The sequence below is a fragment of the Symsagittifera roscoffensis genome, chromosome 8, assembly GCF_963678635.1.
Source record: "Symsagittifera roscoffensis chromosome 8, txSymRosc1.1, whole genome shotgun sequence".
NCBI lineage: Eukaryota > Metazoa > Xenacoelomorpha > Acoela > Convolutidae > Symsagittifera > Symsagittifera roscoffensis.
This window is the reverse complement of record NC_087069.1, coordinates 3,230,655-3,374,833: the sequence shown is the minus strand read 5'-3', so window position 1 is coordinate 3,374,833 and position 144,179 is coordinate 3,230,655. Positions and strand designations below refer to the sequence as shown.

Genomic DNA, 144,179 nt, shown 5'->3' with positions numbered 1-144,179 from the left:
ACACGGATTACAAAACACTAAAGCATACAAATCATACATCAGAAAAATTGATCACTTCCAAATAACCCTTTATTTCCTTATTACCAAAGATTGTGATGTCAACTGCTCGCATGTTTTAATGGTAAAAAGAAAACCTACTCACATTTACACATATTACCGCTTCATTCAAGGCCATTTTTTATATAGCTCCCATTGCAAAATCTCTATCATCGCTACATTTTATGGAATTAGCAGTATTCTAAAAAAACTTATGCGGGATACCTTTTATCAGAAACAAAAGAAAATTTCTTTTGTTACTATACATCATTTAAAAAAATCTCACCACTATAAGTATTTGAATATAAAAGATGTTGTCTAAAAATACCTATATTCTACGAAAATATAGTTCATTGTGTCTATACATCATCACGACGTTTATGTTTTTGAGAGACCGCTGTCTCAAGGGGGTCAGAAAAAAGCCATAACTTAGTAAAACTTAACCCGAGCAAACGAATTAAATGGATTACATCACGGATTACGAAACACTGAAGCATACAAATCAAACTTCAAAAAAATTTGGGAACTTCCTTATTCCCAAGGGTTATGATGTCAACTGCTCGCATGAATTAATGCTAAAACCAAAACTTACTCACATTCACACATATTACCGCTTCATTCATTGCCATTTTTTACATAGCTCCCATTGCAAAAGCTCTATCATTGCTACATTTTTAATAAGTCCAAATATACCTTTTTTCTTAACTTCACTTATTGTATTAAACAAAAATTCGACCGAGATTTTGACACCGTCCGCCAAATGTATATATTTTGTCCCCTCACAAACAACTTCACTCTAAAAGATTGCCGCCCATGATCATTCCGCATGAGTGTACCAACCTATTGAATAAACCTCTTAAGAGAACATTCATAGCACTAAACTCAATCACAAGCTGTATGACCTAATAAAGAATACTAACCTTGAAATTTCGGCAACTCCTGAAGATGTCGACGCACTAGATCACCTTTGGCTTTTTTACGTACTAGAAATCTCTTTCAAATACTTGCATTACCTTCAATTCACTCAACCAAAAATAAAACAAACTTTCTCTCTGGAGTTTTTTTCGAAAATCGATCCACAGTAATATGAGCTTATAATTCTCACTCATGAACTTATTTTTCACTCACCGTTTTTACTCGTGTGTGTCACGGTTTTCTTTAAGATTTCGCCAGTAGTTTCTCCGAAAACACAGAAAAAGAATCGAACCGTTTTTAAGAAATCGTGAAACTTTTGATTAAAAAAGCTAACAGTTTGATGTAAACTCACTAAAGGCAGTAAAATTCAAACGCAGCAAAAAAATAGAACATTTTTGCCGTAAGTTTCCTATACAAAGTAGCGGTTTTTTATTGGACAAAAATTTAAATTGAGACCTAACCTTTATTTATGAGTGATTTATTTTGTAGTTTTCATAAATAGTTTTTTGACTCGTCTACTCCTTCCAGCCAATTCAGAGTTACGCGCCTTTACATTATTTGAGAATAAATCACTTCCTAGTTTGTCAAACTAACTACTAACATCTTTAACTCGCTTTCACACGTTTCAAAACTTCCCTTAACCCGGTTGGAAGAAGCAATTAAAGCTAAGCTTAAACAACCAACGCAGCTTTGTAACACCACCGTACTAACCACAAATACCCTTTCCAGACTACATGCAGATTAAACTGGATGAAATAAAATTTTCAACTCCAATTCAAAACTAAACTGAGACCATATGGAACGCTAATAAATACAAAAAAGAACACAAATCATAAACGATTCCTTTTTGAGAAAAGGATGCACTCAGAAAAACAAAAGAAAGAAACCTGACAGAGAGAAATGAAAACCATCTACACTTGTCCCAAGATTCTTATGACAACATTCATTAGCCCTTCAAATGTATCACTAAAAAGAAACACTGGTGACGACAAACTTTGTTACAGCATCATCTACCAACTCAATAATGCTCTACACCTCAACAGTTTCACCAATAATGGACTCTCACAATTTTTTAACCGCTTAATTGCATGCAAATCTAAACCGTCTCCCATCACGCACTAGGACCACACAGGCATCCGCTACATGGAAGACTATAGTAAGACTATATGAAACGCTAAAAAACACAAAGTTAACACAAATCGAAAACAATCTCTTTTTGAGATAAAAATACACCCAAGAAAACAAAAGAACGAAAACCTGATAAAAAGAAAAGAAAAGTTATACGTAATTAGAGATTGCTCTCAAAAAGACACCCAAAATTACCTCTCATTAGGCATATACCATCTACTCGTTGGGATCCCGATACCCTTACATTTTTTACCAAGAGTAGCTTTAGTGTGAGGAGCTTTTTAAAAACAACCGAAATAACTAGAATGATTTTGCAAAAAAAAATACAACTAAAAAAATTTCATCTCTAAAGCTCAAAATAGTAAAAAAAAAAGAAGATATCCATAATCTAAAAACTTTCTCAAAGAAACTAGCAGCAAAAAATGATGAACCTCTGGAATGGCAAATGTATGGGTTTTTTTTGCCGCAGTCACAGCCCTCGCAGGATTTAAAATTTGAAGCCAACATCGCAGCAAAAAAATCCATTGAACAAGAACAACGGCCAAATCGATTTTGAACTCAAAAGGAATCCTAGTTACTTGGCGCTTCACTCAGAGACGTCATACCCTATCTCTCTATTTGTTATATGGTTGAGAAGGTACGTAGTCTCGCTCTACTTAACCAAGTTGACACATAACTATATCAATCTGAAACCTCGATACGATCCTTCAACTCTCCACAGTCCTCGTCAATCTCAAGACAATTATTTCACAAAACCGAGCAACCGCCTCTCTTCTCTTTTCTTTCTTCTCTCTTCTCAAAGAGAATACTCAGAAAGAAACTAGAATTCACTCCATCCCCCCCTTCACTTGAGAAATTTGAAACTTAAAAACTTCCTAAACGCCTGATTGGTGGAACCAGCTCAAGAAAATTAGTTAATATTTACAATTATACTTTTGATAACATCACTGTAAGATACTTAGAGCTTACAAATCATGATTCATGACTATGACTTATAAAAAATTGTATGACTGAAACCATTAATAGTTTCAGCCAGAGAAGAAAAAATTTAACCTAGAAAGCAGTTGCTTTTCCTCTTTACTAACCTCGCAAGAAAACCAGTACTTACTAACCTCGCAAGAACACCAGTATGAACTAGATTTATTGAGATTCTAAAATATAGGAAACAAATTAGGATTGGTTTTGGAGTAACAAGTTGAACGAATCCATCCGGCCAAAATTAAAATAGCGTGACGAACAGACGATGTACCTTATCCGAAGTTACTCTACCAGAGAACCATCCCCAATTTACTCTATGAGAAAGACCTTAGCTCAACTCGTTCACAAAAGTCTGTTTTTCCTAGCCAAAAATTTGAAAGTTTAGTATGTATTTTAACAGAAAAAACCAGTGCGCAGAAAATTGAAAATTTTTAAATCAAACTCTTAAATTGAAGAATCCGTTTGAAAGATAAAAACTTAAAAATGCCTAAAAAGTTATCAAACACTAAAAAAAGTTGTTCATTTTATTTCATAGCAGAAAACAACTTTATATAAGTTAGATGAAAAAAAAATCAAAAAAGTAATGAAAAAAAAAGTTTTTCAATTTATTTCATAGCAGAAAAAAAACATGAAAAAATTCAGATAAAAAAATCAAAACAAGGAAAAGTCAGCTCTTCCTCCACTCTTATTTACTTCAGTATTTGACAGCACCAATCAGTTTAAAAACGTCTATGAGTTTTTTTTGTCATTTTGAAATTATGATAGTTATTTCATCTTTTTAAGAAAAGAGTTAAGCGGCGCGACTTAAGAAAAGACAGACGACGCGACCTAATAAAAGACTGACGTCGCGATTTAAGCCCTCGGCGCGACTGCGAAATCCAGTCTGAAAACGGTATGCGGCGCGACTTACAAAGTCTTTCCCGATTTCGCAGACCTCGACCCGGGTTGCAAGTTAGTTTGAAGCGCAGAGCGCAAAAAAACTCCCGAGCAGTGAAATTTTGTCTAATTTAAAACTAAACGAAACAAAAACGAAACAATTTGTAAAAAAAACCGTAACTTTTACAAATAATCCCATCGTTGCGCATTCGTTATTTTAGAGCCTGCATCAACGAAAAAAAAACTTTTTTTCAATGATTTATTAACTTTTGTTAGAACTTGAGTCAAATTCAGTTCCATTTCGAGATGATTGTCCTGAAGTTTAAGTTTAATATCTCTCTAAAATCAAATAGCAATATTGAAAATTAGTTTTCAAGGTAGAATCGACTATTTTGTACAGAAGAGAGTTTAGTTAAATGTAGTTATCTCATCTAAGCAACGAAAAAAAAATTTACAAGAAAATGCTCAAACAAAAAAAAACTGGCAGCTAATGTTTTGCCTGAAGTTCAATCAAGTTGCTTTTGTCTGAAACTTCTTTTGAAAAACTGTTTTCTAGAGCATTTCAGCTTCAAATGTTCAGAACTCCGGTATTTTCTCGCCCAATTTGGCTGATACAAACTTCTCAAACGTTTCAATCGATAGCCTAATCCTTTTTTTGCGCCTTATGATTACAAAAAACATGTCAGCCGCTTAGGTGCTATGAAATCAAGGGTGTAACTTTTGTATGGATATAAATATACGTATTTTTTTGCTGTCAATCATACCAGGAAAAGAAAGCAAACGGCTCATATGTAAAAGGTTTTATAAAAGGGCAAATCTGTCGTTTTAGTCCTACGAACTATTTTTGTTTCCACATCTGAAAAATTAACTCTGATTTTGAATACTCTACGAAGATAACTTCATATATTTTTCATGGCTTGAATTAAAATTGCACAATCAGCACAGCGACCATCATCTTCGTTTATTCATTTTAATTTGATTTTTGAAGATTTCAAATTAGACCTAAAGTTGAGGAGCTGAAAAGTACCACTGGCTGAAACCAGGTTTTAGTCAAAATTTAGTTGAGTCGAGTCGCCATTATCAGTATTTTCTTGTCTCGCGAAGTATTCCTATTTTGACCAAAGTTATATCAATTGGGTTGAAAAAACCAGTGCGCAGAAAATTGAAAATTTTTAAATCAAACTCTTAAATTGAAGAATCCGTTTGAAAGATAAAAACTTAAAAATGCCTAAAAAGTTATCAAACACTAAAAAAAGTTGTTCATTTTATTTCATAGCAGAAAACAACTTAATATAAGTTAGATGAAAAAAAATCAAAAAAGTAATGAAAAAAAAAGTTTTTCAATTTATTTCATAGCAGAAAAAAAACATGAAAAAATTCAGATAAAAAAATCAAAACAAGGAAAAGTCAGCTCTTCCTCCACTCTTATTTACTTCAGTATTTGACAGCACCAATCAGTTTAAAAACGTCTATGAGTTTTTTTTGTCATTTTGAAATTATGATAGTTATTTCATCTTTTTAAGAAAAGAGTTAAGCGGCGCGACTTAAGAAAAGACAGACGACGCGACCTAATAAAAGACTGACGTCGCGATTTAAGCCCTCGGCGCGACTGCGAAATCCAGTCTGAAAACGGTATGCGGCGCGACTTACAAAGTCTTTCCCGATTTCGCAGACCTCGACCCGGGTTGCAAGTTAGTTTGAAGCGCAGAGCGCAAAAAAACTCCCGAGCAGTGAAATTTTGTCTAATTTAAAACTAAACGAAACAAAAACGAAACAATTTGTAAAAAAAAAACCGTAACTTTTACAAATAATCCCATCGTTGCGCATTCGTTATTTTAGAGCCTGCATCAACGAAAAAAAAATTTTTTTTCAATGATTTATTAACTTTTGTTAGAACTTGAGTCAAATTCAGTTCCATTTCGAGATGATTGTCCTGAAGTTTAAGTTTAATATCTCTCTAAAATCAAATAGCAATATTGAAAATTAGTTTTCAAGGTAGAATCGACTATTTTGTACAGAAGAGAGTTTAGTTAAATGTAGTTATCTCATCTAAGCAACGAAAAAAAAATTTACAAGAAAATGCTCAAACAAAAAAAAACTGGCAGCTAATGTTTTGCCTGAAGTTCAATCAAGTTGCTTTTGTCTGAAACTTCTTTTGAAAAACTGTTTTCTAGAGCATTTCAGCTTCAAATGTTCAGAACTCCGGTATTTTCTCGCCCAATTTGGCTGATACAAACTTCTCAAACGTTTCAATCGATAGCCTAATCCTTTTTTTGCGCCTTATGATTACAAAAAACATGTCAGCCGCTTAGGTGCTATGAAATCAAGGGTGTAACTTTTGTATGGATATAAATATACGTATTTTTTTGCTGTCAATCATACCAGGAAAAGAAAGCAAACGGCTCATATGTAAAAGGTTTTATAAAAGGGCAAATCTGTCGTTTTAGTCCTACGAACTATTTTTGTTTCCACATCTGAAAAATTAACTCTGATTTTGAATACTCTACGAAGATAACTTCATATATTTTTCATGGCTTGAATTAAAATTGCACAATCAGCACAGCGACCATCATCTTCGTTTATTCATTTTAATTTGATTTTTGAAGATTTCAAATTAGACATAAAGTTGAGGAGCTGAAAAGTACCACTGGCTGAAACCAGGTTTTAGTCAAAATTTAGTTGAGTCGAGCCGCCATTATCAGTATTTTCTTGTCTCGCGAAGTATTCCTATTTTGACCAAAGTTATATCAATTGGTTTGAAAAATTTGGTCCATGGCTTTCTTTTTTCTTTTTCCATGGCTTTCATGTTTTTACTTGTTCTGATAATTCAGTACAGATTTCAAAAAGCGCACTAAAACTCAAAAAGCACTCATTATAGCTCATTTTATTTGGTTTAATTGTTCTTTGTTCAATTCAGTTGCTAAGTTAAAATAAACCAGAAATGTTGAAATTTTGAAACTGTAAAACTTTGATATCTTTTTGAAGTCAGATTTTGAAGCAAGAATTGTAAATTTATGAAATTTATGTTTTGATTTTCAGTGGGAAAACAATTAGTTGCCTCACCCAGTTTATTCAAACTTTGTTAGTTTAAAATAAAGAAAATACTCAATGGATCACTTAATGATTCACAAAAGGTTCACTTGCTTATTCGTTATCAGCAGATTTGCTTCTTTAATATTCTTACTTTTTTTCAGGTCTTATTATAGCCCGAAAAATGACAACAAATTATTTTTGATTCAGTTGCTCAGTTTATGCTAAAGATAGAAAAACTTATTTTAAGGAACTCTTTTGTCAGAATAAAATGTATTCCTTGTTTAGATTGATATACCAGAGTACAAGAGCACGGAGAACACGAAAAAGTTTTTGGAGTAATCATCAAATACTATTGGTCACCAACATATACAGAGAGCCCAAACGGATCTGCTGAATCGCATCTTCCCGATCTCATTTTACAAAAAAAAACAGAGAAAAGAAAACATTTCTAATACAAAAGTTTTTCCAATAAGACTGTAGGTTTTTGAATCAACTCATTGAAAAACAGAAATCTGATCATCATAGGATGATTTTGTGTAAATATTTGAGAGTAAATATGATTAGGGTAAATTAGTGATTCTTTTTTTTATTTAAATTTCAATGAACGAAGAAAACAGTCATACTCGAATCATTTTGCAATTGATTTTTTTTAAAGACAATTGAGTTTTCATGAGTATAAAATTGGCTCAGACATGGCGATCTAATTGAACTTATGCTTAATTAGATGAACTTGTCAGATAAGTTCTTCAAGTGCAGAATCATATAAAACAAATCATGTGGTATCAAAGCAACTGATTTCTATGGCCTTGTATAATTTGTATGGTTCGATCTAAAAACGCACTATCAGCAATCAGCATCTTCGGTTAATTATTTCTCCATTCAAACAAAACAAAAAATATGAAAAAAAAATCAAGAACAAAAGTTAACTAAAAAGTCCTCGCTCCGCGAAGCCAAAATTTCCAAAAAATATCAAAGCTTGAAAACGGAAGACTCCTCAGTTTTTCTGAAAATAAAAACAAGCTTAGAAGTGTTATCACCCGTTTTCTGATAGAGACTTCAATTGCTCGTTCCTTACTCACATATTTTACATACACATATTTTGTATGGTTTGATCTAAAAACGCACTATCAGCAATCAGCATCCTCGTTTAATTATTTATCCATTCAACCAAAACAAAAAGTTTTGAAAAAAAAAATCAGGAACAAAAATTAACTGAAAAATCCTCGCTCCGTGAAGCCAAAATTTCCTAAAAAACATCAAAACTTGAAAACGGAAGACTCCTCAGTTATTCTGAAAAATAAACAAGCTTAGAAATGTCATCACCCGTTTTCTGATAGAGACTTCAATTGCTCGTTCCTTAATCATACCAGGAGCACGAACTTGTCTTTTACAAGCTCTCTGTTGATTGTTTCAAAAAGTTTACAATTCAAAATGAGGTTTCCCTGAGTTTCCATCAATAGCAAGCGTCACAAAGCGTCTGGGCTCTTCAGAGTCTATGAAGTAATAGGAATTGTTGTACCAGGTGATTTTGAGAAGCTCGTATTCATGAGAAGGGTAGCTGGTGAAACTGACTCTCATGGTGAAACTGTCTCTCAAATATGGCCATTCACTAGTTATGAGTACACTGGGCTGTGATCTTTCAGTGAGACATCTCCCAAAAAGATGGAGTTCTTTGCGGCAGGGTCAGAATGAATTAAATCTAACCCGATGAACCCTGGGGATAGGGTCTTAGCTTTTGAGCCGTCGAGCTGGTTTTTTACTTATTTACTGACAGCCAATTGCCTGCAGATGTTCTGGAGTAGTTCTAATACTGTCTCCGATTTCTCAACCGCAGATCATCAATCGAGACAGTAATAGATTTTCAGGTTGAAAACACGTTTATCAAAATATTATAACTATCAAAAACAATGCCTTTGTTAGAAACTACGAAACCAACCTTTTTTGTGAGAAACTTTGGCAAATTTTTCATTTTAGACTCAGTGTCCGTTCAGAAGTTTTCCATTTTACAATTTTCATAAGCTTGTTAGATCTTTTTGACAAACGAAAGAAAAATTAGATAATAACACCAAATCAAATGATAAAGTATTGCTAAATTCATAGCAATTTTGTAGACAAAATTCATGAATCGATTACATGATAGATTTTTGTACCAACAAAACCCAAATTTAAATGAAACAATAAAAATTATTTCATGTATCCAATCGTACCTTAAAGAAAACAGTTTTTGATTGGATATTGCTACTTTTTCATAAACTCACAATTGATACAAATTTCCTTTAATAATTTTCAACCTAAATTTTTAAAACTATCAACAATGAGGGAAGTTCAAAGACAAATCGAAATCAAAATCTCGTTTTTCACGAATACAAACCAAACATATTTTCTTAAGTTTTTGTTTGGTTCATAAACTGGTATCGAACGCTTCTTGCTAGTACAAAAGCTAGTTTTCCGGACGACTTAAATTTTAATAGCAAGTTTGAGACCTTATAAGCATGTTAGAAGGTGGGTAAATTCAATCATAACTTCTGTTTTGTTTCTAAAATGTGATTTAATAAAAACTTTTTTTTAAAAATCAGGTTTTAAAATCAGTCATGCTTTCTGTTTAGTTAAGCATCTCGCCATTGAACTCATCTTGTAAAAAAACTTTAGTCAAAACCAAAAAATTTAGGAAAATTAAAAAAATAATAGGCGAAGATAAATTTAGTTCTGGAATTTGAAGATTTTGTGGAAATATTTGAGGATAAATATGACTAAGGTGAATTTGTGATTTTTTTTTTCAAATTTAAACAACGAACGAAGAAAACAGTCATACTCGAATCATTTTGCAATTGATTTTTAAAAAAAAAACAATTGAGTTTACATGAGTACAAAATTGGCTCAGACATAGCGATCTAATTAAATTTATGCGCAATTAGATGAACTTGTCAGATAAGTTCTTCAAGTGCAGAATCATATAAAACAAATCATGCGGTATCAGAGCAACTGATTTCTATGGCCTTGTATAATTTGTATGGTTCGATCTAAAAACGCACTATCAGCAATCAGCATCTTCGGTTAATTATTTCTCCATTCAAACAAAACAAAAAATATGAAAAAAAAATCAAGAACAAAAGTTAACTAAAAAGTCCTCGCTCCGCGAAGCCAAAATTTCCAAAAAATATCAAAGCTTGAAAACGGAAGACTCCTCAGTTTTTCTGAAAATAAAAACAAGCTTAGAAGTGTTATCACCCGTTTTCTGATAGAGACTTCAATTGCTCGTTCCTTACTCACACCAGGATCACGAACTTGTGTTTTACAAGCTCTCTGTTGATTGTTTCAAAAGTTAATATTTCAAAATGAGGTTTCCCTAAGTTGCCTTCAATAGCAAACGTCACAAAGCTTCTGGGCACTTCAGAGTCTATGAAGTAATAGGAATTGTTGCACCAGGTGATTTTGAGAAGCTCGTATTCATGAGAAGGGTAGCTGGTGAAACTGACTCTCATGGTACAACTGTCTCTCAAATATGGCCATTCACTAGTTATCAGTACACTGGGCTTTGATCTTTCAGTGAGACATCTCCCAAAGAATTGGACTTCCTTGCGGTAGGGTTAGAAGTAATTAAATCTAACCCGGTGAATCCTGGGGATAGGGTCTTAGCTTTTGAGCCGTCGAGCTGGTTTTTTACTTATTTACTGACAGCCAATAGCCTGCATATGTTCTGGAGTAGTTCTAATACTGTTTCCGATTTCTCGACTGCACAGCATCAATCGAGACAGTAGTATATTTTCAGGTGGAACACACATTTATCAAAATATTGTAACTATCAAAAACAATGCCTTTTTGGAAACTACGAAACCAAACATATTGCGTGAGGAATTTAGGCAAATTTTTCATTTTAGACTCAGTGTCCGTTCAAAAGTTTTCCTTTTTACAATTTTATAAGCTTGTTAGATCTTTTTGACAAATGAAAGAAAAAGTTAGATAATAACATCAAATCAAATGATAAAGTATAGCTAAACTCATAGCAATTTTGTAGACAAAGGTCATGAATCGATTATGAACCAAACATATTTTTTTAAATTTCTGTTTGATTCATAAACTGGTACCGAACGCATTATGCTAGTACAAAAGCTAGTTTTCCGGAAGACTTACTTTTTAATAGCAATTTTGAGACCTTATAAGCATGTTAGAAGGTGGGTAAATTTAATCATAACTTCTGTTTTGTTTCTAAAACGTTATTTATCATAAGTTTTTTTAAAAATCAGGTTTCAAAATCAATCATGTTTTCTGTTTATTTAAATATCTCGCACTTGAACTCATCTTGTGTAACAATTTTAGTCGAAACCAAACAATTTACAAAAAAAATTTAGGAAACTGAAAAAAAAAGCAGGCGAAGATAAAATTAGTTCTGGAATTATGTGCTTATAAACTCTATTTGAACAACTGTCCAAACTTTTCAAAAAATCATGAAAATTACGTGAATAAGTTTAGCGAAACTTTGTGCTTAATTGACTTTTATCTTGATTTTTGGTAAAAACTTTCAAATAGTGAAGAAGTTTGGAGGTGTTCTGGTTGGTTAAAGCATTCGAAACTGAAGATTTTTAGCTTGGATTGAAATTGAAAATGGAGAATCCATAAGACTGATTAAAACCAAAACACAAATTGGCTTAGCAAAATATGAGCATGTCTATGTCTCTTCCTAGCTATCTGAACACTGTCGGAATATTTTTTGTGGTTTTTTAAAGTTACATCCAAAAAAAATGTAGCTGGTTCTTTTTGTGGGTTTCTGCATTTGAATACGAGTCGAGTTAAGCGTTGCCTTAAGAAATAAACTTAACCTGGAAATCTTTACCATTTGAACCATTGACCACTAAATCAACGCAAAGTTACTTCTAAATTGGTTTCCGTTTTAGCTAAGCTTACAATTTCAGAAAAAAAAAGATCACATTTCTGTTCATCATTTTTTTTAATTGGAATACTTAGTAACTTTTTATGAAATGATAATTCGGACAAAATCTTGTATAACTAAACATTAAAAAATTGAAAGTCATGTAAACCATCAGAACTTTCATGTTTTTATTCTGTCAGTTTTTCAGAACTTTCTCAAAAAGTTCATAAACAAAACGTGAATCTCTAGATTATTGAACTCATGTATCTGCTTGGAACTTAGACTACTCCATGATTCTTTTCCTAAATTCCAGAAAAAAAAACATTAATTTGAAAAGATGTGATTATAATTTGGTAAAATGTTTCAATGGTCGTTGTTTATAAGCCAAACGTTCTATTTTAACAAGTTTAATACATTATAGTATGCTTTATAGGGAAAAAATTATTACAAACGGTTTCTCAAAAAGTAACTCTTTTCGCAATTTCCACTGTAAATTGAACCTTTTTGGTTCAGTTTCAAAAAAAAGCTTTCTTGCATTTTCAACACGACTATTGCCTGCGTTGAATTTTTCTATCAATTATATCCTTTGAGAAAAAGCTAAGTGGAAAATCAATTTATCAAAACACAAAAGATAAAGGTTTATGTATACTGCTGCTTGAAATTTAAGAGTTTAGACAAGCTAGATATATTTTTTGGTTTTTTGTTGTTCTATATGCCACAAAAACCGAAAAACCGATTGCACATTTCGAATTTCCTCATTGATTTTATGAAGATCTTCAGAACACTTGGCTTATCGTCAATCATCTTAGAAGCTGCTTAGCAAAAAAATGACTACTTTTCATATTGCTAAGATCTTTTCGACTAGAAGATTAGGTTGCTTTTTTTAAAAAAAATTTACACAGCGGACATTTTGAAACTCTATTGGTTTTTTAAAGTTGTGATGCTCGATGAAGTTTGTTATTTTTTCCAAGCTCAAACAGAAGTAGATATTTACAGATTTCGAAAGATTGTTTCAAATGTAACGGAAACCAGAAAGAGGATAGAAATTTTTGGAGTAGCTGAAAAAATTCAGCTAATGAGATTCAAGTTTTACTTATATCTTCAATTTTGATTTCAATCAATCAGGTCCGATATTTGCTTGCCTGGAAATGTTCGTTATCTTTTTTAATAGCCAATCAAAATGAAGTAATCACAAAAATTAATTTTGATTATTTTTCAGTTTAGAAGAGAGAATTTGTGTGTATGCAGTTTTTTAATCAACGAATTTCTGCGAACTTTTCATGAATATACATAAAAAAACTTATTCAATTGACACCGATGAGATGGACCTAGAAAACAGAGATTTTGAACACAAACATTTGTGCAACACCTCCGATTTTCACTGCATACTTTCAAATAATTTTTCCGATTTGTTCGATGTGAACAGGTGAAACAAAAAATTGCCAACATAAACAATTTCATCATTTTTTGTTATATTGTAGCATTTTTAACAAGAATTCTTTCATGTTTGGCTTGTCAATCAAAAATTTTCTAAAAATGGAAAATATTCAATTGAGGCCGAGGAGATGGATCTATAAAATAGTGATTTTGAAGACAAAATAATTATGTTATACTTCCGATACTCACTACAAACTTTCAGCTAATTTTTTCCGATTTCTTTGATTCGAACCAGTGAAACAAAAAATTGCCATCATAAACAATTTCATCGTTTTTTTTTTCGTTTTATTTTAGCTCTTTCAACAGTAATTATTCCATGTTTGTCTGGTCGATTGAAAAGTTTTCAGAATTTGAAGAGATTTATCAGAATTAAACTCCAAACGTTTGCATTTTGCGTTTTGGTAATCAAATTGATGATCCTTGTCTCTGATTTTTGTTTCATAAGATTGTCTTTTGGTTTGATCTGTAATGATTGCCCATTTAATCTGTTTCATCTCTTGTAAAAAAAAGATTGTTTATAATTCTGACATAACACTTCTTTTTTGAAATTTCCTCTCCATCTTTTCAACACGAGATTGTTTTTGCATCGGTTTATAAAATTAAAATTACTTAGGAGATACTTCACAAAAAAGCAAAATGACTGAGTTCAATGAAATTTTGCAGTGCACAACAAAGATGCTGTTCTTACCCTCGAAGTATTGCAAAAAACAATCAGTTTTATCAGAACAGAGTAATCTGTATGTTGAAATTTGGATGCACTCTTCGACCCGGGCCAATCTCTGTTAGCACAAATCTACAAATCAAAAATTCTAAAAGTTTTGGGATAATTGCAAAAATTTGTGGAAAAAAACGGAAACTATGACTGAAAGGACATTTTGTTGTATTCATTGGAAAAGCTTTCATTAGAACTCTCCAAAAGTCTGAAAATCAATCGTTTGAACAGATGCACGTCAACATAACTGTTTACCCTACAATTGAAGTGTTAAAATGCAAAAAAGATTGTACACGATATTGGAGTTTGATACCAATATGCGGAAGTTTAAAGAAAGAAGTTTGCATCTCGCAAAATTTCAGAAAATAGTCGTGTATTTTCACCGAGTGAGAACATCAAAAGCAGAATTAAGAGTTTTTCCTAATCGAGAAAACAAAAAACAAATACTGCTTCAGTGTGCATTTTTATTGCGCTCACTTCAAAACTGCATTGACGTACGAAACTATCGTTTTATCCCTGCCAAAAAAACTTGAGCCTCATTTTTTGACGGATCAATATAATGAACACGGTAACAAGTGGAGAGATATGGAAGAGTAGACGTGGAAATGCGAGTGCTGGGAAAACTTCCAAAAAAATTCGAAAAAATTAATTTGAAACCTATTTTCGATACTAAAGACCACTCCCTACAGATACCATTTTGCGAAAAACAAGTCAATCTGTTCCTGATTTCGTTTATCCTAATTTAGTTGTTCCAGCTGAAATCACACATAAATTTGTCAAATTCACTCCGAATAAATAAAAAAATAGAAAATGGAAGAAATGATTTAGTAGACTACATAAAAACTTATGCAATTGAGCACAAAATGTCAGAGAATGCTTATTTCCAGCTTTAATCTACAAATAGAGCAATTATTTCCAATTATTTCGAGTATCATTCAGTACAGTGTAAAAAAGTTAACAGTTTTGTAAATGATTTGACAATTACGACAAGCAGTCGCTATGCTAGATAAGAAAAAACTGAAAATCTAAACAGAGTTTCTTCTATACTACCATCGACACGGGATGTCCGGAAACATTTCTTATTTTACGAACAGCAAACCTATTGCTCCAGAAAAACCCAAAAATGTTGTTTTCAAAGATGCAACGAGACACCGTGTGGGAACGACGTATAGGGATTACCAAAAAGATGCCCCTTAAACTTTATGATACAAGTGTCATTCCTATCTTATTCAAGGGATGGAAAATCAGTGCCGCTTCAATTTTGGTCTCATTCATCACGGGGCGTTGGTAAATTGACAACTTAGAAAAAACCAGTGATCGTCAATTCAGTGACCGAGGTCGTTGTGATAGATCCAATCTCAGAATTCTGGATATCCCATTACAGAAAAAGATATGCCCAACAAACTTTAAGAAGGGTATTTTCTCCAAAAAAATTGCAAATTGTTTAAAAATTGTTTTTAAATAAAAAGTTGGTATTTTATATAGTAAAAATTACCTTTTTTGCCTATCAAACAAAAATAAATTAACTTATACAATATTGTGGAGAAAATACCCTTCTTAAAGTTTGTTGGGCTACGTAAGGGGCTCACTTTGGTATAATTATGTCTGTGATCGAATGGGAGTTTTCGGCGTAATTTTTGATTAAATAAGAAAAGCCAAAATGACCCATTTTGGGGTAAAATTTTGGACGCGAATTTCGCAAAACAAATTACACCATATTAATTTTGCTAAAATTTTAAGCAAGTTTTGTCTTCATAAGTTTTCACCTAAACTCAACCCAATTTGAGAAAAACGCATTTTAAATTTCAAGCTTAACGCGTTTTGTCCGGTTAATTTAAATCAGCACTGTAGTACTATCCTCAATAACGATAGCTAAGAAAACTAGCAATAACTGCCAAACCCATCAAAACTCAAATCTGAAAAAAACATCAGATGCCAAATATGCATGAACTGATTGGTTCTGCTGCTCCAATTATCAATAGGTATGTTCCTGATGAGTTGTGGTTCACATCGTTGGACCCCAAGTACGCTTTCAATCAACTCCCTTTTTCTGATCTAATCAGCAGTCAATGTAAGTTCAGCATCTTATGCGAGGAGAACGCTGGAAATTTTAGGTTCAAGGCATGGTTTTACACACTCACGGATATGCCCACCAAGTTCCAGAAACTGACAAACTGCACCCTCCAGGGCTTAGAAGGAGTGACTTGCTATTAGGATGACATTCTGGTGGTGATGAAAGGAAGATTTTTCGGATCTCAATTTTTTAAGTGTAAAGATGCCGAGGCTACATACTGAAGGCTGGGCACTCAAACTTATACATTTCGAACTTTCAGTGAACCATCTTTTTTGACCGGGATATGAGATCGACGAAAATGAAACTTCGCAAAACTTCTCAAAGATCGAAACAATCAGGTCGCTATAACCTACTTGTACCTCAAAACAGTTATGGTTCTTATGGGAATCCTAAACTTCTTCCATAAGTTTACAGTTCATTTTAGTCCATCCTGAAGGTCTTTACTAAATGTTCTTTTCCGTGGGGAGGAGCAAAATGCAATTTTTTCAAAATGCAAAGTTTCTACAGCCAATAGCAGAAATACCTTGCTTATTGCATTATGATTCCTCCAAGAAATCTAGGGTTAAATGTGACTCGAATCACAGCGGGTTAGGGAAATGCCTTGGACCAGATTTCGAGTTTAACGTAAGAACCCGATCGCGTTTACATCCAGATTCTTGAAAGACGCGGCATCCAGGTTCATAAGAAAATAACAGCATGAACAAGCTCGAACTATTGGCAATTGTGTGAACAATTTAGAATGTATTTACTGGGCAAAAGAGTCGATGTTTCGAAGGATCACAAAGCCATTATCTCCGCGATTAATAAAAATTACGGCAATGAATCTTATCAGTCCGGATCAACCCGCTGGACTGATCGTCGCTTGCCATTTGACTTCTAAGTCAAATACGAACCGGAGCTAATATTGGGCACTCTAGGCTATATGTTCAGAAACCCTACTTTTGCAACTCTCGAACACTCAAACTATGACAAGATTGTTTTAGTTTTATCAATCCAAGTCTTTCACAAAGCTGTTAATGAAAATCACTGAAAAGCCACACAGAGTACTAGGACAAGAGTAAATACCATGTCCAGTCGTTATCAGTTTGAACCAATCAGATTCAATCATTTCGTTTTAGGCGAGCACTTTTTCCTCTTTGCAAAAAAAGCCAATCACGAAGCACATCTTGCAGTCAACAAGATACCTACAAAACGAATCGACCAAGCGGAGGAGAGCTTTCAACTATGTACTAACCATGCTTCCACGCTAGCGGGAGACGACAAACTCACTTTAACTCTCTAATAATCAGATTGTGATAAGCAAGTTTTTTGTTAAATTCCTCGAGGACTAGAACTTATGCTCGGGACGTTTCAGCTAATCACATGCTAGTAAATGAATCGCGAGTCTTAATTACCCAAAAATTAATCAAAATTTTTGTTTCCAGCCCCATTGAACTCAAACGCTCTCCATCCTGTTTTATCAAGAACTTTAGCATCAGCAACACTGCTATTCTCGATACTAAAATCGAGCTATAAAACTTAGAAAACTTTGCCGAAAGTCACTCATCAAACTCGCTTTTGTTCCCCAGACCTAGCCCGATGAGATCAGCTACGGGGCCCAGCTCTCTGCACTCGGGGCAAATTAGTCATTGCAATCGGCAAAGCTTGATCCAAAACCAGGAAATGCTGATCAAGCTCAAACGGCGTCATCTGAAACAAAAAAGAGGGATTCAAGGGAGCGCAAAAAATTGGAACCTACGAACCAACAATCGGAAAATGTTGCTCAATCGATCCAAGCAGTCAGTTTTGGGGCTATGGGGCTCATTACTTGCCGCTGAGCTATTACCGGAACTTACTGCAGAATATCGCTTCTGCGGCCGATAGAAAAGGCAATCGCTAAGAAAGACGTGAACTCAATTAACAGGATGAGCTCCTATATGACAATTCTGGCCGAAAGCGAATGCGGTCATTGAGTGCGTCATTGTCAATAACAAGATGTACGCTTTCAATCAACTTCCTCTTTCTGATCTAATCAGCAGTCAATGTAAGTTCAGCATCTTATGCGAGGAGAACGCTGGAAATTTTAGGTTCAAGGCATGGTTTTACACACTCACGGATATGCCCACCAAGTTCCAGAAACTGACAAACTGCACCCTCCAGGGCTTAGAAGGAGTGACTTGCTATTAGGATGACATTCTGGTGGTGATGAAAGGAAGATTTTTCGGATCTCTATTTTTTAAGTGTAAAGATGCCGAGGCTACATACTGAAGGCTGGGCACTCAAACTTATACATTTCGAACTTTCAGTGAACCATCTTTTTTGACCGGGATATGAGATCGACGAAAATGAAACTTCGCAAAACTTCTCAAAGATCGAAACAATCAGGTCGCTATAACCTACTTGTACCTCAAAACAGTTATGGTTCTTATGGGAACCATAAACTACTTCCATAAGTTTACAGTTCATTTTCGTCCATCCTGAAGGTCTTTACTAAATGTTCTTTTCCGTGGGGAGGAGCAAAATGCAATTTTTCTCAAGTTTCTACAGCCAATAGCAGAAATATCTTGTTTATTGCATTATGATTCCTCCAAGAAATCTAGGGTTAAATGTGACTCGAGTCACAGCGGGTTAGGGAAATGCCTTGGACCAGATTTCGAGTTTAACGTAAGAACCCGATCGCGTTTACATCCAGATTCTTGAAAGAGGCGGCATCCAGGTTCATAAGAAAGTAACAGCATGAACAAGCTCGAATTATTGGTAATTGTGTGAACAATTTAGAATGTATTTACTGGGCAAAAGAGTCGATGTTTCGAAGGATCACAAAGCCATTATCTCCGCGGTTAATGAAAATTACGGCAATGAATCTCATCAGTCCGGATCAACCTGCTGGACTGATCGTCGCTTGCCATTTGACTTCTAAGCCAAATACGAACCGGAGCTAATATTGGGCACTCTAGGCTATATGTCCAGAAACCCTAATTTTGCAGCTCTCGAACACTCAAAGTATGACAAGATTGTTTTGGTATTATCAATCCAAGTCTTTCACAAAGCTGTCAATGAAAATCACTGAAAAGCCACACAGAGTACTAGGACAAGAGTAAAGACCATGTCCAGTCGTTATCAGTTTGAACCAATCAGATTCAATATTTTCGTTTTAGGCGAGCACTTTTTCCTCCTTACAAAAAAAGCCAATCACGAAGCACATCTTGCAGTCAACAAGATACCTACAAAACGAATCGACCAAGCGGAGGAGAGCTTTCAACCATGTACTAACCATGCTTCCACGCTAGCGGGAGACAACAAAAACTCACTTTAACTCTCTAATAATCAGATTGTGATAAGCAAGTTTTTTGTTAAATTCCTCGAGGACTAGAACTTTTGCTCGGGATGTTTCAGCTAATCACAGGCTAGTAAATGAATCGCGAGTCTTAATTACCGAAAAATTAATCAAAATTTTTGATTCCAGCCCCATTGAACTCAAACGCTCTCCATCCTGTTATATCAAGAACTTTAGCATCAGCAACACTGCTATTCTCGATACTAAAATCGAGCTATAAAACTTAGAAAACTTTGCCGAAAGGCACTCATCAAACTCGCTTCTGTTCCCCAGACCTAGCACGATGAGATCAGCTATGGGACCCAGCTCTCTGCACTCGGGGCAAATTAACCATTGCAACCGGCAAAGCTTAATCCAAAACCAGGAATTGCTGACCAAGCTCAAACGGCGTCATCTGAACAAAAAAGCTGGGATTCAAGGGAGCGCAAAAAATTGGAACCTACGAACCAACAATCGAAAAATATTGCTCAATCGGTCCAATCAGTCAGTTGTGGATAGGGCCCGGTGGTTAACCGAACCAAAACGAAAACCGAACCGACTCTTGTAAAACCGAAACCGAACCGACTGAAAATAAAAACCGAACCGGTTTCGGTTTATTTACATAGCTAATTGAGCTGCTCCATTCACTGTTATTCTTTCTTATTTGAATCAATTGCATTATTTGCATTTCTCAGAAAAGCATTATATAGTGTAAATGAGCGCTGAATAAACCGTTTCAGACTAACTGTTTTCTTTAGAAAAAAAACCGAAACCGAACCGAAATATTAGTGAAAAAACCGAACCGAAACCGACCGACGGAGAAATTTGGCAAACCACCGGGTCCTAGTTGTGGGGCTCTGAGGCTCATTACTTGACGCTGGGCTATTGGCGGAACTTAGTGCAGAATATCGCTTCTGCGGCCGATGGAAAAGGCAATCGCTAAGAACGACGTCAGCTCAATTAACAGGATGAGCTCCTATATGACAATTCTGGCCAAAAGCTACTGCGCAAAAGAAACTTCGCAAAACTTCTCAAAGATCGAAACAATCAGGTCGCTATAACCTACTTGTACCTCAAAACAGTTATGGTTCTTATGGGAACCATAAACTACTTCCATAAGTTTACAGTTCATTTTCGTCCATCCTGAAGGTCTTTACTAAATGTTCTTTTCCGTGGGGAGGAGCAAAATGCAATTTTTCTCAAGTTTCTACAGCCAATAGCAGAAATATCTTGTTTATTGCATTATGATTCCTCCAAGAAATCTAGGGTTAAATGTGACTCGAGTCACAGCGGGTTAGGGAAATGCCTTGGACCAGATTTCGAGTTTAACGTAAGAACCCGATCGCGTTTACATCCAGATTCTTGAAAGAGGCGGCATCCAGGTTCATAAGAAAGTAACAGCATGAACAAGCTCGAATTATTGGTAATTGTGTGAACAATTTAGAATGTATTTACTGGGCAAAAGAGTCGATGTTTCGAAGGATCACAAAGCCATTATCTCCGCGGTTAATGAAAATTACGGCAATGAATCTCATCAGTCCGGATCAACCTGCTGGACTGATCGTCGCTTGCCATTTGACTTCTAAGCCAAATACGAACCGGAGCTAATATTGGGCACTCTAGGCTATATGTCCAGAAACCCTAATTTTGCAGCTCTCGAACACTCAAAGTATGACAAGATTGTTTTGGTATTATCAATCCAAGTCTTTCACAAAGCTGTCAATGAAAATCACTGAAAAGCCACACAGAGTACTAGGACAAGAGTAAAGACCATGTCCAGTCGTTATCAGTTTGAACCAATCAGATTCAATATTTTCGTTTTAGGCGAGCACTTTTTCCTCCTTACAAAAAAAGCCAATCACGAAGCACATCTTGCAGTCAACAAGATACCTACAAAACGAATCGACCAAGCGGAGGAGAGCTTTCAACCATGTACTAACCATGCTTCCACGCTAGCGGGAGACAACAAAAACTCACTTTAACTCTCTAATAATCAGATTGTGATAAGCAAGTTTTTTGTTAAATTCCTCGAGGACTAGAACTTTTGCTCGGGATGTTTCAGCTAATCACAGGCTAGTAAATGAATCGCGAGTCTTAATTACCGAAAAATTAATCAAAATTTTTGATTCCAGCCCCATTGAACTCAAACGCTCTCCATCCTGTTATATCAAGAACTTTAGCATCAGCAACACTGCTATTCTCGATACTAAAATCGAGCTATAAAACTTAGAAAACTTTGCCGAAAGGCACTCATCAAACTCGCTTCTGTTCCCCAGACCTAGCACGATGAGATCAGCTATGGGACCCAGCTCTCTGCACTCGGGGCAAATTAACCATTGCAACCGGCAAAGCTTAATCCAAAACCAGGAATTGCTGACCAAGCTCAAACGGCGTCATCTGAACAAAAAAGCTGGGATTCAAGGGAGCGCAAAAAATTGGAACCTACGAACCAACAATCGAAAAATATTGCTCAATCGGTCCAATCAGTCAGTTGTGGATAGGGCCCGGTGGTTAACCGAACCAAAACGAAAACCGAACCGACTCTTGTAAAACCGAAACCGAACCGACTGAAAATAAAAACCGAACCGGTTTCGGTTTATTTACATAGCTAATTGAGCTGCTCCATTCACTGTTATTCTTTCTTATTTGAATCAATTGCATTATTTGCATTTCTCAGAAAAGCATTATATAGTGTAAATGAGCGCTGAATAAACCGTTTCAGACTAACTGTTTTCTTTAGAAAAAAAACCGAAACCGAACCGAAATATTAGTGAAAAAACCGAACCGAAACCGACCGACGGAGAAATTTGGCAAACCACCGGGTCCTAGTTGTGGGGCTCTGAGGCTCATTACTTGACGCTGGGCTATTGGCGGAACTTAGTGCAGAATATCGCTTCTGCGGCCGATGGAAAAGGCAATCGCTAAGAACGACGTCAGCTCAATTAACAGGATGAGCTCCTATATGACAATTCTGGCCAAAAGCTACTGCGCAAAAGAAACTTCGCAAAACTTCTCAAAGATCGAAACAATCAGGTCGCTATAACCTACTTGTACCTCAAAACAGTTATGGTTCTTATGGGAACCATAAACTACTTCCATAAGTTTACAGTTCATTTTCGTCCATCCTGAAGGTCTTTACTAAATGTTCTTTTCCGTGGGGAGGAGCAAAATGCAATTTTTCTCAAGTTTCTACAGCCAATAGCAGAAATATCTTGTTTATTGCATTATGATTCCTCCAAGAAATCTAGGGTTAAATGTGACTCGAGTCACAGCGGGTTAGGGAAATGCCTTGGACCAGATTTCGAGTTTAACGTAAGAACCCGATCGCGTTTACATCCAGATTCTTGAAAGAGGCGGCATCCAGGTTCATAAGAAAGTAACAGCATGAACAAGCTCGAATTATTGGTAATTGTGTGAACAATTTAGAATGTATTTACTGGGCAAAAGAGTCGATGTTTCGAAGGATCACAAAGCCATTATCTCCGCGGTTAATGAAAATTACGGCAATGAATCTCATCAGTCCGGATCAACCTGCTGGACTGATCGTCGCTTGCCATTTGACTTCTAAGCCAAATACGAACCGGAGCTAATATTGGGCACTCTAGGCTATATGTCCAGAAACCCTAATTTTGCAGCTCTCGAACACTCAAAGTATGACAAGATTGTTTTGGTATTATCAAGGACTAAAAATAGACATGCTTGACCCCGCCGAGATCGCCAGCCAAGTTTACAGCAGAGAAGGGTGAAGGTCGTTCCTAGAAGTAATATGAGTAATCACATTTCGCCCTACATTCAAACCGGTATTCTGTTGCACCAAAAACACAGAGCGAACCCTGCCGAGCGTTCGAAGATCTTGCTAATGGGGCCAATATGTGCGTCCAGCATACAAAGAATCTCACATTACACAAGGAGCGATTGGTTCTCAAGGAGCTCGCTAACGGACACTCAGACTTTTTTCTAATAACATGTTCTAAAACACTTAATAAAATTTTTTAATTTTTTCTAAAATGTTTATTTTTCACTACACTAGTTTAACGACAGTTCAAAATGTCAGTTTTTAAACTAGTTAAAGAGCAGTATCTAAGGAGAAAAACAGAGAGTTTTGAATAATTTGAGATTAAAACTAATCTATTTACAATCAAAACTGAAAATTTTGCTAAAATTGATTACATTGAAATTATAATTGATAAAAAAAACTGTAAATAAAACCCAGAAAACAAAAGGCTTAATTAAGCTTAGAAAGGGTATTGAGTGTCTAGTCAGCGATTTGATTTTTTGAAAACACGCCAAATATACAAATGATTTCAACTTTTAACGCTATTGCTGATATCATGACAACAAATGTAGCCAACATCACCACCATTCTGTGAGTAGTTTTTCAAATGAGTTTTCTGTAGGAGCTGCACTCGTGATCTAACGAATGCCCTTCATTTATACAGTTTTAAATGATTGTTTTTAAAATTCAATGTTTGCATCGCTTTGTTTTCCACAAAGAAAACAGTGCAAATGCTGTGACTTTATGCAAAGACGCGCATTCATAGTACCACAGCCTTCATGAACGTTTAGAGCACCTTTTCTGTCATCGAGTTATATTATAAGGTAGCCTTCATCTCAAGAGTAATCTGCTTTCATCGCAAACAGACTTTTCGTTGAAATTACGCTGCTTGCATTTGAAGAAGTTACTAAGCTATTTTGCAACAAGTGAGAACTTTACTTTTGTAACTTACTAATGGTCCTTGTTCAAAGTTTCTTTTGAGACTCAAGTTTATTTTCGAAAGATCTGTAAAAATATAAATTGTTAATGCATTGCAGTACTTCTATTTTGCGCAACAAATAAGAAAGAATCATTGGAATTCGAACAATGAAACGCTTTAACAATCAGAAAAATATGACAAAGATACTGCGAAATACTTTGAATTGGCCCTGGGCAAAAGCCAAAGCTCTTTCTAATATAGACTAACTGGGACAATCCGTTGCTGAAATACTCTTTGGAAGACAAAACTTAATCATAACTGATACGGTGATAATTTGTAACACATACAGCTCATTAAAAATATTTATGCATGTTGTAAATGCAATAAGTAAAGCTACAGTCTAGTCATGTTTGATCAATTGCCATTTATCAAAAAATTATAATTTTCCTGCAGTTATATCTGGCTGACAGTTTCAGTGTAAACTACTTCTAATAGATTTTTAAATACAACCATTGTTCATATATAGCGAAGCGCACGCAAGCTGAGCCAAAAACATCTAATATTTTAAACATAGCCAAGAGATATTCGGAGTCAATGAACTCAGGGAGAAAACAATGAACTTAATGAGAACTTAGAGAAAAAATATTCAAAAAATCAAGCTCTTTCAATTTTTGAGACTGACGATTGATCTTCCATTCAGTGGCGTTCGCAGAATATTTTCCAGGGGTGGTGTTTTCTAGAAAAATCTAGTTTTGAAAAAAAAACAAGAAAAAACAGTAGAATGAGAATCAAGCATCGGAAGAAAGTTCACCAGTTGGTAACAAAAAAACTAACCAGAATCATTTTCAGAAGTCGAAAAAATTCAAAACGACTTACAAATTAAAGGCCTCTAACCCTCAAAAAAGCACACAAGAAATTGTTTCGCTCATAAAACGACGCAATAGGAGGCCACAAAGCCGATATAATCTAAGGCGAAATCTTTTACGTTGAAAAAGAGAAAAATAACTTAAGTATTAACAAACCGAGTTGGTTTTACTGCCACAGATCCAAATTTCCTACTTTTAAAAAAATGGAAATGGATTTATAATCAATGCTGCGCTCCGCTCGTATAAACAAAGAACTTTCGTGACAGGGCATACTAGTAACGCTATGGTTCGTACTTTGATGCAGAGTTTTTTATTGAACATAAAATCAATTGACTGAGTTTACGCAAACAAAAGAAGGATGCGTTAGACTCGCAATTATTGTTAGTTTCTGAATCTGCTGCCAGTTCCAACTGATCTGCTCAACTTGACCCTGCTGATGTTTTGTTTTTTCTTCAGTAACTGTCAACCATGTTCTGGTGGTAGATTTCTCTTGTGTCGGGTTGTCGTCAACTTGCTATCATAATTGATGATCCTTCGAAGAAAGATGGATAAAACATGAAGTGAGGAGTCTGCTTTTGGTAATGAAAACAGAAGCAAGAAGTCTGTAGAAACGGATTTCAAATTAGTAGGCGAATGATAGAAATAATTGATAGATACGGGATGTGTGTGTGTGTGTGTGTGTGTTTGTGTGTGCTGCTGTGCATCTGTGGAAGAAGGGGGATGTGTGGGTGATCTACTGTTTCTCAATTTTGCCGATGACCTTCCCGTCGAACAGTGGCAACACGTCTTCGTCCTCCGTGATTTCCTGCTGCACAACTCCCCCCAACTCAATCTCATTGCTGCGCATCTTGAAGAAATACCTACACACCACAGCGAAACACAAGAGAACATCAACGATATTGTATTTTTTTCGCACACATGGTAAGAACAGCTGTTTGAAATTCAAGAATATTTTATGATTCGCGCTGCTTTTTTTCTCAAAATGAACACACATGGAGAAAAACAAATCAATATGTAATTGTTTAATTCGCTGTTGAATCTAAAATTGACATACACTTACGACGATAAAAGTCGTTCAGTTTTTACACAGAATTTGAAATTTTGCTATTCTGCTGCCTTCCGTTCAGCAAAAAACTTCAATTGAACTTCAAAGGAAACCAACCGCCAGACCGCGTCAAATCAAAAATCAAAAGTATGACCAATTTTTAATACTTTTGAACAAAACATATCCAACAGACAATTGAAAAAATCGTGAATACAAAAAAAAACAGAAAAAAAATACGACTTGAATTTTGAAAAAAAACTTCAATTTCATATTTCCAAGGAAAACATTGGCAACACACAGTTAGAAAAGACTCATGAACACAAGGAAATAAAAAAACTGACTGTTTTTTAAAAGAAAACATTAACTTTCGAATTAAAGAAAATGAATGACACTAAGGCTCTTACAATTTCAAGAACAAAACCCGATTGAAACTTTCGTTGATGAAATTAACCCAATTTTAAAAAGATAGAAGATAAAGCACATTGAACGCAATTTGAACTTTTGCCAGTATATTGCCTTCCGTTCAGCAAAATACTTCAACTGAACTTGAAAAGAAACCAACAGCCAGGCCGCGTCAAATAAAAAAAAGCAAGTTTGAAAGCAAGACAAAAATGACAATCAGACAAATATTTGATTTCCAAGATAAACCTAAAGCATTGCCAATCGAAGATTATAAGAGTAATGCACACAAGTAAACATAAAAAACACTGACTTTGTTGAAAAAAATCTCAACTTTCGAATTTCAGAGAAAAAAAAGATGCACTTTAAGCTCTTTGAATTTTTAGAACAATTTATGACCAGCGCTTTTTTGATAATATTAACCCAAATTGAGAAAACTGGATGAACAGGTATAGTTTTTATTCGGTTGATCTAAAAATTAAATTCCACTTTCGAAACTAGAAATCGTTCACAAATTTTCGCGCCATTTTCAAAATCGTATTTGGAGAGTCCTATTCACGTCACTTTCAGCAGGTGAATTTCAATTGAACTCAAAAAGTGCATATATACCTAAGTGCATCAATGTTTTAAGACTTTTTCCTGAAAAAAAAAATCAGCAAGCCCTATATAAGAGCCTTCAATACGTTCATTACTCTTAAAAAAATCCAATTTCGTACCTTAAAAATTTTCATGTTTTTTTCTCAGACAATTTCCGTTTTTGCAATGGGGGAGAGCTTAATTTTCCTTCCTTTTAACAAACGAAAAAGAATTGAACATGAAAAAAAAATTAAAAATAAACAAGGAGAATGAGCAAAAAACAACAACAGTTGTTCAAAAAATGACAATGCTAGGCAGCAAAAGTGCCACTAAATAGAAAAAAAGCTATTAAGGCCGACCATATATTAGCAGACAAACGATAGACTGACAAAACAAGATAGACAACTGTACGACAATACTAAATTTGTCAGAGAAGTTGTTTAGTAGAAATGATATAATTCCTGATTACAAGTCAATTGCTCTCGCAAGTGAAAATAAGCGTGAGCAACATTTCAAACGTTTAATGAAGTTAATCATTAATGCAGTAAAAACGTGTAAAGAAAGCGGTAATATTTCATCACCTGAACCTCCCTCTCCTAGTCAAGAGAGCTTTGAACTGTGCAAGTGTCACATTCTTGAATGGCACCACTGTCCTGTATGGAATTGTCTCATTGCAGAAGTAGTACGCCACCACTGTCTGATGGCCACTAGAAGACGCACCAGACGGGGCTACAGTCAAGCTGGGATTCGAACTACTACCCCCTGCCACCTGGGAAGTGTTCAGTGATCCCTGAGTGTTGTTCAATTGGGTGTTTTGCGCAGTAAGCTGATTGTTTGAATTAGAGACTGGCGAACGCCGTGTCGAGGAAAGTCCCCCCTGATTCGATGTTGAAGTTGCATTCGGTGGAAGCGTGTTGCAGTTATTAGCGTGTGTGTAGTGTTGCGATAGTTGGTGTGCGTTACCCGGCAGCGTACCACTTGCTGGATTGCTAAACATCAGTTTTGGTAAATTTCTATTTTATGAAAAACAATGATTTGAACAAACGCGATCCGAAAGAGCTAATGAACAGAAAAAATGCTGAGAATGTTATTTTTTCTAGAAAAAAAATGTGAAGATTCGCGGATAAAAGGTTGCAATTTCATGCAAAAATCAACTGATTAGTATGGTCAGTGCTCCCAATTACACGTAAACACAAGTCAAGTCAACTAAACTGCAATCATTATCTCTTTTCTAAACAACAAACTGCGTGAGATATGTAAGAGTTATTGAACTGATGCTTGGTTAGACAACTAACAACAGGGACAACTGGTGAGGTTGTTGCTGATTGCATGCTAGTGTGTTACTCGTGCTCAGGGTGTGATGCAATGGCTGCTGCTGCTGCAGCTGGGTTGCCCCCGCCATCGACACAAAAGACAGTCGGGTGGTGGCGGCGGCGTTCAGGGGACCGGGAGAGACTGATGCCCACCTGTGGCGGTTCTGGGATGTTGCTGCCGAGGATCTGGATCCTGGTGGACGTCGTGAGGAGGAACTGGCAGGGAGTGGTTGGCTGGAGGCTGAGGTGGGGTCCTGAGGAGTGGTGGAAGTAGTGGCAGCCAAGTTCATCTCTGGCTTGGTCAACTGGTGGCTGCGACTCTGTCTGTGTGTCTCTACCCAGTGAGTCACCATCGCATGTCTGCAAACAACCAAACTAGCAGTCATCTAGCGAAGCACAAAACATGAAAAACAAAGAAGCGATCTTTTTTTCTAAGTTTCCATTTTTTTTTTAATTTCGGCACCAGCCACTGATGCCACGACATCCATGTATGCTTCTTGTGCTGGAAACTGTGGTCGATGCTCGATCGGATCACCCAATTCTTGAAAAACAGGAAAAGAACCTTTGATTTAAAGGCAAAAAATCACCTGCCTTAAACAATGAACCACTTATTTCACACATGATTTCAATTAATGCTCTTTTGTGAAGAGGATTTCTGCTTATACATTTAAAGTAAACATCCTTAACACATACAGCCTTGCAATTTAGGTTGAAATAAAAACACTCCTCCTATGATACAAACCTTGCTTGCGTAATATTAATCAATTATTTGATAACACCATTTTTTGTAATTTAAAATAAAAATAAGTGTGTCCCGAAATCCTTAAAATTAACAAGTCCGCGAACGAAAAAGTAATTTTGAGCCCGAATAAAATTAAATTCTTTTCCGAAAAAAAACAAAACCAACAAACAGGCTTGTTTTTTTTCTCAAAAGCTTCGACATTCGAATTTCAAAGACAAAAAAATGGACTTAAAGCTCTTTGAATCTTTGAATTTCAAGAACAATTTATGATTGACACTTTTTGGATAAAACTTAGAACATTAGAACTTGGGAAACAATTTTAGAACATAAAGAGAAAAATAATTTTTTAAAATTCCGCTGTTAAATCTCTAAATCAAATTCCACTTTCGAAACTAGAAGTCAATCACATTTTTCGTGACCTTTACACTTTTGCTAATACATAGTTGAGTTTCACATCTTTTTATCAGCAGAAATGAACTAAAATTAAAAAAGAAAACAAAATAAGACGGAATTTAGAAGTTAACTTTTTCAGGAAAACTATCATTTCGTACGAAAAACAAAAGACTAACATAATAAAATTACTGCTTCGAAAATTTTTTCTGAGAAACAAAACATTACATAATTCCGTAACAAAAAAAGTCATTATAAAAAAATTTGAAATGCATAAATTATTCAATTGTGACACGTGAAAGTGCGATTTACGGTCAAGAAATCTCAAAAGAAAGTTAAGTGTTGTCTAAACACGAGACAAGCTCAATTACATCCAAATTACCATAATTGCAGCTCTGCGTCAACGGCTTAAATTCGTTTTTTGTCTACTCTCAATCTGCTCGTCATCGATTTGCTTATACAAGTACTTAAACTTGTATTATCAACATTGAGTTCGCTTGTATTTTATATACATATCTTACTACTTTTCTTCTAATAACCATGGGCAGCACCTTTCACACAGAGGCGAAGCTGCGCTTGCAAACGCATGCGAGGAAGATGCAAAAAAAAGCTCAAACTGGCAAACAAAGTGGAATAAGGAAAAAATTTAAAAAACACCTTGAAAACTTTAATATTGAGATCAAGAGTAACACATTCTCGCATCTGCTCTACGCCCGCTTTTAATTTAACTAACACTAGCAACCAATAAAGCAGCTACAGTTTCTGTCAAATTGCCAATGCTATGCAGCAAAAACTCGACCAAAAAAATACAATTATGTAAATGTTCCGGATTTCAACAACAGACCAGTTGATTAGGAAATTCAAATCCTCGCATCTGCGCCACGCTTGCTTGGAAGTTAACTAGAGTCCCAGCTAATGCTGGATTAACCTGTTCCAATAATTTTAATCATATATTGTACTGATAAGGAAATGGATAATTTTAGAAAATTTCAAAAAAATGGATTTAGGAGCAACCCTAGTTATTCTCTGCTTAATTAGGGGATTAACCTCTTATTTTACTACTCGACTTTTCAATTTAAGTCTTCATCTCAGATTTGGCAGCGTAATTATTGAAAAAAAAAATCCTAAAAACGACCAAAAAATCAAAAATTGGACTTTTCCTGAATCCATATACTTTTCTCAACTAAATCATGGGAATAGCCTCTGCTTTCCACACCCTGATTTTTAAATTGACAATTTCCGCACCTTAATTTTTTAGATTGAACCCTTAAAATCAGATTTAGCTAAAAGTTATCGAGAATAGTGACAAAACTTAACGGTAAAAACGTAAGAACGAATTTTTCCGAAGTCCATATCAGCTTTTCTACAAAACACAGGGTAAAACAGATTACAGGGAAAATCTAAGCACCCTGTTAGTTTTAATAAAGTCAGAACCAGTAGGTTTTAACAACCTCAGAGTCAGTAGGTTAGTTTTTGAAGAAAAAATAACTTTCCAAAAAACGGAAAAAATGGACATTTTTAAGGCCATTTATTTAAAAACCCAGTGCATAGCCACTTTCACAGGTTTGATTCGGATAGCGGATTTTTTTCTTTTGATTAAACGTTGATTTCCAATTTAGCAGGGTAGTTTACGAGAAAAGTCAAGAAGTTTTAAAAATTAACCAAAATGTCAAAAAATGGACTTTTTTGAGGCAATAACTTTTTTCTACCAAATTTAGGGAATAGCCACTTGAGAAAGAGAAATCCTTATAAATTTTCATTTTGATTGGAGCCTTCATCTCAGATTTGCGCAATTAATATTTGAGAAAATGAAAACAAATGAAAACAAATCAAAACAAATAGGTCAAAAAAACTTTCGAAGGCCGTAGAAGGTGAGGTAAAATAAAAAGAGACTAGCGAAATATGCATGCACATAGAACAGCAGCCGGTTTTTCAATTGGTACCATTTTTTTAGACTCAGAATGGTAGTTTTTTTAAAAATTGAAATTTCGGCCAAAATGTTCGAAAGCGTCGCAAAAAAACTAAAAACAACAAATCCCATACATTTTCATAATACATGTTTTTTTCACACAGGACCTAACACTAGCCAAAAATAAAGCAGCAACATATTCCATTAAATTGTTTAAGCTTAAAACAGCTTAAATATGATTAAATTAACATTTAGCAAAAGTGACACCAAATGAGCACTTTTAATTGAGACTTAGGTTAGAAAAAAATTCTTCGTAATAATATACTACGCTTCGCTTTTGTAAAATACATTTGAAACATTTTTTGTATTATCAGTTTACGCAACTTCGTGCACTCTGAAATATCAAATTTAATGTCTATTCATTAGTCCTGCTTGTGAAGAAAAGAAATGAGCCCTTCAATCTATCCAATAAACGAGTAATAAAAAAGTCAGGTCTCAAAGACTTACTTTCCACCGTAGCTGTCGGACGAGCCCAGACTTTGAGCATCATACACTCCAGAGTCCACGCCCGAACTGGTCGACTTGCTACTCGAACTCTCCGCCAGGATCTTCCTGTGAACACCTCCTCCTCCTCCTCCCCCTGTGGCACCCAGAGATCCTCTGGACTTCTGGCTGTAGTAGCCAACTGTGCCAGACCCGGATGCAGACTGTCCACTGACGACTCCCATATCATGGCCACAGAGCAATTGCTTGTTGTATCTAACAAATTACAGCTTATTGTTCTAAAGAGTCTACAATGTCCCTTCTAAATGCGATGCTGGAATCAATGATTAAATTTAAACTACAAATACGCCCACATATGAAGTGAAATTTCCAATCATTTGTCATTGCCTGCTTCTTCTTAACCTTTTCTGTTATTTTCTTTGATGAATGTTTTTAAATCTTGTTAAATCCATAGATCAGATGAGGTGGGGGCATGGGAAAGGGATTAAAAGGCATGCAGCTTCAACATGTCACTTGCCTCGTAGATGATGATGGCGGCGGCATAATGTATCCCGGCACCATGGACCCATTGCCCGATCCTGTTTGCTGTTGCATGTTTCTATAGCCCATTCCAGTTCCATTTGCACCAGAACTGGCACTACTGTTGGCTGAAACAGTAGCTCCGACGGACGTGTTCTGGCCACAACTGGAACATTTGTGCTGCTGCTGCAGATGTGTTGTCGCCTGGCTGTTCAGAGGGGTCGCGTGATGTATCTGGCGTTGGAGTGCGTGGGTGGAGTATCGGTCAGGGGTCTTCGATCGGGCATTCGCCGGGCTCTGGTTGGAGTCGCAAAACACCCTGCAAACAACAAATAATTGAGTTTCTCTCTTATGGGATAATTCATATCAGCATTATCTTCCTACGAAGCTGAACCACAACCTAGCTAAACCTTAATTTTTAACTTACACCAGATGTTGGTATGCATAAAAGTACTTGTTACTGTATTTCTTCGAAAAATAGAAAAATCAATGAGTATTTTGATGTATTCAGGCAGGATATCGATCGTGATGCAGCAGAATGAATTGTAAACATAGCTAACAGATAAATGAAAAAGCAAGTCAACAGAAAAAAAATAATGATTTTTTTTATATCTCTTTCGAAATTTGATAGAAAAAGATTGCCTTGAAAGCTCTTTCAAATTGTTTTTTTTCGCTGGGAAATCTGATATTAAATACCATTTTCGAAATTAAAAATCGATCACGTTTTTCGTGACCTTTAATATTTTGCTGTTTGATAGTAGCGTTGGCCTTCCTTTTAGCAAACAAATCAACTGACTAAAATACAAAACAAAAGTCAAATCACGAATAAGTAAATTCCTGGAAAACAAAACAAAAAAATCATCACGACCTAAAAAAAAAGAGCCTGGACCTACGATCACCGACTCTTAAAAAATTAACACTACACGACGATAAGCCGACTTTAATCATTTCTAATTCAAAAGAAGGATATCCGGTTACTGTGCGCAGAATGTTTCGACCATAGTTGTAAAAAACAACAAATTGTCGTTTTTTCTGCGCGGTGCGATTAAAGGATCTGAACAAAAAAAAATACAACTACGGCATATTCGACAGTCATAGTAAAGTAGTCAAACTGGAAAAATATTTTTGAAAAAAAAAATGACTGGAACAACGAAAAAATGATAAAATCTTAAATAAATTTGCAAAAATGTTTTGAATTTTAGAAGTTTTTGATTCCGAATTTGATAGACCCATTCAAATTTTTGACCGCTTTGAAATTCGATTTTTCGAACAAAAAATATAGCAAATTGAAGCTCTAGATTACATAATTATGAACAACTTATAGTAATAGCCCAAGTATTTGTAACACACAGAAAGATAACTACAGTCAAAATTGAACGATTCAGAGGCAACATTATCGTGAAATATTAAAGCTTCAACTATCAAAGAAAAAAATACATCATCCGAAAGAGTTCTTTGATTAGTATTTTCCAGTGTAGCATTTTCCAGTCCGTAATGCTACACTTCCTGTTGCACTAAATTAAGACAACGCGAAATTAGAAGATAAAAATTATTGGTGATTTTTCCTAACTGAACTGGAATTGATCTTTCTTATTCAGTTCAAACTGAAAGATCACTTCCCGATTTTTGTTAAAATTAGCTGGTGAAACATGACCTTTAGTCATTGGTTCGAGCAACTTTGTGCGGGTGATTTACCATATATATTTGATCTGATTTGCAACTGGAATTATCACTCAAATCTCATTAATTCACTCCTTAGTAATCAACAGTTTGTCGCTGCAATAACCTTGAAAGGTTATGGGCCCAGATGCCCAATCACGAGTGAGAAGTCAGGAGTCAAGATTGACTGTTTGTTCAAACGAATAAGGAAAAAAGAGACTTGCAGTGGAGTTGTGACAGTGAAAATCACAACTTGAAATATACAACTGATCAGTTAGACAACAGCGAGAGAAGCAGGCCAAAACTACTTGACTACTTGGAGATAGACGATTGATCAGACAGAGAAGTGCAAAGATAGAAGAAGGGCAACACAACTTCTAGAGATAGACAACTCTGACGATAGAAGCAGGGAAACACAACAGAGAAGAAGAGAAGACGGTCAAAAGCTGCACGAAGGGGCACTGAGTGAGCACAGCAGTGGAAGAAGCACTACACTATTGATAGTGAAATAAAACTGAAACAAACTGATAAATTACATGTTTTATTTGTAGAAGTTGCTGATTTATACTCAATTTTTGCGGAAGGATAAATTCGTTCGTACGCGGTTGCTCGAATCCGACACAAAAGCAATCCAAAGAATACATTGCAATTAAAAGAAAAAGAAACTGATACCCCAGAATAAAAAAGACGAATTTCTATTTTGCTAATATATATATTACCTAGTATGAAATCTGAGGAGGGACCTTAGCTTTGCTAAGGTCGCTGATGTGTTATTCAGTACGCACTCCGTTAGGTTCCAAATCAGATTTAGGTAATCAAATATACTTGCATAATTATATAAGCGTGCGATATCGTTGTTTGTAGAATATGATTTTGATGTAAGAGAAAACGGGCTCATTGAACTTTTACCTAGGGCAATACTTAATTTTTTGAGTTTTGGATTGGAGCTTTTTTTGTGTGTGAGAATTAAGTCGAAAATTGGATTAGGAAAGCAATGTCGAAAACTAATAGGATAGTTTTTTCGGGAAAAGAAGAAGATTTTTCCTACTTTGAAGAGCAATTTGAGGCACGAATTTTTCACTTGAAGTTAAACAAGATTTTAGATGAGACAGTTGATTATAGAAATTTTATGCCAAGTTTAAGACCGAATGCGAGCAGTGATCAAAAACAAGCTGCAATAGTAAAGGCAAAGAGATTTTTGAAGAAAAACAGTTGCATATCTGGTGCGAACTTGTGCAGTCTCTAGATAAAAAATCAGTTTTGTTTTTAAGACCTTATAAAGGCAATGGTAGCAAAGCTTGGGATGTTTTACGGAAAAGGTTTAAGAGCTTTGAAAGACCCAGGCTAATCTCCGAACTTACAACTTTGAAAAAGAATAGCAATGAAACAGTGATAGATTATATGACTAGAGCAGAGGAGATTCAGTATAACTTAGAACAAGTGAACGAAGGAGTGAGTGAAAAAATGTTAATTTCAATTATTTTAAAAGGACTTCCAAAACAATTTGAAACTTTTTCTACTATAGCTAAGTTTAGTAGAGATGAGAAAAGTTTAGATGAGTTGAAAAGAGATTTAGTGAATTTTGATAGCGAGAGACAAGTAATCGAAAAAGAGCATGCTTTTAATAGCGAGAACAGAGTTTGTTTCAAGTGTCATAAAAGAGGACATGTGTCGAAACAGTGCAGAGAAAACTTAAGTAGCAGACGAGATAGTGAAGATAGAGCTCGAAAAATACAGTGCTATGAGTGCAAGGAGTTTGGACATATTGCAAAATATTGCCAAGCAAAGAAAAAGTTCATTAGTAAGACTAAACGAGAACAGCAGAACCTAGTAGCTGAAACAGAGGCTCATTTTAGTTTTCTGAGTGGAGTGTCTCCGGGCGAGGACTTAGTTGTAGACTCTGGAGCTACCAGTAATATGATTAAGGATCGAGACATGTTTGTTAGTTTAGATGAGAACTTCAAAGGATCGGTTAGCAATGCAAATTTCTCTGAATCAAAAATTTTAGGGAAAGGTGAAGTTAGATTCAGAGTGAAAGATGAGAAAGGCGAGTTTAAGATGATTGAGCTGAAGGATACTTTGTACGTTCCTGAAAACTCAAGAAATTTGCTGAGTGTATCAAAAATGAAGAAAGCGGGAGCAGAAGTTGTTTTTGGTGCGAGCTCGTTTGTTCGCCAGGGAAATGGATCAGTTTACCCATTAAGAGAGGAAAGTGGTCTCTTTTTATGGGACACTTTTGTAGGAAAAGACGAGTGTTATGTAGTAAGCACATTGAAACAGTGGCATTGCAGGATGGGTCATAATAACTACAAAGATTTATTATGTGAAACTTGTGAGTTGAATAAAGCAAAAAAGAAGCCAGTCCCGAAAGATTCTTATACCAGGGCAACCAGGACACTAGATTTTGTTCACACAGATATTTTAGGTCCTATCGATCCGCTAGCTGAGGATGGACATAGATATGCTATAAGTTTTGTGGACAGTTTTTCTAGATATTTGAAAATTTATTTCATGAAGACGAGAGATGAGGCAACAGAAAAGTTGGAAAGCTTCATTGCAGACATAGGAGTCCCTCAGACTTTAGTTTCAGACGGCGCAGGAGAGTACATTGGTCAAGATTTTAGGCGAGTTTGTAGGAAACAAAAAATAAGACTAGAAACATCGGCTCCTTATACCCCTCAAGAGAACAGAAAGATAGAAAGGTTGTGGGGAACAATTACACCAATGGCTCGCTGCATTATTTTTGATGCGAATTGGTCGAAAACTTATTGGCCTTATGCTCTTAATATGGCTGCTAATCTCAAAAATATGTGCTTTCATTCTGCTATAGGCAAAACACCCTACGAGTCAATGTATGGAGAAAAACCCAACCTTAATTTTGTGAAAACTTTTGGGTGTGTAGCGTATAGTTTTGTGGAAAAACAGTTTCGGAAAAAACTAGACAAAAACTCTAGAAGGGGAATTTTCTTAGGGACATCGGAAAATAGTAAAGCTTATCTGATAGGAATTGAGAGTGAAGGAAAACTCAAAGTGCAAAAAACTAGGAACGTTAGTTTTGACGAATCTAAGTTCTACTTTGAGAAAAAGATAGAAATTGACGAAGGAGAAAGAGTAGGTGATGTAGTATTTTTTGGAGAAGTTCTCGAAAATATACCGAAAAGTGCTAAGGAAGCTTTAGCAGACCCTGACTGGCAAGAAGCAATGAAAAAAGAGTTTGATTCATTAGAGAAAAACAAAGTTTGGGAACTAGTTAGAAATAGAGGAAAGAAGCCTATAGGCAGCAGATGGCATTTTGCTTTGAAGTACGGACCTAATGGTGAAATTTCCAGGTTTAAGGCTAGGTTTGTTGCTAAAGGTTTTAGCCAAGTTGAGGGAAGGGATTTTCACGAAACGTATTCGCCTACAGCCAAGATGTCGACCATAAGAATAGTCCTGAGCTTAGCAGTTCAAAATAGGTATCAGTTGAGACAGTTAGACATTAAAACTGCATACTTGAATGCCAAACTAGATGAAGAAATTCTTATGAAGCAACCTGAAGGGTTCGAGAAGTTTGATGAAGAAGGAAAACCTTTAGTTTGTCTTCTGAAGAAAAGTCTTTATGGACTGAAGCAGTCCGGTAGAAACTGGCATAGGACTCTAAAAAGCTATCTTGAGGAATTAGGTTTTGAAAATTCAGTTTTTGATGAGTGCTTGTTTGTTAGGAGGATTGAGGGAGAGATAGAAGGTTTAATTTGCTTGTGGGTCGATGATATAGTGGTTTGTGGAGCAGACAAAAATTTCTGTAGCTGGTTTGAAAGAAATATCTCTGAAAAAATTGAGATAAGCGATACAAGTGATCTTAAATGGTTCTTAGGAATGAAAATTGATTACTCAGGAAACGAAATTAGAATAAGCCAGGAGAAATATGTTGAAAAATTGATATCAAGATTTAGGATGACCGAAGCAAAGCCGATAACTACCCCTCTTGGTGAAAACGAAAAATTGACAAAAGAAGATTGTCCTTTAGAAGGTAGCATAGAACAAGAAAATATGAAAAAATGTGACTATCGAGGACTTGTTGGTTGTCTAAATTACCTAGCTTTATCAAGTAGACCCGACATTTGCTTTGCAGCAAATCTTTTAAGTTCTTTTGTGGAAAACCCAGGTGAAAAGCATTGGAAAGCCGGAAAAAAGTGTCTTAGATATCTGCTAGGAACGAAAAGTTTACCTTTAGTATACAGGAGGGATAAGGCCTTGAATCTTGTTAGCTATTCGGATGCGGACTGGGCTGGAAATATAGACAATAGGAGAAGTACCTCGGGATATTGTTTTAAACTCAGTGACAACTCAGGTGTAATCAGTTGGTCTAGCAGACTTCAGCGTTGTGTATCAACTTCAACAGCCGAAGCAGAACACAATGCTGTGGTCGAAACAGTAAAGAAAGGAATTCATTTACAGGGCATACTTAGCGACTTAGGCATACTTGGTAATAGGCTTTTAGAAGTTTTCGTTGATAACCAAGCTTGTATTGCCCTTAGTAAACACTCAATGAACCACGGCAAGACGAAACATTTTGCCATAAAACTACACTTCCTTCGAGAGTTAGTTGAACAGAAGAAGGTGACATTAACCTTTTTACCAACAGCAAACATGCCTGCAGACGCATTGACGAAAAACTTGGGAAAGTGCAAAACTGCATTTTTCCGAGACATTCTACTAGGAACCACCTAATTTGAAAGGCGGGGTATTGGTGATTTTTCCTAACTGAACTGGAATTGATCTTTCTTAGTCAGTTCAAACTGAAAGATCACTTCCCGATTTTTGTTAAAATTAGCTGGTGAAACATGACCTTTAGTCATTGGTTCGAGCAACTTTGTGCGGGTGATTTACCATATATATTTGATCTGATTTGCTACTGGAATTATCACTCAAATCTCATTAATTCACTCCTTAGTAATCAACAGTTTGTCGCTGCAATAACCTTGAAAAAAATTACCCAATCAGATAAATATTTATTTCCCAGATAAATCTAAAACATTGCCAATCGAAGATTGGAAAAGAGTAATGAACGCAAGTAAACAAAAACACTGACTTTGTTGAAAAAATCTCAACTTTAGAGTTTCAGAGAAAAAATGATGCCCTTTAAGCTCTTTGAATTTCTAGGACGATTTATGACCGGCACTTTTTTGATAACAAAACCCAACTTGAGAAAACTGGATCGATCAACAGGTAAATTTTTATTCGGCTGGAAATCTAAAAATTAAATTCCACTTTCGAAACTAGAAATCGCTCACAAATTTTTGCGCCATTTGCACAATCGTATTTGGAGAGTCCTATTTACGTCACTTTCAGCAGATGAGTTTCAACTGAAATCAAAAAATGCAAATGTACCTAAGTGCATCAAAAATTTTAAGACTGTCCAGAAAAAAAAAGCAAGACTTATGATAGAGTCTTCACTAAGTTCATTACTCTTAAAAATTCGGCTAAGTTTCGGGTTCGATCCGCGACCTAGTGACTATCAGTCTCATGCACTAACCCCTTAGCCACGGACGCTGAAAAAATCACAAACACTAGTCACAAATAAAGCAGAGAACAGATGTTATGAAATTTCCAATTATACAGATCGTGATTATTGCAAAATGTCGCCAAATCAGTGAACACTTATTTGCTAGATCGGTTAAAAAAGAAAGTTCGTACTAATACACAACAAACGCTAGCAAGCTTGCCAGAAAAAATGACTAATCGAATCTCAAAGCACATGCAATCAAAAAGCCGTAAAGGTGCCCCATAAGTGGCACCAACCTTTGCCCCTTAGCTTGAAAAAATAATCGTACTACTACTACACTACGCTCGCTAAACCTATTTGTGTACATAATCAATTAAAATGGTTTAAGAAACTCTAGCCAACCGGGAACATCTGGACAAGTAAAAAACAGTTAACAACCAAAGGGAGTTCGGTCCATTTTGTGCCACAAAACGGAAATAATGAAGACATTAATTGAAATTTGGGACATATGGGATGATATAAATTTGGGCGCAACTTCAGTATCTCGAGAAAAAAAACGTGTCTTCGAAGCTGTTTTAAAGCAACCGAAAGAAACCACCCGCGCTTGGCGAAACTTTTTGAAAAAAAAAACAGGCAAGATAGACGTTTTTAGGCACTTTTAAGGTTTTGCCGAAAATCACGTATTTTCGTCGCTCGCTCCCATTCAAAATAAGTACATATTGGCGCCTAAGGCGACTTTAGAGCAAGTTTTGGAGTCGGTCAGCAAAAAAAAAGAATGTCTAAAAATTAGCAAACTGCTTTCGGGACAAGATACTACCGGTTTAGATCGCGTGAAGATTCAAAAGTATCATGAGGTATCGAAAACCTAAAAAAACTTAATCCTGATTACAATATGCCAAAAATTGAGCTTTAAAGAGTCTTGAACAGAAAAAAGCTCATATACATTTTTCCATATACCCAGCTTATCTGCTGTTTATGTACAATACATGCGTGAAGAACATTGGAAAATATTACAACCTTATACAATTCGTGAGTTTCCCAAATGGTTGTATGCGGCGATACATACATTGAGGAGGATGTGTAGTGGCGGACAGATTAGAAACGCAACATTATCAGTTTCTTTTCCGTTTTAGTTCAGCTTTTCTCACCTAGAAACATGATTGTCGATGATTGACTCAGGATCCTCCCTGACTTGATCTTCTTCAACTCCGGGACAAGAGACAGAGGCGAGATTATGGTGACTCATCTTCTGCTGCTGACTACTCGTGTGCCACATACATCGACTGCTCATCGGGTTGTTAGTTTGGTGATGTTTGGACTTGGGCATGGCTACTTGCAGATGACCGCCATCTGAGCTGGAGGCACTGTTGGCCGAGTTCACATCCATACAGTCCTAAACACACTAGTCATATTCGACACTTACCCTTGTAATGCGTGACAAGGAAAAGTGAATGTTAGAATCCATAGTTGATTTTGCTACAAATAACTGAACTTAAAAAATCAGAAGTCAAACCGCGAAATAACAAATTTGAGACAAAACAAAGACTTCCTCAAAAAATGAATCATCACCTATATAAGAGTCTGAACTAAGTTCATCGACTCTTATTAGCAAATTAATACAAACTCAAAAAAATCTTAAGACTCATATTGAGAAAGCAAGCGCAAAATAAAGCTTCAGTAACTTGTTTTAGTAATTCGCGCTGATATAACCAATTTTTTAGCTAACAAAATTTTATTCGCAAGCGTTACTCGCCGGTTCTTCTCAATTTGATTGAATATTTTGAATAGTTTTATTTCTGTCCCTTCTTGAAGGGCATCAATATGTTATATCAATCGACACATTCTGATGCAATTTTCTGATACCTAGATTTGCTCAGAAAAAAAATGGAAAGTTTAACAGAAGTTCCTGCCCACTTGGCAGCTCTTTAAACTTTTTTCCACGCTAAATTAGGTAACACAAATTACCATCAGAATGGGTGCAAAGGTCAAGCGCTATCAGTCGTAATTCGAACAACATTAAGAAATTTCACGCAGGCGAAGTTTCGCTTCGCAAACACTAGTTAGAACAGAACATGACAAAAAGCAGCTGTAAAGTGCAATAACAAAATTGAAAATAAGCCCCGAATTAGTAAAAACTGATCGTTAGTGTAAAAAAAACATGTTGAGAAAACACGTCTGGAAATTTTTAAAGTCTAATATTCCGCTAGTAAAGCCAGCAAGTGTGTTATAATAGAAAAAAATTCCGGCCTTGTCATAGGAAAACACATTTTCTAGGCTTCTCGGTAGAAAACACTTAAACCAACATTCTACAAAAACGAATCAGTCTTTCCGTTCATCTCAAAGCGCCCAAAAACGGCACAAATTTGAAAAAAGAAAACGTTTTTTTTAAAAGAAAAAACGTTTTGTTTTTAATGAACGGGGTCGGAATTTTCTCTGCTACTTCGCACAGCAACCGGATACTCTTTTTTAAAATATTAATTTACCAATATTCTTAAGTGATGATTGTAACAATGGCGACACACGGCAAAACTCGTCCTGATTGACAAACCAAAAAAGTCCGCTGAGAATATCTTCTTGAGAAATATAAAATTACAAGTCTATCAGCCTAAACTTCAAAGAAAATCAAACGAAAAAAAAATCAAAAAATCGTTTTTGTCAATAAAAATTGCCTCAAAGGCCCAAAATATCCCAAACAAAATCACCTGCAACATTAGAAAATCTACAATGAGTTTTTAAAATGCTATAAAAATCCAAGTTTTTTTTTAAAAAAATCCTTTCTGCGGAACTAAGCAGACCAAGCAGATCTAAATTAGCCAAAACTTTCTATTGGCGAGAAAACAGGTCTCAACTAGAATCGAACAACGGGGCTGTGTTGTCTACAGCATTGTGGTTACAGCTACTTGGAATAAAGCTAAACCATTGAGCTAGAGGAACTAAGCCGACAAAAAAACAGACGGACGATATATCGAATAAGCACAAAAACTTTAGTTTGCAAAAAAGGGCCCAGTCGGATTCGACCGCAATTTTTACCTTTACGCCAGATGTTTGATTGAATTTGAGTTTGTAATTACCAAGCGGTAACAGAGCTGAAAGAACCTGAGCAGAAACCCTGCATGCCGAAAAGAAATTCAAAAAAATCTGAACCTAGAAAAAATCTTTCCACTGAGAGCACACACATGCGCACAAAAAAAACTTCGCACGTTAAGACGCAATAAGAGGCCACTAGGTCGAATTAATTTGGCCGAAATTTAAGAAGCCGATAAAAAGTCGAAAAACAGAAGAAAGTGAAATTTTGACAATTACAGCTGGTAAAATTACAACCAATGTGAAAAACAAGTTTCGATTCGACAGCATTTTTAAATGCTAAAAACAACTGCAGTGAGAACTGTTTACAGCTAAAATAAATGATTGCTAGATAAGGTAACTCAGCCGACAAAACATAAGCAGACAAATAATAGGCCGAATTTTTTTCATTCGGAAATTAAACCGTTTGAAAAAAACTTCTCCTGGTCGGATTCGAATCAAGGACCTTTGCCGTGCTAGGCGTATTCTTTGCCACCTAGGCTCTGTGTGCAATAGACACTTCAAAAACTGAATTCAATATGAACCAAGGTAACACCAGGAGTCCAGAGGACAAAGTTGTTTACGGGAAAAAAGTCTACTACCTGTGATTGTAATACCCTTGCTATCGCAAGGGTGAAAACTCAGTTGGTGTCCAAAAAAAAAACAAAGATAAAAAAATCGAACTAAAAATGAAGCAATATGTAGTAGAGCTCCCCGCGCTAGTAGGAGGATGTTCAATACTGTAGCCAAAAAAGTGTACATGAAGTCAACCTACTTCTCTCCGATGGCTAAAAGAAAAATTGCGATTCCTGAAATCGCAGATGAGCAATAAAAAGTACTCAAAAGGCCTGCCTTGGGACAGTCCATTGATATAACTTCACTGCCGAAAGTATTGTTTCGCTACCATTACTGTAGCCGAAGAGAGTCAGGCTGTGATAGACTTAAAGTTAGAGCTCAAGTGAGAGCTCGTCCTCATAGAAAAACAATGACATGTTACTAAAAATGCCTTGAACCAACGTGATGCCCAATCACGTTACTCATTTTCGTCATCAAGAAAGTCAAAATCAATCACCCCATTAGAGAACTCTTCCTAAAATACTGCTAACCAAACAGTTAAAAATCTTCAATATCTAGACGATCAAGGAGACGCTTTCAACGCTCTAAAATTTTCCAGTTCAAGTAAACCCGGAACTATCGAGCACCAGCTACCATTCTTGAATTATTAGGAAGCGAACAAAACAATAAAACAAAGGAAAACATACTCTATGAACTCTACGTAATCAACGAAAAACAGTTCCACTCGCTGTTTTGAATTCGTTCACTTCTTTCAACAACCTAGCCAGATTTTCCTACAGCTTCAGATGTTAGGAGCTCCTACGCTGCGGCCACTTCCCCTCCTTCTTATATATATGACCGAAATGACTAAAATTTATGCGCTGCTCCTCGACGAGGCAACTACAACAACATAGCTGCAGACAACTACTGCAAATCAGCAGACGCTAGGACGCATTGTCCACAAACTCATTGAATAACACAGATCGGGCTCTCAGTTGCCTCCGTATTGCCGACAGCACAATATCTCGCCAGAATTCCTTTGTTGTAGGGTAGCAACATAGCACTAGGTAAAGTACTCGAAAACTTGTCGTGTCGTTCGCAGCCAATGACTGGATTCTAACAAACAAGAATTCGACAAAAAAAAATCCCAGAAAACACATACAGGTCATGATGAGATACTTCAACCAGGAACACAGGGATGATAAACACTGTTAACTACAAGGAGCTCGAAATAATCATCAAACCCACCAACAAACACCGGAAATTTGCTTTTTAAGACAGGAGAGAATTTCTGAGCATTAATATAGAAAAAAAATACAAGTTACTTGGCATCTTTAACCCAACATATCTGCTAATGAAATCACAATCTGGCCGGAAAATTCTTCCACATCTTCAATCGGGATTAAAACTCACTCAAATACCGAATTATGTATTCGACGCTTACTAAGTTGTTTATAATACTACCACACACCTTTGAAGATCTCTACTTGTCGAGTACACCCAATCTTCCCATTTAAACAGCTGGAGGAACGAGATTTTTCAGATCTATCCGCTAACTAAAACAGTCTGCGTGCTGTGTAAACCTGTTCAACGCACGCTGCTCCTGTAGATAGGTTTTAGTTACCACAATCTACAGCGAGGCGAATCTGTACTTTGCGAAAACAAGCAAAAAAAGACAAAAACAACTATGGCAAAAAAGAGAAAAAAGCTTTCTATCAGCCAATAACATGCTATTCAACACATCCTATACAGCAACAGGTTAAAGGAATAATTTGAATTACAAGTTTTATTTGCTACACAGAGGCGTCAATGATGTTCAAGAGGGATACCGTTACCATCATCCGAATAATTTTCAGCATACACACATACCAGTCCAGCTTAAAACATGTCGATCAATTTTAATCTGTAAAGAAGACACAAACGCACTTCTATCCAATTGTTCCATTAAAAAACATGTTTAATAGAACAAGAGTTAAAAAGCTAAGTTCATTTTTCTTTTAAATTTGCAAACTTTTTTCAAAAAATTTAAGTTTCTCATTGAAACGCCACCATTAACAAAAATGCACCCAAAATAAATTTGACTCCTCAAATACTAGACATTATATTGCAGATACAAAGTATGCCATGCAAAAAAAGCAAACGCAAAAAAAATAAAACTTTCTTATGCACCAGAGTCGATATCTACTTCTTAATGGTATGACAGCAAAAGTTCCATCAGTTAAGCACTTATATTTGCTACTTAGCTTGAAAAAATGTGTACACTTCGTAATATGACAGTACGGTCGCTTGCTCGATTGCGTAAACATACAGAGCAATCAGCACTTAACGAAACGCACCCTGAATCATAACATGCAAAAGCACTAAGAAACAAAAAATCAAAATTGATTCTATTGAACCGTAAATATCTTCAAAATTTCGTTTACTTTTAAAGAAAAGATCAGATTGCATCAGCCAGTCCAAAAATAATAATTAAAAATTGAACTGAGAAAAAATAATGTGAAAATTGTGAGCCACATTTCCACAAATACTTCGACCGGGTTGATACATTATGTCTTGAACAAAATATATTTATGGTTTAATTTACATTTTTGTTTCATTGAGAAGAAAGTTCATAAAATACTTTGACCGAAAGTGGGCCTCTGGGTACATAAACGTCATTACAAGGAATTTCAGCTAAAACTAAAAAAAAGGATACATGCAAAATACTCACTAAGCAATAGCCCCTATTCGAAACGTTGAACAGCTGCTCATAACTATATGCCTTATGGAGTCGCGGTTTTCGCGAAACTAAATAAATACTTTCAACTTTCACGCTTCAACTCATTCAAGTGAATTCAATTACAAAAATAGCAACCTTGGAATAAAAATGATTAACAAATTACAAAAATGTAGACCCGAGCTACAACCAAACTCTTTCCTATGCGTATGTGATCTTACCAGATGGTGATGATAATGATGTTGAGCCTCTCTCTCCTTCTCCGCCTTGGCCACCTCTAGTTTCTGGATGAGCAGGGCTGCGAACTCACTCACACTCAGACTCTGCTCACTCAAACTCACAGACTGCTGCTGTTGTTGATTCTGTTGTTGTTGGAGAGCAGCACTTCTGCTGTGGCTGCCTCTCTGCAACAAACAACAAACTGATATAACCCAATCATGAAATCAAGAGGAATCGAGAAAATTGAGAAAATAGACAAAGTATTTGGGGAAAACCGATGAGATTTAGAAACAAAATTCATAGTCGGTCGATTTTCCTTTTTGGGTACTAGTTTAAAAAATTGGCCCGTTACAAACCTCGTTTAGAAATATGATCCCAAATAATTGTCAATGGGTTGATATTTTTTGATGAAATCTGTTAATCAATATTGTTGATGATATTAAACTATTATGGAAGTTTTCTTTTTGTTTTCATCCACTTGAGAGATCACATTTTGTTTTCATCCACTTGGAGTAAATTTCAATCGGTCTGGCGGTAATTCTAAACGAGCTTTTTGATAGAGACTCCGAAAATAGCGGCGAGAACATACTTATAAGCGAGCAACCATTTGTTCTGTTAAAACATGCAACTTAAGAAACTGGTAAGATGGGTAAACAACTAGACCTATTTTTAATCATATGAGGAATGGATTTCTCAATCATATTTTAGGCAACACATATGATTTTGACGTTTAGACCGAATTTGACGTTTCGGCTCAATTACCTGCCGTCCCAATTGCCTGCAGTCCCCATCCATAATGTAACTCAAAATTAGTCCTGAATAATAGTTCTAACTGACTCCGCCACCCGATGAAGCTGTTTATTTGCTCAGGCAAGTCGTCCAAAATTGAATTGAGTAAAAATCAAGAAAACTACACGACGCGGCATTATCAAATTACATTTTAATTTTCTTTCCTCCCACTCAGAAAATGCCAAGCCAAACTTGGTTGAAAAAACTTGGGCAGATATTAAGTGGTTCATTAAGTTTTTACGTCTAACTTACGACAAAATGACCTTAATATGATTAGCATACGATTTATTTTTAAAGCAAAAAAGCACATCAAATAAATTTCAAAACGAGAAGAAAAAATTTAGAATTATAACTCTTCTAGCAATAAAAAACGATGCCGAAAACGACATTTCGCAAATTTAGTACTGCAGTGTACAATATAAATGAGCACCCAACAATTAAATCCTATATCGAAACTACAGTAACCTGTAGAATGAAACTAGTTAATCTAATTTACTACATGCAGAAAGGGCATGGCGGGTGACAGAGCCGATATGAAATGTTTCAGGAAACAATGATTATTTATCCGACTAATAAATAGAACAGACAGAATATTATTTCTCCTACATTAATTCGGGAAACTTAGGCTAGTATGAGGTCGATTGCGAAACAAAGACGTTATTTTTGATGAATTTGTTTTCATTTGCTCTTATAAGTGAACCAACAACATGGGGTTGTGTTCCTTTGAAGGCCTTTTTTCCGTCTGTTCAGCCTAATGAATAAAAATCTTTTAACTTCCTTGATCGCATGATGTGTACCTAATTACATTCAGCGAGGCTCTATTCTGCGTTTTGATAAGGTACACACATACTTACAGATGAAAGCATAGACTAGGTTCACATAGGGGGGGGGGGGGGTTGGACTATCTTGCTTTTCTCAAGACAAATGAGATAATTTTGATGTGTTTTAACGCTTCCACAGTATTCCGCAGTACTTTAATTACAGACCCCAGCAGATTTAGAGGGATTCGACCCCCTACCGAGCCAAAAATTCCCCCTTTGTACTATTTTGAGAATTCCATTTTTGGCTGACTGACCTTAAAATTTTTCTACAGGCGCCTTGGGCGCCAAAATACTAATTTTGAGGGGGAGCACGCGCCGAAAAAACGCGAATTTTTGGTCAAAAATTTCAAAAAAGTGCCTAAAAACGCCTTTTTTGGCTTGTTTCAAAATTCTACCTGCGGCGCACATCATTTGGTCAAAATGGGGTCTTTTTAGTGACTTGAGCGAGCTCAGAAAATCATTTTGGTCGATCTAAAAAAAACGTCGACAAAATTTTCGAAACTTTTTTGAAAATCAGCTCTCCTCGAGAAAATTTACAGCGGATCAAAAATTACCGGGGTGCTGGACGCTTTTGGACAAAAAAGTGTTTTCATAGTGGGAGAAAGGGTTCAAATTTATCCCGCAACCTCGGATTACTGTCAGGCCAAAACCGAGCCGAAATCTGTCTTGAACATTAAAAATCTCTTTAATTTGTAGCATACTTTTCCTAAAGTTCTGCTTTAAGTTTAAAGACATAAAAAATAAGGGTTGATTTAGAAACCTCGAATCACGAAAGGATCGGCATTCTAGACGGTAGGGTCTAAGAAAAAAAAAGGTTTTTCGTTAACGGGCCTCCGACAAGTAAGAAGTGGTCAGGAGTAGACCGAAAGAATTGAGGCTGAAATTAGTAACTAGACATGTTGTAAACATTAAACATTCAGCTTGTACTCACAACAGCTGATACTGTCATGTGTGGCTGTACAGGATTTGCCATGGGGGGAAACATGCGACTGTGGGAGCCATTGTATTGAGCCATTGAGTGGGCAGTCATGTTACGTCTGCTGCTGCTGCTGCTTCCACTCACGTGCTGATCCCCTCCTCCTCCTCGCCTGTTGTGTTTCTGCAGTCTCCTCCCCAAAGAAGAAGCAGATGAGAGCCCGATGCCACCACTACCTGCACAGCAGGCTGCCACTGGACCACCAGCGAACAGTAACGATGTTTCACCCCTGGAAATAAACCACAATTGTAAAACAGAGGCCAAGCGGTGCTTCGCATTACTTCCGATACAATAAAAGCGTAGCATTTCAACCTACCAAATAGAAGTGAGAAGGAAATGACTGCATCAAAAAAAACTTGAAAATAATCAAGAAAACTTTTGGAAATCCGAAAAAAATAACTCTCACAAAAACAAACGAAAAATACAACCACAAGCATTAAATAAGCTTTTAGTATTTTCCGAGCATTCACTAAGCCAATAACACGTGATTAGATATCAATTGATCCGAAAACAAATCATGCCACAAGAAATTGTTGTCATAAAAAATCATCAAATTTTTTGGAAATAAGAAAAATTCAATCTCAGAAGAACTGACGACAAAAACAACCACCTGCTTCAAACCAATTTTTAGTATTTTCGGAGTCGTCACTAAGCCAACAACACGTGGTTAGACACCAATTGATCCAAAAACGAAAAAGGACAAAGCAAACTGTTGTCATAAAAAATCAGCAATTTGTTTTCGTAAATATGAAAAATTCAATTTCGAGAAACACAAGCTGCATTAAACAAGCTTTGGATATTTTCGGAGCGTAACCAAGCCCACATCACGTAGTTAAACGCCAACTCATCCGAAAGCAAAAATGCCCAAGGAATTTCTTGTCATAGAAAAATTTTGAGCGATTAAAAAGTTTGATCTTTTAACTTTTTTACTACCGATCGAACTGATTTACTCAAAACAAAAAAAAATCATTTTTTGTCCTTAAACCGATGCCAAAAAAATTCACTAAACCCACAGAACAATAGCCGAAAATATTTAAGACTTAGTTTAGTTTCTCGAATAAAGCTTATAAGCTTAACTAAAAAGAGAAAACAAAACAAAAAGGGAAAAAATACCGGTCAAAGTTAATCAATTTAACACAGGCGAAGTTGCACTTCGCATAAACATGCACAAAAATGACCGATAAAGCTACTGGGAAAAACTGAAAGGTATAACTTTGAGTCTATAAATTTCTTCAGTGACGCACACCAATTATGAGTCAAGCCAATTATGACGCATTAGCAGTGCCAGTCAATTCGAAAAAACAACGAAACTTACGAAGTAACTTGCCTCAATTTATAGAGCGGACGAATTTTAACTAGTATACAAAAAAGTTCATTAAAAACATCTGACCCTGCCCAGGTTCGAACCCTCCTATTTTGTTGCTGCTCTCCTTCATTACCTCTACGCTACAGATCCATGATGCCATAGAGCTAATGTGCTATTTTTAATGTAATAGTATGTAATAATATCCTAAGCAGTAGCTGTACTTAATAGCTGGTTATTGATCAAAATCAACTAATATTTGCACCTTAGGTTGGACAAAAAAAGAAGAGGGTTCATACTATCACACAAGCTTTGTTGTATAAAAACTACAGTAGTTATTTAAAGACACATGAGATTACCATGAAAACTGCTTATAGCGAAAAAACTGTGGTGTGGCAACTAAACCTTTAAAATATAAGCCGACAAACTGTAGTCCAGTTTATAAATAAAATTTTTGTCATATAATTTATCCCATGATTTATAAAACCAATCCGAATTTGAGAAAACTGAATCAGTAGCAATTTTTTTTTTCAACAGGGAAATCTGAAAACTAAAATCCACTTTCAAAATTAGAAGTCAGTCACATTTTTTGTGACCTTTACTTTTTTGATGTTGAATAATGGAGTTTGCATTTCTTTAACAAAATGAAAAAATATATACTGAAGAAAAAATACTGAATTGTTTTACAAAAGAGTTCCAATTTTCAAACTTGAACGACAAAATGGCCTTAAAAACCTCTGAAACTGAACAAAAATTTATGATCGCCACTTTTTTGACAAAACTAACTTTTTTCTGGTAATTTCATTCTTCCGCAGGAAGTTCAGAAACTCCATTTTCGAAACAGGGAATCGATCACGTTTTTCGTGACCTTTACACTTCACTTTTCCATAGTGGACTTTGCCTTTCTTTTCACAAAGGAAATGCACTAAACTTTAAAAAAGTTCAAACCTTGAAAAAGTAAATTTGAGCCTGAACAAACTTCCAGACTTCCTAGAAAAAAAAATAAAAAAAAACATCACGACCTATATAAGTCAGAATCAAGTTCATCGACTCCTAATTCATTATGAACTCAAACTAAATTATCGCTTCTAATTTCAACCATTCCGTGAAAAAAAAATATTTGCGTAAAAATTTCTAGTACCCGATTGCAATACCCGTGCTGATTGTAATGAATTAAACTTCATAATGATTTCTGAGTCGATGAACGTAGTTCAGACTTTTATAAAGGTCGTGATGGTTTTCTTCAATTTTTTCATAATAAAATGTGTAATGCGATTTTAGTGTACTGACATGGAGTGTGTGGTTGAGTAGTCTGCGAGGGAGGCTGAGTCGTCAGTGTGTGTGTCCGAGGACAGGGACTGGATCTCCGAGTCAAAGTTAATCAATTTAACACAGGCGAAGTTGCACTTCGCATAAACATGCACAAAAATGACCGATAAAGCTACTGGGAAAAACTGAAAGGTATAACTTTGAGTCTATAAATTTCTTCAGTGACGCACACCAATTATGAGTCAAGCCAATTATGACGCATTAGCAGTGCCAGTCAATTCGAAAAAACAACGAAACTTACGAAGTAACTTGCCTCAATTTATAGAGCGGACGAATTTTAACTAGTATACAAAAAAGTTCATTAAAAACATCTGACCCTGCCCAGGTTCGAACCCTCCTATTTTGTTGCTGCTCTCCTTCATTACCTCTACGCTACAGATCCATGATGCCATAGAGCTAATGTGCTATTTTTAATGTAATAGTATGTAATAATATCCTAAGCAGTAGCTGTACTTAATAGCTGGTTATTGATCAAAATCAACTAATATTTGCACCTTAGGTTGGACAAAAAAAGAAGAGGGTTCATACTATCACACAAGCTTTGTTGTATAAAAACTACAGTAGTTATTTAAAGACACATGAGATTACCATGAAAACTGCTTATAGCGAAAAAACTGTGGTGTGGCAACTAAACCTTTAAAATATAAGCCGACAAACTGTAGTCCAGTTTATAAATAAAATTTTTGTCATATAATTTATCCCATGATTTATAAAACCAATCCGAATTTGAGAAAACTGAATCAGTAGCAATTTTTTTTTCAACAGGGAAATCTGAAAACTAAAATCCACTTTCAAAATTAGAAGTCAGTCACATTTTTTGTGACCTTTACTTTTTTGATGTTGAATAATGGAGTTTGCATTTCTTTAACAAAATGAAAAAATATATACTGAAGAAAAAATACTGAATTGTTTTACAAAAGAGTTCCAATTTTCAAACTTGAACGACAAAATGGCCTTAAAAACCTCTGAAACTGAACAAAAATTTATGATCGCCACTTTTTTGACAAAACTAACTTTTTTCTGGTAATTTCATTCTTCCGCAGGAAGTTCAGAAACTCCATTTTCGAAACAGGGAATCGATCACGTTTTTCGTGACCTTTACACTTCACTTTTCCATAGTGGACTTTGCCTTTCTTTTCACAAAGGAAATGCACTAAACTTTAAAAAAGTTCAAACCTTGAAAAAGTAAATTTGAGCCTGAACAAACTTCCAGACTTCCTAGAAAAAAAAATAAAAAAAAACATCACGACCTATATAAGTCAGAATCAAGTTCATCGACTCCTAATTCATTATGAACTCAAACTAAATTATCGCTTCTAATTTCAACCATTCCGTGAAAAAAAAATATTTGCGTAAAAATTTCTAGTACCCGATTGCAATACCCGTGCTGATTGTAATGAATTAAACTTCATAATGATTTCTGAGTCGATGAACGTAGTTCAGACTTTTATAAAGGTCGTGATGGTTTTCTTCAATTTTTTCATAATAAAATGTGTAATGCGATTTTAGTGTACTGACATGGAGTGTGTGGTTGAGTAGTCTGCGAGGGAGGCTGAGTCGTCAGTGTGTGTGTCCGAGGACAGGGACTGGATCTCCGAGTCATTGGCAGAGCCAGTGGGCACAAAATTAGTGTAGAGATGTGATGCCACCCCCACTTTGTCACTCCTCCGCTCATTCACTCCCAGTCCTGCACTACTGTTTCTGCTAGAGTTTAACCCACCCACTGCATTCCCACACTGACACCTAAAAACAAAACATCCACTAGTCATCAGGGGTCGAGAAAAAAGTTCACTTGGGGTTGTATGCATATTTTTTTCTGATGGCTAAATAGTTTTAAGAAAAAACAGAAAAATTCAAAGTTTATCTCATAAACCTTAACCAACACTTTTGCACATATTCCCTCATTCATTCAATTTTGCTTCAGTTTTGAAAAAACTGCTGACTTCTTTTACTCCAATTGAGGATCATGTTCAAAATTTTTTGCTGTTTTCAGGGCAAATTCATATATTTGAAAACCCTTGAAAACGATTTTCTATTATCAGAAAACCCTTGAAAACGATTTTCTCTAAAGAAAACATAGCCAACAGATAGTTAGAAAAGAGTTAATGAACGCAAGGAACTAAAAAACTGACTTGCTTTTTGAAAACACTTCATCTTTCGAATTTTAAAGAAAACAAATAATTGCCTTTAAAGCTCTTTCAAAACCAATTGATAATTAACACTTTTTTGATAATAAATTATCCCAAAAATCCAGGCATGTCCCAATGTTAGAAAACTAAATCTGATAACAAAACACCCACTTTCGAAATAAGAAGTCGATTACGTTTTTCAAGACCTTTACATTCTTGCTGTTTGAAATTGGAGTTGCCTTCTTTGTAGAAAATAACATGAACTAAACTTAAAAGTATATCGAAACTTAAAAATCAAACAGCAACAAATCACTTTTAAACCAGAAAAACCTATTCATTGTGGAATCCAGATAAATCCAGACAAAATCATAAATCCAGACAAAAAAAGGAGGTCTGCCACTTCTGTTACCTTTGCGAACAGCTACCAGAAAAAGATTGTTCTAATATCTCTTCGTGAGTCAAGCACACGAATGTTAACATAATCATCAACCATGGTTTATCATCAGAAGTGAAATTAGAAAGAGAGGTCTTAAGAACACGATTCAAACTGATCAATGAAGAAAACATACCAAATAATGAGATTAGAGTTATGAACTGCTACCTATAAAAAAGGTCGGAAAAAGGCCTATGGGAGAATTATCAATGAATATCCTAAGAAAAAGTAGCAACCGAGGAGCACTTAAAATTATCAATTTTTTGTTTTAACATCAAGGCTTAACTTGAAATGCAAAAAGGTTTAGTTGCTTTTGTGCCCGAAATCATTTCGACAAATTATGTATTACTGAAACGTGGCTCGTTCCCGACATCTTGGATTGAGAGATTCATCTGTCTGATTATCAACCCTTTTCTTCTGACCGTTTGCCTAATTGCCCTCTGCAAACAGCCCATGGTAGATCACTGGTTGTGGTCAAGCGGAATGTAATCAGCAGAAATATCAAAACCGACATGCCTGGTGTTGCTGGCTCTATCATAACTATGCATAAGCGAGTCTTTCTTTTTATGTCTGTCTACAATCCTCCAAAAGATAGCCCTTATAGATTCAGTCTGGACGAACCCACTCCACATGTTTCATGGAGCAAAAAAGAAACATGTGGATATTTGTTATGGCTACTTCAACCTCAGCACAGTGAACTGGGTAACTCGAGAAGCATTGGATTGATCAGAACTTTTTTATGTTGACGAAACTCTACAACAAAAAATTCAGACACCCTAGGTTGTCTACATCAATGGTATAGATGTGATAGCTACCAGTGCATGGACGAGAACATTATCACCTAAACCCGATCAAAAACCTATCAAATTCATTTTTGAAAGCCAGGGTGACATTATATACTACCGCGTTTTGCCCAATGCAATGTTCAGCTTCTGTACAGCAGATTTCGCCGGATTATCACAATATCAGCAAAACAACCCATTCGTAGGCTTCTGCTGATCAAACGTAAACAATCTGTCGTATGAAAGGGATTAGTGGATCAATAAAGCATTTTCGAGATTTGTACCTTAACGAAAATGGCATCGTAGCACACTGAACTCTTGTATCTTGCCAAATACCTCAAATACGATGAAGCGCCTCAAAACCTCAGTTGATAAGTTTATAGAAAATAGCCCAAACTCCATCAAATTAAAAATGGAAATTGAAGAAAGGGTTGCCGATTATGCGGACTACTTGACCGTTCTTTCAGAAAGCAGATCAGCTAACAAAATACAGAAACATTATAGGGCTTTAAACAGAATAGAACTACATCCCACTGTTTCCTTGAATAATAGTATTGCTCTTGATGACATAAAAAAAGGCCGAAATATTTGCAGACTTCTTCCAAAGTGTATTTATCAGCAGCACTGATCCAATTTTTAATGATTCAATCCCAGTTCCTATTATCACTGGATTTTCAATTGAAGAAAGTAGGATAACTAATATTCTTGAAAACATGTATGTATCGAAAGCCACTGGCTATTCAGAGATAGTTTCAAGCACATGGACACTTTCAACTCAACTAAAATTGGAGAAATCGCTTCAGCCTCGATTATCCAGTCTGTAAATTCAAAATAATAATAATAATGAAAATAATAATAATAATAATCATAATAGTATAGAATCTGCACTATTTCCATCAACTCTGAATCGTCAAAAACTATAAAAGAGTCTTCATTACTGAAAACTCTTGTATAGACATTGACGATTAAGAGTTGATAGTGCAGATTCTATATTATTATTGTTAATATTATTACCATATGATTAGGAGGGATTTTGACCACCAAGATACAGGTGAAATTTTGAATACTTTTTACTCAAAAATTCATATTAAAAAACCAGAAAATCTGTCAATCCAGCAAACAGAGAGGTCATCATTATCATCATAGGGCTTTCCAGGCAGCTACTGCCCATTGCGCCACATGAGCATCTCGAACCAAGGCTTTCCATTACAGTTGGTTGACAGATTTCTTTTGTCCGATCGAACGAGGATTCTTCCAATTTCTTCTGAGAGATTTTTAGGGGTTTTGCGAAGGGCTTGACATCTTTCTACACGAGTTGTCTCCAAGTAAACTTACTGCCACCTCGTGGACGTTTCCATTTTTCAACTTTCTCAAACTCTAGGGCTGCGTTTGGAATTTCATCTTGGGGCATTCTCAGTACATGACCAAGCCATTTCAGCCGTCTTCTTTGAATGTTTTGGCTGATGGAATTGCCGAGGAGGGCTCTGTCGCGCGTATGTTTGATCTAGACTATTTGTATGCATTTGGTACAAGCTTTTTTGCGCATCGAATTTCAAAGACGTCAAGGAGGCATAGGTCAGACTTTTTTATAGGCCATGACTCACTACCGTAGAGAAGCACATTTTGAACACACGAGGCGTAGATTTTTCGTTTTAATGATGTTGGGATAGTTTTTAATCCACAGAGTTTTTTGAGGTTCCACGCATTTCCAGGGGCTTTACCAATTCTTGCGCGGACTTCCTGGGTTATGTTACCGTCGATTCCGATTTTGCTGCCGAGGTAGGTGAATTCGTCTACTTGTTCTAGTTCTTGGCCGTAGCATTCCAGAGGTTTTTTTTATTATGTTGGAGCAAAACTTGGTTTTGCGTACATTTATTTCCATTCCAGCTTTGGCGGCAAACTTGACAACTTTGTCTAAGAGAGTTTGGGCATCTTCAAAGTTATCGTCCAATAGGCAAAGTCAAGGTCATTTCGTCCAGAGCTAATCCTAGCCTTCCTCCTTCCAGGGCTGATCTCAAGATCCAGTCTATGGCCAGATTGAAGAGGAAAGGGGCCAGAATTGATCCTTGTCTGACGCCACTCAGGATCGCAAACTTTCTGCCGAGGGAGTTATAAACCCTAACTTGACTATATGTATCAGTGTACATCGCTTTAAGTATTTGGGTGAGCGCATCTGGCATACGAAGAGCAGAGCATATGTTCCAGATTGTCTGACGATCTACACTATCGAAAGCTGCTTTAAAGTCGATGAAAGTGAGAACACTGTTGCGGTTGTATTTGTAGCGTTGTTCAAGAACTTAACGTATGGCAAATATTTGGTCTCTGCATCCACGTTTTCGTTTGAAGCCTGCTTGGTTTTTTCTAGCATATGGCTCGTATGCAGATTCGAGTCTTGATTTGATGATTGCTTTTAGAATCTTGAAAGCGATGTTCAGTAATGAAATGCCTCGCTAGTTAGAGCGTTTCTGGATGTCAACTTTTTTGTGTACAAAGAGTAGTCAAGGTACAAAAGCAATAAAAGCATGCAGTGAGCTGAGGCGATCTGGTTAAAATCGATACAATGCGATTTACAAACTCTGTTGTAATTGTAACTATAACCTTCCGAGAAAGCAGAGTAAAGAGAATAACGAAATTGATGAAGCAAAAAAGACGTTTTGAAAGAACATAAATTAATATTTCGAGAATTGGTTTTGGTGACGTCATGATTTCCGGAAACCATAGAAACGTTGGACAGAAAATGTATCAGTAACTTATACCCCGCGGGAGCTTTAAGTTACTCCAGTTGGAACTAGGACCAAGAGTCTTGCAAACTCAGAGGATGGCAGTCATAACGGACGCTAAGAGCGTCCCGGGGCCGTCATGTTTGACTGATGAGGAGAGTAACAGACTCCATTAAGCCGACCCAAAGGGAAATGTAAGCCTGTGCTAGCAACAGGATCTGCTGAAACCAGGCAGCGAAAGTTGCAGAGACCCTGTCGACAAAGCGTCTCTGAGCAGTCGTGGCCGAGTGGGTTAGGCACAAGTTTCTCAACACGAGGGTCATGCATTCGAATTCCACTTTGGTCACGGTTGGAAGGGTTGAAGAGTCATCCGTCTCCTCAAGGTGGAACCAGCTGCGGCGAAATGGAGGACATCTCTCTCCTCGCGGTTGGTCCTGCACTGAGCAGGACCGGAGGCTAACAAAAAAAATAAAGTGTCACTGAGCAGGTAAATTCCGCGACTGCTTACAACTCGTTAGCAAAGCTAGACGACGTTTCGAACGAAAATGATGAAGGAGAAGCAGTGCTGATGTATTGAGAGGAGAGCAGATGGAATAATGACTCTCTGCAAAAAATGAAGACATCAGCCGAAAAGACAAAAGAATGCAGGAACTCAAAATTTCTATGCGTTTGAAAACTAAAACTGTCGTATGTGAAAACTTGGATCAAGTGACTGAGTTCGATATGGGTCTTAGTTTTTCAATCTTTTCTCGTTGAAACCAAACTTTTTCGAGATAAGGCCCGAATTCGAACAAAATTTGAGAATTGTGTTTTTGCCTAATTGTTGTGATGAAGTAGATATGGTTATGATATAACTCGCGTGGGGGCTTTCACTGGTTAGATTTGGACAAGATACTAGAATGAATGAGGTTCTACATATTCAAACGGTTTCCCAAAAAAAATCGGCTGATTGCAGATTCGCAGGCCAAGCAGTTATTTTTCCGTTACTCCAACGTTCTTTCGCTTCCCGGAGGGATTATTCACCGAGCTTACAATTTTGTTCTACCCACTGATCGATACGAAGTAATAGCACTACTCATTGGTGAAACGATCTTTTTGACAGCGATAAGCCATCCACAACGTCCCCAAGAATTTGCAAATCAACTTCGGAAATAACGAATCATTTATTTAAACGTGCGAAGGAAGTGTATATTCTTGGTATTCCTTTGCGAAGTAACCACTTCAGCACAGCAGAAAAGTAGACGATATACTAAAAGTAAAAAAAATACGGTTTGTATATTCAGAGGATTATCGTATTTCATATACTCACAGAAACGAAACCTGAAGAATAACAACGTTCGTCTAAATGAATTTGGGTTGAGCGGTATTATGAGCTTAAAGGAGACCAAAAAATTGCGGAAAAACTCGATTTCGCAGTAGATCGCGCGGGACATTTGGAATTCCCCGAGTGTACTGGCTTCTGTCGTTGTGGATCTACTGCAATCTAAAACTTCTAACCTCAGATGCTTTTCTCTAAAGGTCTAAGGTTTCTTTTTATAATCATCATCTTTGCTGGCTTCCATGCTCGAATTTGGGGAGGTCACTGTCAGTGCCTTTTTAGGTTCTATTAGGCGAAATGGAGGACATCTCTCTCCTCGCGGTTGGTCCTGCACTGAGCAGGACCGGAGGCTAACAAAAAAAATAAAGTGTCACTGAGCAGGTAAATTCCGCGACTGCTTACAACTCGTTAGCAAAGCTAGACGACGTTTCGAACGAAAATGATGAAGGAGAAGCAGTGCTGATGTATTGAGAGGAGAGCAGATGGAATAATGACTCTCTGCAAAAAATGAAGACATCAGCCGAAAAGACAAAAGAATGCAGGAACTCAAAATTTCTATGCGTTTGAAAACTAAAACTGTCGTATGTGAAAACTTGGATCAAGTGACTGAGTTCGATATGAGTCTTAGTTTTTCAATCTTTTCTCGTTGAAACCAAACTTTTTCGAGATAAGGCCCGAATTCGAACAAAATTTGAGAATTGTGTTTTTGCCTAATTGTTGTGATGAAGTAGATATGGTTATGATATAACTCGCGTGGGGGCTTTCACTGGTTAGATTTGGACAAGATACTAGAATGAATGAGGTTCTACATATTCAAACGGTTTCCCAAAAAAAATCGGCTGATTGCAGATTCGCAGGCCAAGCAGTTATTTTTCCGTTACTCCAACGTTCTTTCGCTTCCCGGAGGGATTATTCACCGAGCTTACAATTTTGTTCTACCCACTGATCGATACGAAGTAATAGCACTACTCATTGGTGAAACGATCTTTTTGACAGCGATAAGCCATCCACAACGTCCCCAAGAATTTGCAAATCAACTTCGGAAATAACGAATCATTTATTTAAACGTGCGAAGGAAGTGTATATTCTTGGTATTCCTTTGCGAAGTAACCACTTCAGCACAGCAGAAAAGTAGACGATATACTAAAAGTAAAAAAAATACGGTTTGTATATTCAGAGGATTATCGTATTTCATATACTCACAGAAACGAAACCTGAAGAATAACAACGTTCATCTAAATGAATTTGGGTTGAGCGGTATTATGAGCTTAAAGGAGACCAAAAAATTGCGGAAAAACTCGATTTCGCAGTAGATCGCGCGGGACATTTGGAATTCCCCGAGTGTACTGGCTTCTGTCGTTGTGGATCTACTGCAATCTAAAACTTCTAACCTCAGATGCTTTTCTCTAAAGGTCTAAGGTTTCTTTTTATAATCATCATCTTTGCTGGCTTCCATGCTCGAATTTGGGGAGGTCACTGTCAGTGCCTTTTTAGGTTCTATAAGTAATCAGCTCAATCGAATCGATCGAGCGCAATCAAATTAGCCACGAATATGTCCAACGAAAGTGAAGATATAACAAGATATGAAGGTGAAGTGTCAGAAATGCAAGAAGGATTAACAACACCAACTGATGTAAGTATTTTGGAAGGGGATGACTTCTCAGAAATGATTCAGAAAGCGGTTGATACATCTCTTAGAGCCATGAATCCTCCATTTATCGAAGAAATAAAATCAACTCTGAAAGTGACCATCCAGAAAATCGTTGATGCAGCAGTATCAGGAAGGAGGACTGAGCTCAAGAAAGAAAGGAAATCTTATACAGACCACCGCGAAAGACAAACAACTGAAAAAATCATTCGGAAAATCAGTTTCTGGAGTCGTATAATAGTAGAGAAAACCTGAGGATTATCGGACTACCTGACGTGGTAAAAGTAACGAAAATAATCGAAAAACTCTTGAACCAAGTGAAACAACAGCTAAGTGGAACCTGATCTAAACTATATTTTATGATTGGATAAATTAAATGTTTTACCAATGTAAAGTATTTAATATTAACCAATCATGATCCATCTAACTAACAACCCACTTATTTGTAAGTGCTGAAGTTACTTGTAATTTCAGCACCAGAGAGATTTGAATTTAACTTAGAAATTAGTTGGACTCTCCCGAGCACTTCAGCAGCCGCAATAAACCAGTATACCCTAGATCTATTGAGCCTAGCAGAGACTAGTTAAACAACCTGAGACTAGATAGTATAAGAGTAAGATTAGGATCGGTATTAGACTAAGAAGTTGCACGAATCTATCCGGCCGAAAATAAGATAGCGTGACGAGCAGACGGTGTACCCTATCCGAAATTACTCTATGAGTTATACACTCCAGTCATAACTCATCTGGTGCGACCATAAGTCTCGAACAAGACCTTACTAGATTAGAATTAACCAAAATTAGATTAGAAATTAGACAAAAACATTTAAAAAATGTTATACGACAATAATTTAATTGAAATGTCTCTCCGACTCAATAGATCAGAGCCAATATTCCGAACCATAATAGAACTACCCGGAATTGGAAGAAGACCTCGAACCAAAGACGACATACGACAAAGTAGAAACTTGCCGTATAGTTATATGATAGTTCGGCAAAAGCCAGAACAAACTTTTATATTTCGAATACTACTTGCAATGAATTTAGATTTCCATTTGCAAACATAAAACCTTGAAGTTAATCTTCAAAATCATTTCAGGCGCTAAACAAAATTAATATTATACAATAACGATTGATAAAAAGATCTAAGATCGTTTTTCTAAAACTCTGCAGTATTATACAAAACATGTTTGAAAAATATTTATTGGAAAATAAAAATAAAAATTAGTAGCATGACAATAAATGGTTAGTAATCATAAATCATCTTGTTGTTCCAGCTTCATCACCTAAAATATAACAGCAATCATCAACTCACTAATATCATCAAAATACTAAATCTTTCCTTTACACAAATTTAAAACTTTATTAAAACTTAAAGTCACTTAATTTAAAATCAGATCATCAAGGCTTATCCTTGGATCTTAAATCATTTTCTACCTAATTAAAATCTCAAATTTGATCATCAAGGCATATCCTTGGATCAAACAGAACAATTTTGTTCTCCCCCACCCACTTAATTAGTGTCTAACGACCTCAAACGTCGATTCACTACCCAACCCTTTCTAAAGACCCAAGACTAATAGAAATTTTTAAACAAAACTAATCATTCAAATTAGGATAAACAGTGAAGAACTTCGGTTATTCATCCTTCACTTGATCCCCCCTCTTACCAGACCCAGGATAAATCTTAGACTTAGTAAGTTTAAAATAGTATCTAACGAACTACTCGCGTTCTAATTATACCTGAACCTTGTGGATCGATTTACTATTCTCCAACCCTTGAACACAATCACTACCCCTAAGTAAGATTAAGTAAGTTAACACCTTAGCTTATACTAGTCACGAGAAAGTAAAAATCATTCTTCGGAATCGATATACTTTTCTCTCCAACCCTGAACAAAAAGACCCAGGTTAAGCTAACCAAAAAATCGTAAGAACTAACAGTTTAGGAAAATAGAAATCATTTAACAACCTTTGCATCCGTCATTCTAAACCTTATGTCATTTAAAAACCTAGGAAATAAACAAACAATCATTTTACACAATTGTGAAATAGATAACAAAAAATACGACCTTGTAATCACACCTCATACACAAACAGTTGGATACATTCGCACAAAACGACAAACACTAAAGAGAAAAATAATAACTAAACAAAGACAAATAACACGAAAAAGATTTTCAAAAAATCGAAACGCATTTTCAGAATCAGAAACCAACAGTTTAGACGAACTCTACAAATTAAAAGAATCAATAGATAAAAATTACCCACAACACGATCAATTATATTTTTCTGACTCAGAAACAACTTCAAATTCATCACAAAGAGGAAAAAGAAGAATAAAAAAACAGTATAAACACAAACCAGTACATTTATACAATTGGAATCAACCAATTCGACACATTAATAATTACATATTAACAGTCATCGAACGGAAAAATGAGTTCAACACACACCCCAGGTGACGAAACTCCAGATGACGATGAAATCTTTCCTTTTATAGTAGATGCAGATACTGATAGAGGACAACACATATTTTGTCAAAATTTACTCGTAAACTTATTTGAACCCGGAATCAGTCCATGTAAAACAGAGTTCCCAGATGTAAAAATCAAAAGACAAATCATAGACCACTACTTAAAAGATATATGCAACATAACACAACAGTATGGAATCTACTCCATAGAGTTCACTTCCCCAAACCATAATAATAGAACATATACTATACAAACAGACGATCTTGATTTAGAATTTTCAAAAGTTTTTTCAGAATATATAAAAAGCATCCAATACCATAACTCACAAAGAGCAAACTCCATATTCACCAATGAAGTTTTCGCAATAATATATAGTTATATTTCGATATTAGAAAATGAACTCCCACTAACAAATGTCTCACCGACAGAAACATCCAAACATTTGAAAGTACGACACGAAATTACACTACTCTCTAGTTATTTAAACATCATTAAAGAAAATTTCACGAAAAACGACGTTTCACAACATACCAAACACGATTTACAAAAAATTTTGGCATGGTTCATAATAGATTATTTCACACACAATATTGATTTAATTGCACAAACAAGAAAAAATTTTCGACCCCAAAATTCGAACGATGATACCGCTATCACAGAACAATCAGATTATGTTTGGGACCCCGAATGGTCTCATCCCGCATTTATAAGCTTTCCACAATCAATCTCAAGTCAAGCAATAGGTACAATATCTTACATAAGAGATTATGTAAGAGTAATACCATTAACAATTGATGCAACACCATTAAACTATAATACATTTTTACCCGATACACAAAATAATAGTTTAAACTCGACAGTCATACACAACGAAAACCTCAATGGAACTAGGAATCTTACTCAACAAGATATCCAGACACCATCACACTTCATAAATGAAGAAATTGTACACACAACAACTACACAACAAAGTATTTCACCAATACGCCCAAATTTAACAACACCAAGAAATACAAACCCTTCACAAACACAGGTAACCTTACAATCAACCGTTAAACCTTCGGTTGCTCCAAAATATTCACATATGGATTACCAAACATACAGACCCATGACAATACCATCAAAAACACGCAAAACATTCACTAGAAACAACTTTGCAGACCATAATTATAATTATACACATCCATCAAAAACAAATTATCAACCACAAAGGAATTTTAATCAATATACAAAACCTCGAAACTGGGATAACCCAACGGCCCAATATAATTCCAAAAATTTTCAACCAAATCCTCCACAGGATCGCAGTGAAAATTACCCATTTTTTCAACAAAATAAAAATAAAAAACAAACATCTTATCAAATGGATTATTTATCCTCAGATGATGATTTCTTACAACCAGATATATTTGCACAAAATACTCAAGAATATCGTAGACAAGGAATACAGAAAACACGTACAAATCATAGGAATTTTTCTCCACAACCGATAGATGCACAACATCAACAACCAATTCAACAACAAAATCCAATTAATACACAATCTTTTCAACCAATTCAACAACAAAATCCAATGACTGCACACTCGTATCAACCATCACAAATGCAAAATGAAATACCACTCCCATATTATCTTCAACAACATGAAATAACAAGAAACCAACTTTCAAATTTTTCTCAAATCCCAAATGCAGCAGAATCATTACAAATGACAATGAATCCATACCTAATGGGTGGATCATCAATAACATCAAACAAACCTTTAATGGTTTTCACAGGAACAGACCCTGAATACTCTGTAGAAGATTATTTAAATGCAGTAACAGCAAATTTGATTTTAAATATAGGACCTGAACCAATTAATACGCCACTACATCAAAATTGGATACATCGACGCACAGCGTTAATACAAACAACCTTAGATGGCGCAGCCCAAAAATGGTTTTCAGTACTACCTCTAGAAATAAAATCAAACTGGAAAAGATTTACACAAGAATTTTCAAAAATGTTTGACTCTGAAAGAAACAAACAACAACAAAGAGTTTTATGTAATGAAATTCGCAGATTACCAAACGAAACCATCAAGCAAATAGCAGTACGAATCGAAACACTAGTTCGAAAAGCATATTCACTAAATACACATGACTATAAAAACACAAAGATGACAGAAATCTTAATGATGACCTTAACACCACAATTAAGGAAAATAGCAATAAAAAAGAGAGCATCCCATCCTTCTTCAATTCGAGAACCCGATTTAGATTTTCGAAAACTAGTAGACAAACTAGAACAAGCAGAAATCACGATGAAACTAGAAGAAACGGAAAATCTAAAATTACAATACGTTAACAGAATTGAAACGACTCCCACTAATATTAATAATATACAGGAATCAGAAACAGACCTCGTTGAAAAAATCACTGAAATACTCAATATTTACGAAAAGAACCCGAACTTTAAAGGCAAACCATCTTTCAAAAAATGGTGTAATTATTGCCGACGATACGGACATAGTATTTCCGAATGTAGACAAAAACAGCAAGATAGTCAAAATAAACCTCAAAAATACAAAGAACCAAATAAATCATTCTATCAATACATGAAAAAAGATCAAAATCTACCAAACAAAACAGTTCACAGCAACAACAGTTCAGGAAAACCACTCCCGAACAATACAAATTATACAAGAAATCAATCCCCATATAACTCAAGTTATAGAGGAAGATCACCAGAACGAAGAAACACGTATAATTCATCACAAAATCACTACAATAGACCAAATAGTAGAAATAACTACTCCAGATCAAATTCAAATACACAACGATTTGTTTCTAGATCTAATTCCCAATCAAGAAATAACTACTATCCAAACAATCAATCACGAAATTCATCGTACAATAGGAATAGAAACTACTCCTATAATCGAAATAGAAGTTATTCAAACAACCGAAACCAGAATTACCCGAACAATCGATCAAGGAATAACTCATATAATAGATCGAACTATAACAGACCAAACAATAATTACCAAAACAGATCGCGAAATAATTCACAAAATCGACACCCAAGTTATAATAATCGTTATAGAAATTATTCCCAATCACCACACCGGAATAATAATAACTATAATAATTCTAATAATCGCCACAGAAGTAGTACACCTAAACATCAAAGGCAAATCAATCAAGTACAATCTAACCCAGAAACAACATCAGACCCTCCAGGTATTGATGACACAGTAACTGATGCGTTACAACTCAATCAAATAAACTGTACATCATCAGATTCAGAAAGTGATACTGAAAACACTCTTGCTATCAATATGATAAAAGTCGAAAATGACTATGAATCTGTCATATATGAACAACCCTTTCCATCACATATATATGAAAATCAATCAGAATTTCTTCAAAATTATTACACTACACCCATAAATTCCACACCAACGACGCAAGAAACAAACGAGATTAACACTACAAATCAAACCAATAAAAATACCAAAACAAAATGCTTGAATACAAACCACATTTATCAAAATATACAAAAAGAACAACCCAAAGAAAAAATTTGGACAATACCATTTCTCTTAGAAAGCCCAAGAAATAAAGAATTTCAACCACCAGATCTTGAAATAGATTTTTTAATTGATTCAGGAGCAGAATCAAACATAATAAACATTCCCACATGGAATGAAATAAAAACTTTACATCCAAAGCTAACACCTCTCGAAACCTCCAGTAAGTTAGCAACAGCACAAGGATCAACATTGATAAACTACGGAAAAATCCAATTATTTCTCCTCCCTACCAGAACAATGGAGCAAAGTAAAATTCTAAACAAGCCATTTAAACAAATATTCCATATCACTGATATTAAATATAATATCATTGGAATACCATTTATTTCAAAGTATATACCAACAATTAACATCCTAAATAGTAAAATATTAATCAAAGATAAATATACAAAAACAAAAGAAACATCCTTAACATTTTTTCAAAGATTAAATAAACAACCACCATTTTTTTCAAAATTTTATCCGATATTTAACCAACAAAGAAAACACCTGAAACCACTATCAGGAAACATCTATAATTTTCCAATCAAACAAGTTCACCAATATGATAAAGAACAAAATAAACAAAAATTTTATATGTCAGATTTTGAATTCAAACCTATTCATAAATTTTTCAAAATCACAATCTCTTCAATAAAATATTTGAAAAATTCGAATTCAGATATTATTTCCTTACATGTCTATAACAACACACCTTACCAAGTAACATTACCTTTAGGACTTTTAGGATATTGTGAAACTAACGCTACAATATCACCAATACACGAAAAAGCCTATCGCGTAAATAATATACTCCAATTACTAGATATTTGCCAATCTACAATTCTTAATGAAGAATTATCTATAAATAATATAATAAGTAACGAAAACAGAAATACGGATTATTTCACAAAAACTCCATATTTCAAACCTACATTCAACATAAGTAACTATACAAAGGACCAACAAAAATTTTTAACAATGTTTAATTTCCAACATTCACAAATAACACAAGACGAATTCGAAAAATTAGCCAAACAGCTAATTAAATATTCATCAGTCTATGCAACATCAAAATTCGATGTTGGCAAAATCAGTTCATCACTACATCTCCCATTAAAACCAGACGCAGTTTTCAAAAAACAGAGAGCAAGTAAAGTACCAATTCACTTACATGATAAAGTAAACAGATTACTCGATATTTTAGAACAATACAACATTATATCACCGGTTAATAAAGAAGAACAACCAAAAGGCAACACATTCATCAACCCCGTTATCATTCTAGCTAAAGGAGAATCATTAAAAATCGTTCTCGACGCTAGATACCTCAATTCACTCATAGATGAATCAAAATGTAATTGGCCCATTGAACCAATACAAGTTATTTTAACAAAAATAAACGGCAAATACTTTACAACCGCCGATATGAATAGTGCATACAATCAAATGCCACTAGATGAACAATCACGACGTTTAACACAATTTGTTATCGGAAACCAACAATATGAATTTAACCGCTTATTCTATGGAATATCCATAGGACCAGCAGCATTTTCAGCTTTTATGAGCAAAATTTTTAGACCACTAATACTCAAGAAAAACGCAATCACCTATCTAGACGATGTTTTTATGCAATCACAAACAAAAGACGAAATGTTCAACGTTTTAGAAAAATATCACCAAATACTTCAGAACGAAAATCTGAAGGCCGCCCCCGATAAATCACACTTCTTTTTGACTTAGATAAATTCTTAGGACATAACATAGAAAGAAAAACAATCACTCCACTGAAATCACGCATTGACGCTATTCAAAAACTTCAACCACCAACAAATAAAAAGAAAATCCAAGAATTTCTTGGAATGTTAAACTTTTTAAGTAAATATGTTTATAAAATGCAATTATATCTACGACCATTTTATAACATCCTTAGACAACAAAATAATTTTGAATGGAACACAGAACATCAAACACGATTTGAAGAAATAAAGAAACTTTTAACTGAACAAATTTCAAACACAATTCCAGACTCAAATCAACCATTTTATGCAATGTGCGATGCTTCGAACTTTGGCATCGGTGCAGCACTATTACAATCACATAATGGTACAAATAAAATGAACCTCATATCAGCAAATTCTCGATTATTCACTCAAGCAGAGCTACGACTCTCAACTCTAATGAGAGAATGTACAGCCATAATATATACACTGACAGAATATGAATTTCTGATACTTGGATCAAAGCATCCAACAGTTTTATTCACAGACCACAAACCCATCATTTTTCTTTTCACACAGAAATCTAACCCAAACCACCGAGTTTACAGATTTCAACTAATTCTAATGAAATTTCCAAACTTACATATAGTTTGGACTGCAGGAAAAAATCTTGCATTACCAGACACCTTAAGTCGAAATACACCACCTGAATTACTTACACGAAAAACAACAGTTGAAATACCCAAAAATATAAAATTCTACCTTGCAGAAAACGAAACATCACCTCGATTAGAATGCAAATATGCAGTTAAAACTGATATTGAACAATCACAAATAAATAATTTACAACATTTCCCACTTTATTTAGATTGTCAAAATAATCATTATGAAGTTGATTTACTTGGAACATCAACCTTCAAACCAATCCCATATTCTCAATGGATAAAAAATAACACCCAACAAAAACGAACAAAACAACACCCGCCTAAAAAAGACCATTTTCCACTAATTGAAAAAGAAGATTTAACTGATAAAATAAATTTATCAGGACCACAAACAAATGATTCAAAATACACAATAAATCAAGTTTTTGACCTCCATGACCCACTTGATACAATACCCTTATCTAAATTAGAAATCGAAAACATTTTCCTCCCCCCAACAGAAACAATTACAATTTCAACACTGAAACAATATCAAAACCTTGACCCAGTAATTCGACAACTGAAATCATGGCACAAATATAAAACTAAACCTATCAAAGCAGATTCAACCATTCTAGGAAACAAAACACTCCTCCGATACTTTCGCAAATTTAACAACACAACAATTAACGAAAATACAGACCTTTTAGAGTATAACCTAAATGAGTCTACAGTTCCATGTCTCCCTTTAAGTATGATTCTTATAGCTTTTAATATTTCACATACACAAAATATTAAAGGACACTCTGGATCAGAAAAAACATATTCAAATTTTATACAAAATTTTTACTTCCCAAATGCACCAATTTGGATAAAAGTACTATGCAATGATTGTATAGTATGTCAACTAAATAAACCTTACCCAAATCAAAAACAAATAGCACAGAAACAAGATTTTAAAGGACAAAGTTTGTACTTTAATCACCGTATCTCATTTGATACTAAAGGACCAATTTCACCCTCATCAGAAGGAAACTCCTACATTATGGTAATTGTTGACGCATTTACACATTATGTAGCACTTAACCCAGTACCACATTGTAATGCTTATTACGCATATACAACACTCTATGAACACTGGATAGCAAAATTTGGACTACCAGAAATTTTAGTCACAGACAATGGTACAGAATTTATAAATAATGAAATAATAACACTATGTCATTTATACAACATTAAACACAAACCACGTACATCTCATGCACCTTGGACAAACGGCTTAGTCGAAGGTATGAACCGTTCACTACAAGAATATCTTAGATGTATCATCAACGGAAATGATACAAAATATACCGAATGGTCAGCAGATGTAAAATTATTTCCCTTAGCATATAATTCACAAATCACGACAACTTTAGGAATGTCACCATACGAAATGGTTTTTAACCAAAAGCCACGCAAACCAATAATGTTTACAGCAAATTCCCATAAAAACACACAAGGTTATTGTCAACCAAATAAAGATTCAATTTGTTATAACCTCCCATTACATACGCACGATGAAGATCATTTTCATCACCCACAAATTCTTAAACTAGCCTCCGGTACACACACCGAATGGATTTTAAATAGAGATAAGAAACACAATGAAATTTACCAAAAAATAACGAAAAAGTTATTACAAAGACAAAACATAAATGAACAAATCAATTCACGTTTTACACCAGCTTCCGATTTAAAAATTGGAACATTTGTTTTAATACCTAATTTTAATACTCAAAAAGGAATTTCTAAAAAATTACAACCCCTCCGAAAAGGACCCTACCAAATAATTGCAAAACCCACTGATGTCACATATAAAATTACCGACTCAAACAAAAAAGAAATCGTTCAACATCGAAACAACCTATTACCTTATTACCCAAAAGAATACGCACTCCGCGAATTAACTCAATTATATTCTTTCACAGGATTAAAAATCATTCAAAATGAACCACATCTGAAAAACACAGAACAAAATGATAACCCCACCGAAAATCAAAACACAAAACCAACCGCAACCAAAATCAATACACAAAACCATAAAGAATCTCCAAAACAAAGAAAAAATAGAAAAATGACCGAACAAATAATACCCCAAGAAGAAATAGACAAATCAGAACATAGAAAAACAACAAGACTCCGAAATCAACCACGTAAAAACTACAAAATGTTCATCCCTCAATCTAAAATATTAAAGAAAGTAGAATTTAAAAAGTAATTTTAAGATTTTATACTTCACAATCTTGAAACCTCCGTAACAGTTTTCATTTCATTTTTTCAAAATAACATGCTCACAAGTACGCAATAATTCTAGTTCAAAATAGACCAATAGGATTCATCCAATCCGCCACTTTCTCTAACTCAAACTAAGATCAATTAGACGAATAATCTAGAACTCCAGGCACATCTCTAACTATAACTTTACAACCTCCAGGTCAAAAATAAGCAAACCACTCCAACTTGACAGCTAAAATAAATATCACCATAATACCGTACCCCTCCCTTATCTAATAACCCAAAGATCAACAATATTTCCCCAACTCAGACCACGAATACCCCCAAAACAAATTTGATAACTTAGCCTAAAGTAACAAAATGAAGATTTTAATTAGCCTAAAGTATAAAAATCTCACCATACCCCGGATCATTTGACAAACAAAAATAAAGAAAAAGACGACCTCCCAGTCACCATGAAAATTGCCCCCAACAATTTTTTCCAAAACTCAACCCACTTGTCAAAAAACTAATAAATAATTCGACCACACTAGAAAATCGCCTCAAACAGCAAAAAATATTCGACCAAGAGATCATTTCTTAAATGCTTTTCTCTCAAACAGTTGCTCAAATACTTATAAATTTTAAACATTTTTTTTCAATACTTGAAGCCTTTATAATATTTCTTTTTGATATACTTGAATCTTTTCTAATAATCTTAATCATTTTTTGTAACATTTTTTTAATTTTCTACACTATACTCGAACTATTCCTCCAACTTTCCAAAACCCTTGAATATATCCACAGGTACGATTTTCACAACTTGTCTAAATGATACGAACAATTTTCAGTAGAACTGATATTTTTTTATTGTTTGTAATTTTCATAACATTTTTATCATCCCTCATTTTGACCATATGTAAATGTATAAAGAAAGCAATCATCACATTTGCCCTAGCAACAATTTTTCTAATTATTTTTTTGGAAGAATATTATAATAAACATAAACCTTCCCACTAAAGTAACAATTCAAAAATCCATCAAAAATTGCTACCCAACAGTCACAGAATCAGTCTTCACCGACATCATCCCAAGATAATCCAACACCACCTTCAACTACTCAAAATCCTCAAACATCTACACGAATTTCTTTTCAAGACAATCCATACACTTTTGAAGAACGGCACGCTCGTTTATCTGAACCACTAGAACCAGTTCAACGACAAGCATCTCTAAGTGAACCAACATATAATCTTTACCCAACACTACCACAAGAACTAAGTAGAATACGAAACCTTAGTCAAAACCAAAACACAACAGAAATAAATAGACAAATTATACATCCTCGACGAAATAGAAATTTTCAAACTCCCCGAGTTCATTTTGATATACCTCAATCCCCATCACAAACCACTCCAGAAAACACCACTGGTATATTACCAGAAACCCCTACACTTCTTTCACAACGTAGCACCTCAAGCTTACCATCAGATTACTTAGGTTCAACACCAACATCTGAACAAATACGTGAAAATCCTTTTAACCCCCCAAACCAAACATCACGATTTCCATATTGGACTACACATTCATTCACACAAGGTGAACCAAATTTAGTCAATGACCCCATAGATATTTCTACGGATACAACAACATCCTCATCACTACCAGAAACATTATCACTACCATCAACACCATCAATAAGCCAATTTTCACCACTACCCTTTAACTTAAATTTTCCAAATAATCTCGACGCCAGATATCGAGAACAATCATCAATAAATATTCCTTTAAGATTAGATTGGAATACATTTACAGCACCTCCACCATTATTTGGACAACATCAAGAAAGTAACCGCCTTCATAACTGGGCACTTAATAGATTACAATATCGCCAAGATATTCACAACGATATCCGTGATCACAATATTCAAATACTCCAACAAAACAGTTTACAATTAAAGTTTGAAATCACAGTTAAATTAAACAATATTACACAACATCCCTACCCATTAAAACCACCTAACATAACAGCTCAATCACTACCACCACCGTTTATAACTACTGAAGTAATATACAAATACGACAGATATACCAAAAACACAATTGGTTACATTACATTTTATAACCCATACTCAGGATTATCATACACATGTATATTCTAAAATTATTAATTTTTCTCCAACTCTTTTTTCTAGTAACCTCAAATCAAAACATAAACCCTTCCCCTCGTACAGGACCACAAGATTTATTAGTAACACATTACGATTGCGAAGAAAATGAACAAAAAACACTACATAAATATGCAATAAATCAAGTATCACAATGTGAAACAGAACCACAAGCTATAGAAACCACAGATATCATAGCAACACTCTATTCAAAAGCCCGAGCAACAACAGTTACAGGTTATAAATTCACAGCGACATTCTCCGAAAAGAAAGTACATTGTTCACAAGTCTCCAACGGCAACAAAAACCGACTTGACCATGAATCATTCTATCAAAGTAATATAGAACGTCTTTTACATCTCAATCCCGACGATTGTAAAAATGAATTACTTAGACTAAACATCACACAAAATAAAAACTCCCAAAGAAAATTAGTTAATTTTCAAGTTTTTTCAGACTCTGTACATCAATCACAACTTGAAAGACACCAAGGACATATAAAACTAGACGAAAAATACCCGTATAACGGCGCACACGGACGATTAACCTATGACCTACATGATAAACATTGGATACCACACATTGGTATAAATAACCCATCAAACTGCAAAGCAGACACAAAAAATAAAGGATACCAAGAAATAATGTTTTTCGATTGGAAAATACAACTCGAAAAAATACAACTCACACGAGATTTATCTGATAATACAATGATCTATCAAGGAATCCGACTACCTTGTAAAAATGATCAAGGATATTGCGACCCTACAACAAGAACACAAGCAACAATTGTTTGGTTCCCCGAAGATACATGTACAACATTTCAAGTAGCAAAAATACACGCTCGTATGATAAAATTTCACGAAAAATATTTCATACAATCAATTCCTTATGAACAAGTCCATCCATCACGAAAACTAAGTTCCGATTTTAGAAACATAGACAATATAGAAAATAAATTGACACGTTTTCAAATATATCAAGAAACAGAACTTGCATGTAAATACAGGAATCCACTTCACAGAACACAATACTCTGAAATATTAGTTGAATACGAAAAAGGATTCGACATGACCACTGGAAAAGTAAAAATCGACCCATATGCCACAGGTCATCCTCTAAACGAAGGAACATCCTATATACCAGTTAATTTTGAAAAAAGCAACGGACAACCTGGTGGACATCTAAAACCTTATGACACCAGAAGCACACGCTTACAAGAATTATCACTAATGAATACTACATATTTCGGTAATATCCACTATAATATTCATTTAGATATGAAACTAGATTATACAATTAGCCGAATTTTTCAAGAAATGTCACTCTCCGAATTAGAAACACTACACCAACTATGCGAATTAGAACGAACACAAATATTACAATCACTTGCACTAGCAGTATTAAAAATACCCTACGCAGGATACTTATTATCAGGAAATAGATCAAATTTTTTAGACTACGAAGGAAACATCTTATGGTTTTATACTTGTACCAATAAAGTATCACCACTCTACGTTTTTGAAGATAAACGATGTTATAAAAGAATCCCTATCTTTTATAAGAATAAAGTACATTTCGTGGATACACTTTCACGAAGAACCTATTTCTGGGATACCGCAGTCCCATGTGGATCAGAAAATAGCCACAATGTAGTACAACTAAACCCTGATGAAAATAAATATTACCTTCTCACTCCATATCCCACATTAATGCAATCACTCAAAAAATTTTCACCAGAAAGCATTCGCGCTATCGCTCGAAACCCAAATATAGACTTACAATCAATAGGAATATACTCAAAATCAGATTTTCAACATCACATTAGAACACAACAATTCCAGGAATTATTAACACAAATGGACACAATACAAAGACAATCAATAGACCAAAACTTACGCAAACTTGCAGAAACCGCAGGATTTGCCGATATCTACACGCAAGACTATAGCGGATATTTTAAAGACATTAAAGATTATATATATCTAAACGGCGAAAAATACCGTCCCCAAGATATATCACCAATTAACATTTTTAGCTTCGTTACACTCAAAAATGAGATCCTTGATTTTCTAGGATGGCCCTACTACATCTTAGAAAAATTGACTATTTTATACGCAATGTTTAACTTTATTGGATTTCTTTTCTCACTCTTAAAAGGAATCTACAATACATGTGCTATACACACACAAGTAAACAGACAAGCAAGCGTAGCACGCATACTCTTTGCAGGATTTTTTGGAATTTTTTCCACATCTATAAACAAAATTCTTTTAGACGCACAAATAAAAGAATATAACACAAAAATAACAACACGACAAAATACATACGACGAAGAACATAACAATGTCGACACACAGCCAACGGCACCACAACTACCACCCCTACCAAATAACCATCCACTATCCCTAGTCCCACGAAATTTTCGAAATTTAGCAATCACACATAATCCAAATTTTCGACTCAATACATCGCAAAGTCCCGTCCAACATATAATGACACATCAATCACAAGATGATAATACTTATGAACAAATTATTGAACAGCCCCATACCACCGCTTTTCAATCTCAAAATAATAATTTTTTTAGCCCACGATGAGCCGCCAACTTGGATCACTACACCGATCAAATTCCCATCCAACCAATCTTACCTCTTCAATCCCAATCATACCACTTTTTGCTTTTTCTAGCAATGTAACATCAGGCATGAATTCCGACACTAACTCACATATTTCAGTTTTATACTCCATCTCACAGCTAAATAACCCGAATATTGAAACCCCCGATGAATTTGCCGACTCAGAACCGTCCCCATCCAATAATTTTCATAACCCTTCTAATTTTTCTCAACCTCCTTTTCAACCCATATTGTCAAATAACCCTGACCCAATCACTCCCACACCCTCTTATGCTTCCCAAGTCACCCCAACCTACTCCTCATACCATTCTGACCAATCATCTCATTCTCCAGACACCCCCCGAATCTCCCCAGAATTAGATAATTTTATTACCCTCCAACAACAACCCTACCATCTTAACACCCCGACCATAAACCAAATCTCCTCCACTACAGATTCATCCAATCCCCCTACACCCTCTACAAATTATACTGAATCATTAACACCATCATCCACATCCACTATATCTTCACTAAACACAACTAGAGCTTACCGCACTTTTAAAAGAAAATTCCCCAACCATCCTTTCCCAGCAAAACCAGGAACAGCCCGTGAATACATCAACCACCCCCAGCATACTAACACTAAAGAATTTTTAGCTATCACTTTACCCTCGTTTCCACAATACACCTTAAACACCCCTCACGACGCTAACGAAACACGCAACTTTGTAGATGAATACGTTTTAATGCCCACTCTCTCTTGGACCTCATACTATTATTTCACTAACCCTCTTTGCTTACCCTTATCTAACACTCACATCGATATAGAGCGAAATAAGGACATGCTATATCAACTAACTACACCACTAACCGCTAGACAGTTTACTTACGTTGGATATAAAAAATCACTAAAAACACACACTGCACCTAGAGCTAATGAATATACACTAGAATACTACGATCACAACATCATCAGAGCTAACCAAGATCAATTCTTAGACGACGATCGCTTCGCTAATCCACAAATCACCGAGAAATTTTTCATCAAGACACCATATGTATTTACACTAAACATCTTCGACCGAAAGTTTGATCACATTATTTCAGAAGCACTAACAAACACACAGGCATACGAAAGTTTTAAAGAACGCTTCCAAATCTTTTCACTAACCTTTCATTTCCTTGCACCACACGAAAGAGATTTACACTGCTCACACGATATTATGTTGCGCACTAAACAAACACATACATATAGTTATTATCGCTTCATCCAAAATCACTTTGACCTCCACACACCATCTAGACAACCACACCATCGTTTCCAATTCATCAACTCAAAATACACTTCACCGTATTTCCTAAATTTCACATATTGTATTAAAGACACTAACCTCCATGGTATTCTTCGTAATTATGACCCCATAACCCAAATGTACATTTTCTGCCCCATCACCAAGACCTTCAACGCCGAAGAATCCCGACCCTTCCTTATCCCGCACGAGTTTGTACAGCCTATAGAAATCCCAATTTTAGAATTCATCCACAACACTAAATTTAACCACAAATTATATAACTTAATCCAAAACACACCTTATGAGTTTGCAGTAGGCACTGAAGAACTAACCACTATTAAGGCACTTCAATTGCTTTGGCCACTGCTTCAAACTAAAAATATCATCCGCATTCTAGCTAAACTACTCACAACTTCAGAACTAATTCACGACATCTTCCCCCACGGTTTTTTCCCCGACGACTAACAGGTAAGTATGAATTAAGTAAATATTACTAACTAATTAAAATATTGAAAAAACTCACCATTCTTTATTCATGTTTTCTTTAGATTTTTAGCCTTCATCCTCGATCATCTGAAAAATTCACAAAAGAAAAATAAAAAATAGCAAACTTCTTCAAAACTGTTTAAGACCCTATTAAACTTTTGCACCAACAATTAAAATAAATATAATACCAATGCAGTAAATTAATTTATAAAATTTTCCCCCAAAGCAGTAAATCTAATTATGATGAAAATTTGTATCTTAAAATTCCCCCATAACTAGCAGTAAATTTCCAAATTCTACGCAGTAAATTAATAAAATGCAATTGCAGTACTAACCTTTTGATATTTTCATTCATTCGCACAGAAATTCTATCCACACTCGCACAGCTCGCCCACGAAGAATTGTTTAAAATAATGAATTTCAGTTTCAAGTTTTCACACTCAACAACTCTAACATATAATAACATGTTTCAAACTTTCCTTTAACCCGGTTGGAAAGGAATCATATACTAAACAAAACTAACCAACGCAGCTTACTAAATACCACAAATCATAGAATAACAGCATGACTAAGAAAAGGAAACCAACGGTACCCAAACCGGATTAACCCAGTTTAAAACTGGATAATTTATTCTTTTGAAGACTATTACAAAGTCTTAGAAAGAAATAATAAAACACAAAAAAGTCGAAAGACAAACCCATACCACAAACAATTTGATTTTTGAAAAAAGGACACAACCAACGAAACATAAGAAAAACCACAACAAACCCAACATAAAACGTTGTCACATAACAGGACCCCTCACAAAAACCGCATGAAATCATACTCCCACACCTGGCCTAACCCACCAGGAAGGACGTCCTGAGCATGCTCTATAGCCGGCCTAACCCACCGCGCTACATCCACGCTTTGTGACCACACCTTTATTTTTAATAAGAGCTACTCAAGGGTGAGTAACTCTTCAAAATAACCGAACTAAAACAAAAAGCTTTTGTGAAAACAACTAACTAAAATCATTATTAAAAAATATTAAACTAATAAAAGTTTTATAAAATGTAAAATCACATGATGCAATATATAGATCAGAATACAACACCAAGGACGAACATCAAAAGACAAGACGACCTCACTACACTCGAGAGAGAATGACCAACTACAATCGATATGCCGCTCACAATCACAACTCAAAGGATTTAGAGTACGACTTGACCTCGCAGAAAAGGACTTCATTGAACTAGACCAATGACCACCTCGATGACCCAAGTGTACGTACAGATCCGAGTAACCAGGCATCCCCTCCACGCACAATCTCCACGCCATTCCCAAGCTAGATCAGACACAAAAGAAGTTCTCCCCGAAGAACAGAAAAACCTGACATAGCCAACCATTCTGAAATCAGAATTGGTTTTGTTGCAGAGACTCAGTCGTTGTCACAAGAAGAACACAACGTCTTATGTCTCTAACTCCAGTTTCCTGGAACTTCCTAAACAAAAAGGAAACAAAGAAATATGATGTTCGCCAAATACCAACGTCCATCATCCATCCTTGAATTACAGAAGAACTGTTCTAAAAAACTCTGTAAAACCCGGATGGGTGGAACCTGATCTAAACTATATTTTATGATTGGATAAATTAAATGTTTTACCAATGTAAAGTATTTAATATTAACCAATCATGATCCATCTAACTAACAACCCACTTATTTGTAAGTGCTGAAGTTACTTGTAATTTCAGCACCAGAGAGATTTGAATTTAACTTAGAAATTAGTTGGACTCTCCCGAGCACTTCAGCAGCCGCAATAAACCAGTATACCCTAGATCTATTGAGCCTAGCAGAGACTAGTTAAACAACCTGAGACTAGATAGTATAAGAGTAAGATTAGGATCGGTATTAGACTAAGAAGTTGCACGAATCTATCCGGCCGAAAATAAGATAGCGTGACGAGCAGACGGTGTACCCTATCCGAAATTACTCTATGAGTTATACACTCCAGTCATAACTCATAAGAAAGTAATAGAATTGGCAGGAAAAGTAGGAGCGAGAATCAGTGATTGAATATTTCAATTGCACACCGACTACCTGCTCGTAATCATGGCACCAGACCCATTATTGTACGATTTTAGAGAAGATCTTCGAGAATTGAGCAGCTGAAAATTTAAAAAAAACTTGAAGATAGTGAAAAGCATAAGAATAACAGTTTTGAAGACCTCACTGTTCCACGAGTGAAGTTCTTCGACCTGATGAAACAGATCCAAAATTAGAAAAAGTTAGGACGAAAGAAGGAAACAATTGCTGCCGGAAGAAAGGAAAAGATACAAAGGAGTGTTTTCAATAAGAGGACTGTTTGAAGACGAAGGACACATTAAATATCAAAAAAATTATTTTTGTCTCAATTAGCAAACAAATGCGCACATTCCGGGTGATAATTTAAGTTGAAGTAAACTAACAATTAATGGTCTACTAGTGAATTCAAGATCTCCTAAAAAACATAGCAACGAGCAAGAAGAGCTAGTATACAGACTTGAGTCGATCTAAACTTGACAATGTGACCTAATATGTAAGGGCTGAATTTAAATATGTCTCCAAACCGCGACCTACCCGAGAAGGAGCCGTTTTTTTTTCAATGTGACAATGATGTGAAAATTATACAAAATTAGATACATCTAGAAATAAAAGTTAAACGTTAGAACTTAGGATAGAAGGTAAGCGTTACATCTTCATCTTAATTTATAACCCACCTAGAAGCAAAAAAAATTGCAGTTCATTGAAAATTTAGATCACACGCTAGAATATTTTGAAAAACATTTAAAAGTCTATTTTTGTATGTGGAGATATTAATATAAATACAATCCGTCAAGATATTTAGATACAATCCAGTCGAATGGGATTTAAATATCAAGCAACTTACCAACTAGAAAATCAGAAAATACTCAATCTTACTGAGATCGTTTTGTAGTAAATGGCTTGCAAGGATGCGAGATAGAAGTACTAACGCACGAAAAATTTAAAGATTATCAACCGGTTAGGAAAACATTCGAAACCGACTATATATAATGTCAGAGTATATCAGCTCACAAGAGAGATGCTAGTTTTCTTAAATCATCTACACGAAAGCAGGATTAATTGCGAACAATTACAGAAAAAAACATCAATTAATAAACAGTGAATGTAAATGAGGCAAATCAGAAGTTCCATGCGATCATAATAAAAATTTCTAAGAAATTTACTCCCATGATAGTGCGGCGTCAAAAAGAAACAGTGTCCTCCTTGGTTTACAAACCAAATGAAAAAATTGATTATTAAACTCCATCGTAGTATGTGCCAAAACAGGAGGAATATGGAGGAATAACCATACAAAGACATACCGAATTAAGAAGCAAAGTTGAGAAAGAAAATAAGGTATCAAAAAGGTGCTACTATGTGAATAAAAGTACGACATGGCGACTCCAGACAAATTTATCAATTTTTAAATCTACTTAAAGGAAATCACATTAACAGCAAATCTATGGGCAAAATAACAACAAAACTGGTCTTTTGTAAGAAGCGTCGGAAAAAAAATTGAGATGACTTTAACAATTTTTTCGCAAATGTAGCGGAAAGACTGAGTTTAAATACACCAAAAGTAAACTTAGAAATCAGAATTCTGGAACCTTTCATGCCAATACATTTAGAGCCATCCACTGAAACAGAAATCACTAACAAATTTTCAAAAATGAAAAATAATGGTATACAGGTCTAAAATCGTCACATAAAGAAGGTTCCGAAATTTTCACAAGAATAGCTATTGGCCTATAGCGCTGCTACCCTCAATACCTAACGTTTTTGAAAGAGTTATGTTTAATAGAATATGACTATCTTGAAAATTTTGAATAAATTTAAACTTAACAATTCGGCTATAGGATACAGCACGGCACACTTGATGCCACTGCCAAGTTAACTGAAAAAGGCGAAGCTCCTAACAGAATGTCAACTCTACAATTTTTCTCGATCTGAAAAAGCTATTCGATACAATAGATCCTATATCTTGAAGAAAAAGCTTCCATAACACGGAATTACCAATACCTGCTATAGTTGGATAAATAGCTATCTACCAAACCGCAAGCAAAGTGGTCAAACAAATGGTATTTGTTCTGATTATCATAAGGTCACAAGTCCAGCACCCAAAAGTTCAAAATTAGATCCATTGAATTTTCTCATTTATGTTAATGATCTACCAATTGTATGCAAAACCTTAAAATATTTTAATTCGCTGACGATACCCCGATCATGTGCCTTGACAGTTCTTTAGAAATTTTAAGTTATGATTTTTATGCAGTAGCACGATGACTCAGAAATAAACTATCCCTAAATCTAAAACATTCAATTAAAAATAACAAAGAAGCGCTTCTACCAATACCATCTCTTTTCAAAATAAAAACTTGTCCTTGGAAATGTCATGGAAATATTTGGGAGTGAACATAGATCACAATTTGAATTTAAATGTATAGATAGACTTTCACAACAAAATTGCGCAAAAATTAGGCGGTATGCGCTATCTGGTGTTCTTTATCAATATTATGAATCAAACAGTGTATCATAGATACAATATGATATTCTGTTTTACGGGTGTACAAATTTCAAGGCTTTCAATTCAACCATAATTTTACAAAGGAAAAATGTTAGGCTGATGTCTTTTCGCAAATTCCACGACAGTATTTCAGACGTTTTTGCCTAAAGAAAAATCTTAACACAATATGAAGTGTACATATATGAGATAATAAAACTTCTTATATGTTCTTTATCCGGCCATCACTCCAAAAATTATCTAAACGATTTACTTTGCTTCGATTAACACAGCAGAACTACTACAAGTTCAAATAAAAAATTTATGAAAACAATGCGAATCAAGTCATAAATGAAAAAACATTCATTGGTATATCGAGGATCTAAACGCTTTAATACATTTCACGAAATTGATTTGATTCCAATTGAATTTCAGTCGTTAAAGGTCTCGCAAGTAGTAATTACGATCATAGAATGAAACACCTTTTTATTCTCGGGAACTATGACTTGATCGAACGAATTTTTGAACAAACTCCATTTATTGAACCATTGTTTTCATCCGCAATTCCTTGTCCACATTTAAGCCTGATTATGTTTTTCTTTACTGGGAAGTAAGAATTAATTCAATTGACACTCCGAGAGGGTCGGCTGCCAGTGCATTTTTAGGTTCTACTAGACGACTCTTTTGGATATGTTGATTTTAAGGATTTGGATTAGTGACAACTTGAACTTCACAACATGAAATGGTAACATCATCAACTAACCAGCTATATTTGTGCTTTAACTGATGCGTGATTATAAAAAATACGAATTTTCTAACCCTACTGTTTTCTATGTTTCTATGTTTTCTAAAGTTGTTGCCTATGTTACAATTGTACATATTGCTTAGAAACGTTAAGGCACTACCCAGCGACCAAAATGTCCATTTAGGGTCCCCTCTGGTCAATGATTTTGTAAATGTGTGAAATTCTCATATGTATATTTTTGAATCACAGAAATAAATTTTTCTTTCTTTCTGATGATTTCAGTTCGTTACTTTATATCACGAAAAGCAAATGAGTGAGTATTAAAAGCCTTTTGACGTTTTTTTGGCCAGGAGTTCTAACAAAATCCCATAGTTCTAGTATTTCGGGTAATTTTAAGTTGAAAACGTGGAACTATTAGTTTGTTTTAACAGATAGGTTTGACGGGGCTGTCCGGTTCCGACAAACCAATAGCAAACAAGCCACACGCATCGCGTCTTCTTTGGCATATTTACAATTTTTTGCTGTTTTCGTTGTTCTTTGTATTATTTGGTTTTTTGTTTGATCTTTAATTATACGACAAATCCCCCTACCCCTCGCAACATCCGATTTTTGGTTGTTAACAACGTTAAATAGCAATACTCGGGCATCCGAAGGATGTTTTGGTTAGGTAAGCTGTCATAATATCAGCCTAAAACGATAATCCGAAAATCAAGTGTTCTTTTAAAGAAAAGTATGTTATTGTGTACAGTTATTTCAGAATTAACCTGCACAAAATTCAAAATCTACGGTGATCTGCCAAACTAACCCTCCGGAAAGTATGAACCTAGCAAACAACGACGTTAGTGGCACAAAAAACACATTTCGCGGGCTTTGAATGAGTTTTTTTAATTTCGATTTATGAGGTCCTCATTTACGGGAAACGCGACGACGTCCATTTTGAGCAGGTAATCGAATACAGAACAGAAAATCTTGTATCAAGCTGACGAAAACTAGGATTGTATCGACCGACTCTCCAGAAAGAAGAAATTGTGAAATTAAGGAAGCTAATCAATGGGATCCTGAAGATCGGAAGTTTTGAAAACAAAAACCGTTTTCAGGACTGACTAGTCTTTTTCTATTTTAACTGTTCCAATGCCCTGATTTTATTAGATTAAATTCCGGTAAAACAATTTCGTGTTTAATCAAAGCATGAGTATTTGACAGCAAGGAAGTGTCATTCCAGCTTCAATGGGTTTGTGACGTCAAAAAATTAATGTATTAACCAGCCCTGTTTAGATATAACCTCGTGTTCTGGTATATTGCTAATCTTGCATATAAACAAAACTGAGCAAGCTCCTTTCGGCTGATAGACTCAAACTCGTAACGTTGTCGAATCTAAAATAGGCATTAAAAAACTGGCAAGGTCGAGACAGTGAAAACACGTGAATTAGAATCTGACGGCAGCCAGTCGTCAATGGAAACTTTTATTGCTTTCCTAATGATATTTAATGTCCGTACGAATGTTGCGTACGTATAAAAAACAAGGTCCAATCTCATACATTGGTCTCCCAAGACTATTTCTTTATCACTAGACCAAATATGAAGAGCTTGGAACTTACAGAGGTTTCACAAATGATTCTGGTTACAAAAAAAAACACTTGTTCTGCAAAACAGTTGTCAATTACAAGACAGGTCATTTAAAATCATCGTGGTCCAGAAGAGCCGCCTTCCAGTGGTGGACCCAACGGCTGTATGAGCAGCCGCAAAAGGCACATATCACACCCTCTCCAATAGAAGAGCGCCAAAAGCCTGCTCGAACTGGGTTACGGAGCTTCCCAAATCGTTCGGGATTAACTACTACATTCTATATCCTTGCTTTTCAATGTTTGCCGACAAAATAACCGGACTAATGACAGCCCGACTATGACGAGTTTCCAACAGAAAACTGAAAAACCGACCATGTCCGGAATCGAAAGCAGAACTTACGTTATCCAAAAGAAATGCATAATTTGATTTGTCAACGCTTGCTAATCGCAAGGATCATTGTGTTTTCTTCGTGAATACCACTTTTGATTTCGAGAGGTGTTCTTGGTTACTAATACCAAAATAAATGAAAGCTCCAAATTAGATAGCATAAACATTGATATAGTGAGATTTCCAATTCCCTGATAACTGAGATAATTCGGCAAATTTTTGTCAACAATAAGACAAAAACCAAAACCAGTTGAAATGGCTGTGCTGTGATGTTATTCATAATTCTACTCACTTTAACGTTTATTAGTAGCACAATATTTTGCGTTGAAGACCTGCTTAGACCACCCTCCGTCATAAAGATGCGGGTGGTCAGAAAAATGTAAACAAACTGCACGTTTTTTTTTATTGGCCACTATCAAAACATCTTTTGAGCAGGGCGACTTCCGGGACCACTTTTTTTACAATTAAAAATTCTAGTAACCGGTTGCAACACCTTTGCTCATCGCAAGGGAAAAAATTAAAAAATTTCGTCATTGAAAACAACGGAAGTCAATAAGTCTAGAGGTTTAAATTTAAACGCTATATAGAGAATAACTCAGAGATAGCGCCTAAATACAAGGGTACTTAATTACAGTAATAAAATTCTAGTGCTTTTAATAATTTGCTACTGGTTCAAACCGGGCCCCTGCTCACAAAATATAAAAAAAGCTTTACATGAAACTTCGTTTGAAACCGGATCCTACTCACCCGCCCTCATTTTCGAAGCACCGTATGGAAGCCGCAAATATGTCAGTGGTGGCCTCGAAGCCTTTGTTGCCTCCTCTCAGATTGATTTCCTTGCACAGCAGCTCTGTATCCTCGTGCACTGTGGCCAATCCCCCTACCAGTGCATTTCCTATTGAACCTGAATCGTTTATACCCTGTTGAAGTGGAAGCCCAGAAGAAGAAGCTGGCTTGAAATTGAGCGCAGTTGCTCTGGAAATTGAAGGCACAGATGAAGAAGGGCCAGAAGTGATGACGGTGACGGTCGTTGGATCTTGTACCTCAGAAATATCTGATGCGGAACCCTCGTCAACTGTACTACCCTGTATGACATGAGAGCTTTGGCTAGCTTCACTTGAATTGTCAGCAGCTGCGGAACTAAGTCGCGTCACAGTAGATCCATTACTGCCTGCACCTTGTGCAGCATTGGCTGTGGTGGTATTTTTTGAGTCTAAAGTAGGTGTAACAGTGCTCTGCGTAGAGTAAGTAGAAATGGTCGGACTTCCTTCTTGGTTAAGACTTCCAGTTTGACATGTGTTTGCTGTGTTAAGGGGTGAGCTGGAACAACTCATGTGTGAGTTAGAGACGACTGCTTCTTGTTGAATAGCCTTATTGCAGCAGTCTATGTAAACATCCGATTTCAAGAACATTGGGTACGCCTTTTCCTTCAAAAAATTTTCAATTTCCTCCTGAGCATTGTCAAACACGTTGTTTTCAGCTTGGTTCTTTCTGATTGCATCTAAAATTTGTTTACGGTGATCGCTCGCTATTTCACTCAGAGCATTAGCTGAGTTCCTCTTTAGAAAAGTGCGTCCAATAACTGTAGCTAGTCTATACTTTTTATGTTTGTCTGATTGTGTTTTAAATCCGTTCACTGCATACCAAAACATTAAGTTATTCAAAGCCCCTTCAGCTCGAAGATAAGACTGAAACACTTTTTGACCCTCTGGGTCTTCTAGAAGAGAGTCAAAACCAACCGCCCATTTCACATAAGGTGGCGTGCCTGAGTTATTTGCACTATCGCTTCCCACTGATTCCCTCATAGGTGTATCCGATCCACTTTTCTGTCTGCAACTCTCGTCACCGTAAAACTGACTCGTAGTGACACCTGGTGATTCTTTAATATGCGGCTTCATTGTGACAGATGAATTAATTATGATACAACCCGGTTCCTGGTTGTGAGAAAAGTTAACATTACTTGACTTCTGATCAAGGAGGGCTAAGCTAGCACTCATTTAGCCACTGTTGATCTTTACATTTTTCAATTTGGGAGCGCTCATATTACCTGGAAAACACTTTGTCAGATACAATTTGGGGGTAATCAGGTCAAAAGTATCATTGTAACCGAGGTGTCAGGAGTCCCTTCATCACGTATTCCAGTCAAAATCCTTGGAATTTTCTAGATTTGGAAGGGCTAATGATAAAAAAAGATGACAAGTGTTGATGTACTTACAATTAGACTCTATCAGGGTTACGCTTCTTCAATAAGAACACGCAACTCGACACGAGAAAATATAAGGTATAAATATAATTGTTACAAAGTAAATTTCAAACGTTTTCGCAACTATGTGCATCGTCAGGATTTTTACAATAAACTAATCTAAATGACGATAAAACATCAATTTACAAATGTTATTTACAATAACTCACATAAAATTTGGTTCTAAACCATCATGATAAAAAATCAGCCAATCACAGTTGACCTCTGAATTACTATTAAGATTAAAATACTTTTAACCTCTAAAATTAATTAAACATTTTAAAATTAATTTGTCTGGATTTGAAAGTATTTTAATCTTATTAGTAATGTAGAGGTCTACTGTGATTGGCTAATTTTTTATCATGATGGTTTAGAACCAAATTGTATGTGATTTTGTAACATTCGCCCGGAAGATACATATCGACGGAAAACAAAACTGGCTAACGTCTAAACAGAGCTTTGCATGCTTTTCACCGTCTCTACCAAGCCAGTACTTTCGGTGGTCTTTCTAACATCGGGTCGACAAAAACGTTACTGTTCTCCGGCTTCGACCAGAACGCTCAAATTAACTTAATTACATGCAAATAATGAGCTCATGGCTGGGTCTCAGTATCCCCAGACCACGAGGTCACTCCTAAAATCAGGGCTATTACTATTTATTGAATTATTGTTTTTGTTCAGTAGATAAAAATCATCATCTCCATCGAAGATGGATCAACCCTTTCCCCCCAACTCCTAGCTCCTCATCCTTATCAAAATGTGCCAGTCGGTCATATTTGGAAGTTTGACCTTGAGAGAAGCAAAAAGCACTTAATTTTGGAGTGAAATTTAATTTTTCAAAATTTCGAATGAAACCTGTCATGCACGATTTTCTCGCGATAACTGAAAATCAGAAAAGAGAAGTCAGAACGATCGAGTGACAATCGCGGGAAAGTTGCTAGAAAAATCAGTGGGAAATTGCTATTCGCAATTTCAGTAGCAATAATAATCGAGAGTAGAGCTGTCCCATCTAAAACAGAGACGAGCGCATTCCCACGAACTGGATTGTTGTGACTGGAGTACTATTATTAACTGGACCAGAGTGAACCTTCGGTGGAAAGGTGGACAGCTAGAGTGTCCCAATGGTTCACGAGAACTTACAGTCTAGAGTAAAAACTTGTTCTTGTTATTGAAACTGACTAACATTAAACTCATTTTAGTTACTTTATTGATTCTTGAGTTGCTTACCGACTTATTTACTTCCTGGTTCTTGAGCGTGCTACAATGTGAGTACTAATTTAAATTCCTAGAGTGTGTTTTATAATTGTTATGTTGAGGTAAGGCGAGTTTTAGGTTGATCCATCTGAAATGGATCAAAGTTCCACTGTCTAATAAAAAGTAACTTAACGGATTGTTCCAACCCGGTTTTTAACGGCGTTCATGTATTTTGGGTATCTAGAGACCTGAGTATGGGGACGTTATTATTTCTAGAGTGGGGGGATATTTTAGTAGTAGCCTTTAAGCTGTAACGGGTCGTAGTCTCATGTCACAAGCGAACCGAATTGGCTCCGACTGATTTGAGGTACAAAAACACAAGAGATAGTGTCCCTGACTCTTGAGCCAATGGTTATAGGGCCTATTTTTCTTAAGCCTCATGTGTGACTGCAGTAGACGAATGTTACATAGTGTTTTTATGGCGCTCCTGGGTGTTTACGACATCAAGACTACGGAGTCGAACCCACTTGAGACAGCTTCGGGCTGAATGCCCATTCTAGAGTACCGGCGGTACGGTTCGACAGGAACGTGCAAACCTTCCGGTTGTACCGTGATAGCTTTTTAAGAAAACTCAAGAAAACTTCCTGGTATGCTCTCCGAACGAGGCTTAGCTAACCGAGTAAAGGGGGGCAACTAGGGGGACAAAAACACGAGCAAAAAGACAAAAAGCGAAACAAAAACCATAAAACGAAAAAAGACAGTGACTTTGACACCAGATTAGTTGGATCAAACCTTTATATTAATTAAATAGTATACCCATACTGTTTTACAAGTTCGATCGTTTCGATCAACATAGTAATTTAATCCAGTAACCTTAATAAAGTGCCCGAGTGTGGGGCGTTGTCAAGGGTTTTCAGATTGCTTGGAACTTAGCTGGACAACAAGGAGACTTGACTGGAAGAGGTGACCAGCCGAGTGGGAAGGTTGTTCAGGAGCACTTGATCTGAACCAATAGGAGACTCGACTGGAACAGGTGACCGGCCGAGTGGGAAACTGGTTCAGGAAAACTTGAGCTGTAGGAGACTGAACCAATAGGAGACTGAGCTGGAACAGGTGATCAGTCGAGTGGAAAAGCAGCCAAGAAGGATTTGACAGTTCTCGAGTTCTCAAGTTGGGCAGAACAGGTATCGTTACAATTCACATTACATTATAGGAAATAAGTGTAAAATTGGATAAGCGATATCCCCCGGTTTTGAGAAACGTTTTTACTTGAGCAGGCCTGGAGACAGGTCTACGGTTTTCTCTTGAGAGGTTTAGCACCCGGCGCTTAAGGTAATTTTAGGTTTAAGAAGGGGGGCTAAAAAGGGGGGAGGTTAGAAGGGGGGCTGGTTAAGTTAGAGGTTGGCGGTAGTAAATTGTAAAAAGGGGGGAAATTAGAGTAACTAATTAGTCGACATCGTTGATTTAGTTACATTAGTCATTTACACGCGTTGGTCATAGGAAGCGGATATCCAAAATTGGAATTAGGTTAAGGTAGGTACCCTGGTCGGATCGGTAGGGGGGAACGGACATAGACAGTTTTTGTGATACCCCATAAGATCGCTAGCAGGGGGGAAGGAAACGCGTGGCAATTAGGTACCAGACATTTTTTTTTCGATAGAAGGTAGACATTTGTCACCCTTGAAATTTAGGTGGGCTCATCTTTCTGTTTTTATTACTTTTTCTTGCTTAGATTTTTGTTGCATTTTGGTGAGGATTTGTGTTAAAATTTTGTACGAACAGGTGATCACAAGATACCTGCGCACAGGTTTTGGTCTCAAGTTACTTGGAACATTGAAATAGAGGTAGCCAAAAAGAGAAATAAGAAAAAGGGGGGTCAGCATTTGGCTTTTAAGAGAGGATTTTGGGAAAATTTTACTAGAGCTTGAGTGGTGGTACAAGGTACGGCGAATCAAGAAGTCCCCATAACGAAGAGGAAAGAAGTCCCACCACCCAGACACTTGTCAACAGTCTTGGGACAGTGCCGAAGAAGTCTTAGGACAGAGCAGTCTGGGGACAGTCTTGGGACAGTACAGTCTTGGGACAGTGGTCTTGGGACAGGGTCTTGGAACAGGGTCTTGGGACAAGGATCTTGGGACAGGGTCTTGGGACAAGGTCTTGGGACAAGGTCTTGGGACAAGGGTCTTGGGACAGGGTCTTGGGACAGGGTCTTGGGACAAGGTCTTGGGACAGGGTCTTGGGACAAGGTCTTGGGACAGGGTCTTGGGACAAGGTCTTGGGACAAGGGTCTTGGGACAGGGTCTTGGGACAGGGTCTTGGGACAGGGTCTTGGGACAGGGGTCTTGGTACAGGGTCTTGGGACAGGGGTCTTGGGACAGGGGTCTTGGGACACTAGTCTTGGGACACTAGTCTTGGGACACTAGTCTTGGGACACTGGTCTTGGGACACTAGTCTTGGGACACTAGTCTTGGGACAGTAGTCTTGGGACAGTAGTCTTGGGACACTAGTCTTGGGACAGTAGTCTTGGGACACTAGTCTTGGGACACTAGTCTTGGGACAGTAGTCTTGGGACACTAGCCTTGGGACAGTAGTCTTGGACAAGAGTCTTGGGACACGGCCGGAAAGTACTGGGACGGTACCGAACAGTCTTGGGACAGGAGAAAGAAGCCTGGGACGGTACAAAGAAGAGTAGGGACGGCAATTGGAAGTCTTGGGACAGTATAAAAACTGAAGTAAAATTACAAGAAGTGTTTTAAGACAGAATTAAGATAGAACAAGACTAATTGGAACCAGGTACGGTTGAGACCACAAATAAGGAAAATTTCTCGAAAAGTTAATAAAGAGAACTGAAACAAGGTTTTCACCACGTTGTATATATTTTTTTAAGAAATATTTTTTTTTCTCGAAAGATTTTATTCTTAGAATAGAATTGTATATAAAATAATATTGTAAATAAGAGCAATTGTAAATAGAAATAATGAGACGGAGTCAATGAAAGGTCAAGTGGATCAAACACGAAATATAACTCGTCGCTGCGTGGAACGACATCAATGGGCCCAGGCAAAACAAAAAATAACTTTTCAGTTAGCATGGTCAGCACGAGAAGTGGCGCCGAGAGCAAGACGCGAGAAGATGCGAGGGAAAAAGAGGTGGAGCCTACAATCGAAATCGACCTAGAGACACCAGACCAGAGCGTAGATGAACTGGAGAAAAAGACGACGGAGTCAACTCCAATGCCCAATGCAGAAGAACCAAACCCGAAACCCATAGAGTTCTCACCAATAGACGATGTGGAAGATGCAATAGGCAACACCGAAGAAACGGTGAAAGAAGACTCTCAAGTAAAAAAGACATCTTTTACAGAAAGGTTGGCGATGATGGTCGGAATAAAAACGAAAGAGAACGTGACTGAAGAACCAAAAGCTGAAAGAGCACGAACATTTGGGACAGTGAGCACGAAGACGACAGAAGCCAATCCGAGAGAGGAACAAACTAAAGCAGAAGCAACGGCCGAAGAAAGACCAACGGCTGACCATGAAGAGGCTACTCTTGAGCTAGGTGACTTGATGGCAAAACTGAATCAGATCGACAAAAAGCTGAAGCACAGCGAAGAGGACAGAGAAGTGATAAGAAAAGAATTAAGATACAAAAAACACGAGTATCTGAATAGTTATTTTAACCTGGCTAAGGCAACAGACGAGAGACTCAAGGAGATGACAGATAAGGTAGAAGCCACCAATAAAGAACGAGAAGGGAACATCAAAAAAGATTTGCAACAGTTGAAAAACCGATATGATGATGTCAACAGCCAAATAGGTAGCCTGGAAAAGAGGCTGGACACAATGAGCAAGAATCAGGCCGAAAGTTCAGGTGCAATACAGACGAAATTGGATGCAATCTTGAGAAATTCTACCTCACAAGAAAGACCGGCAGCGGATCGCACGCAAGGCACCAGAGTTGACTTTGTGGAACCACAAAGGGGCAAACGGCAATCGACACCGTTGCCCTTAACCCGGAATACGGTGAGCATAGCACCAACGGCTGATAAAACAATCATGAAAAGTGGGAATTCAAACACGACGAGTGGTCCGGGGGACTCAACAGCTAGCAGCAACGCAGGTCCGGATGCCATGACATGGGCAAGCACTTGGGAGATGATGAACAGGACTCTAGAGGCCTTCGCCACGAGGAACACTAACTCGAGCGATAGGAGAGACGGAAAATCAAGGAAAACTTTCAAGAAGCCAAAAGAATTCAAAGACGACTCAGATGGATGCATTGACACGTGGGTGGAAGTGATGAGATTACATCTAGAACAAGATAACTTAAATGATGAAAGGCAAGCATGCACAGCCATACTCAGTAACCTGGAAGGCACGGCATTGAAATGCGTGGTTGCAAAGAAAGAAGAAGAACGCGATACCGCGGACAAGATCTTCGAGATATTGCTGAATCAATTCGGGTCAGGCATGAAGGGTCACCAAGCGATGATGCGATTTGAAAAGAGAAGGCAGAGGGACGACGAGTCAATAGATCGGTTCCTAGATGATCTCGAGAGCTTGAGAAGAAGGAGTGACCCAGAGGAGTCGACAAACAGAAGAAACTTTAGCATTGCCTCGAAGTTTATTGATGGGGTAAAAAGTGACGACTTAAGGACAATGTTAGCAACATACTACACATTGTCGAAAGACAGCGCACCAACCCCAGAAGAAATGAGACAGAAATCAAGGGAATACATGCTGATGAAACCCAAGAAATACTCATATACAGAAAACAGGAACACGCAAGGGGGAAGTCAACCCCAGAGGTCGTCATGGTACAAGCCTAGAGATGACATGGACAAGCGCAGATCATGCGCGAACTGCGGGTCGCCGGATCACCACGTGGCTGACTGCACAACATACAAACAAGGCATGAAGAGTCTAGGATATGCACCAGATGAGGAGGACATGAGCCAGATGGAGGAACACGAGTACTATAGTGGCTTAATCATCAAGATAGGCGCAAGATGCTTCTTCTGTAACCAGGAGGGGCACTTCAGAATGGATTGTCCCTTGTTCTGGGAAGCGGTCAAGGACCAGAGTCACCCCAAACATAAGTTGGCATTAGCGGCAGTGCAGAATCAGCGGAATAGACAAAACGAGTTTGAATCTAGGAACTTAGGAGCACCAAGCACGGAATTGCCGACGAAAACAGTGAAAGCTGTAACACATGTTAATGGTGCGATAGAGTCCGCGGCTGGGAACTCGCTAGAGATAAACTATGAGAAAGCGGCGACGGAAGCAATTGCCAAAGTAAAACAGGATCTGGCTGCGAAAGAAATAGAGCAACGACTAAAGCTGGAGATCGAAAGACAGAATTTCAACGAAGCATTAACCGGATCGAACCAAACACCAGAGGCTGTACCGGGCTCAACAAAGACGGGGAATTGTAACACTGTAAAAATGGTGACGGGAAAGCCATTCGGCATATCGAAAATTGGGGCTAGAATAATGTCGATAATCACAGTGGGCGGCCACGAGGTAACCAGAAACTTGAGCGAACCGAGCGACCAGACGATAATGCACATTGACGTGTACGCAGATTACTTGAGCTGTATAAGCCCACAAACGACTTCTAGAGCCTTGAGAGCACTACTCATGAGAGGGGGCAGCAAGTCGGTACGTGTTGATAGCAGATATACTGAAGCTTATGGTCCACACGAGGTGATGCTAAATATAGATGGGATTAACATCTATACAAAGACGATGATAACATGTGACGAAGACCTAATTGGACAAATCTACGTAGGGAAAGAAGAATTGAAAGTGAGATCGATTGGACACTGCGCCATGCTTGAAGAAGATGCAATGCACATCGGGACGGAGGCAGATGTGACAGGGCACGTGCTGGATATAAGTGGCAAAAAGACTCAGTTGCGTGGGTTGCTTGACACGGGAGCAGTCTTGAGCGTCATACCAATGGAAACTTGGGAGAGGATGGGCTTTGACAAAGGTGACTTGATAGACTCGAGAATACGGCTGTCGGCTGCAAACAAAGGGGCCCTTCGGGTGCTGGGCAGGACGCCGATAATAGCCCTCAATTTGGGGGAACGTAACCTGTGGATGAGCTTTATCGTGGTAGAAAACCTAGATGAATCTGACCAATTCATTTTGGGCAGAGACTTCATCAGGAATTTCGACGTAACGATTGATCTAAATAACGCAATGTTCAGGATACGGAACCCGGATAGGAGGTACGCAATCAAACCGGTAAATTTAATAATGGCAAATGAAAACAAAGCACCGGTATTCTTGAGTAGGAGGGTGAGGCTAAAAGCTAATGAAGCGGCAATCGTAAGTTTGAGGATGAAAAATTACAATGAACTAAGTGACAACAAGCAAGTTTGCATAGTTCCGAATCCTAATAGTCAAAGCGCTGCTGTTTTAGGAAGATCATTTTCGATAACGAAGAGCGGCCTCTGCGTCAGTGTCTTGTTGAATACCCTTGATATACCGATCACGATACAGAGAGGGAGGAAACTGGGATATGCTTTACCGGTTAAAACTCGATATGAAACAATTGAGAACTCAAAACAAAATGAAGTTGTTGATTGTCCCAATCACAGGGACAAAATTTGTATCTTGAGACGATTGCAGAAAATAAAAGACTCTTCAGGTCTTATTAAATCACTTAAGTCAGAAACGGATGATGGTCTTTCGAGCTGTTCGAACTTTCCAGAGCGACCCACACTAGATGAAATGCAAAATGAAAAACCGGTCCTGCCGGAGATTGAACATTTGAGGGGCAAACTGAAAGATGAACAGCTCGAAGCCATCAGGGACGTACTAGAGCGGAACGAGGAAGTTTTTTCGAGGCATAAGGCGGATATCGGGTGTTGTAATTTCGTTGAGCATGAAATAGAACTTGAGGAAAACGCGGTACCACACAGGGAGGGGGCGAGGCGCATGACCCCACACAAATCGGACGCGTGTAGAAAAGAGATCGAGACGTTACTAGAGTATGACATGATAGAACCATCCAAGTCACCGTGGGCGTGTGGAGTAGTGATGGCCAAAAAGAAAGGCGACCAGTTGAGGTTTTGTTGTGACTTTCGATACCTGAACTCCGTCACGGTGAAGGATGCCTATCCCATACCTAGGATTGATGAGAGCATCTCGAAGTTAGGTGATGCAAAATTTTTTACGACTCTTGATTTAGGCTCGGCCTTTTGGCAAGTACCACTAAGGAAGCAAGACAGGGACAAGACAGGGTTTGCCTGCGAGTTGGGTTTGTTTCAATGGAAACGGATGCCGTTTGGACTTTGCAATGCCACAGCCACGTTTCAGCGGTTGATGGCACACGCGCTGATAGGCGTAACGAAGAAGTATGGCAACCTGGTAATGTGCTACGTGGATGACGTGGTAATAGCGACGCCAACACTGGAAGACCACATTGAGAGACTAGACGAAGTGTTTGCATGCATGAAGAGGTCGGGGCTAAAGTGTAAACCATCAAAGTGCGAGATACTCAAGGACTCAATAAAATACTTGGGCAGGATGGTAGACAAGCACGGCATCAGACCTGATACGGACGCCGTGGAAGCAGTCCTGACCTGGAAATCACCGAAGACAGAGCACCAGTTGATGAGCTTCCTGGGTTTCGCTAACTATTATAGAGAGTTCATCAAAGGCTATGCAGACAAGGTATACCCGATGCAACAATTAATGAGACACAAGGGCAAGAAGTTCACGTGGAACAACGCAGCAGAAGAGTCATTCCAGAGGATAAAGAAAGAGCTATGTGAGGCACCAGTACTGGGTATGCCGACTGAGAAAGGGATGTACGTGCTGGACACGGATACGTCGGTGGTCGCGATTTCTGGGATTCTCCACCAAGAACAAGAATGGAATGGGAAGACAGTCTTGAGACCAATAGCGTACGGGAGCAAAGTCCTCAGTGACACGGAAATGAAGTACGGAGCACCGAAAGCTGAGATGTTCGCGGTGGTTACCTTTGTCGAGAAATACAGGGCATACCTGGGCAGTGAGCCATTCAAGTTGCGAGTCGACAACAGAGCACTGAGCTGGCTGAAAACGTACTCAATGGACCAAAGTTACATTGGGAGGTGGATAGTTCGCCTGGACGGATACAACATGATAATTGAGCATAGAACGCGAGATAAACATCAGAATGCCGACAGCTTGAGTAAGAAGACGGAGTTCTATGAGAGACAAGAGCAAAGAGAAGCAGACAGACCTGAAATCAAAGATGGCTTCTCATTCATGGACAAGGAAACGTACGACAGTCTTCCACTCACGAGATGGCTGGACAAGTCAGGCAAACCGATAGAAGATCATCCTGAATTGCCTAAAGAGCCTCCAGAGAAGACCATCTTGATGAAGAGCAAGAGGATTCCGATTGAGATTATACTCAAGTCGAAGATCGTGAAGGAGACGCTCAAGGCAAAAGGCTATGATCTTAACCAGGTGGAAGCAGGAACTGCACAGATAGATGATGACTTAATGAGGTTGCTCGAGAAACTATCAGATGATAAGCCCGTGATCCAGGAGAAGGGTCAAGAGAAACCGGAATTCATTATACTTCGGAGAAAAGAGACAGTGAACGATACTGACTCATCAAGAGGAAGCGTCACTGACAGCAAAGATGTCGTGCGGTCACTAGTTGACAAAATCCCCGAAGACATTCTGGAGCAGACCAAGGTTAGGAAAAAGAAAGTGACGTTCAAGGAAGATACTGAACACCTGGGACTAGGTCAAGAGTCCGGGGAGCGTTCCAGGTTCTCGGAAGAAGGAACCGGAGAAGGAAAATTGTCCGGGGAGCGTGAAGGATGGGATGAAGACTCGGATGAGAGCAGCGAAAACCAGGACAGTCTGTGCATGATACTGGCGGAAGAGAAGACAAGGCACCACGACAGGGAGTTACAGACGGATCCATCTTCAGGAACATACAACATGGACATACAGGAGATGCGAGGTGGTGAGGAACTTGAGAAAATTGCGGTCACAAGGAAACCATTCAGGGAACTATCATGCAACTCGAACATCAGAACGAATCTGGTGCCAGAAGATGATATGAAAATCGTGAAAAGGATGATATGCGTGAAACTGAGTGATGACATCCACAACCCTGGTGAGATGAATGGACAGATCATGGCGCTAAAGGAGCATGTCAAGGCAAGATATAGGCTGTCAGACCTAATAAGAGCCCAGAAGAATGACAAAATGACAAGTAACCTCTCCAATTGGATCCAGTCGGGGGTCAAGGAGAAGGGGGAACTTGAGGAAGACAGCTACAAGATCTTGAGCCAGTTCTACAAAGAAAAGAAAGACTTACTTTATCACACAGCTGATGGAGTGGTAGCGTGCAAGAGGAGAGATGAGGAAAAGATATTACACAAACACAACCTCCTCATACTACCACAATTGTACCAGACAGAGGTGCTTTTCAGATCACACGACCAGATGGGTCACCAGGGGATAGACAAAGTACAACAAAGGATACTTCACAGATTTGATTGGCCAGGAATGAGAAAAGCTTGCGAGAGATGGGTGAATGCCTGCCTGGCATGTCTCCAGGTAAAAGACCCAAGGAAGATAAAGTTTCCCCTCAAGTCCGTTGAGAGCTCGGAGTTCAATGAAGTGGTGCAGATAGACCATCAAAAAATCTGCATGACAGAGTCGGGATACAACCAGATACTGGTTATAATAGATCACTTCACAAAGTTGGCGGAAGCGGTTCCGTGCCAGACAGCCTCGGCCGAAGAGACATGTGATCATCTGATAACGCATTGGATATCGCGGTATGGTTGTCCAATGACTTTCCAGTCGGACAACGGCAAAGCTTTTGTGGGGGACTTGACAAAAGAATTGATGAAGAGATCGCACATTGCTCAAGCACACTCCACGACCTATCACCCGCAGACCAATGGGTTGGTAGAGAGACAAAACAGGACACTGGTCAACATGTTAAGGGTGTACTGCTCAAGATACATGACGGACTGGGACAAATACCTGCCACAGGTAGTAGGAGCCTACAACAGCACACAGCACTCAACTACGGGCATCAGTCCTTTCATGATGTTGACGGGCAGGGAGAGAGCAATGCCTCTGACAATCTTTTACCCGGAATACGAGGGGAAAAGGACGTCGCCTCAGGCATACGTGAAAGAAGCGATCAAAAGACAACAGGAGTTGAACGAGCTATGCAGGAGGAACACGGCGCAAGCGCAAATGAGGCAACGCAGGAAATACGACGAAAAAATATTAAGAGCAAAGCCATATGAAGTGGGCCAATACGTGTGGGTCTTCCAAAATGTAATACCGCCCAAGGGAACAAAGAAACTACTCAAGAAGTGGAGGGGACCATTCATGATAACGGAGGTTCATCAACAAGGACGGTTCTATCGCTTGAGTACTGGGCGAGCGGCACATTATGAAAATCTGAAGCCTCACGTCCCGTCCCCAGAGGATTGGTGCATACCGAAGGACATGGAGGGTCTTGAGTACCTGGTGGTAGAGCCAGCGTGTGAAGTGAATGAGAAAGGTACTCGAGAGAAAAATGATGGCAATGAGAACTTGAGTTTGGACGACAATGAAAAGATAGGAGTGGGGTCTGATGCAGGATCATTTGTAGAAGAAGACTGGAACGACCCGGAGCAAGACGAGGTGCCGAAGTGGATGGAGCCGGATCGACCAACACCACCGGAAACCAGGACTGGCAATCGTAAACGCACCGGCATGAGGTACAACAGGTACGGGGATGACTTCTTGATCGATAGGATACAGCCAGACAATTTGGGCGAGGAATTACTGAAGGCAGGCGAACTGGAAGCCGGAGAGGAATGGCAGGTCATTGATGATGGTGGTCATTATCCGCAGGATGATTACTCGACGCCAGAAGTAGAAACGGATCTCGAACAGAGTGAGATAGAGAGGAGGGAGAACACGAACTTGAGGATTCTAGAGTGGATGCGTGATGTCAAAGACGAGAGCCGCGAAGGACAAAGCATTCAGCAAGTCGATGTATCAGCAGCAAATTACATGAAGACAGAGGACCCTCTTTTCGGATGGACGGCAACAGACAGGCCACTGGACATTCCTCAGGACAATTCAGACCCGACAACATCGACGGGGACGTCGATAAATATTTTGTCCGGGGAGTGGGGGTAGGACTTACCCACACCGAAAATTTGAAGATAAAGAAGCTCAAGGAAGTGAGAGAAACGAGCGAATTGGAACTGGAGGAAGAAGAGCCAGAGCCTACTATAGGTCGGAATTTCAAAACGAAATTCGAAATACCCAACGAATACTCGGAGAACATCATGATAACGGATAGCGACTTCATCCTGTCAAACAGGACCAGCGCGATCTGCATCACGGCGGACATGAGTTTCAAATCAAGATTGGAAGCTGACTTCAAAAGAGAGTACCAGAATGTAGAGTTTCTGTTCAGACAGAGACCAGGACTGGGAGGGATGGCAGCGCTTCCACCGTCAGTGGCACAAGTCCCGGGCAAATATCTGTGCTTCCTAGTAACGAGGGTCAATGACAGGAACACAATCGATCCCGAACACGTGATATTGGCACTAACAAGATTACGAGACTTCATGATTGAAAGAGGGATAACAGAAGTCTCAATGCCGGTGTATGACCCAAACAGGGGCAAACTGAGCCCGAGGGAATTGTACGCCATCCTACATGTGGTCTTTGCAGAAACTGAGATAATGGTGTATCTTCATAAGAAGTACTACTTGAGCATCGCCTGAGTCGGGTACATGGGGGTATCGAGTCGGGTGTGAGGGAGGAGTCTTGAGTTAGGTACTGGGGTGCGGCGCAGGTAAAGGGATCTTAAAGATATGATTGGCATGACAATTGAATTTTAAAAAAAGAGTTAACGGTGCTAAAACATAAAATGAATCTGCATGCTTTTAAGGAAATTCCAATTGAATTGTTTTAAGTGATATGAGAATGATAAGATTTTAACCATATTGGTAAAAGGGGGGTCCCTAGGTTAGGAACATGACATGTCAGGTTTCAATATGCTTTCTGTTTTCAGATCAAGTTTGAAAAACAAAGTTGAGAGTCCAACTATACTCAAGCGAGAAACAGAGAGAGAAACCTTGATCGAACTCGCGATAATCGGCACTTACAGCAAGTATTTGCAAGGGAACATTTCGAGAGAATTCTTGAGTTGGGTAATACTTGAGTCGGTAAGGTAATTCTTGAGCCGGTAAGGTAATTCTTGAGCTGGTTAACACATACCTGTATACATCCCGAAGTCACAGAGAATGGCAGACAGATTCTGGAAATCCATGCCCGCGGCCCTGAAGAAGCCTACTCTTGATGAGCTGTACAGACGCCTGAGGGACCTGGATTATACCCAAATAGACGAGAGAATGGCGATAATGCTGAATGCCATCCTCCAGTTGGAAGACCAGGGTGAATGCAGGGAGTCTGCGACGGAGGCTGTCTTGATGATCGGCTACACCACCGAGGGAATATCGAACCAAGAACAGACCAGATGGTTGTCTTGGAATGTGGATGGAGGAGTAAGGGGTTTTGACTTGGCAAGGAATCCTGGCCTGAATAACAATACCGAATATGGCGCAGGGGAATTCCCACTACCGACTAGGCCAACAGTAAGATCCACAAGCCAGAGCTCGAGTAGGGTGCCATCGATGTCACGAACGCAACAGACGACCGAGGCATATCCGGATCTAGGTGTTCTAAAGAAAGAGCTCGAGAAGACGCAGAAGGAAAGGAATAAGGCGAACCTCGATCGGGATCAGGCAAAGCTGGATCGGGAGAAGGTTCAGCTGGAAAGGGACCAGGCGGTCAACGAGCGAGACCAGGCTCTGAGGTTGCTTGAGATGCAAAAAGGTGAACATCAACAGGAGTTAAGGGTGCGGGAGAACGCCGCAAATCGTGATCAACTGAGGTCGGAATTGGACAGAATAGAACAACGACAACGCGAGCTTGATGCACAGAAGGGAGCCAGGCCGAAGGAGCGAGTGGTCACCAGCTCGAGGCCAGAGTCACGTATGGAGGTGGATGAAGCCCCCAGAGCAAGAGCACGGTTCAACCTTGACCGCGAGGCCCGAGAACACATGAGTGAAGGGTTGGAAGTCTGGATACCGAATGACGCAACGTCTTCCTTGCGTAGCCTAGAGACGCAACCCATACGCCCACTGATGGATGTGGAGCTGCCGGGATACACCCCAACCTCGACCTCGAGTGACAGTCAGGTGAGCGGCGGCTCATCGCGTCTGAAAGAACTGGGCGAGAGATTGCGACAAAAGAGTCGTGAGAGTTCGGCAAGACCGGAGCTTCCCCCGACGTGGAGGGAACAACCGGTTAGGAGTGTCGTGATCTCGAGTTATAAGAAGAATACAGAGGGGAGGTACCACAGGCACAATCGGCTGGACTGGAGTGCGGAGCAAAAAGCTAGGAGAGACTGCTTTCATGATGCGGCCTGGGTGCAGTACTTGGCGCCACCCCGAGTACCAGAAGGTGCGGTTCACCTAATCGTAGGGGACAGCCTGGTGCGGGTGTTGACCCGGATCCGATCGCACTGGCAGACAGGAATCTTGAGTTTCGCTGGAGCTGCCACGCCACAGATGTTGGCAACGCTTGACATGCTGGGGATGACCAAAGTATACACGGTGACCCTGATGGTCGGGACCAACGATGTATCAAGGGGAGAAGCGAGGAAAATAACAAGGCTGCACGATAAGGTGAGCTGCCTTCTTGAGGAACTGAGGATTCAGATGGACCCCATCCTGTTGACGGTATGTACGGTCCCCTACAACATGATGTTTGATCAGCACGCCTTGGAGATGAACGAGAAGGTGCGGAACCTAAACAAGGTGATAAGAGACATTCACCGGAAGAGTGTGCTCCCTGTCAGACTGTTGGACGTGGCAGAGCGCATGGAGAAAGAGGGATTCCCTGAAGACACCTCCAATGATGGAATCCATTTTGATAGACCAAGGGGAGCAGAGTGGCTAAACGACGTCTTCCAAGAACACATAAACGCGCTAGAGGCGGATCTGCTGGAGACGGCCCAATTCACATTAGGACCACCTCCGAACCCACCATTCCTTGCCTCAAGGGCCTTGTCTGGTCGCTTGGGACCGAGAGTTGACACTAGAGACAGTTCAAGGAGCAGCCAGACCAGATTGCAGAGTGCCACGCCAATGGAGTCTGAGGGGGTGACGTCATCAACACCTCCAGGCTCGGCGATATCCTCAGTGGTAGTGGCAGAGAGCAAACGGGAAAAGAAGTCTATGGAGACCGCTCGCTTGAGATATCCTGAGAAGGTGAAAGAACTGGATCTAGAGAGTTTGGAATGTAGGCGAGAATTGGCGGAAACCCTGGGGATCGAACGAGTGTCACACGAGGATTTGAATAGGCATCATTGCGTGGACTGGTTGAAAGCTCATGAGGCGCACTTCTCGAGAGCGAAGTTGATGGAGACCACAGACCTGACTGGAATTCCCACAAAAGCGATCATGGGACCCATTAACTACAGACCTCTCAAGCTGCTGGGGAGTCCTGGACTTATAGCAGAACCTCCCAAGCACCGAACTAGCATCGCCAGGATCAGGTTGGCAACCCCGGCACAGTTAAAGGTGGTAGACAAGCTACTCAATCCGGGAGGAACGGGATTGCCAGATGCCGCTTACGAAGGCTCGAAATTGGCGGAAGACCCCAGGTACGGGAAGCCCTGTGGGAGTACCCAGCTGGCCAAAACCCTGGCAGTTTATGATAGAGCAGATCCAGCTGCTGCGAGAGTAGTCATTGTAGCGGGATCAGACTTCGAAGGAACGTCTCCCAAGTTGTTCTGGCCGGAGACTTTGATATACTCTTTGCCAGGAGCTGAATTAAATCAGATGTTAACTCTGGTGGTGGCAATAAAGTCGGAGATGCCCTGTGAACCTGAGCTGCTATTGTTTGCAGGAATGAATGATCACCTGCACGCGATGGGACTTCTTGAGCAACTAAAGGGCGATGAAATTCCGACATCGAGGAAGATATGGGAAGCCATTCAGGCGTTGTTTGCGGCGATGAATGAAGTGCAAGAGAGTGTTGTCTCGAGATTTGGGTCCAAGACGAAGGTGGTGTTTACCACATCCCCTGGGTACGCGAATATGCCACCCGCCCTACAGTTCGTGTACGCGGTCTTGATCTTGATAGCAGAAGGGAATGAATGGCGGATTCTAATGGCAGCCCCCAATCGGGAGTTGGAGCCATCGAACCTGAGGCTTCGCAAGTCAGAATTGGCGGCGGCATGGGCGGACATATCTCATGCACTGAGGGGCTTTTATGGACTAGCCGACATCCTGATCGTATTAGACGAGGTGCTCTTGCTAGAGATATCGAACTTTGCCAGGCAACTCAAGTTCAGCCCAGTCATCGGGGACGATCACCCGGCGATAAGCAAATTAACGGCCAGCTTGTGGTTTCGGAGTATGGATGTGAAGATCACAAACTCCACCAGCAAGTCTAGAGGTCCCAGTAACGAGAGAAGAAATGTGGCCGAAACGGAAAAGCAATTAGAATCGATGAAATATCGTTTGACTCAAGAGAATGGCTGGTGGCCAATTTTGACACCAAGGCTGGAGAACGCCACGAACAAGACAAGGGAGGAAGCACCACCCCTCGTGAAACAGGTCTGGAGTTTTCTGGAGAAACAACTGGAGCTGGCCGAAACAAGAGACATGATGGTGGCTAGATTTGTCTCGGCCGCCAATGAAGTGACGATTGGAGGGTTCTGGAGAGAGCACGCCAAAGGCGAATTGAAGACTAGGAGGGATTACGAGATTCTCAAGTTCTTGAGTCCTTGCTGGGAGAAGGAATTCTTGGCAGGAATATTCGGTACCACGGCGACTATCTTTGGAGCCTTCGTGCAGGAGATACTGGGCATGCCCATCAGCCTGCTCTTGGCCCTGTATTTGGTCTACCCCAGATACTTGTTCAACATGGGCCCAGCATACATGTTTAGTCGAGGAGTGGAGACACTTCGAGTTGATGGGTACCTGGCACTAGTACTCTTGACCCATGGGGAATTGGTGTCGTTTCATCGATTAATGGAATATGGAGAGCCTCTGTCCATGGGGAAAGTCCACACGAGCATCGAAACCAGCTCCTACAAGTGTGCCGCAGGGTTGAAGACGTTGCTAGTACAATACCTCATGATGCAAAATCGGCACATGACGGGTGAAGATGAGAATCCAACTTCGAGAGAAGAATGGAAGAAGACGAACAGAGGGATGCCTCTGTTGACGGACCTATGCCTGGCAATGAGGTCAGACCCAATGGGGATAATCCGGGGCCTAGAGGAGGTGGTGACCTCCATTTATGGTCCAGCAGTGACGTACGCGTTCCCAGACCCCCTGGTGACAACGTATCGTCACTCTGTAACACACTTGAGTCTTATCAGTATACTGGATGGGACGGCGTTAAATTGGTGTCAGCAGGAGGTGCTCAGAGGGCGAATGAGCAACACGGTACTCTTTGGAAAGGTGAAAGATGCCGAGCTAATAGTGTACAACTTCAGGGGGCAAATGCAATGTAGAATGGGATGCAAGCGAGAGGGTCCCATCGAAATGTATCCCAATTTCTGGAACTTGAACCCATTGACGGCAGACGGACGAGAAATCTTGAGAATTCCTGCCTGGAAGGAGTGCTTCGCACTGGTGAAGAGGGAGCTGGAGACCATAATGGAGAAAGAAATCCTCCCAGCCACCATGCCTGAGTTCCCAATAGTCAGGAGTATGACCTTAGGAATGAATAGTCCCTTGGTAGTTCCCTCCATAATGGCGAGGATGACGACGGAGGAAATGCAGAAGGATTTCACTGATGGCTGGGACCCCCTGTTCATCGGCTACACGGCGGCGGTCTACTTCCATACCAGCGAGACGAAGGTAAATTCGTGGACGACGCAAGCGAAAAAAAGTAGAGGTTCGCAGCCCCCAGGATATGAGGTGCGGAAGGTCTTGAGAACTCTAGAGAAGGAGGGACTTGAGAACATGTTACCCATATGGGATGATGGCAGGATGATCGTGATGGAGGGGTGGACGACATGAAATTTGTCACGAGAAAATATAAGGCACCCTATGGCTTGGAACAGGTGGAAATAAGACAGGAGGGAACAGAACTAGATGCAGCAGGTCAACTGCATGTAGCACTGACGGAATACAAAAAGCTGGATCCTACGACACCATCACCACTGTCAGTGGACACGCCTGGAGACAAGAGGAGTGGACCCGTCGAGGACCGATTTAAGAAAATTCTCGAGAGAAGGAGACATGAGTCAGAAGAAGAGAGTATGGATGAAACTCTCAGTGAAGCCGGTGAAGACATGGAAGTGGGGAATACGCCTGAACCAGGGCCATCAGGGGAGGAGCTCACCACTCAGGAGCTGTTGAAAGACTTGAGCGAGGAGAATTGGGCAGATACGGCCACCCCACCCCTGAATCCGTCCCCCCGGAAGAATCTGGAATTGCCATTGGCAAGTGAAACCTTCAATATGGGGATGATACTCTTGAGCTCGGAGGAAAGGGAAAGGAACACTTTCGAAGGGAACAGGGACATATTCCTGGGATCCCTGAAGGACGATGCTTGGCAGGAGTTCTTGGAAGAATTCAATCAAGAAGTGGGCAGCGAGACGACGCTGGACAAATTCAAGGAGGAACTGTGGGACACAGTCGTAAGATTTGGAGAACCGCTTCTGATAGGAACGGGCCTGGATGAGAAGGCGAGAAAAGAGCTACTGAGCAAGCTGGTAGAGCTGAGGAATTCACGATCGAAGACTAGAGAAGAAAAATGTGAGGACAGCTCTACTTGGAGACAAAAAACTGTAGATAAAATGGTTGATGATATAAAAAGGGATAAGGTTGGGACTAGTAATATGATTAAAAGTACTAATATCCTTAAGGCTCGAGCAGGGGGTAGGCAAGAGTTGGAAGGAGTGGATGGAGAGGTCGAATCAGTGATGGTAGCCACAACACCCTCAAGTAGAGATGTGAAGACTCGCAAGAGGAAGAGAGAAGTGGAAGGATTGGGTAGTCCTTCAGTGGATGCTGTTTCGGAAGGAAACTTGAGAGAGACGGCGCCCATGATTTTGGCTCGATGCAAGACGGCGGCATACAAGAGCAGCTCGGAGCTCAGAAGACCACTTGAAGTAGAGAGGGAGATAGAGGTTTCCACCAGTTCGACATCGGAGGAAGACTTCAAGCCTAAGAAGATAAACGTGAAGAGAGGTTCAACGAACGGACAGACATGGGAAGTAGATGTCGGCAAAGAATGGATCTCGAAGGCACACCAGGCCACGGGCAAGCGAGTGACAAGTGATCCATTGGAGAGGAACAAGACGAGGAACACCTCCCGGACGTGGTGGGTGGCCCTTGAAACATTGAAAGAAATGGAGGACTGCTGGACAATTAATGTTCACCTGGAGTCTGGTGGGGATAGAGTTGGAAACGCTGACCTCGTATGACAGGCTGAAGTTGGGAAGCAAGAAGCTAGATGTGTATCAAGCACTGATGCAACACGTAGCCAGGGATAATTCAGACTTGAGCCTGGCTAGAAGAAAGGACGCCACGTGTTTCTTGAGATGGATAATGTCGATGATGTCTGATAGCACCATCCTGGCATGCCAACAGAGAGCAAGCGTAAGCAAAACCATGGAAAAAAGAGTCTCAACGGTCATCTTGAACGTGTATCAGAGCACAGGAATAGAAAAGGAAGAGGGTTCCAGACTATCCCTAGAGAACCATAGGAAGCTAGACGAGGTACGGAGGTTTTATAATAAGAAGTTCGAAGAAGAACATGATGTTCACCGTAACCTGGCCTCGTCAGAGCAGTACTCGAGGCTCAGCGAGAAGGGGGAATACCAATATGTGTCTGGAGTGATGGGAATGGCCTACAACCCCTTCTTAGACTCGGAAGCTGGAGGCGCCCACAGGAACCATGAGGTAGCGGAGCTACTGAAGTTTTGGACAGAAAGAATAATGGAAATAGACGCGGTGGAAAAAGAGGGGCCGAGCCTGGGTCTGATTCTTGAGAAAACACCAGAGGTGGTGAGCATACCGCGTTCAAACAAGAGAGTTGAAGTGAACATGGGCGATGGAAATGGCTTGTTAACCACGAACTTGGGAGTGGTATGGAAGCTATTAAGACCCTCCTGGTATCCACATCCCCACGCGAGTCTGATCGAGGAAACCACCGAGCGAGTGAGGTTAGCACCAACGGAAGATGAAGATCTGGCAAAGTTGAGTGTGCTGCATAAGCTAATTTCACCTCAGATGCAAGAGCCAGGCGAAAATACGAGTAATCCCGGGTCAGCAAAGAAATTGGAGCCGGGTAGCTGTCTGGATTCGACGTGTGGAAACGGAGAGCACACCTGCGATGGACGGTCATGCGTTAGAATACTGTCATTTCAAAAAGAAGACCTGGTCACTTGGCTCGAAGACATAACAGAAAGGGAGAAAAGTGAAGTGCAAATAGTAGCGGAGTGTTACGCGAGAACCACGGTGAATATAGCGACAGCTCTCGGATTCTTCTCGAGAATGTGTAGTCTGCAGTCACTGGAAAGACTAGAATCTGAACATCATTTAGTGACGGCGTTGAGCGTAGAATCATGGCCCGGGGTGTTGCAGGTGACTCAAAAACACATCCGGAGCTGGAAGGTTGGTCTCGAGGCGGAAATGGGATTCCCCATGAGCGAAGCTTATGGCTTGCCATTGAACGCGAAATCGCTGATAGGGTCAATGATGGCCAACTTGTGCGGAAGTCACTACCCACTGCACATGGTGATGGTGGAAGCATCCAGCCAGAGAGTACTGGTGGACAAGGCCTTCTCAGTGCCCAAGTGCGTGAGGTTGGCTCGGATATCGCATCACTCGCACAAGTTGTTGAGAAAAATCAGAGGGACGGTACCAAAAGAATTGAGAGATGACTTGAGTGAAATCTGGGGAGAAGAACTTTTGAAGTTGGAGAGAGAGAACACAAGCGATCACGAGAGACAAAACGTGATCGGAAAACCTGTGGGAAGTGCTCCAAACCTGGAAGATAACGACACGATGCATGAGAAAATGATGGAGCTTGAGCCTCTCTTGGAAGCCTCGGGGGAGCGTAACCTCAGGAGTATTGAAATCACCCATGGAGAATGCCCATGCCACTGTTTAGCGCAAACGGTGTGGTATCCAGATCATAAGAACCTTTGCCTGGTGTGGGATATGGAGGAAATCCGGTCGATCGGACTACCGGATCACCGACAGAAGTTGACGATCTTGGTAGTGAGTACGATGTTGGCTCTGAGATGGATAGAAGAGAATATAACGAAGTATCGGGAAGCGGGGACGCCAACGGCTGAGTCAATATACGCGATAGACTACAGTAGGAGACTCGAGTTGTTTGAGACTGCGTGCAAGGTATTCGCCATACCAACGGAAGTCAGACATGTCTGGAGCCGTTTGAGGTACTTCCCATGGTTTCGGGCGACGCTGACGTCCAGGTTGTACATGACAACGAAAGATCACATGAGAAAACATCGAAAGGAGTATCGACAGTTCCAGGCCGAGATTGGGCCGGAAGCTTTCAAGAGACCCCTGTTAACCCATCGTAATGCAATCACGACAGGATGGAAGAGAGTGGGTAAAATGTCTAGAGACAATACCAAGGCGAGGGAATCGATACTAGAGGAGGACCTGGCGAAGAACGTGAGCTTGAGCCTGCACAACTCCTTTTGTTTGAACCGGGAATCTAGGGTGAAGGCACTACCCAACCAAGCAAAGAGGTTGCAAGAGCAAAGAGAATGGATGCGATCCTACGAGCAGCTGAAGGCTTGGGAGGAGATTGTGATTAGCTCCGATGATGAAGAGGAACTGTTGAGACAGTTTGCCGTATCTAGTACTTCAGGGTGCAGTACCTCCAAGGCGAAGAGTGCGAGATGAGCAGGTGGCTCGAATGGATCTTGAGTCTTGAGAGGGAAAGGGGGGCTTGAGCGTGGATCCGGGTGAAACCTGGGTTCACGAAAAAGAAATTTTAACAAAACAAGATATTGTTATTAATATGCTATATCTATTATATAAAAGAAAATGCTGCATGACAATTTCCTAATTGAATGGGACAAAAGAAATTTTAAATTGGCTTGAAAAGCGAGAATTCAAGTGTGCAGGTGTGTGCAGATTTTGATTGCTGTTTAGCGATAGTGTGAAAATTTTACATGGCTGTGAATTTTGGGGTGTAGATAAGCTTAAGTCTGCTGCAAACTTCTGTAAATGACCACTGGCACTGTATCTTGAGCAACACTCGGTTTTCTGGGACTCACTGGCAGAAGACAGCACGCGATGAGGACATCGATCTCGAGTCCGGGGAGTATGTGCCAGTCGGTCATGTTTGGAAGTTTGACCTTGAGAGAAGCAAAAAGCACTTAATTTTGGAGTGAAATTTAATTTTTCAAAATTTCGAATGAAACCTGTCATGCACGATTTTCTCGCGATAACTGAAAATCAGAAAAGAGAAGTCAGAACGATCGAGTGACAATCGCGGGAAAGTTGCTAGAAAAATCAGTGGGAAATTGCTATTCGCAATTTCAGTAGCAATAATAATCGAGAGTAGAGCTGTCCCATCTAAAACAGAGACGAGCGCATTCCCACGAACTGGATTGTTGTGACTGGAGTACTATTATTAACTGGACCAGAGTGAACCTTCGGTGGAAAGGTGGACAGCTAGAGTGTCCCAATGGTTCACGAGAACTTACAGTCTAGAGTAAAAACTTGTTCTTGTTATTGAAACTGACTAACATTAAACTCATTTTAGTTACTTTATTGATTCTTGAGTTGCTTACCGACTTATTTACTTCCTGGTTCTTGAGCGTGCTACAATGTGAGTACTAATTTAAATTCCTAGAGTGTGTTTTATAATTGTTATGTTGAGGTAAGGCGAGTTTTAGATTGATCCATCTGAAATGGATCAAAGTTCCACTGTCTAAAAAAAAGTAACTTAACGGATTGTTCCAACCCAGTTTTTAACGGCGTTCATGTATTTTGGGTATCTAGAGACCTGAGTATGGGGACGTTATTAATTCTAGAGTGGGGGGATATTTTAGTAGTAGCCTTTAAGATGTAACGGGTCGTAGTCTCATGTCACAAGCGAACCGAATTGGCTCCGACTGATTTGAGGTACAAAAACACAAGAGATAGTGTCCCTGACTCTTGAGCCAATGGTTATAGGGCCTATTTTTCTTAAGCCTCATGTGTGACTGCAGTAGACGAATGTTACAAAACTAATCTGATTATCAATTAAATTCAGGTTAGGACATGACAGGATGCTAAAAGTTTACGTAACAGGATAAAAGTTTCAGTTCCTTTACCCTTCCGGGTTGACGAATCCGCTGAATCAAGCTCGTTAATCTTGATTTCCTCCTAATCCGGAAGGCTGTCTTTCACTCTTCACCGTTGTTCGCAACGGCCTTGCAACTATTGTAGCGGCACAATAGTTGCAACCCGGAACGCTCTCTGTTATTCCTGCAATCTGCTGCTGTTTTTCAATCACGATTATCGTTGTTGTCGTCAGCGCAACTAATGTTGTTGTGTTTTTCTTTCTCGTTTTTGCCAAAATGGCCTTTTCTGACGTTTCTCAGACATTTGACGTCATCATTCGAATTTTTGAAATTTTAAAATACCAGAATATTCCAGCCCTCACCGTTTGGCCAATCGTTCCAATAACGTTCTTAATTCTCAATAACCACCAATCCGGAGGGCTTGCTGCTAAAAATTCGAATTCCGCAGAGATTGCTTTTTGGCCATTCTGGTCGAATGTCACATACTCCCCGGACAGTCCGGTCAATGTCCTCATTGAATCGCGCAATGTTCGTGTAATCGGCACAGTGTCATCGAACTGAATTTACAAAATGCACGTAATCAGTTTTATCCACGTCACATCGACTCACTGCAGAATACATATGGCATCATACTACATCACTATAGCTTTCAAATTCCTTCATTAATCTGCACACTTGAGGATTTAACTTAAGATAAAAACGTCTTTTCTGACCTCCAATGTCAATGTCCTGACTAAAAACTTTTCTCTTAGATTAAAAAAGGTGCTGGTTTGCAGGACAGTCCTACCAACCAACAAGCTAAAATTATCCTACTATGCTCCTTCCCTTCGGAAATCTTGCTTGTTTATTGTCCTGAATATTAAAACTAAGAAACTCTGTGGTTAGAAAGAACAATGTAACAATCTCCCTCTTCAAGAGATTACTCAAGTCTTTCATGTCACCACAAAGTGATCAGTCGTCCTAAGTGATTAAAAACAATCATGCAGGCTGGAATATTTAAATATACTTTCCTCTTAAGCCTTTCTAAATAAATAATAAGTGTCTCTAAAGCCACTTTGCTAAAAAAAATCAAAATGCAAATTTATAAATGCAACAAATTCTCCAATGCTCAAATCTCAACTAAATGTTTCAGTTTTCAATTATAACTTGGTTGCTTGGTTTCACACTTGAGTTTTTCACACACACAAAACAATTTTGAGTTTTAATTTCTTCTTTCCATCACTTCTTTGTTTTTCCTTTTCTTTGTCGTTTAGAAGTTCTAAAACTTTTAACTTCTTCTAATTTTCTTTCTTTCTTTTTGCTTCTTGCCCTTTCGGCCATTCATCAATGTTCCATTTCCTCCTCCTGTGATACTGACTCCGCACTTTCAGTCTCTGTGTCTTGTAACACATCTTTGGCTATTCTGACGCTGTTGGAAGCAGTCCTTCAACACTTCTGCTCTTCTACTCTCTGTTTACAACAAGGTAGGGGATCCACGTTAGATTCTCTGTTCCTGCAGAAGCTGTTGTGGAGACACAACGTCACATTTCTCTCCAAATCTTCCTTCAACATCTCCTCCTTTTTTTTCCACTACGTTCACTTGTTCTGGAGATTCTCTTCACTGCGGTGGTCACTGCATTCCGATGAGTCACGAAAGCTCGCCTGAAGGCTCCCGCTCCAATGTCCAGCTGATATCCACTATACACCCTGCCGTGCTTCGACATATGCTTCTTAGCATACTCGTACAACCATGCAGTCATGTCAGCTCTGAACCATGGCATCAATCGTTTTCTTGCCCATATCCTCTTCACTTCCATCGGAATGTTCAGAATTTTGCACATTGTTTCAAAAAGATCTAAGTCTTTTAGACAATCCAACTTCTGCAATTGTTCTCTCGTTGGCGCTTCCTGTCTGTTGTTTTCTCTCACATGAGCCTCCAGCCATCGTATCGCCATCATAACTCCCACTATCACTATTGTTATGGGCTGTGATGAGTCTGGTAAATCCATGGAGAGCAGCTCTCCAGAGTCCCAGATCAACATCAGATTACTACGCTTGGGATACCACCAAGTCTGTAACAAGCAGTGGCAAGGAAACTCATCATGTGTCAACATGATGCTCCTCCAATTACGTTTTCCCGAAGCTTCCAGCAATGGTTCCACTTCCATCATCACTCGGTGGATTTCATCATTTTCGTCTACTGTATTGTAATCCGTGACGGTTGATCCTGTCTGCTTTTGTCTCTCAAAGTCACTGAAGTGCCCACTCACGTATCCTATGAACTTCCTTCCCAGTAATGATTCCAACCCTTCCTTGGTTCTTTCTGGAACTGCTGAGAACATCTTGCATAACAACTCGTATGACTTTTCAGACATTCTTGTTAGTCTCACACATTTTGGTACTGAGAAGGCTTGATCCACGATCGTTCTCGTACTCTTCACGTCCACAGCTACGAAATGTACAGGGTATCTACTCTTGCACATTGGAGCCAATGTTGAACCAACCAAATATCGGGCTCCTGATGGTCTACAATAAGTCTCACTGTGTCTGATATTCATTTCCGTCTCGATCGCTTCCCTCCATTTTCCTATGTATTTCTGCTCAGTCTGCAGAACTCCTGGGAACACTTCTACGCTGATGACTGTGACCATCTCATGTTTCTGTTCTAGATTCAACAGTGACTCTAAAGAACCAAACATGCTGTAGAATCCTAGTGCAGTCACTAAATTCACATCAGTTCCTCCATGACAATCTGCTATCAGTTCCGTTTCCGTCCTTGTTTTCATCACTACGTTTCCAAACAATACCGTCAATTGCTTGTGTTGCTTCTCCAGGGTCTTCACACAGTCCAGACCTCCACAAACGTGACCCTCCAGTCCACAGACTTCCGCCAGACAGCTACCAGGTTTAACCCAGTCTTCTGGTCCCCAGCCAGGCAACTCCACTTTATCTTCCCCGTTGCTCCTAGAGGCCGTTGTCATCACATTGTATATGATGTTAAGGTCACGCAGGTTACAGTCTGCATTCAATTCCCTCTGCACGTCCTGTGTCGCTCTCAGTGTCGAATCAGCGTTGGGACTAGGACACCATGATGGCCTCATCAATTCCCACACCACCATTAAGCTCGTCCTCAGCAGTTCATCCGAGAATCCCAATCCGAACTCCACTCTCTTGTCGGATTTTGGTACGGAAGGTGCAGTCACCTCTTCCTCCAAGATCAATCCCAATTTATTCTGAGGATTGGTAGCGCTTTTAATCGTCGCGATTCTCGACATCTAGATCTTAGCAACACTGCTTGCTCGTAATCGAAGAAGCAATCGCGTATGTCTTCACTCAGGAACGGATTATACGCCATCCCTATTACTCCGGACACGTAGCTGTACAACTTCTTCTTAATTGGTCCACAGTATTCACTGGACTTCGGCAATGCTCCCATAGATTCTTTAGTGAGTCTCAGCTCCTTGTTCGAGAATCTTCTTATTTCGTCTATCTTTCTCATGGGCTCTAACTCTTCGGGTTCTTTCATGTTTAGCCTCGTCGGTTTGCTTTGATGCATATCCAGCAGTGCTAATAGGAGTAAGGCTTTCGCTCGTGCGTCGCCCTCCCTCAGCATCTTAACACAGGTATTCAATGCTGGTACCGAGATCTGTTCTACCATGAATCGAATGAAACAGAGAGCGTCTCTCCGTTTTGCAAACGCTATTGCTGCTCCCTCTTGGGTCATCAGATCCCTCAGATTTGTCATAAGGAAAACTTTCTCTTCCTTTGATCTCTTCCTTTCTTCCGAATCGTACTCTTCACGAGTCAGTCCCATCAGGCACCATGCAAATCTCAATTGCAACTCTGTCCTCACATAAGGCACTGCCATGAGAGCATGTATTTTTGGCGCAGTCCTCATCTCTTCCTCAAAGTATCTCGATACTACCGCTTTCCATGGAAGGCTCACCAACTGCTCTATCGTCTCTGCCTGTATCTCAGACGACGCTAAGATCCCGTACGCCTTTTGTTTGAGGGTGGTGCCTTGCAACATCGTTTCTAGATAACCCTCCATGGCACCCTTGTCTTCTAAAGCCATCAAATACCCTCTAGCCGAGTTTCGGTATTCTAGCATCTCCATGTACCCACCGGCGGGTTCATCTATTGACACAGTCTCCGACACTGTCAGTCGGTTGTATTCTACTGGTACTAGTTGTCCTGCGACACTTCCCTTTCCGTGATTCATGGGAGATGGCTTAAAGTCCCTCATCGTACTCTCTCCACATTGGCTGAGTATCTCCATTTCTAAAGTTGCTCCAGTCAGAGTGCGGTCACTCCTTCTGGATTTATAGCCTGTTGACTTCATCCCCGCCATGAGAATGGGTGGCACCATCGTTACATCAGTCAGCATCTTGTCCGTGCCGGTCGATTGATAGTCGCCTTGTCCCAAATCCATGATCTCTTTGACTCGCTTTCTCTTTGCTGAATTCGCAACTTTCACTGATATCTCTGAATCCACCTTCGTTTTTCCTACTCTTCTCGGCATCACTCTGCTGCCTAATTTCATTTTCATCTCGTTAATCTTGTCAATCACCAACTTTGATCGCATCGTCCCTTTTCTGGTTCTTGACAGATACACCACTTCTCCTTTGTCGTCCTGCGGCGTCATCTTGATGGGAGAGTTCGCCTCACTTTCGTCAGTGGCTGAGTCAATCAACAACTCACTTAATCTCCCTTCACATTCATCCAGTTTGTCAAGGACTTCCCGCATTAACGGTCGGTTGAGACCTGTTTTGAGGATGGACTGGGTCCCATAGCTCTAAACTACTGACCAGACTTCTTCCATGAACGCCACTCTGTTCAATTTGCATCCCGTCCTACTCTCGTGGTCTCGGTGATGTACTTACCACTCCTCTTCGGGTAACGTTCCCAAGAAAGGTACTCTAGCTGAGCCCTCTATTCTTCTCCTCCTAGGTGACTCCATGAGGATTCTTTGTTCGTTATTTCTTGAATTGCCAGGAGAGCTGCTCTCCGGCAAATTCCGTTTCATTTCCGTGAAGGCTGACGGAGGCTCCAATGTCGAGATGCCTTCATCCGCTGGCTCAGTTGTTTCCAACGTATCCGCATTGATCTCAAGATCACTGAAGATATTGAAATCCAGGCTGGATGTTCCTCCTGTCGATGCCCTATCGTCTTCCCCACCAGCTTGATCCTGTTGCATGGGTTCTTCCGTTTGACGGCTTCCTCCCTGTCCGTCTTCTCCTTCTGATTTATCTTTCTTCGAGCTCGATTGTCCTTTTTCATCATTGTCGGCTTCCTCTGGGAATTGAGGTATGAGCAACGTACCGGCCGATCCATCTTCCTCTTCTCCATGAACCACTTTGACTTCCTCGCAGCCGAAGGGTGCCAAGAAGGTTCTCGTTTGCACCGTTCCTATTGCCTTCATCTCCGATTTTACACTCGTCAGGATCAAAGAGGCCTCAGGCAGCTGGGTCCTGCCTCTCATTCTCATAGGCGCCAAGCCTAGTCCCGCCCATTCTTCATCAAACCTTCCAGGCTTGGGAGTCGCGGCATTGCTTATTCGCCTTCTCGTCGCTTGATCCGTGTAGGCAAATCGTGTGTACTGTAACACAGCGGCATTTCTTCCCACAAAATATGTGTCCATCGTCGCCTCGAAATTCCCTACCCTCCTTTCATTGGTCTCAAACGCTCTCAATCTAGGAGCTTGTACCACGGAGACTGCTCCGAGCAACATCCTTCTTATCCGAGGGAATTCCGGGATTGTTTCCGGTAGCCTCTCGTAATCGCCCCAGTCTTTCGTTCCTTCTCTCACTTTGTGATACGCTGCAGTGAGACGAGGCACCCTGGTTAATTCACATTCGTCTTGTCATAGGGCCTTAGATTCCACAGCTTTGGAAACACTTCGACGTGTCCTCTCTCTACTTCTCCCATGCGATCACGGAAGTGATCGTCGAAATTGATGACTGTCATCTCTGGTTCTGATATTTTCGCAAATAACAGATCTTCGCTCATGAGTTCCCGCAACGTGCGCTGCTCACACCAGTTCAGTGCACTACCGTCCACCGCTGATATGAGGTTCAGGTGCAGCACCGACCTCCTATATGCTTCCACTTTGACGTCTGGGAACGCAAACGTGACCGCTGGTGCATAGATCACTGTCACGAACTCCGTGACTCCTCTGATCAGCGCCAAGGGATCGGTTCTCATGGCTAAGCTCAGATCGGTTAGCAGAGGCATGCCTCCAACGCATCGTCTGACATCCTCCTCTTTCTCAATCGTCTCATCTTCCCCCGTTCCGAAGCGATTTTGTTGCTAGTGGTATTGGATAAGAGTGTGTCTCAAATCTCTTATCTTATTCCACGAGTCCGTGGATTTCTTCATATCCAAGTTCCTCACTCTCTCTTTCATCTACTCCGGGCAACGCGTTAATCTCATTAATCCTCCTAGATTTCCGTGGGTGATCGCAATCAACGTCAGAAGTCCATCCAACCGCAGGTTCTGGATCCCTTCGGTGAGCAGCAGCACCGGTCCCTTCACGAAACTCTGTGCTCCAAACGTCACAAACAAGGCTATCAGTTCCACTATTGACACTTCCACTACTGCTTGGAGGAATTCCTTGATCAGGTAATGAGATACTTTCGGGTAGACTTTTGCCATGAAGGACGCGGTCCAACCGGCTCCCAACCCTTCCAACATGCTGTCTGTTCTCTCAAAGCCTTCCTGTCCTTTCAGTTCCTGTGTCCAGAAGGTTTCCAGGGTAATTTGACACATTCTATATGTGAATTCAGCAGTCTTCTCCTCAACATTTTCCGCCAGATTCACCTCCTTCAACAAGTAGGTATAGATCTTCCTGATCATCACAGGGCCTTGCTCAAAAGCATCTGCACCCAATGCCGCTACTCGAGGATTCAGGTGTAGCCACTGGTTGGCTTCCGGCTTGGTCCTCAAAACCATCGCTTCCAGCTGAGCTCTCGTTTCCAACGAATTCTTTCTTTTCGCACTCTCCCCTGTTCTCTCCATTGCTCGGAACCACAAGTCGTTCGACATCGATACGACTACTCGATGGTCATCGTCTATCCCCGGCTTCAATTTGAGCTGTCTGCTGAAATTGGACAGTTCCAATCCCAGCACTTCATCCACTACCAACATGTGCAGCGCATGGTCCTTGAATCCTCTCATCGCGTTTGAGATATCTGACCACACTGCAGGTAGTTCCGCCCTGAGTGGCCTCAGGTTCTCCATCTCTATCATGCGATTTGGGGCAGATATGATTACATCATATCTTCTTTCTGACAGCAAGGTCACAATCGCATACACGAACTTCAGTCCGTCTGGGAGGTGTGCGTACCCCGGAGACAACGCAAACACTATCTTCGGTGTTATCTTGTTGAACGCCCCTTCTTTCGTTGCATCCACCACTTCGCCCATCGACTCGAGGATATCCTTTATTGCCGGCCATACCGCATTCTCCGCCGTTGTAGGATCTCTGAGTCTGCTCAGAAAACCTCTGCTGTGTAGGTGGTCATTGATGCCAGCAAACACGATCGTGATTGGGTTCATCTCCGCCTGCCTTTGTACCCCTATTGCCATGATAACCGCCTGCAGTAGATCCAAGTCGACCGCTGCCAACATTATGACGTCTGGCCAGAACAGAGATTTGGAAGTGTGCACGAACTCTGAATTCGCCACAATCATTATCTTCGCCTTCCTTATTTCTGCCTTGTCATAGGCGGCGAAGATGGTTTCGTCTTTCTTTATCGCTTTCAGTCCGCCATACTTTTGAACATCACCATCCTGGTTCACGAGTTTTGGGTAAACTCTTTCTTTCGCATGACCAGGAGGTGCCGTCACTTGCCTGAACATCTTCACATGTTGTCCAATCGGCGCTCTCGCTGTCAGAAATCTTCCTGGTCTTTCCTCTCAATTCCCCTCATCATGGTTCAATCTCACGTCTTGCAATGGTCTCGCGTTCACCGGTCCCATTGTGTTATTAGGGGGCAGTCCCTCTAAATCAGCAAATCTTAAGGCCGTTGTGGAACTGAAGTTTATACTGGCGGCTATTAGCCAGTCTACACCGCCTATCGAGTACAGCCTGCTGACGGACAGTCTCGCTCCATTCAGCATCCTCCTTGCGTCTTCAATGAAGCTCACCCTCTGGAGATCCAGTTTCATCAACTCTTCCTTGTACACATGCCAGGGAGAGGGTATGGGTCTTGACCACATTAAGGAGCTTCTGCCCGGGCGTCTCTCCTCTCTACTGTTACTCTGATCTCTCCGAAGTGTCGTCTCTGATCTTGTATCAGATCTAGACGTGCTGGCCGTCTCCTCGATCGGGTTAACGGTTCCTAATCTTCTTCGAGGATGAATGGTCCTCCTCAACGGTGCTTCTCCCAATCGGTCTTGCACTTCTGTCCTTTGACCCGGTTCGCTGGAACTCTGTTGTCTATAAGTCGTGGCGGCCGGTACCGTCCCCAAGCGCGTTTCCAGGCTAGGAGGCACAAAGGTCGTGATTACCGCCTCATTCGTCGTTCCTTCTTCCTTCAGTACTCCAGTAGCGAAGAGTTCCGCTTCTAGTTTGTCCAAGCGCTCTTTGAAGACTCGATTCAACAAAGCCTGCCCTTCGATGCTATCGAAGTGGATGCCGTCCGTGGTCAGTCTAGCCTGATCCATGGCTCTCAACTCATGTTCGATGTCCATGAGGATCATTCTTCCTCCTTGTAAATAAACACACCATCATTGATTCCCACAGCGCTTCCTGCTCATCCGAAGCCTTGGAGATATCATTTGTCCCAACCAGGATCATCACATTGGGAATCCTCTCTGGATTCATCAGTTCCACCATTCGGTATAACTGGGCTATGGTCGCGCCTCCAAAGGCCATCACCGTGGTTACCCACGAGGTCCTCAAGTTCGACAAAACTCTGACCAAGCTGTCTCCCAGTATTAGATGTGATGTCCCCAGCGGTGGTTGCTGCAGGTTCACTGCCGGGCTCCAAGTTGCTCGGTTGCAGCAAGCTCTCGGATCCGTCTCCGGAACTCTCGTGAAATTGTATCTCAACTGACTGTTTTCCTGTACGTCCATAACGCGAGACACTTTCTTCGCTGGCATCTTCTGTACTCTTCTTTCTGGGGTTTTCGAGCTTCCCATGAGTGGTGTCACGTCATTCATCCCCGGTCTAACCACTGTTTGGGAGAGTGGTACTCTGCCCGCGTCGTCGATCGTTCCATAGGGTGCAGTCACCCCGGAACCTCGTGTACTCTTACTGGCGACTAGTCGTCCAGCTGTTTCTATCAGCCTCTGCATCGTTTGCTCCACGACTGGATCACCCAAGGTGTCACAAGGGTCCGGAATTGTCACTCGACCTGAGCCTAGTGGGAGTCGCGTTTCCGTCGTTTGGCTCATTTCCCGAGGCGTCAAGAGCTCCATCGGGGATCGCCCACGAGGATTATTTGCAGGTATCGCCTTCTCCATTGCGGCTTCCAATGCCGTCTGTCCCGCTCGTTGTTTGTAATTTTGCCTCAAGCGCTCCAGCTCTTGACCCTGCTTCTTGTTGCAGTCCTCGAACAACCTTTTCCACATGTCACGGTCTTCCTCCGTGGCAAGCATAATCTTCGTCGTCTCGTCTAACTCCTTTCTCGTCCTTTCCAGTTCATGCTTCATCCCATCCAGATCTCGCATGGTTTGGTCCGTCTGAAGCTTCTGTTCTACTCTCGCCCTCTTTGGTGGCACAGCTGCTCTCAGTGGTGAACCAGACGAGGCAGCCTCGCTGTTCATCTCCCGGCTTGGAGGGCATAGGCATCTCCCCTGGTTGGTAAGTCCTAGAACTTCCCAATCCAGGCTCGTTCGCCAAGTCACTCCCTGAGAGAGCCCCGTTTCTCCACCTCATCACTCTCATATTCGGGCGGTCTAGTACTACCCTCTCTCCATATGCTGCCATCAACAGGACTTCCGTGGGGCGGTCCCCACGGTTGTCATGCCCCAAGATGTTGATCAGGGCGGTCAGCAACATGACTACCTCTGGGTCCTCCAGAGCGAAGTCTCGTTCCATTAGCCGACGATAGATCGCATCTACCATCGGTCCTACATATGCCTCTGCCAGGTCCATCAATTCATCCAGGTTGAAATTGTCCATACTATTCTCTTCAAGTTTGATTTGATTCGATTTGATGATTTGACTCAAGTGAGTAATTTAAATGATCAATCAGGATCTAGAAAAGAAATCACGAATATCACACTTGTCAGTTTCATACTAACATATATCGCTAAAAATGCTAAAATTTGTTTAAAAACAGTTCAGATAAAAAGATGTTTATCCTAAAATTTATTAAAATCAGTCGATCTCTAAAATTTTGGAATTCGACCTAAGATTGGACAGTCCAAACTTTGGATCTATTCCTAAGATCGTCATTCAGCTGTTCATGGTCACTAACCCCTACCTACCCAAGATCTTAATAACATAACACATAAAAATAATATAACACATAACTCAGTCTTTATACTATCACCTCCCTACACGTCACTCAGCCTATACTTAAATAATATTTCTTATGCAGATATACTTGTATATTAGTATCTGAGAATATCACGTGTACAAGCGCATACAGTTCCCTAGGATGCAGTCGTCCTCTGTTCGGATCATACACCGGAAGCGAGAGCTCCTTCACATCCATCTCCAAGAGGAAATCTCTCAACCTCGTCAAAGACAAGACTAGGTTCTCTGGATCCACGTGCTGCTTCTCTGTCGCCCTCGTCACCAAGAAGCATAGGTATTTTCCCGGTATTTGTGATGCCGCCGGAGGTAAGGCTGCTACGCCCCCTACTCCTGGTCGTTGCTTCCAAAGGAATTCCACGTTTTTGTATTCTCTCTTAAAATCTGCCGCTAAGGCTGTCCTAAAACTCATGTCTGCGGTGATTGCTATCGCACATGTTCTGTTTGTGAGTATGAAATCCTTGTCTGTTAGTATTATGTTACTTGAATATTCATTTGGTAGGTTAAAATATGACTCAACTACCCTTCCTATGTCGGGTTTCTTAGGTTCTTTGCCTGTTTCAGCTTCTAAATCTCCTGTTTCTCTTGCTATTCTCAATTTTTTTTATTATCAGGTTTTCAGTGTGGGTAAGTCCTACCCCCACTCCCCGGACAAAAATATCCTTCGACGTCCCCGTCGATCGCATACCGGATATCAAGTCGAGATTAGAAGCTGGAATGAGTAGCTTTCCTTCCTAGGCAGCCCAGGAAGGATCATCTCGTTCGGTCTTTATGTATTTCGCGCTTTCACGTTCTACGTCTTGAATCGTGACGCTGGTCTCTTTAGGGTCTGATGTCATTTCGTTCAGCCACTCCAAGACTCGCAAGTTTGTTAGATCATCTCTGTAGGACTCCGATTGCTCTTCATCGAAATCTATTTCGGTTTTCGATCTGTCCTCGATCCATTCCTGGTCGTGATCATCTACTATGTCAATGTCTTGTGAGACTGTTATGCTTACTAGACCTATCACTTCTTCCACTATCTTTTTCAGATCTATCTTGTCTACTACAAAGTCGTCACCGTAACGGTTGTATTTCTTTTTTTAGGTCTTTTCCCGTCGCCTTGTCGAGTGTGCAGCGTGAACGGGAGATCTGGTTCCAAATTTTTGGGAACCTCAGTTTGCTCGGGATCCTGCCAATCTTCCTCTGCATAAGGTAAGGTTTCATCATCCGCTTCTATCACCTCATTTGGATCCAGGTCCAGTGGTGTATTTGTTCCCTCCTCTATGACCTAATTTCCATCATTCTTCTCCCTGGTGCCTTTCTCGTTAACTTCACAAGCAGGATCCATCATCAGATAATCCCCTTTTTCCATGTCTGCAGGTATACACCAGTCCTCTGTCGATGGATTGTGTCGCTTGATGTTCTCGTAGTGGGCGGCTCGGCCTGTACTCAGTCTGTAAAAGCGTCCCTCCTGGTGCACCTCTGTGACCATGAAGGGTCCCCTCCATTTCTTTAGGAGCTTCTTGGTCCCTTTCGGTGGGATAACGTTCTGAAATACCCATACGTAGTCTCCCACCGAGTAAGCTTTTGCACCAGCTGCTTTCTTGTCGAATCTTTTCCTTTGCCTTGCCTGTGCTTGCTGAGTATTTCGTCTGTAAAGATCGTTCAACTCCTGTTGACGTCTGATCACATCCCTTACGTAAACTTGCGGAGATGTTTTCTTTCCCTCATACTCTGGGTAGAAGAATGTCAAGGGTAAAGACTTCTCGTGTCCCGTCAGCATCATGTGTGGACTGACTCCAGTGGTGGAGTGTTGCGTGCTATTATAAGCTCCCATCACCTGTGGAAGGTATCAGTCCCAATCGGTCATGTACCTGGAACAATATACCCTCAGCATCGACACTAACGTCCTATTCTGTCTTTCCACTAAGCCATTCGTCTGAGGGTGGTATGTCGTGGAGTGAGCCTGAGCGACCTGTGACCGTCTCATAAGCTCTTTCGTAAGCTCGCCTACGAAAGCTGTTCCGTTGTCCGATTGAAATGTCATTGGACTACCATGTCTTGCTATCCACGTATTGATCAGATGGTCGCATGTCTCTTCCGCCGAGGCAGTTATGCAGGGCACGGCCTCTGCATACTTCGTGAAGTGATCTATCATGACCAAGACTTGGTTATAACCGCTGTTTGTCATGCATATCTTCTGGTTATCTATCTGCACCACCTCGTTGAATTCAGACGACTCAATCGATTGTAAAGGAACTCGTAATTTCCTTGGATCCTTGACCTGTTGGCATGACAGGCACGCTGTTACCCATTTCTCACATGCTTTTTTCATTCCAGGCCACTCAAAGCGCTTCAGGATCCTCTGATACACTTTGTCGATCCCTTGATGGCCCATCTGATCATGCGACCTGAATAATAGTTCTGTCTGATAGAGTTGCGGCAACACTATCGCGTTATACTTGTATAAGACCTTGTCTTCTTCTCTTCTCTTGCAAGCCACGATCCCATCCTTGTTCAGATATAATCTCCCCTCCTTCTGCATGAAGTATTGTGTCAGGATGCGATAACTATCTTCCTCGAGGTCCCCTTTGTCTGGTGCACCATTTTCTATCCACCTTTTTAGGTTACTTGTCATGCGGTCATTTCTTTGCGCCCTTAGTAGGGCCGAGAGTCTGTATCTCGCCTTCAAATATGTCTTCATGACCCTCATTTGACAATTCATCTCATTGGGCTGGTGCGGGTCCTCCTCCATCTTCACGCACCAAATCTTCGCCAACGGTTGTGTTTCTTGCTGAAACGGTTGAAGATCAGTCCTGACTGCCTCTTTCTGTGGCAATAAGCTCATCGACCGCTTTGGTACTGCTATTGTTTCCAAGTCATCTGCTGCGTTGTCGAAGATCCTTTCATCTGGTATGAGATAGCGATCGCTGTCAGGGTCTTGGTACAGTTCTCTATCCAAATCCCTTGCGTGGGTTTCCACTAGCAGTGTGTGGATCGCAAGTTCTGACAGTTCTGATCCCGAGCTCGAGTTCCTGTCTGAGTATGTGTCCATACTTGAATTCCTGGAGCTGTCCTCCACTGAAGCGTCTGTGATGGAGTCTGCACCCTCCTTCAGATCAAGTCCGTACCTTCTCCGCATCCATCTAAACTCCCCGGACAAAACTCTGCTCCCTAGGTCTTGTTTCTTGTCATGGACTTCTTCCTTCATCTCAGACTCCCCGGACATACTTCCTTGTCCCGGATTTTGATCTCGAACTCGCCGGCTCATCTTACCGTTTGTCTCCCCGGACAAATAATCTTGCTCCAGTTCTCGTAAAACCTTCTCTCCTTCTCCATCTTGGTCCTTAAAGGTAACGGTCTTCTCTCGCGCATCGTTAACCTGCTCTTTCCGACCGTATGAAGTATTCACCAAGACCTCTTGGGGTATTGAGGACACCAGCTGCTGAACTATTGACCTACAATCCCTCTCATTGTCTTTATGTTGTCGTATTGATGGCTTGATTTTCACCTTCTCCCTGACTGTCAGTGATGCCATGGCTGCTGCCCACTCGGGGTCATCCCTGGTCACTTCTCTTTCTAACAATCCACTCAGCATCCGCATCACTTGCGGTGTGACTTGCACCGTTTTATCCAGTAATGAGAGGCTGTTTATGTTCATGCGAGAGAGTTCCTGCTGGACCAGGTTCGAGCTCAGTAACAGATCTAAGGGCACCGGGTCCCTTTTTGATAGGATTTTTATCTCGGCTGCTTCTTCCACTGGTAACTCAGGATGCCCTGGTATCGGATATCCAGACTTATCTAACCATCTCGTTAGAGGAAGCGCCTCATAGGTTTCCTTGTCCAGAAACGAGAATCCCTCCTTTATCTCTGCCTGGCTGGCTTGCTTCTGCTCCAATCTTTCATAGAATTCAGTTTTCTTACTGAGGCTGTCAGCATTCTGGTGTTTGTCACGCATCCTGGGCTCGATTATCATGTGGTAGCCATCCAATCTTACTATCCATCTACCAATATAACTCTGATCCATCGAGTATGTCTTCAACCAGGATAACGCTCTGTTGTCCACACGTAACTTGAAAGGAGCGCTCCCCAAGTATGCACGGTACTTTTCCACAAACGTGACTACTGCAAACATTTCTGCTTTTGGTGCACCATATTTCATCTCAGTGTCACTCAAGACTTTGCTGCCATATGCAATGGGACGAAGGACGTTCTTCCATTCCATTCTTGTTCCTGGTGCAATATTCCTGAGATGGCTACTACCGACGCGTCTGTGTCAAGAACATACATGCCATCTTCTGTAGGCATGCCTAGTACTGGCGCTTCGCACAGTTCCCGCTTTATGTTCTCGAAGGCAACCTGTGCTTCATCGTTCCACTCAAACTTTTTTCCTTTGTTGCGCATCAGTTTTTGCATCGGATACACCTTGTCTGCATATCCTTTGACAAATTCACGGTAATAATTGGCAAACCCCAGGAAGCTCATTAGCTGTGTGTCCGTCCTCGGAGCCTTCCATGTCAGCACAGCTTCTACTGCGTCCGGATCTGGCCTCACACCATGTCTGTCCACCATTCTTCCCAGGTACTTAATCTAATCCCTAAGGATCTCACATTTTGATGGTATGCATTTCAAGCCTGCTCTTTTCATACATCCAAAGACCTCATCGAGCCGATCAATGTGATCCTCCAGGGTCGGTGTCGCTATGACTACGTCATCCACGTAGCACATCAAGAGATTCCCGTACTTTTTGGTCACTCCTGTCAAAGCCTGAGCCATCAGCCTTTGAAAAGTTGCTGTTGCGTTGCACAAGCCGAAGGGCATCCTCTTCCACTGGTACAGCCCCAACTCGCACGCGAATCCGGTTTTTTCCCTATCCTTCTTCCGCAAAGGAATCTGCCAGAAGGCAGAACCCAAGTCCAATGTGGTGAAGAACTTGGCATCACCAAGCTTAGAGAAGCTCTCATCTATTCGCGGTATCGGGTACGCATCTTTTATTGTTACCCATCTTAAGCTGCCCCCCTTTCTTTTTCGCCATTACTACCCCGCAAGCCCACGGCGATTTTGAGGGTTCTATCATGTCGTATTCAAGCAACATTTCTATTTCCGCTCGGCACGCTTCCGATTTGTGTGGCGTCATTCGTCTCGCGCCCTCTCTGTGCGGAACGGCACCTTCTTCTAGCTCAATATCATGTTCTACGAAGTTACAGCAACCTATATCCGCTTTATGTTTCGAAAATACATCTGCGTTCCGATATAAAACGTCCCGTAGTTTTTCGAAATCTCCCTCGCCTATTTTCCCTTTTAAATGTTCTATTTCTGGTAAAACCGGTTTGTCAGAATCTAGTTCATATGACGAGGGGCGTTCCGGAAAATTCGAGCAGCTTGATAAGCCGTCGTTCGTTTCGGATTTCATTGAAAACAATTTATGAATAGATTTTAATACATTAATTTTCTTTAAAATTTTATCTTTATTTGCATGACAAGGACAGTCTTTCACATTATGTTTCTTCAAGTTTTGTGTCTCTTCATAGTCGGTCCTCATCGGCAATGCGTAACCAAGCTTCTTTCCACGCTGGATTGAAACCGTGGTGTCCAGTGTGTTCAAAAACACCCTGACACACAGTCCGTTTCGCGTTACCGAGAAGCTCCGGCCTAAAATAACCGAACTCTGACTATTTGGATTCGGTACCAAACAAACCTGTTTACTATCGCTTAATAAATTTAAATTTTTCATTCTAAAAATTGCCACCACAGCTTGTCCTGGCCGTAGTTTTACTTTTCTGTCTTAAAAAATTGGTACCTTGTTTTCGTCTATTATTATCCTATTAATTGGTTTCTTAACATACTTCCGGTCCGGGTTTCTAATCCGTATCAGACCGTTGTTCAAGTCAATCATCACGTCAAAATTCCTGACAAAATCTCTGCCCAAGATGAATTGGTCGGCATCGTCCAAATTCTCTACCACCAGGAAGCTCATCCAAAGGTCCCGTCCTCCCATGTGGAGGACCGTTATCGGTGTTCTTCCGGCTACATAGATTGCTCCTCGATTGGCGGCGGCCAGTCGGAGATTCGTCGGAATTCGATCTTCTCTCGTGAAACCCATTCGTTCCCAAGTTTTTATCGGCATCACACTCACTACCGCTCCTGTGTCCAGAAGCCCTGTGACTCCGATTTTCGTTCCATTGGTGTCGAGCAGATGTGCAGTCACATCTGCTTCATACCCAATATGTACAGCATCTTGTTCCATCATTGCGTCATGGCCTATCCTACGGACTTTGAGTTCCTCCTCACCCAAATAGATTTGCCCCATTTGGTCATCATCTGTTGTCACATAAGTCCTGGTGTAGATACTGATTCCATCCACGTTCAGCATCACCTGATACGGCCCATAGACCTCTAGGTAGCGTCCATGAAGTTTCTTCATGCGAGGGCCACCCGTTGTTAGTAGTGCCCTCACAGCCCTCGACTCGGTGCGTGGCTCCATCTGTCTCAGATAGTCTGCATATGTGTCCAAATGCATCAAAGTGAACTCAGACGGTTCACTCAGATTCCTGATTACCTGATGCCCTGCCACCGAGATTATCGACTGTATTTTACTTCCTTGCGGTACCATACCGAACCTCTGACCAGAGATAACATTAAGTTTCATGCTCAAGCTGCTTGGTGCTTTTGCCTCTTCAACCTCCGTTGCTTCGAAGGCATTCAGTTGCTCCTGTAATTTCTCATTCTCCAGCTCGAGTTTCACCTTTTGTTCGATCTCTTTCGTCACTAGTTCCTGCTGTACTCTATTTATAGCATCCCTCGCGGCTGCCCTATAATCGATTTTGAAGTCATCAGCCGCAGTTGCTGGTTCCGGTTCACGTGCTTCTTCTGTTACCGCCTGCATTTTCTTTGCCACCAGCTCTTGAGGTTTATCCTTTCTGCGTGCCTCTGCTTCACTCAACAGGCGAGCCTTGCTGGCTTTCACTCCTGACAGTGCTTCCTCATGTCTTGGATGCTTGATGTCTGCCACTGCATCCCAGAATTGCGGACAATCTGATTTAAAATGACCTTCCAAGTTGCAAAAGAAACACCTCGGGCCGAATTTTGCTATAACTCCCCTCATGAACTCCTCATGATCAACTTCTGACGCATCTTCAACCTCGAGGCTAAAGCCTATTGCTTTCATGCCTTGTTTGTAAGATGGGCATGCTGACACATGATGGTCTGTTGAGCTGCAATTGGCACAAGAGCGTCTCTTGTCCATATCGTCCCTGGGTTTGTACCAGTTGTTCCCTTGGTTTGCCGGCCCATTGCTAAAATTGCCATAATTGTTCTTATAATAACCAGATCTCGAAGGAGGTTTCAATAAAAGATACTCCTTTGACTTGAGCCTCAGCTCCTCTGGTCTTGGCGCATTCGTTGATAGTGGTGTGTAATGCGTTGCCAGCATTGTTCGAAGCTCATCATTTTTCACACCATCGATGAATTTTGAGGCTACCGCCAGGTTCATCCTTCGGTTCGACTCATCCGGTTGGCTGCGTCGTCTCAGCATTTCCAAGTCATCAAGAAACTTGTCTATCGTTTCATCTTCTCGTTGCCTCCGCTTCTCGAAGCGCATCATTGCTTGGTGTCCCTGCACCCCTGATCCAAAACGATTTAGCAAGATCTCGAAGATCTTCTCGGCTGTGTCACGCTGATATTGCTTCTTGGCCATGACACAGTTCAGGGCTGTCCCTTCCAAGTTACTGGTAAGTGCACTGCACTCTTGTCTTTCCGACAAGTCTTCCTCCTCGAAATGCAGTTTCATCACCTCTATCCAGGTATCAATACAGCCATCAGATTCGTCTTTATAGCACCTTGGTTTCTTAAAGACCCTTCTGGACTTCTCACTGCGTTCGTTGGTCTTGGATAGCCTTGTAAGGAATGTCTCCAGTGACCTGTTTAGGGGTTCGAAGGCCGTGGCCATTGTCGTAGCATCCCTTGAATGCCCAGCCTTAGTGTTCTCACACCTTGTCGAAGGCGCTGAATACGGTACGTCCCTGCTATTCGTATCGCCGTAAGTGTTTCCCCCTTGTCCCACATGACTTCTCCCTGGACTGGCATTCTTCCTGTTTCTGGAGTCACCACTCCCAGTTGCATGTGTGCCCCTTGTCGGTCTTTCATTCGAGGTCTGCCTGTTCCCTGTTGAACTTGCCCTGCTGTTGGGGCCCCATGTTCTATGATGCCTTGTGGTATAGCCTGATGAGCTGCCCCTTCCTCGAGTGGATCCATCTGCCCGTCTCCTTTGATGGTCATTGAAGTTCACCTTCGGTTCCCTGCTGGGACCTCCCGAGTTCGGTTCTCCTTCTCTAGTTCCACTCCTGCTTCCTAGTAGCCCATCCAATCTGTCCATGATGGCCTGAGTTCGCCTCTCCATCATCGCTTCCAACTTTGTGTCAAGAGTCCCAAGAGTCTGCTCTTGTTGTGTTCTTAACTTCTCCATATCATCTCTTAAGCGTGACTCTCTTTGTTCCGCTTCTCTTGTCATTCGCGACAGGTTCTTTGCTATATGCTCGTCCGTTCTTTCTTTCAAGCGTTTCTCGCTCCTATCAACTTCTTGTCTATTTCGGTTCATTTCTTCCCGCAGGCTTTCTCTTTCAACGTGGACTGCTCTTTCTAACTCACTCACCTTATGGACATCTGTTCAATTTGCTCTCCTATAGTGCCCACGATGCTGTTCAAGGCTTCTTCTAATGCTACCCCGTTATCCACGAGTGGCGTCACTAGTGGCGGTGTCACCCTGTCGGTCCCAGGTAGCTTCGTGCTGGTCGAGATCCGGGCTTTTATTCTCTGTCTCGACGTCTTTTCACTATCCACCTCAGGATCCGCTAAAGCGTAGCCTAGCCCTGTGTTTCTATTCTCCATATCTCGTTGCTCTGGGTTTGTCATGATCGCAAAGCCTCTCGACTGGCCTGGTGTGCTTACTTCTTTGCTTATCGTTCTTACCACACCAAATTTGTCCTTGTTCCCAGTCTCTTCCCCGAGGTATGGATCATTCTCCTGGGTCGAACTATTGAGGCTTAGTTGAGATCCAGAGTCCACCTGCTCATCATCGCCCTCTTCTTCCTCTTGGGATTCACCTTCGTTTCCTGTGCCCGTTCCCATCGTAAATGGAAAGATGTTCCCAAAGGTATTTTTCATTCTTTCTGTGAACGACGAAGACGTGGTTTGTTTCTCTGGTGCGTCTGCCATCATGGTATTGTCTGTTGGAGATCTCCTAGTCGCCACTACTTCAGTAGAGATGTCGGACAGTTCCGACATCTCCGCTCGATCCAATGTTCCGGTGGAAGTGGCCAAATCCTGACCTTGTTCTACCGGAGTAGATTCGCTCGCTAGCCTTCTGCCTCTCCCCTCCAAACCATGCATTTCTTCGTTGTCTTGCATCGCCTGGTCCGGGTGGACCTCCACTTCCAACATTCCTTTTCTCTCTTCTGAGGTCTTTTGACTTCTCGTTTCAACCATTCTGCCTGAAACCATCTTCCTTTGGCCTTTCCTTGTTCGTTTGATCCGTTCCACAAAAGGATTGGTCATCGATTTTCTTTGCTCCTCAGGTATGAATTTCCTAGAACTATTACCTCTTTTAGGTATTCTTGATTTGTCTAGACTCATCTCCTATTTGTACCTTCTCAAGCCTATACACTCAATTCAATTTATGGTGACTTCCAAGTCCTGACTATTAATAAAAATAACACAACACAATAAGTTTCACAAGTTTCTATTAGATAGTGACCACGAACCCCTGTATGTTATCAAAATACTCCTCGTATACAATTTTATTCACACTAATCAATTATTGGTCGTAAGATATGAATACTAGCAAATGTAATGTTATCAGTCTATTTAAAAGATAGTGTACTCACTACCCAATCAAGCACAGTTTATGTTGATTTAAAATCAAAATAAGAGACTAAGAATATTTCTATGAAAAACGTATGTGTATTGTACTTTAGTCGGTTGTAGTACTTTAGTCGAATAGAAGTTTTTTTAAAGAAAAAGCTTTCCCCGCTTGGTGCGGCACCAAACAGACAAAACTCTAAAGGCAGTAATTTTCTCAAGTGGGCGTCTATTGCACCCACCGAGTACTGTGTTACCTATCTGCATTCGGACTGCCCGAGCTAGACCTACTACAATCCTCAGGGCAGTCACTTCTCGTAGAAACGTATTGGTTTTCAATTTACACCAATGAGTTATACTATTCTTCAATTTAGACCTAGTGTTGCGAATATCCGAGATCGGACCAGTTGTTTTGGTCTGGTCTTATTTGAAAGGCAAGTTACCAGTGCAGTCACTGGTTCCTAGCCTGGGTCTTAATAACCTAAGGCCTCTCACTAGTGTCTTTCTTTTGTTTTACCTAAGTCCTTAAAATAAAATTTTATCTCGCCGAGTTGACAAAAACAGTACCCCTCCGGATTGGCAAAATTAGGACCCTTCCGGATTGGTAAAATTAAGACCCCTCCGAATTAGGATCCCTCTGAGTTAGTAAATAGTAGACCCCTCCGGATTGGAACCCCTCCGGTTTTGTGGAACGTAGACCCCTCCGGATTCGGACCCCTCTGACTTTGAAAAAATTTTGACCCCTCCGGATTGGGAGCCCTTTGGTTCTGTCAAAGTAGCTTTTCGGAGTTTTCTTAATTTCAGCTTATGCCCCTCCGGATATGTTCTAAGATGCTATTATGCTGTTTGAATTAACTGGGAAGGGTATAGGATCCTTTCCTAGACCCCTCCGGATTGAAGTTAAGCCACTTATTTGACAATTCACACTAACGGTGAAGGGTCTTATCACTTGCCTAATTTCGACTCTATTAAGGTTTTCTGGTGCCTCCAGCCCTCCCTTTTTGTCTAGAACTGTCCTAAGTTACTTAGTTCAATCGCTATCAACTTTTGGTAGGGGTCTAAGGGTTTTTCAGAAAAATTTATAAAACGTGAAGGGTGTACCCCTCCGGATTTGTGTAGTTTGCTAAAAACAATCTCGAAAAATTTTCTCGCTCGCTTTTTCGAGTAATTCTTTTTTTTACTAGTAAGTTCAGCTAATTTATGATCTAATGGTACCAAGATCAACCGGATCTGTCCAGTTGTCGAAAAGTTATTAGCCAAAACGTCTTTCTTGCAAACTCAAAAAAATTCTCACTTATAGGTTCCACCTAACTTTTTCCGCTATTCTGTTCCTTTCGACCTAAAAATTATTGATCCGAGCTCAGAAGGCCTATACTCTTCTAGTTCAATGCAAAAGACCCGATCTAAAACGCTTTAGCAGAAAAAATTTGCGAGAAACTATGCTACCTCTACCCCTCCGGATTGATGAATCCACCAAATCAAACTCGTTAAGTTCGATTTCTCTGGAACGCGGAAGGCTTTCGGGTAGCGGATTTTAAAACTCGTAGATTCACTAGTGGACGTTGTCCAAACAACTATTTTTACTGTCCTAACTCAAAAATTTCAAAAAATTTTCTGATTTTATAGTGTTTCTTACTATCAAAAATGGGAAAATTTGGTTTTTGGTACCAAACTAGTTCTAACCACTTCCGAACTAAAGTTAACTGGTTGTACTTATTATAGTAGTGCAATTACGATATAACACACTAATTTAGTGCTTTTTTTCGTTTCCAAAAAATATTAATATTTCAAAAATCGCGATTTGTGGGGGGATCAAAATATCGCTATTTTGACCCTAAAAACCGGATTGTTTTCTCTGTTTCTCACTGAAAAACGATATAGGTTCGTAATATAAGCTATACAAGTAATAATAGTAGTAATACATACCCCTCCGGGTTTGTTCAATATCCGAAATAAGGTGCTTAACTCGGATATTCGCAGTTCGGTGAAGGGTCACTACAGTGCAGCACTGTCGAGCCCCCCACAGATTACTATCTTACTTTTTGTACCAAAAGGGATACAAAACTTGTTAACGATACCCAACAGTCTATTGTTGTTGTCGTTGAGCCCCTTGTACTGCTTGCCGGATCACTCTTCTCCCAAGACCCTTCCGAATTGAGCGCAAATCAGCTGACCCTTCCGGATTGAGCGCAATTTATCATTAACGTGCTTAAATTCTCAAATAACTCTACAGTACAAGCCTCACAAACGGGCCACAAAATTGATCGTAACGATCCTGACTGATATAAATGCCTGTAACAACAATATATCTATCAACAACAAACGGGGGGGTTGTATCACATCCTGTCTGGGGGGATGATTTCTACTGATTTTTTACTTTTTTTTTTTACTGTTTTTGGTTTTTTCTGTTATTTTTTATGTTTTTTGTTTTTCTTGGATACTATACTACTTTTTGTATGGTTTTATATATATCTTTAAGTGTTTTTGGTCACAAACCACTCAGGGGATGAGGGGACGGCCGATCCCCCCACCCTTCCTGGTTCGTGAGTTTTCGGTCTTAACTAGTTTAAAAAGCTATTCACGGCAATCCGGAAGGCTTCCGCGTTCCGAACTACCCTTCCGCCCCGGCGGTTTAGGCCTATTAAGGGCGTTAATGTGAGCATCCGCTCGGCGCGGAGTGCTCGTTAACGGTTCCGCCGGTCATGATCTTATAAAAGAATAACACCCAGTAGCGCCATAAAAACATATCTGTAACATTCGCCCGGAAGATACATATCGACGGAAAACAAAACTAAGTCTTAAGACGACTGGCTAACGTCTAAACAGAGCTTTGCATGCTTTTCACCGTCTCTACCAAGCCAGTACTTTCGGTGGTCTTTCTAATATCGGGTCGACAAAAACGTTACTGTTCTCCGGCTTCGACCAGAACGCTCAAATTAACTTAATTACATGCAAATAATGAGCTCATGGCTGGGTCTCAGTATCCCCAGACCACGAGGTCACTCCTAAAAACAGGGCTATTACTATTTATTGAATTATTGTTTTTGTTCAGTAGATAAAAATCATCATCTCTATCGAAGATGGATCAACCCTTTCCCCCCAACTCCTAGCTCCTCATCCTTATCAAAACTAATCTGATTATCAATTAAATTCAGGTTAAGACATGACAGGATGCTAAAAGTCTACGTAACAGGATAAAAGATTCAGTTCCTTTACCCTTCCGGGTTGACGAATCCGCTGAATCAAGCTCGTTAATCTTGATTTCCTCCTATTCCGGAAGGCTGTCTTTCACTCTTCACCGTTGTTCGCAACGGCCTTGCAACTATTGTAGCGGCACAATAGTTGCAACCCGGAACGCTCTCTGCTATTCCTGCAATCTGCTGCTGTTTTTCAATCACGATTATCGTTGTTGTCGTCAGCGCAACTAATGTTTGTTGTTGTGTTTTTCTTTCTCGTTTTTGCCAAAATGGCCGTTTCTGACGTTTCTCAGAAATATGACGTCATCATTCGAATTTTTGAAATTTTAAAATACCAGAATATTCCAGCCCTCACCGTTTGGCCAATCGTTCCAATAACGTTCTTAATTCTCAATAACCACCAATCCGGAGGGCTTGCTGCTAAAAATTCGAATTCCGCAGAGATTGCATTTTGGCCATTCTGGTCGAATGTCACATACTCCCCGGACAGTCCGGTCAATGTCCTCATTGAATCGCGCAATGTTCGTGTAATCGGCACAGTGTCATCGAACAGAATTTACAAAATGCACGTAATCAGTTTTATCCACGTCACATCGACTCACTGCAGAATACATATGGCATCATACTACATCACTATAGCTTTCAAATTCCTTCATTAATCTGCACACTTGAGGATTTAACTTAAGATAAAAACGTCTTTTCTGACCTCCAATGTCAATGGCCTGACTAAAAACTTTTCTCTTAGATTTAAAAAGGTGCTGGTTTGCAGGACAGTCCTGCCAACCAACAAGCTAAAATTAGCCTACTATGCTCCTTCCCTTCGGAAATCTTGCTTGTTTATTGTCCTGAATATTAAAACTAAGAAACTCTGTGGTTAGAAAGAACAATGTAACAATCTCCCTCTTCAAGAGATTACTCAGGTCTTTCATGTCACCACAAAGTGATCAGTCGTCCTAAGTGATTAAAAACAATCATGCAGGCTGGAATATTTAAATATACTTTCCTCTTAAGCCTTTCTAAATAAATAATAAGTGTCTCTAAAGCCACTTTGCTAAAAATCAAAATGCAAATTTATAAATGCAACAAATTCTCCAATGCTCAAATCTCAACTAAATGTTTCAGTTTTCAATTACAACTTGGTTGCTTGGTTTCTCACTTGAGTTTTTCACACACACAAAACAATTTTGAGTTTTAATTTCTTCTTTCCATCACTTCTTTGTTTTTCCTTTTCTTTGTCGTTTAGAAGTTCTAAAACTTTAAACTTCTTCTAATTTTCTTTCTTTCTTTTCGCTTCTTGCTCTTTCGGCCATTCATCAATGTTCCATTTCCTCCTCCTGTGATACTGACTCCGCACTTTCAGTCTCTGTGTCTTGTTATAACGTTCTTAATTCTCAATAACCACCAATCCGGAGGGCTTGCTGCTAAAAATTCGAATTCCGCAGAGATTGCGTTTTGGCCATACTGGTTGAATGTCACATTTATTGTAAATAACATTTGTAGATTGATGTTTTATCGTCAATTAGATGTATTTAGACTCAAAAGCAGTAATTGAGATAAATGGTTTTTTTATCAGCCAGCTTCAAAATTCATCGCGATGTGAGACAAGGTTGCCCTCTTTCTGCTTTTTATTCATAGTTTTTATCGAACCCCTTCTTCAAGCAATTGAATCTACAGAAGCAATGGAAGGTTTCGGGTTAATGTGCCCCAAACTAGTTTCTTATGCAGACGACATAACTTGCCTTATCAAAATCCGATGTATTGACAGGTTGTTTCGCTTAATCGAAACATTTTGTAAACAAACTCAAATGATGATTATTATGAGTAAAAGTGAAGTTCTTTCCATACCTGATTTATTGAATCTACAGAAGCAATGGAAGGTTTCGGGTTAATGTGCCCCAAACTAGTTTCTTATGCAGACGACATAACTCGCCTTATCAAAATCCGATGTATTGACAGGTTGTTTCGCTTAATCGAAATATTTTGTAAACAAACTTAAATGATGATTAATATAAGTAAAAGTGAAGTTCTTTCCATACCTGATTTATCACCCTATAAAACAGTCAAAGAAACAAAATTACTTGGTGTTTTGTTTTACACTTCCCAAAAAGTTGAAAATATTGAACTATTGTTGAGTTCTCAAATTCAAAAACATCGCGGGTTAATTTCACTAAGAAAATCTTTGAGAGCCAAGTCATTAACACTGTCGGTTCAAGTTCTCCCTAAATTTTTTCATTCGGCTCGTCATACTACAGTTAACTTGGATACTGTTAGTAAATGCCAAGAACTACTGAATACAGAATTGAAAAAAATCAAGCAGACTCGACATAAGGAAAGAAGTTTTATATCATCCCATCTTAGATGGTGGGGTAGGCTTACCATGCCTACAACTTAAGCTTTTTAGTCTGAAAAAAATCGATTTCTTCGCGTCTGATTTGTCAAATCAAAATAGTTTGTTACCAACAGATTTTATTTTACCAAAAGAATTCAAAAACTTGTTGAGGAATACGAACATCTCTATTGAAATAAGTTCGAGTGATTTTGCAATAATTTCAAACATTACCAATAGCCGTTGAATTATAACATTACAGACAAATTCGCGAGATGTTTATTATTTCTGCTTACAAAACTGTAGTTTTCATCGAGCTGCAGTTTCCCGCTTGTGTTTTGCTGCAAACCGTTACCTCTGTTCAGAAGAAGAATTGATTAAATTTACAGGCAAAGTTTGGAAAAGTTCAATGCTTGATGTATTGGAAAAAAATTTTCTTTATAAATTTGCGTACGTTGTTTTTAAAGATCGAGAAAAGCGCTGGTTTTTATTTCTTGAGAATGCCCCCGAATGTTTCTATTGTAATTCAGAATGCGAAACATTCGAGCACCTATTTTTCAGTTGTCCCTTGCTACAACCTTCAAGAAACATATTACAGATTAACAATTGGCGTGAAGTTTTTGTATCAACCAACATTGCAAGGATTAAGTATGTTATTTCGGTTATTCGTTATGCATATTCAAAATCATCGACGCCATGGAAAATCAACTTGCAAACATTTGTGTCATGGGAAGTATGGAGGATAACAAACACAAATTGCTCCTTCTGATAAAACTACAAGGATATGTTAGACTTCAGCAACAAACCAGGATACCCGGTATCCGGTAAAAGTAATGTCAATTGAACAAAAACTGCTAAGAAGTAGAAGGTAGATATATCAAGCGTACCAGGATACTCTGTATCCGGTCCAAAAAAATGTATTTTAAGCCCAAGTCACAAAAAGAATAAAAACAGTTTGCCAATCAGGACACCCAGTATCCCTTTGAACAAAAAATGTTCAGAAACTACTAGACGAGCTCTCAACAATTTAGAAGGTGTTTCTTGTGTTTGCAATTAGGTTACTAAATCGATGAATTGTTTTCGACAAATATTATGTTATTTGAAGCACATATTGATTATGAAACTCTCAACTAAAAAAATTTAATTTACAGTTTGGAAAAAAAAGATTAGTTTATTCTAAAAATCCTGACGATGATATACAACCTGATATATAGTTGCGAAAACGTTTGAAATTTAATTTTTAGCAAAAACTTCTTCAATTTTACTTGTAAATTTGTGATAAACTAAACAGCGAAGAGCTGAAAATTCCAATTGTTTTCCAAGTAAAGGGCCAGTATAAAATTTTTAATGATTTTCATCAATGTTTTTGGAAATTTTGTTGGCGTTTTTTTTTTCATCGATACGTAAAATATGGCCAATTTTTATTTGAGTTACCTAAATGTTTCATATTGTAGTAGCTAGCTCACTGTTCCACAGCATCAACACCCTTAACACCTGTCCTGTGAGAAAAAGCAATACGAGAGCCTTCTTACAGCAATTCCTGGCCTATCACTTAATAACAACTTGCTAAACTAAGGAAAGAACCTCCTACGATTACTGGAAGACAGTCCACTGAAGGAGAAAAAAGTGGTTGTGTGGCACGACGTGGCGAACAACACCATTAGCAGCCACAGAACAAACAACTATCGCCCAGACGGTGTCGAGGAGCTGACAAACTGTTTGAAGTCGCAGAAGCAGCAGATTTTGGCGATCATTTATTGCAGAAGGGAAGGAACGCCCGACTTGTGTAGTCATCTTTTCGGCACAGTAGCTACAAAACGGCTACCCTCCAAGAGCAAGCAAAACGACTCGGAGCAGCTCAAGGAATGTTTGAAACTGCACCACAGTGCTGAATTGGAGCTGAAATCACTGCGATTGGTAGTGGCACACAAAGAAAGGCTTTCAGAGCTGATTGGCAATATCAGGGGCGAACAACAGAGACCATCACAGACAAGGAGGAAGGCGAAAGCAAAACGTGAGCAGAAGCTGAAGGCAGAGGAAGTGTCTGCGTCTCAAAGACAGGGGTGAAAAGAGTGTGATTTGTTTTGCTTTGTGCCTTGTGAGTTTCATTACTCGTGTACTGCAAAACAATGACTACAATATTTTTGCCTGCTGTTTGGCTCAGGCAAATTTTTAGAAAAACTAACTTGGAAAATTGAGTTAGGCTAATTAAAACTCTTTAAAAAAGTTCAAGTATCTGTACATAGACTGAAGTTTCTGAGAAATTGTCTGAAAAACGATCTAATAACGGACTTTTTGAATTTTAGGGTCACCGAAAACGGATTTTTCGGACCAAGCTGTGCATAATTTTCAATTGAAACTACTAAGGATTGAAACTTCTAGGGCAAATGAGGATAGGAAAAGGTACGAGAGATGCTAATGAAAGTAAGATCACTGGTGCAAAAAGAAATTGACGAACAATGGTTGGTATCCATTTTCCGCTACGTGAGGCGTCAAGTTGAGGCAAGCTTAAAGACAACATAAGAAAACCATAGAAAAAAGTTGAAAAAAACTGTCCGAGAGACAAGATAAACCTCTTGGGGGGAGAAATGAGCGATCAGTTAGGGTACTTGATAACATTGAACTGCCTGAATGGGTATTTGAAGTGCTATCAATGGGCCCGAAGCATCCCATTGGAGACAAATTTAATGAAACACATTTTTTGGCGGATATTTCCTCTCACAATTGAAAAGTCAAAAAACATCCGGTGAAATGTTATGTGAAATAGAAGCCGCGGTACAGGCATATGCAAAAAACGTAAGGCAAACCCCAAGAGACAAAGCCGACAGATACAGGGACTATACTGAACTATAGAATAGTCCCTGCGCCCCAACTCAGTATAAGCGTAGTGTTATCCAAGGCACTGTACACAAGGTTTTTAGGAGTACATCTAGCTGGGAGCAGTTTGATAAGGCTATGGAAACTAATAGGGCGCAATGGCTGACAAATCAGTGCCCTGAAAATTGGTCCGCAAAGGTGGCTTCAGACGCCTTGTGCAAGATCATCGAGGGTAAGGGCAAGCCCCTGGATAGTGAGAGGTGTTTGTCAGTTCAATCACCAAAGGATGTGAAGCCCCCAATGCTGATGGTGCAATATAGAGGTAACCAGAGCCATATTTTGCTAACAGTTTACGAAAAATAACTAACGTTCAAGTGGTTTTCACCACAAGAAAACTAGAATCATGTTTACCATCACTGAAGTCAGCATTTTCTAATGACCTCAAGTCAAAAGTGGTTTATAAACTGTCATGTAGTGGATGCACTTCCACCTTTGTCGGACAAATTGTTCGTCATTTGACCACTAGAATTGAGGAAGATAAGAAAGCAGACTCACCGGTAGGTCTCCATCTTCAGCAATGCAACCTTGAGGGAAATAGCGCAGATCATACATGGAATATTTTAGATAGCTCAAACAACCAAACAAAATTGCTAACACTAGAGGCAATACATATCAGGAAACAGAAACCGGGCTTGAACTATGACTCAGAAACTACCAGACAAATTAATTTTAAATTGTTTAATTAATTTTACATGTTGAAAATTTTTTAATCTTAATAGAACTTTAGAGGTCAATTGTGATTGGCTATTTTTTTATCATGATGGTTTAGAACCAAATTATATGTGATTTATTGTAAATAACATTTGTAAATTGATGTTTTGTTGTCATTTAGATTAGTTAATTGTAAAAATCCTGACGATGCACATAGTTGCGAAAACGTTTGAAATTTAATTTTTGCAAAAACTTCTTCAATTATGGTTACAAATAAAAAATTTTGTCGAAGTTATTTTGTCATTTAATGTTCCGCGTACGCAAGCGGCGTTCGCAATCTGTATTGCCAGGGATGTTCTCGGTTTTAAAAAGCTGCCTGCTCTGAGTTCTTCAGTGCACATGCTTAGGTTCTTACAAAGATTGCTCGAAAATTCTGTGCTGGGGCCGGCCGCGCCATGCAACTCATAAGCTAGCGGTTGAAAAAGGTACCCATCATCTACTAAGTCTTTGTAATTGTCATTATTTGCTCTTCGGCTTCAGCTGCAGCCGTAACCGGGTTACAAACCGAATCGGCAAATATCCCACTAGAAGCTAAGGTGTCTACAACTGTTACATCCCACAAGAGCTGCCTATGGGATGAGCGTCAAACCAACGTTTGGATGCCTCTGATCGGTCCTGTAGAGAAGTCGTGGTTCTAGAACAGACGGAAGGTGAGATGAAGATAAACTCTGCTTAATAGGGGCATTCAGGTTTGAAAGCCTGGATAATCTCCGTGCACTGTTCAGACAAGAAAGACCATAACAAGCATCTTCCGCGCGTCTTTTCCGCACTCGCATTTATGTCGTTCGCATACTTTTGAGCCTAAGCGAAGTCCTATCGCCATTCTGTGATTTTGGTTTGCAACTTTCAACCTTAATTTTTTGCAAGGGATGACGTTCAACAATTGATGTCAAATCTATCTTGGAACGGGTTGGATCTTTTTATGTCCGTTGATTTGAGTCGTAAAATCAAGTCTGCCTTTTCGCTGTTAAATTTTGGCTCTGTCTGTTTTTTTTTGGATTTCGTTTTCCGGAGTTAATTCAATTTTTCCAAGTTCAAACCACCGTTTAAGCGCATCAACATAGGTTCCATCCACATGCTCCAAATGAAAAAATCAAAAATTTTACTAGAGGCATTTTCCGCTCCTACTGCTGATTCTAAGAAAGTTGTTAAAGCCAGTGGACGAGCGGTAAAAAAAAACGCTCAAGCCACCTTTGGCTGCAGGGAGAACTGCTTGTAAATACTTGTTATCATCCATTTTCCCGTTAGTGATCTTGCATAATGAAATTCTCAGTAATTTGTCGTAGCGTTCCAAAAAATCACTTTGCAAAAAAACAAGGGCTCGCACGCAAAAATATCGGAAATTTGGCATGCTAAAGCAGTTTTTCAGGAAGCAAAAACCACAATGGGCGTCCAGTTTGTCAATGACGTTCGAGATTTTTTCAAGCTCTTGATTTTTTTTGTCGAGCAATTCTTCTCGGCAAAGTTCGCCGATTGAGATCCTAAAATGAGGAGTTCTTCTTTTGTTTTTGTTTTAAAGTTGGGGCATATTTTTTGATATTTTGTTCAGATTGAATTATACTGTGTACTCGTAGTCGGTCCCGAAAAAATAGTTCGCACTTCTCAGTGTTCAAGCTCAAGCCCTAGTAAAACTAATTGAAATAGAATTATTTCTGCACGATTTTTCTCTTGCTCGAAACTGTTTTAGCTTCAAGGTGAAGCAAATAAAACATCTTATGTCTGAGTTTATTTGTTTCATATGCTAGAGTGTTTGCGAGAATATTATATTCTTGTTAATTGCTCCCCATAATTGGAGCTCCGAAAAATGGTTTTGCAAAAAAATTCAGTAATATGTTGCTGATAAAAGTAAACATCGAGTGTGAGAAACGGTAGTAGTGAAAGATTTTTGTTCTCATTTTAGGAAGTACAATAAATACCATAGTGGAATTCATAGTTAATATACCCTAAAGAACAAAATACTACAGACAATGGAAGAGTTTTTTGTATCAAAAGCCCGGTAATAATTAACGACGGAAAGTAAAGCTAGATCCTAAAACCAGTGGCTACCGTCAAAATAGAGCCTTACATCTTTTACCCTTTTCTGCCATGGAAAGAAAAATTTTGAGCTTGTTTGGATTTATGTCCATTGTCAGGTTAATAAAAATCATATGAAATGATTTTCAGACGTTAAAACATCACAAAAGACCCTTGAGTGGTTCTAAAAAAAAACTTTCCACCAATCAAGTTTAAGCATTGTTACGTATAATTTTTGCAATCGTTACTTTTCCCTGCGTTTAATCTTACTTAGCGTTTTCCTATGCTAACGTTTTGATTTTACAATTTTTTCGACTGATTTTTTCAATATTTTTGGACTAAGATCTAAGTGTGAGCTCCCTACTCCTGAACTCATCCCGCGTGTTAATCTGTAACAGTCGTCTACTTATTTCACATATGAGAGTAAATAAAATATGCGCTATAACCATTGGCTCAACGTTCAGGGACACTATCTCTTGCGCTTTTATACCTCATTAGGTCGGAGCCCATTCGGTTCGCGTAAGACACGAGACCACAAAATCGTGTCACTGCTTAAAGGCCACTGCCCAAATACCCCCAATCTAAATATAAGAAAGTCCCCATGGATAGAACTCTAAATATAAAAACGCGCAAACGCCATTAAAAACAGGTTTGGAAGCTCTAGTATACCATTGGTTTTTATTAGACAGTGGATCTTTGATCCATTTCGGATGGATCAAGGTAAAACTTGCCATATCTCAACAGAATCACATAAATTACACTCAAAAAATTAAATTAAGTACTCACATAGAGACGAGACATTAAAATTAGGTAAGCAATATAAGTAAAGATAAGTAAAGCAACTCTAGAAGTTCTTCGTAATTATAAGTTCTAACTCAAGTAATTTAGTCTTTTCAACTCTTGGGCAGCTTCACTTGTCTGCCTTCCTACACACGATTTTCTCTCGCCCAGCGATTGCACTCCCATCTGAATTCTCGATGTTTTTGTCGGGAACAAGACAGCTCTACTAGTCGAATTGATGGTTTTCTGTGAAGTGACGAATAGCAGTTTCACTCTAGCGTATGTTTTTAATGCTTTTCTCCCCGAAATCAAGGTCAATCTTCCAAATTAAGGTCAAAAAGGTGAAAAGACCGACTGCCATATACACCCGGGACTTAAGATCGATATTCTCATCGCGCGTGATCGTTATGTCAATGAGCCTCCAGAATATCGAGTGTGTCTCAAGATACAGTGCCAGTGGTCATTTACAGATGTTTGCAGCATATTCAATTTTATCTACAAAACTAAATTTCGCAGTTATGTAAAATTGTCACAGTACAGCTAGACAGCAATCAAAACATCAATCAACTGCACCCTGAATTTCAACTTTATACGTTATTTTTCTCTAAAAAATTTGTTCCACCCAGTCAGAAAATTACCATGCAAAATTTCGATTTATAACAAGATATAGTGTAAATTTTTTTCCGTGCCCTCAGATTTCATCTGATTTAACACTCAAGTCCCAACTTCCGCGATAAAGACACAAGGATCAATCAAAAATATCCGGCTTAATTCGCCCCTCTGTCTTTGAAGTACTGGGTCCAGACGCGCTCGACACCCTGACCCTGATCTGCCTTGTCAATTCTTGTTCATCATCGGAACACATCCAGATTTCCTCCCATACTTCAGTTGTTCATAGGCCCGCATCCATTCCTTCTGCTATTCTAAACTTCTTGGATGGTTTGGTAGATTCTTCAACTTGGGCTCCCTGTTCAGGCGAAAGGAGTGATGTAAGTTCAAATACACATTTTTCGCTAGTTCTTTCTCCAGTATCGACTCCAACGCTTTAGCATTATCTCTAGACACCTCACCAACCCCTTTCCATCCCGTAGCTATTCCGTTGCGATGGGTGAGCAGTGGTCTCTTGAAAACTTCTGGCCCCATTTTGGCCAGGAACTGATGATACTCATTCTGAGGCTTCCTCATGTGGCTTTTCGTCAAGACATAGAGCCATGAGATTGACGTCGCTCTGAACCAATAAAAAACCGTATGCGACTCCATATGCGTTTCACTTCCATAGGTACAGCAAAAATTTCGCAGGCAGTCTCAAACAACTCAACTCTCCGGCTATAATCAATAGCGTGTATCGATTCCACTGTTGCTTATTTCGACTCCCGATACTTTGTTATGTTCTCTTCAATCCATCGCAATGCCAGCATCGATCTCACTACAAAGAAAGTGACTTTTTGTTGCTGATCTGGCAATCCTA

At 39.3% G+C, this 144,179-nt stretch overlaps 2 protein-coding genes across 2 annotated transcripts; both read right to left on the bottom strand.

The window, feature by feature from the left end:
* Positions 1-25,139: 25,139 nt before the first annotated feature.
* LOC134853235 (sericin 1-like) lies at positions 25,140-51,615 on the bottom strand. Its single transcript, XM_063869203.1, has 10 exons — positions 51,589-51,615; positions 51,185-51,300; positions 48,547-48,820; positions 46,008-46,190; positions 40,601-40,845; positions 32,307-32,627; positions 31,793-32,044; positions 28,227-28,604; positions 27,513-27,920; positions 25,140-25,771 (listed from the first exon to the last, which is right to left on the bottom strand). The coding sequence occupies exons 1-10, from the start codon at positions 51,613-51,615 to the stop codon at positions 25,645-25,647; spliced, it is 2,331 nt and encodes a 776-aa protein (XP_063725273.1). The 3' UTR covers positions 25,140-25,644.
* Positions 51,616-52,728: 1,113 nt separating this feature from the next.
* On the bottom strand, positions 52,729-86,761 carry LOC134853234 (axin-2-like). Its single transcript, XM_063869202.1, has 2 exons — positions 85,466-86,761; positions 52,729-52,966 (listed from the first exon to the last, which is right to left on the bottom strand). The coding sequence occupies exons 1-2, from the start codon at positions 86,713-86,715 to the stop codon at positions 52,729-52,731; spliced, it is 1,488 nt and encodes a 495-aa protein (XP_063725272.1). The 5' UTR covers positions 86,716-86,761.
* Between the last annotated feature and the right edge of the window lie 57,418 nt (positions 86,762-144,179).

Bases quoted from the DNA above. Each gene is read 5' to 3' on its own strand.
- LOC134853235 (XM_063869203.1), bottom strand. From the start codon at position 51,615: ATGGCATCATGGATCTGTAGCGTAGAG. The intron at 48,821-51,184 runs GTCAGTACACTA...GTTTATTTCCAG, and splicing joins TACTCAACCACACACTCCAT to GGGTGAAACATCGTTACTGT. The intron at 32,045-32,306 runs GCAAGTGACATG...GTAATTTGTTAG, and splicing joins CCGCCATCATCATCTACGAG to ATACAACAAGCAATTGCTCT.
- LOC134853234 (XM_063869202.1), bottom strand. From the start codon at position 86,715: ATGAGTGCTAGCTTAGCCCTCCTTGATCAGAAGTCAAGTAATGTTAAC. The intron at 52,967-85,465 runs GTGAGTAGGATC...TTTTGTTTTTAG, and splicing joins TGCTTCGAAAATGAGGGCGG to GTGTCAGTGTGGGAATGCAG.